A 109,278-nucleotide genomic window follows, 5' to 3' on the forward strand; every position below is an offset into this window, starting at 1 on the left:
TTTTAAAATATCTTTGCACAGTCCTTTGTGCAACTACATGCTAAAAATCTGCAAGTACACACTTAACACTAAACAGCACAAAAATACATTCTGTATCCATTCATATGCAAATTTAAAACATTTCACTTGGCAGATAAACAAAGAAAAGTTATTTTAAAAAAATCAGAAACTACAAAAATGCGCACATAAAAGTCTTCCCTTTTGGATTTTTAGTAAAATACTGCTCTGTATAAGATCTAATGAAAAATTCCAGTGCTTACAAAATACTTTATATCTATGAGAAAAACAAATGCTTAAATTTATACCTGTATGAATTAAACACAATCACAAAATTAAAATATAAAACCAAATAACTGAAATTATCAGGGACATGGCATAGGTCAATGCAGATGTCACGTGTACCAGGACATGTAAAACTGTAATTAACTGGGCACTAGGCAGCCAATATCATGGAGTATTGAAGCTGAAAACAGGGGATTAATACAATATGCAGAAGGTACAGAATTAAGTGTTCAAACAGCTATGTAAACTATATATAGCGTTTCTAAGAGAAAAGGTGAAGGACTGAGTCTGAAAATAACTAATGAAAAGTTGCTGTTTTCCAGTATTAGTAGTATAGACACCTCCACAATTTTGTTCATCTGCATAAATTGGCTATCCAGATATATGGAAATTCTGTAACTTTAAGTTCAGAGTTTCAGCAGAGACCACAGTATCTGTCCTAATCATTGACTACTTTAATGATGATACATAAAGTAAAGCTTAAACGGGACTGGTTCCTGGGAGATTAAGTGATACATGAATGCAATCAAGTCTGATCACTATCACAGGAATTTCTAAACAGATTTTTTTCTCTGATGATTAGACAATCTGTATGGATTAGGGGGGCTCTAAACTCTTGATCTCGTAACTAAGTTGCATACATACGTTTATAAAATATTGGCCTGTCAGCAAGATGTCAGTATCATGTTACTGGTACCAGTAAATCATTGAAAAGGTCATCTTTCCCTCAAGGAGTAGGGCTTTAAAACTCTTAAAACTAGCTAGCTATAAAGAAAACAACAACAACAAAATCAAAGTATTTTCAGACTGTATGTAACCTACTCTACAAGGCTTGTGATAATAAAATTAATTAAAATGTCTTACTTTTTACCTTTGTGGTCCTTTTTACAGGGCTTGCTGCTATCCTACAAATACTGCTGAGGCAATAACTGTTTCGGAGAAATGAATTTAAAAAAAAAAAAAAAAAAAAAAAAAACAAAAAAACACCACACTCATCAAATAATAACACGAGTCCTGATACTAAATCAAGAAATCAAGACAAAGAACAACATAGGGGAACTTAAGCATACAGACTTGCAGGTCCACCAGGAAACCTGTTTGAAGGCAACAAAATAGGTCACTAAAGATGAAATTGTGCTTTATTGCTAAGCTTTCTGAGCTTAGAGAAAAAAAAATATGTATTTTTTTTCTGGAACATATCAGAACGAAGAAGAAAATGAAACAAGATCCAATGAATGTCAGTAAGCAGCAAAAATTAAAGCTTCAAATTTTCAAATTTTATCCTAAAATGAAAAATTCCTATTAATGTGAATTAGGACTGTATATATGAGTTGAAAATAGCTAAAGGATCTCTGAACCTTTTAAAAAACAAACAAAACCCATGAACTAAACACAATGGTGTTGCTTCTTAAAACACAACAACCTCCAAAAATACAAGTCCAATTTTTGTCCAGATATCATTATGGAACTAACACTAATAAGTCATGACAATTTAATGTCAGTTTTGCTACACAGAACTTCTACCACAAAATTAAAATTAAATATTAAAAGTCACCTAACAACAAAACAATGTACCATAGAGAAAGTTTCAGGCCACAGACTGTTGGAAGGAAAAACAGAATCTGAACAAGCATAATTTTGACAGCCAAACTATACAAATGAACATCTCTTTATACTCTGTTCATTTTTGTAATTAAGAATATTTCAGGATATTACTGGCATTTCAGGGGGCTATGCAGATTTGTAGTAGAAATCTTAGTTTGCCAAAACAATGAAATCAATAAAGCTGCTAATTCAAAAATTTAACATACTTTACCAGAGAGGACTCTAATTGATAGATGCATTTTTTATTTGATTCTACACATTCTATAAATTAATCTCCTAGAACTGGTTCTGCATCAGCAACCACTTTTGCCACTCGAATTCCAGAGACCTAGTTATATCTAAATTCTGAAAGTTGTACAGTTGTTGGCCTTTGGTATAAAGCTCAGCAGTTCACAGTTATAGCAAATTTGGCAGTTCCACTGTAGTTAGGTTCTATTCATACTGATTCAGATCAAAAAGACCTGGCGAGCCAATAAGAAAACTGCATTTAAGTTTTTTTTTTTTTTCTTTTTACTTCAATCCTCTATTTAAAAATAAGCTAGGATACAAAATATCATACTAAGCGATGTTTGATGCCCAACTTATTACTGCTCCATATCCCACCCGAAAAGCAAGGCAATTCTGAATTAGGGTTGCCACTGTTATTGCTGCTCACCCAGTAGAGTTTGTAAGCCACTGTTCAGAAACTTAGGCACAATGGATGGCATGGTAACCTTAACTCAGCATTTCCTGGCTTTTATTAATTTAATCAAAATAATTAAGTTTTAACATAATTTTTATAGTTTTCATAACAACCTGAAAAGCATAGCAAATAAAATGTATTTCATTCTATATTATCATTAAAGTGGCTGGTCTTTTTAATAGAGCTTTCTGATTTTTTTAAACGATGTAACAAAACACTGGGGAAGAGTTATAGATAAAATCCACCTAGCTACCATGTTTAGTCTGAAGATTTTGGTGCGCCAAAATTGACAGCCAGCTTTCTTGGCTTTCGCTTGCTGGATGTGTTTGGTGTTGATTTGTTATGAGGAACGCTTGGAGTAGTCACCTTGTCTTGAAATGAAACAGTGGATTGAGCAGCTTGAGTAGATTTTAAAGGAGCTGAAGAACTATCTTGCTGAATGTGGTCAGAAGACACTGGCTGTTCATTCTTTAGTGGTGCAGCTTGAGGGGAATTCTGAAACTCCTTGAGCTCAAAGTTTTTCTTGCTAGCAGCCCTTTTTTTAGTTACCTTTAAATTAAATAAATATTTTTTAACAGAAGGCATTCTCAAAAAACAAAAAACCCTGCAGATATTCCACAATTAAAAACATGCATATCACTCTTTAAAATCATTTTTCTAACACTAAGTAATGCTTCACAAGGGTGTGTCTGCATTCATCATGTATAGACCTTTTTACAAAAACAGAAATCTTAAGACTAACCTGCCAAACTTACCTGCAGAGGTATAAACTGGTTGTGAGTACCAACTGGTATAGTTGCTGCAAGAGGCATATTTCCTGGATAGGAACCAGGATAATAATGTTTGCCATGAACAGGCATTGGAGCTCCCCAAGACATTGGACCAAACATGTGAGATGATGGAGGCATTATATTAGCTGTGAAAATAAACAACTTTTAGCTCTCTTTCTTCAGAAAAAGTAGAGCATCTCACCAAAATCCAAAGCATGCTTTTTGTTTCTCTTTCTACTAAGGCCTAATATGATTCATAGGTATTTATATATATATAAAAAAATATACTTAAATAAAGATGACGGTTCTGTTTTTAAAGAACCACATCTAGATGATGGCATGGTTGAGAGCACTGGGTCACTGCATTTGCATTTCCAAGCATACATAAGCTAGTCAGGATCATCATATCCCTCCCTGAGTAAACTCTACTAGTAGAAGGGAAGCTTAGGCCACCCTTCTGCCTCAGTCAACAATACAGAAACTCAGGGGAGAAAAGATACAGCGGCTGCTGAGTAGGTTACTAGGATTCGACAGTGGTGCCAAGTCATTAATTACCAGCTGTGGATGTGAGCTTTAGTACAATACAAAACAGATAAAACCAAAATGCCACTGTGATTTAACAATAGTTAACAATTTAACAACTTAATAATTTTGGTTATTTACCATTCTAATGTCTAGCAAGGCACAACAGGACTGTGACATAACACTTCACTGAAAGTTAATTCTAAATAATTAACTAATGAATGGATAAAAATTATTCATGGAAAAAAAAAAAAAAGTAGATACTTAAGGAAGATATTTTCATGAATGCCAGACAGGTAAAAGTACATGCAGGAAAACCAAAAAAATGCATCTTTCGGGAAGGCACTCATTTCGCACACAAACACCTGCTACAATTACAGGTGATTATGATAATATTTTAAATATGTATTAGTCAAATACTTACCAGGAGGCTGTGTAAAGACTGGAGGAATAGATCCAGGTGGTACAGGAACTCCCAGAGGTTGATAATTTGGAAACACTGGTGGAGGTGGAGACAATGGAAAGTTCACTCCTATAGAGCTCTTTGAAGAGGAAAATGGCGGATTACAAACAGCATCAATGCAATAAAGAGACACAAAGATTTCTAAAGATTCTTTGCTGTTCTCACCAATCTCTGTAAAGCAAAAAGTGCAGCTTTTTCCTTGGCTTCAGTTTCAGAATGACACTGTGGTCCATGAACCAACAAACCATTGGATAACTTTATGTGACAAACTGTCATGGTCTGGGAAAATGAGATAAGAATTTTAGAGTAATTATACTATGCAAAAAGTGAATTTGAAACTCAATGAAGAGTGTATGTTTAATCACTGTTACTATGTTTAATCAACATTACTTCAGGAATAAACAAAAGGAGCTATGATCTTGGTTTTAGAAGGATTTCAGTGACCAATCAAAAATATTATAGGATAATTGACACAAAGTTGAGAACTTTAATGTCTGTGAAAAATAAGCTTTACCTGTGGTGTTTTCAGGAAAGAGAAATCAGGTTGTGACATTCCAAGCAGAGAACAAATATGAGAAAGTTCAGAAACAGGAGTGGACAGTGTAGTCTGTGGACCAATGAAAGGGTGACCTCCAGTTTCCAATGCTGATGCATTCTGAGGGCCTCCAACGCTATGAGGCTTGTTCATATAAGCAGCTAGCAAAAGAGAGAGAAAGTTACCTCACAATTTTTTTCCTTTTACGAAAGGCAGCAACTTTGTTATCAGCAGAAAATAAAGTATATTTGATTTTTTTTTTGTACCTTCACAACTGACTTGAACATAAAACAGATGATTATACCGTAAGTTTTTCAGTTCTGAATAAAGAAGCCAACTTGAAAAAGAGTTTTTAGTTCATTCTGAAAGTAAGTGAAATATAGTGAATTAAGCCTGTATTGAACTGTCACTATAAGGTGAAGCTCTGAACTCTTAGGTGATATCTAAACATACCCATTTTTTTTGTTTGTCTATATTGCAAGGCAGCTCCATGGGAATCCTGTCTACTAGGGGGAGCAGGAACATCATTAACTTGGGATTTCACTTCATTCTTGGTTTCCAGGTCAGGGCTGTCTATCTTCAAAATTTCTTTGAGCATCTGTGTTCCTTTCTTTAAAAGAAAAATAAACCATTCAGGAAAACAATGGTGTTCAGAAACACTGTCTTCTTAGTTACCTCTGTTAATACCACAAATGGTAATACTAAAATTTTATTTTTCCATCAGTTATATTTTACCAAAGCACAGATAACAGTGTCTTATCATAAACAATTTTTTTTTTCAAGAATAGCTGATTATAAACCTCATCTGTGTGTTTAAGAAGACAGTAGGAGGTTTGAAGGAGTTCCTTTAAATAGTAGCTTGGATGCTAAGAGACAAGATGCTAAATTATTATGTAATGATTCCTGCAGTATACACACCATAGCAAATGACTGTGGTGACAGATGTTCTTCATTCATAGCTCTTGCTTCCTTGGAGTTAGTCTGCACTTCATTTTCTTTGGAAATTTTCAAAGAAGCTAGAAGGCTTTCAAGCTCATTGCCCTTGTTAAAACAAATTAGAAGAAAATTACAAGAAGATGCAGAAGAAAAAGTGTTTCAGCTTAATTTTATGCTGATTCAGCCTGGTCTGAGCATAAACAGATGTCCACACACTATACACATTTTTGCATATAAAAATATAGGAGGTGACCAACAAAAAACTGATTTTAAAATGATCAAGGCTATTCAAGTTTGTCTTTTATCTGCTATAAACATGAATGTACATACAAGTCAATAGCAATAATAGGGAACAAAATGGCTCATAAATTGAAATTATTCAAAGAGCAGAACAAAATGAACTATCTCAACCCTACCTTTCCAGCTGTATAGGGACCATCAACTGAAGCCTTCTGCACTACAGGCACATTGGGACTTTCGTTTCTCTTCAGAAGTTTGACATTATACTTATGTCCTGCAAAATTCTGAAATAAACTGCAGCATTTACTATTGAACACTACTCCTCCACTGCTAAATATAATGCAAATGTATTGCCAATTTATCTGCAGAGACCTTTCACAAGCTAACATCCTTAAATATGAGCTCAGCTAACCGCAATCTACTGTTTGGATTTTCTCTCTACAATGTAGCTTTTAATGCCTAAAAAGAACAAAAAAATAACAGGAGAGGTATAACAAGTTTCTGGAGGCTCTTATTATTATTCAATATCATCTTTATATGTTTTTTGATCTTACTCTCATTTAGGTACAAAAAAATTTAGAAAATAACAATAATAAAAAAAAGAAAAAAGTTAAAATGTATCTATCAAAAGAATCAACTAAGATGCCCAGTAAATAGAAATTGGTAAAAATATTAATTAGATCAGAGTAAAATGAAAAAAATAAAAAAATAAAAATAAACAAAGGAAATGAAAACCGGAATATATTTACTCAGTATAGAAGATTAAATTACCTGTTTATTTGATGTTTTATTATGCGTCTGACTCTCATTTCTTGCAATTTTAGAATCTTCTTTAACTACAAATAAATCATGTAAAAGTACACCTATTTTTTTGCAGTGATTTTAATTGAGTTTCATTAAACCCCAAAATACCAACAAATCCATAAAAGTGCACATAGTAGCATTAATTTCAATCAAATGCCATTAATTCACATTTTTTTTGTAGGATAAAATAAACAGAGGTGAATGTGTGCAACTATATACCTGTAAATTTACTTTTCTCTAAGAAACATGCCTGTCTGCAAGCAAATTGAAGCAAACAAAACAAAAAGCTGGCTTTTAAGTTAGGCGAGCAGAAAGTAAACATCATGAACAGCTTGGTTAAAAGTGTTCTGGATTAAGTGTGAAACAGCCTAATACACAAACCAGGAGTGGTATGTGACAATAACTTGTGCAATGCACTGCTCATCTAACTGTAATAAATTATTTTCTGTCAATAACTACAAATATTTAATAGGTATTTGAATAAAAGTTGGATAAGCAATTAAACTTTCTCCAAGTTTTCAGTTATAATACTTACACTTTTTATATGGCTCCTGTTTTCTTTGCTGGCCTTTAAAGCTGCTCTCATTGAAGCCTGGCTTGTAGAACTGATTGCCAGTTCCCAGCTTGACTTCCTGAGGTAGAACTGCACCCTAAGGGATTCAAACATCTAACCTTAATTTCCATGTTAGTTCCTTATCATTACTTCTTTCCAGAGCTATGCATATCTTGCAATACTTTGAAGAAAGATAATTTTCAACACTGACTGAAAAGTTTGTCAGTGTGATGAGCTGATGCATTAAAATAAGCACACTTACATTTTTATCTCCAGCGAGCTGTTTAAAGATTTTATACTAACCTTCTCGTGCATGCTTTGTTGAATGTGGTGAGACTTCCCAGAACCCTGCAATGATTGCCATATGCTGCAGAATTCATCATCTTGCTTATTCTGTGGCTAGCAAACAAATAAACAAACAACAAAACAAAGACATACAAAGACATTTTTGAGATTTAGATGTCCAAAGTTAACTGATGACATGCTCTAATGACAGAGATTTTCATACTGACACTAGCAGAACTTGCAGAGATTTAACTTCTGAAAATGGGCTGCAATATGTTTATAGTACAGCTTTTCCTAAAAATCGTTCACAAATTCTAATCAGCTTAGTTTGAGATTTGAGTTTGGTTAGATTTGCTTACAATTTTTACAAATTATCAACGTGAAAAAGATCACTGAGGATAATTAAGCTAAGATGATGATTCAAAATGTTTTTGAAAGCGTATTCTCAGATTGGTAGTATTCTTCAGTTTTATTATTAATGCCTTATTTTGTAGGCAGTTTCAATTGCTTATTACTTCTCAGGCAGCTTTGGCTACTTAACTTATAGGTATGTTACCACAGAACTGAGGCTCAGCTAGCTAAAGAACAGCTGTTCTGAAATTTTAGTATCTAAATCATATAACATTGGAAATAATTTATTCAAAAACTTACATGAGTTGCGTACTTGAGCTAAAACATTTGATGTAAGAAAACGGCGTTACCTGTTAATCGTGAGAAAAGGACTCTCACTCTAATAAGTGTGCCAAAATAAGTATTAAGGCAGTCAGGTCCACTACTAAATGAATTGAAACATTCACTTTATTTTTCTGATTGCCACTCAAAAATGATCCCTTCTGGAGCGAACCGTAGTTGCCCTGATTTTCACCCCTGAGACTGTAATGCTGCCTTCCACTCAGCTGCTAGATCATTGAGGATGGCAGAGGGGAAGCACTCAGCGAACAAAATGGCGTTTCATTAAAATTGTCTAAATACTTTTTTCTTCTACAGGCTTACAAAATATGAAACAATTCTTCTCAACATTGAAAAGAGTCATGCGAAATTACCCATTAAGCTTTTTTTATTATTATTTTAAAAAAAGAAACACCCATAAAAATAGTTTAATTAAATCAGTAAGAATATCCAATTTACCTCTTCACCATTTTTCTTGCTTTCCTATATTTTCAAAAGAATCAAGTCATTACCAGGAACCAAACAGATAAAAAAAATCATGTCCTCTCCTTCTGAGCAGGAGTACAAGCTTGATTTACAGAAAGCATTATCAGGAATAGAGCATTAAGTGCATAACTGCATCTCTGCCAAAACAGACTATTGGATGATAACAACTGTGGTACCTTCTATGAACTGACCGTTTGCCTCCTGCAAACCCATATGGACCTACTCAGCAAAACAAAACAGCTGAGTTCAACAGGAAACTTCTGGTCACTTTTACTATTGCACAAAGTAATATCTCAGAAATAAAGGTTCCCCTAATGCAAAATTATCCACTTACAAATGAAATTGTTATCCTCATTGATAATTATAACCACAGTCATAACTCAGGCTGTGGAAAAATATTTATGTATAAAGGAAAAAGAAAATGCTTACTTGAGTAGGAACAAAAAGGGAACGAGGAGAATGGTTGAGACCTCCCAGGGGCACTTTTTGGGAGCATACGGATGATAGATCAGATGCGTATGCACTGTAGTTATTCACTGCTGGCTGCGGTTTAACTATGGCAGTCAGTTTTTGATTTCCCATTTCTGACCGATTACCATGAGACAGATTAATTAAGGCACTTGATGGCAGACGATAACCTCTGGCAGGTGAGCACCTAAAAAAAGGCAAATTAAATCACTGCTTTAATTCATTTAACTGTAGACATCCCAGTACATCTGAATTAACAAGGGCATTGCCTTTATGCCAAAATGTAATGATTCACGTTTGATTAACAAAATTTGAAAACTACACCCAGTATTGAAATCCAGTACCATTGCACACAATGTTGGTCACATCGAGCTCCACTTCTACCTCTGGCCTTCAAAACACTGAAACCAACAATTACTACTACTTTTTAAACTCACATGGTGCTTTTCAGTGCTGAGCTCAAAGCGATTTTAATAGTGAGGCAATTTTTATGGCAAAACTCTGTAAGCAAATACTTCTGCAAAGCATTTAGGACCTATTTTTCTTTTGCTGAGGTGAAAACTCAAGCTGATGGCAGAATTATAAATTCAAATTAAGCTGCCTTTAGTCATATCTGACTTAATGATTCTGAGTCTCAGATTACTGAAGATAGTTAATGTTCAGGAATAAATCCCCTTTCACGAGGAATAAGATTGTTATGCTTGCTAACCTCATGGAATAAGCAACTATTTTCCCCATATTTTCTGTCATACAAAAATGCAATTGATCTAAAACCAACAGTAAAATGAAAGCCACTGGCAATAGGTGCTTATTTAGGTACTTAAGAGGTACCACACTCTAAGACAAAAGTATTAACTATGTCTCGACCTCCTGAACTACTGGTTAAAACTTAAATAAATTAAATATCAATTACAGGTATCTTAGAGTTATTCTTTCAAAATAACAAATGATTTTACTATTTTTTTAAATCTATGTTAAAAACATACTGATAGTAATTTGTTTCATACTTTTATGTTTATAAATACATTTGGATCCATTGCTTTAGTCCATTGACGCAAGTCTGCTTTCTAAAACGTAATAGTTTCTAAATAGGCAAAAAAGCCTAAAGAGCATTTCCAAAATATACCATGCTTAATAAAAATAATCCCTAATCACAGAGAATCCCAAAAGATAAAAACCAAGTCCTTTAAGAGACAAAAGCTTAAAAAGAAGTAAAAATACTCATAAATATAAACCAAAGGCCAACAGTTCCGCTCACCAATGGCACGAAATTAGTATGACACTCCACACACAAACCTTATAGTTAGGCCTCCAAGGAATTCTTCATCAAACAAAACTTCAAAGAGTACATCTGTTTCTCTACTGGCTATGGAAAATGAAGTAAAATGTAATTCTACATATATGACAGTGCTTATTTTCAGCTAAATAACTTAAATTCTGGATTATTTATGCAGTAAGAGACCAAAGCCTCTAAATTATTAGCAACAAAGATATGTTATTGCCTGAATGAATAACTTAACAATTTAGAAATTCTTCTCAAAGAAAAGGCTGCCGCTTAAATACTCCTTTAACAGAAACATACCATGCACAGCAACTTGTTCACAGAACTGCAACTTGCAAGCACTATGCATCTTACAAATGTCAGAATTGTCTTATTGATATTAAAGCTTCAGAAAGAAGATACAAGCCACCTTTACTGACAGCTTTAACAATACCTTTTTGTTAAATATTGCTCATATAACAAAAGTCTAATGTTTCTTTGAAATTTTTACTAATGTATAGTAATTGTAAAGAGTGTCTCTCTAAAAAGCCTCAATCAAATCTAGTTTATTCAAGATTTTGTTGGATGCAGACTGAATGAGAAAATAAAAGCTAAAATGTCAGGCTACACAAACAATTTTATCACTAGATCTCAAACTTTTAGGTAACATCTGCTTTGGTGAATCCTTTTGTTTACCTGGAGAGAGACTTGTGGACAACCTTGCAGTCAAAGAAGATTTAAATACAAGTCATATAACAGAAACGGACTATCATGGAATAAAATTCAAAAGCCAAATAAAACAATTTGAGACACAAATCACATTGAATTTTATACTCGGTGCAAGCAATTGGGCAAATACTTGGTTCCATTTTCTTTTTACTGCCTCTATTTCTCTTTATTTTGTTTATATCTTACCTCATTTACTTTTACTTGTCAGTCCTTATTCCTTTTCATTGATCTCCCTGACTTCTTCACATTAAGAAGGAACAAAGGATAAGTAATTTTGTATTCAAAGTACAACTGCCTAACAAATGAAATTAAAAGAGATGACCTGTAGATTTAATTCACAACAGAAAATATGGCACTAGTGGCTCCCAACTGCATATGCTTCTTAGTTGAGAAATTTTCACAACCTTTATACAAAATACTATTCTGCAGTCTGTTTTCCCAACAGTTTAGCTATAATATAGCTATAATACTCTAACCATAAAGAAAATATTACCTCCTTTAATTCCTATAATGGTGCCTCGAAGACCAACAGGAACAGAAAAGTTCTCTCTCACATTGACAACACGATCAAACAGCCTGTACTCTGCATCTCGATCAGGAACTACCCCATTCTGTTGTTCTAAAGGCTGAAATAACCAAAAGATTATGTTAGCATTGGTTAATAACATAGAAGCCTTCTTCTGCTGACACAAAGCAACAAAATCCTTTTTTTTTTTTTTTTTTTTTCCTTCCAACACTGACTCACTGCTTTTGCCTGGGAAACAGTGGTGCCTTGCACGATCCAAGAGAGACCAAGGGGATCAACAGAAACAAAACAAAACTGGTGAGCAATAACTGCCTGTGTCATTAACACGGGTACCCGTGAAATACCAAGCAAGATTAGCAGCTGGTCAGGGTCAAGAAAAAAAGCAGAATAAGGAAAAAGTGACAAATACAAAGCACATTTTACTCTGTCTTCATTATATGCCTGTGAAAGGCAGAATTGCAGGAGCACCAAGGAGAAAAGATGCAAAAAAGAACTGAATAGTTCTATAATATATGAAGGCATCTGTAGCTAATTCTTTCCCTCTAGAGAAGGAGACCTTTCCCTTTCAAACTGATTTTCTAGAAGGCCTCATACTGATTTTTTTCGATTAATACTGTACTACAATTCTGCTTGTTGAACGTTGATAAAAATCACACTTAAGTAAAATAAATATTATGTGGACAAATTCATTTTCAATCAACAACTTCTGATGTCACTTACTCTGTATAGCAAATGAGGTTTCACAGTTACTCGCACCTTCTTGTTGCTCTTCCTCTGCTAAGGGAAAGGAACAAAAAGTCATTAAATCTGGTCTTCAGGTTTAACAAAACATTTGAAGAGACAGCAAAGACATTCTTTTGTTTTGATAAAGACATAGAGCTTTCACGAAGTGTTTAAAATGACTAAATCCACTTGTTTAAAACATGACTGACTTCCTACTGAAGAGTTTTTATTGTTCGACTAATTCCAGAGTTCACACCAATTCACACCTTTGTGTCCTTCCAACAACTTCAAAGCAAAACAACCCATTATTTCATGTAGTTTTGCCTCTCATTTTTCCCTTCAGTAACTTTCTTGAAGAAGCCACTACCCAGTTTTCCTCATGTCAAAGAGAAACTGCAATGGAAGAAAGGTTGGGACAGCACTTGGAAACAGCACTTGAGTCGTTCACAATTTATTTGGTAGCTATTGCTTTCTGAAACCACCAAAAGGCAGAGGAGCTTCAGAGTACATCCTACAGCTGTTGAATCACTTCAAAAAGAAAACCAAAGCAGAAAGATTATTAATGCACTTCCCTGAATTACTGTGACAATCTACACTGTGAATTCGGCACTTAACATTAGTCTGTATTATTTTTCTTCAGAGGAATAAATAATCTTTAATCATCTGACTCTAATTCAAAAATTTGAAAAATTACCAACAGTTGTGTTTCAGTTCATCGCTGTTCACAACGGTATCAAGCTGCATACCTTGCATTTCTCTATTTCTTCCTCAATTTTCTCAACAATGGCTGCATCCAAAATTTGTAAGTCACAAGATGAGCGAGACAAAGCAGAAACAGGATGTGCCTTTAGCCAGGCCACAATTTCTTGAACTTTTTCAGCCCTAAATAGAAACGTTGTTGATTAAAATCACTTACACTGACTAAGCACATAACCATGTCACCTGATTTTTCAGATATATACTACAACATAGGCACAATGCTTGTATACATTTGTGAAGTAAAAAGCCCATAAGTGAATCATGCAACACTATTTCAAAAATATACTCTATGGAGGGGGCAAATAGTCTGTTAAAAATTGTCTGTAAAGCCTATTCTATAAATTAAGTTTGTACCCAACAAACTAACCATGTCTGGCTGCGGTCAAATGATCTGTGACTGGCTGTTTCTCACTGCACATATGAACGAACTTCAGGGTGTGAAGGGCATAATGGAGCATAATCTTGAGATTTTTATAACAGAAAAGTCCTATGCCCACATGGCAAAGTCCTGTACAGTGCAGGATTGTGCAGATTTACCAACTTAGAACCATCAGCAGCTTGAACTAGCTTTTTGATAACTAATACATTGCTTCTCGGCCTTTTGGCTAAGATCAAGTATAGTGTAGTATAGTATCTGGAATCAAGCTTGCTCCTTGTCTTCCTTTCTGAAAAATCTTTTACTTTCAGCTTCCAAATTTAAATACCAACTGAATATGTACATACACAGTTGGTCAACTGTATGAACTAACATGAAAATACTGTAACTACCCAGAACTGACCGAATGCGTAACGAAAAACAGGTAAGCGCTGCGTGCATTATATTTCATATTGAAAATCACTTCAAATGCTTAATGTTTATTGCTTATTTTTCAAAAATGATCTTTGAGTGACTTTCTGATTACTTTACACCTATGTAATATTGAAGAGGATTTCAAAACCAAAATTTATAAAGCAGATACTGAAAATTAAATTGATCTTTTGCTTGAAACAGGAGTCTGACAGAGACTTTGATACCCCAACTAAAATGCACAACATGTTGATAGTTTTAACAGAGTGATGACCAGCCATCAAATGGTCACCCCCAGATTCAGCCTTACCCATTCTCATCCTCGCCAGGCCAAATGTCGTCTTCATAGAATATATCTTCTTGGCTATTCTTGGATATATAATTGAAGAGCTCAGGCACCCTAGGGAGTGGATAAATGGAACATAGATTTAGTTGCACCTATTGGCCCAGAAGCACCTCATCAAAACAAATTATGATGGGCTCTAAAATTTTCCAGAGTTTATATATATATATATATATATATATATATATATATACACACACACACACACATATATTTTTAACTAAAATTCATGTCTAATTGTTCACTTGTCAATATAACCGCTGACAAAATCATTCTGTCCTAAGTAGGCTTCACCAGAACTGAAAAACTGGAGAAGTAATATGCGCAGTCTTGGGAGGAGAGTATACTGAAGGAAAGAAATTCCATTAGAGAATTGCCAAAAAAACCTCACAGATTCTTACAACATCTGGGTCCAGAACAACAAACTCCTGCAACTGATATGAGGTTGGATAGTCTAGATGAAGTCCATATTTAATAGTTACCTTTCTATATATTCAGCAAGTAATTGTTCTACTGCAGAAGAGTACATCCATTCATTTCCAACTTTCTTAGTATAGCCAGGAACTTCTTCATTTTTCTTATTAAATTTCAGGTTCAGCCCCACATTTGCTTTGTGATCACCATGAGGACTAGAAATAAGGAAACATTAACTTACAGTAATATATACATATACCTATACATGTACACACATACATCCTTAGACATGAAATATATAAAAAATATTTTCATTGAACTATTTACTTATTAGTACACAACAGCTATAAAGTTACAGGATATCCACTGTACTATGCCAGCTGTATCTTACCCTACTGTAAATAAGGGTAGGGAATATTTTCCCTTGCTTAAAGGAGATCTAACCAACCAAAATTTACCTGGCATTTACTATGATGATGAAGCATATCCCTCAACATTAGTGGAGCATATGTATACATTAAGTCAGAAGAAAATGCTCATGTATCAAACACTCCTTTAGTGAGCTGTCCTGTGAAACCATAGTTTTTACATTTAGAAAAATAGGGATCTCCCTCATACACTTAAAAGTTTCACCTTAACTGTTAAAAAAAAAAAGTACAGTTATTATTCCTTAATTAAAAGTACAAATTAAACATTAAACTCCAATTCCACTTTTATTCTCAGCAGGACAAGGTATGTATGCATTTCTTTACCCTACATGGGTTAATTTGTATCAAATCGAAACTAATTTTTCCAACTGGTTGGCAAAACGTTGAATACAGTGTTTTGTTGTCTCCTTCCACTGACTGGTTGTTACAGAGAACTTCTACTGCAGAAGAATTATAAGGAAGAGTTTTAATCTAAGTAAATGTTCAACTGACACAAGTATTTTAGCCTAGCGATCTTCACTTTATTTTTAAAATTAATTTAAAAAAAATCACCATTTCCTTCACCTTTTGCCTGAGACAGGAAAGATTGTAGTGAAAATACTTGAAATCATGAACCCTGAACAATTCCTTCTTTGTTAGCTGTAATAGAAACGACAGGACCTTGATTTCACCTTCTGAGAGAATATCAAACTGCTTTTTGAGAGACTCCTCAAAAACACAAAGATACAGAAGCACTATAGTACTGGTGTAATTTTTCTCTCTCATATGTCCTGGCCGAAGCGTATATGAAGAATGCAGATTTTTCTTACATGCCTGAAGGAAAACCTAAACTGTCTCTACGGAAGGGGCTTCCCCATATTTGGGGATTCCTGTTCTCTTTGCGGTGACCCAGCAAATATTCAGACATGGGAACAATCAGCGCGAGCTAGTTTTCAGCAACTAACTGGCATGTCTCAACTGTATAAACATGCTGCTGTGTGCTCTTCTGCACCTTTGAGCTGCATGTAAACAATGAAACAGATTTACCAGGGCAAAGGGATTTTAACCACCTCTGCATAACCTGTCACAGAGTTTTTCTATTGCTGCTCCCATAGCCCCCTCTCCATCTCTGTAAATCCATGACATATTTATGAAGTTATAGTGAAGCTTTGCTTCAGTAATAATACAATTGTTGCTCAGCTTCTAGAGGGCAGGCAAGAGACAGTGTTCACAGCTTCTGTTTGAAAATCGAGTCTGAAGCACAAGCCAGCCTCATGTCAGTCTTCCTTTATCTTTAAATGTGTTTTTTTTTCAATAAAAAAGTAGTTTAAGATTACTCAAACATTAACCAATAGTTAGAGGTATGAACTTAAATGACACCAGAACAAATTCTTAGACACAATGGAACCAAAATGTTTGTTAGGTCAAACTTAGCTTGAATTATGCAAACGGCTAACTAGGAAAGGTTTTTTTTTTTTTTTTCCCCCTTCTAGAATGTGAAAGCCAATATGGCAATACTCCAGCAACCACCAATTAACAAGGCGAATACGTATATGGTAGAAGGGAAACACAGTGTACAGGAATTTCATTTACGACAAATACACTCTGAAGAAAGTTTTAAATTAGAGATTGCAGTTACACATTGTTGTACAGAAGAACAGCATTAAACATTGCAGACCTTCTGTAGAGCAGTATTAGAATTTTCAAGCTTCTCCACTACCAAAAATTCTCAAATATACTTGGATATAAACTTACTTTTTCTTTGATCCTCTTCCGATAAAGATACTCCCTGTAAATCTGGAGACAAGATATCCGCTTACTCCAAGACGACTGGCCAAAATATATGCAGGATTGTATTTCACAGAATATTTCTTCAAAAAACAGATAAACAAAAAGTATCGGCTATTCCCAAGGGATAAGAATAAGGATTTTCACACAAAGGGCAAATGAATATTATTGAAATATCTGTTAAGGACTTTTACCATTGCAGAGTACATTTGACACCACATTTAAGCTTATACTACAAAACTAGAGGCACTTACATGCTGGTTCTGAATTAAGGGATCAAGCTGGGGTTCACATGGAATGTTGAAAACCACACGAATTCTACCTTCTGAGATCACATCGTGTGAATCCTGAACCTTGGGGAGAAACAAAACCCATTAACAACTTCGCTGCAGTATGCACAAAGATGCCTTGGCATTCACTGCCTTCTCTGACCCCCACACTGCTTCCTTATAGAGCCAACCAAACAGCACTAAAGGAATCACTTTTGTCCCAAAGGGCATTTCTACATACTGAAAATTATCCCAAATAATTACTACACAATTCTGCATTAAAGCTATATAATCTTTATCCTGTTATATCACAAACAGAGTTAGGGAAAGCAGAATCCCTACACTGGCTAAACCACCCCAAAAAGCTAGCAAAATGTAATGACCAATACTACTACTAAGTACCTTTGATCATTTTAGGCTTGAAAAAACTAAAGGGGAAAAAGGAAATCTAGTAACTAACTTCTCCCATGCAGCCATAGTAAGGAGATCCCAGCATAAAGGCAGTACTCCCAGGCGGAAACAAGTCATCCAAAGTTTTGATGTTTGAAAAACGAGAGTCAAAGGCTTTGATATCCTATACGAAAAAAACATAAAACTCATACTGTTAAAAGTTAAATATTGTTTAGTTCCAGCAGAATTATTAACAAGCTCAGATAAATAAGTACTTATTCTAAAACATTTGAAAAGTATTCTCTTCAAATCTGAACTGATTCTTTGAAAGCAGTGAAATTAAGGCTATATTACAAATGAAGTTACAAAAACAACTATGTATGCTACCTGGCAAATTAAAAAAATCTTTAACTGTGCAATGGGGTCCCAACTTCTGAGACAAAGAATTTACTGCACAAAACTCCTTTTTAAACAGTTTAAATTTTTGTTATAAAGTCACAAATTCAAGATGCTTATTAATTTTTGTTTCATTTGCTTTAAAGAAGCATTGGTTCTTTTACCTTTTTAACAGAGCTATGTACAAGAAGATATTGAACTTGTATATTTACCTTGACAACAGTTTGGTAAACAAAAGGAAGAGCTTGTTTTGACCACTGTTTCTCCAAATAAACTTCACCATTTTGCTTTAGTTGATATCTATTACCAGTGAGTAACTGAGCATACACAACTACTGATGTTTCATGAATAATTATTCCTTTTCTTCTCTGGTAACTGAGCACAAAATAGAACATTTAGTTTTATTACAATATACAAACCAAGGTAAAATTTATTTATTTAAAAACAACAACAACAACAAAAAAACAAAAAACCCCAATACTCTTAAAGAGATTCTAATAGCTTGCTTGCCTGTATTAATTTAAATGTATTTTAGCTTTACACTGGAAGGGCTAAAGGCAAGTAAGGCATTTATTTCAACAGATGATAACACAATAAGGTAGTGTAACTCAAGTGAGTTCCAGTAGGCATTCACACTCGAAAAGTGTGAACTATAATCAAACTTAACACATCTAAGCTAATAAGTTGTGCTTTGGTATTGTATAACTCCATTATACACTACTGGCAGTATACAATACTACAGAGTAAATATTTTAACTTACTCATTTGATAACTCTTTCACAATATCATCTCATCTTAAATACTAAGTGACTAACACCACACATTTTGAAACATATATTTTTATTTTTATGTGCTTTTATTCCTGTGGACTCGTTATAATCATATACGCAGAAACTCTTGTCTGCTAACTAGGGCTATAATACAGCAACCAAACATAACTAAGCCATAAAAGGCAAAATTACACTTTGATTTTCAAAGTTACTTACAGTTCTGAAACTCCTTGAACTTCTTTTAACCATACATTTTGTTCCTTATCTCCAACATATGCTACTTTAGTTGGCGGCACTGCATTTCCCATGTAAAGCTTCTGTGTTCCATGTGGTTCTTCCAAAAAAAACCTTGAGAATATTTAAAGTAGTACGATTTACCCACATAGGAATAATCTAGACATAACCAACTGTGAGCAGAACTTACAGCACTTAAAAGTTAACTCTAGATCTGGAAAATCTGTAGCACAAGTTTTTCTATCCGCTTCACAACAGACCACGCTGCGTGCCTTTTATAAAACATACCAGTGCATGTGTATATACGGAAGGTTCTAGGGAAATGTTCTCCTTTATTTTATTCTGTGTGGATTTCATATGTTCTTTTCTCTCCTGGTTATAAGAATCTGCTCTCCTAAACTTCTGCATGTAGAGCAAAATACTGGAGTGCTAGGCTTTGACACTCAAACCTCTAAACGTTTCTAAACAAAACTTCTGCTACTGAACAACTTTTGATCTATCTGGTTTCATTTACTGTTAAATATATACTTAAAAAAAATTCTAAGGCAGTACATAAGCTTTCAATTATTTCAATAAGCTTTTCAATTATTTATGAAATGTTTCTTACTTAGTTTCTCCATCTGACACAGCAACAACTCTGGCTTCTTCAAGGTGTGGCCAGTTAACAAAAACAAGCTTTCCAAGTACCAAACTGGCAACATTTTCTACAGTCTGGAAAACAAACAAACAAAAACTCCACAAGTTATTAATTTATTAGCATATTAAAATGATTTTTTTTAAATGTGAACTGTATTTGTATTTCTAATTATTCTATTTAAAGAACAGCAGGAAGTAATTTTTGCTTATTGACTTTCATTTTGATACCTTCTACATATACTATCTGCCTAGAAATGATGAAAACTGTATTTCACTTTTTAGAACTGAGTATCATACTTCAGATGAGGCTTTTAAAACTAACATACTGTGCCAAATGTTAAGATTTGTGCTTCCATTCCTGGATTACGCTTCCTCAGTGTCTTTTGCTAATCACTTCGAACTATTTGTGTCTCTGGGAACTACAATACCCAGACTGAAAAGGTATTTTGAGATTGCTAAAATATTTTATAGATTTTACTTTTGCATCTTACTGCAACAAAGAAGCAGTACCTACATCCAAACATACATTAAGAACACCCCGACGCTACAGTCTAAACTTCGGGTTAGCAACTAAGAACTCCAGATTTCTTACTCCAGTAGTTCATTCATTCACTCATTCTTGGGCATACAACTATGTTTTACTGTATGAAACGCGAGGTAAAATCATCTACCTTATAAAACTTATACATAAGTATAAATTAACAAAAATTAATTTTGACAAACTTAACACCTAAAGTTCAAGTTGAAATCAAAGCATCATAAAACAAATTTTACAAAAATCTGGAGACAGTCATTAGAATTATTTAATCAGTGCAGGAAATTTTAAGAAGTGTTTGCTGGATTTTTGATTTTTTTGATACTTTTTAGTAGTACTCTAAATATTTTTCTCTTATAATGCATTACTAATAAGATAAAGAACCAAAACATCAGATTTGACTGTTTAATAATTTTTGTTTTTTTAATCACTGCATATATATATATATATATATATAAATTATTTTTATTTATTTATTTATTTTTTCTACAAGCCTTGGCCTTGCTTGTACTTACCTGCTCTTTTGGATTCTCATCAACTATGATTTCTAACATCATATTTTCTCCATGGCTGCTTTGCTGAAACACCTGTACACCACTTTTCTTAAGATAGAACTAGGTAAGGAGAAAGAAAAGTACATAAAAATTATTTGAAATCTTATGTAATAATCTATTAAATGAAAATATTAGAGTAGAAAAATCATTTACCTTATGCTTAATGTGCTTTAAAGTAGGAAATCCACAGAAATATAATGCACTCTTGTTGATTTTAGTTATTTTATTGTGGGTTATTTCTACATGCCAGGCATCCAAAGGAATTGTTTTATACCTAAAAAATAAACAAATTGTCCTTGTACAAACTCACAGTTGGCTCTAAGAAAGCATTTTTGTATTTTAACAAACTGTCATACTCCTGGACTTACTGATAAAGTAGCAATTAATTTGAGCCATTTGTATAAAATCCTGCACAATGAGTTATGAAACCCACACTATTTCTGCCAAGGCACTATTGCTCACAAACAAGACAAAACGTAAAGCTAAAGCACTACACAAACTTGATATTTTCATTATTTTCAAATTCTAAACTAACAATGGTTGCACATGGAATCGTTCATCTTTATAGCTACTTATAGCTACCCAGGGAGTGGTGGAGTCACCATCCCTTGCCGTAGTCAAGAAAGGTGTAGATAAGGCACTTAGCAGGTGGTTTAGCAGGTAGGGTTTTGAAGGTTTCATGGGTGGACTCAATGATCTGGAAGATCTTTTCCAACCACAATGATTCTATAATTTATTCTTCATTAAACGCATTCTTGCAACAGAATTCCTCCTCCACTATTCATCCACCATTTTGCTTAAGTTTAATTACTATTAACGTTTTATTTCCATTTAGTCTTGACACCTCAGTCGGTATTGAATAAAGCTGCTTGCTTTCAGTAAGAGGAAAATAAACAAAACACTTGTATTTAATTCTCTGCACTGCTCCCTAATCCTAACATTTACAATGGTTTACAAATGGTCTGGAATTAGTGTGCTGATAAATTGCCACTACCACTGGGTACTTATACCAGTCTTTCACCCTCTGTGTTTACATGAAGTTTAATAATTCTCTCAAGTGCTTTTGCTGATACAGCTTGGGTTCATCTGCTTTGCAAAGTGAAGCCTGAAGAAGTGAGACAATTAATTCTACTGTTCTGTCCACAACAAATAGCATTTAACGTACCACTGAAAAAAATTTCAGTGTGCTTATCTGCAGATACAAGCTTTGGCTAAAATGCCAAAGCAAGTATTCTAACCAGGTTTAGTCCACTCTCAAATAGTTGCATCAGTATTACCTGGAACGACACCTTTCTATTGCAGGGAATTTTTCTGGCCACGGTGACATGTACTTGAACTCAGTATCTTTGTCATACCAATACATTAAGCAAGCACTGTGAGTATTTCTTTGTTTCTCCTCTTCCTTTAGGTACTTATTACACGATTCCATGGCCTGCAGCAGTCGTTTCTAAATTTAAAAGAAGTAAACATAGGTGAAACTGGCAAGAAAAAGTGTTCACAACAACTTCTGCCCTAGGAAGGTGGATACCTGCACTTTTCTGGTTAATATAATTATTGCGTAAGCGCAGTCTCCCCTTCCTCACGTCCTGCTACCAGGACTGCCAGAGGGTTACAGTGGAATAGTTTTGGAGGATGAAGATTACATTTTCAAAAATGTTTCTAACGGTCTTTCGCACATGCGAAGAGAATTTTCTACAAGTAGATATATTAAGGGTTTTCTTAAATTTTACTTACAAGCGTTGTACTTTTTATGCTTTTAGAAAGGGATTTTTTTTCTAAAAAAAAGTCTAAAATATTTAGATTAAAACCAAGAAGAAACAACAAAAAGAAAGCCCATATACCTTATCCAAAGGCAGTAACTTAATCTACCCTTCAATTTCCAGACCATAAACATCTATATTTTTTCAGGGTCTTATCAAGTGTTCATTGAAGCTTCCATTTAACTGCAATGCTAAAAGAACTAGATAATAGTTCTACTGGAACTAGACGAAACTAGATAAATAAGAACTAGACAAAACTAGATAAATAAGACGACTGGCAGGACATTTGTATGCAAGCCTGTATAGATATCAAATGCTAAAATAACTCACCTCCTCAATAAATGGGATTAATACTACAGCTTCCCATTCCTGCTGTTTTCCATTTAGGTCAGTTTTAAAATCTGGTGGATAGTATTCTATGATAGGAGAGTCTTGACTAACCATCAAATGCTAGAAAAACACAATAGAGGAATCAAACAATTTCATAAACAAATTATCAGTAATTCAGGAAGACATAAAGAAATTCCGATGCTAAAGCCAACTCAAGTCTGAAGAGGAATTAACTGTTTAACTGTTCTGTGCAGAGATTACTTAGGGAGTAATTTTGTACTTATTAACTTAATTTACAATGTATGAAGGACTGTAAGAATTAGAAGTATTTAACCACACACCTAAATTTAGAGGTAGACTATAACTAAGACAACATGCAAAAAAAAAAAAAAAAAAAGTATACACACACATTTAGAAGAAAGGAACTTCAAAATAGAAAAAAAAAAAAAAAAAAAAAAAGGGCAAAAGACAGCTGAGCAGACTGTTAAATTCCAACCCCTACCTGGTAACATTTAGGTAACAAATCTTTGCTAGCTGCAGGAAGTACAGCAAGAAGTTGTTCAAATGGCATGAAAGGTTTTCCCAGGTCAAATTTGATTTTGAGTTCACTGATGTTGCGAATATCTGACAGATAAGGTGCATAATGATAAGGATAATACCTACAGAAGAAAAGCTGCTAAGTTATTTGAGTTAACCACAGTACTACAGTGTTTACTGATCAGAACTATGCAGAATTATATTAAATATTTCTAATATTATATGTGAAAATTGCATTTTTCTTACCAGCTCCATGACTGAACTCCATGGTAATAATAGTGCAAAATCCACTGTATTGCCTGGACATAACATTTAGCTTGATCAGCCAGGAAGTCACTTAAAAAAAAGAGAGGGTAAGCATTAGCTATATACCTTTTACTTACATTTACATTACATTTACATTATAGCTACTTTACATTAGCTATATACTTACCTCTTTGTACAAAGGAATAAGGTAGAGCATTCTTGGAATCTAATAAATGCACAGCTTTTTGACTATTCAGTATTAACGTACTCTTTCTCTCTGGCCCTCAAATAATTGTTACAAAAACTTGACTTATATCTCTTTTTGCACCAGCCAGAAACATCACAGCTACAGTCACTGCCAAGAGTTCTTTTCTGCCTTCAGCATGGATGAATATTCTGACTTAAGTTACACATAAGGAAAGACTTGCCTTTGGTGTTGAAACAAAAGGAAACAAACAAACAAAAAAAACAGCATAGACTTACTCAGAAACTACTTCTACACCCATCTTAGTCATGTAGTAAGTTCTCTTGTATTGCCTAAACTCAGTTTCAAAAAGATCGTCATCTTCTGGTTCATCCTCCAACGCATCTAGAAAAGAAGTCATGAAAAACTGTCTTACCATTAATTTGTCCACTATAATAAGGTGTCTTGAAACAGGATGTCTTAGTTTCAAGACATTTAGTTTTTATTTGATGCTTTAACTTTATTCCTCGATTCAGTTAAAATGCTTGTTCTTTCCTTGTACAGAGAGTACAAGGAAAACAAAACAACCAAACAACCAACTAACTGCAAGAAGTCTGGATTTTTTCTTTGCTTTTAATTTAGATAGGCGAACTGTTTATAGTCTATTTGTAAGAACAAAGAAGAATAAGGGAATGTAAATTATCAGAAAATATTTTAAACATTTAAAATTAAAAAATATATATTGTTAACAACATTGTCTAGTGTCACTGAACAATATTTATACATCCATGACACCACACTTCAATATAGGAGCATATAGATATTTCTTACAAGTAGAGCATGACTAAAAACCCAATCAACAGCCCTAAAATCATGAACTTCTAAAACAGAAAATCTGTTCATTCATCCCAAACTGTAGAGGAAAATGCCTAGGCAAATAATTTAAAAAATAAACACATTTTTGAGATTTACTCATTCACTCTTTTAACTTAAGCATGAAAATACTGGCCAGGTAAGAAACACTTATTTTGCACTTACTTTTTGAGGTCACAGCTTCATCTTCATTTTTTTCTAGAGCAGCCAAACACATAGAATTTTCCTGAGCCTATTAAATTAATATTTGAGATGAAGTAAAAATAAATAAATATGCACATATCTAATTTCTAATCATATAGTCTACAACTCAAAATACTGCAATCAAGACACACACATCTGATTATTCCTTAATACTATCTCCTAAAAATATACATTTCCTTCTTTGTAAATGCCTGAAGAAAATGATTCTATCTATACACAACTGATGAAAGAGCATACATATCAAATACATCCCAATCATCTTTGGGTTTCAAGTTTAAAAAACAAACAAACAAACAAACAAGAACAAAACAAAAAAAAACCCCACAGATTTTAATAGAGTTCAACTCACTTGTCTTGGAAATAAGGGCAGATTAAATGTTGCATGGATTCATACAGGCAAAATAATGACTTAATGTTACACACTCTTTTTTGCACAGTACTGACTAGCTTTCAATAAGCAGGAGTCATTAAATAGGCCCTCTTTCCCTGTACCAATGTAAGCTCCTGACTGCCACTGCAATCCAAAGGATCAGTCAAGATGGCTAGCTAATACTATACAGCTACTCCAAACTTCTGTAGCAAATAAGAAAACAAAACAGAATACAGCACATCTTATCATAGGAAAGCTAATACCTTGCTCTTACAAATCTCGAACTGCATGGAAAAACAGGACAATGATATGTGATGACAGACTAAACTTGAAGAAATTTCCTACTGGTACTGCAACAGTCTATCAATGAAAAATACGACCACTGCAAGTCATATATTGAAGGACAGCAAAAATGCAGCAGGGAAACAATAACAAAAAAGAAGAACAAACTAAAAAACATGACAGCAGGCCATAGACAAAAACAGAGACAGGATTTTTCTGAAAAGCATGCTGTTGCCCGCTGTTTGGTTATTTATAGAACTGCAAGTTTGATAATGGATCTTATACAGCTCACATCAATCAATTTCATGTTTGTCTATTCATTGCCCCAAAAAAAAAAAAAAAAAAAAAAAAAAAAAAAAAAAAGTTAAGGCTTTGGCAGATTTGATTAAAAAAAACAAAAAAAAAACCAAGAACTTGACCTTGACTTAACCATTTCATCACTCATGACCAACAATGCATACAGGCAATTCCTCAAATGTTACATTCTACTATTATTTTGATCTCCAAACCATACAAACAAAACAAAAAAAACACAATTTGAGACATTCATCATTTGATTTGTATGGAATTTAAATTACAGTAGCAGGTATGTTATTGATTTGATAGACATAACATTCTTGTTTTCAGAACTAAGCACATAAAACACTAACCTTTTTCTTTTGTTTATTGTTTCTGGCTTCTTCTGCTGCAATACCAGCTGCCTCATTGAGGTATTTATTGCCTACCTTACTTTCAAACCACTTTAAGTCTACAAAGACTTCACTGAAGTGTTCACGATCGAACTGCACAGAAAGATTAAAGTTAATATAGAAATACCTCGAGGGACAGCTGAATCTAGATTGAATTTAAATTAACAACATTTTTAATAAGTGCATTAGATTACAGCCAGAGCCATTAACACACAAATACTTTTCCCTCAAACTACAACTAAGCTAACAGATTAACATGATCATGAGTTGCCTTTTTTTCTTAGCAACTAAAACATACACCCAAGTCCTATTTTCTTTCTGTTAGGTAGCAATAGGTAACAAGTGTTAGTAACTTTCACAAACAGTACAAGTATATAGGACCTGGGTAGTACAGTCTTGTGCAACATACCTAACGCTATCAACCCCATCTTACGATTCTTGTGGCAGCAGCACAGGAACATTCTCCTTCAAATTTTAACAAAGGGCTGCGGCACTGCCATTTCTATGGACTGACCTACACCATTTCTCATGTCTAGGATGGATTACTGCAGAGCACTTGACAGAATTGCCTCCTGAATGCCAGTTAGTATTGTTTCATGCAGAATGCTGCTGCCCAGATTTTAATATTTCTCTGCTTTCTACCAGCAATCTCTACTAAAAACTCCCCAAAATATATTGCACTCCAAGACCTACAAAGACACCTTCCACCCACAAGAAATTAGAAGTTAAAATTCAGTCAGGCAGGGGAAGCAAAGAATAATACTGCCTGTACAACACTTTGACCATTATTACTTTTTATTAGTCAATGGAAAATGGTTCTACTGTGAATTTTTACTCAGTGCTAGTTAACACGATTCAAAATACTCAAGCTTTTCTTTTTACCTCTTATAAGACCAGGTGACAACTGATTGGATCCCCAAGATAAAACAGCTCATGTTACCAACTGTAAACATGATCATTTAGCAGTTCTTTAAAACTGCATGATATCTGTTAGGGCACTATATGGAATTTACCTACAATGAACAATACCTTTCTGCACAGTACAATTACCAAGTTACTCACATCTGACAATCTTGCGAGATACTTCTCAAAACGTTTTAAGTTCAGATGCCCGCTTTCATTTATGTAACCTGTTTGAAGAATAAAGGGTGTGGGTTTTTGTTGTTGTTTTTTAATAAAATCTGAATGAGGTTTAAAATTGCAATTTAGAAACGGTATAAATATTATAATGCAACCTTGCCAGCTGTCTAAAGAAGGTGTTACAATACTAAGCTTTCTAACATGATGAGATCAATAAATATAAACTGCAGCACTGCTCATGTTTCTGCCTTACACAACAGAACCAATTGGTCCTGCCCACCCCCTTCATAATATTTTAACAAAAAAATAAAACAGTACTGTCTACATATTGGTTTCCACACTTTTGTAAGGTTCTTCTCTGAATAAAACCAGGAGACTACAGTTCTTAATACTTTAAATCTACATACATGGAGTTATTCTTCATCCACTAGCCCCTGAAGTCCAATAAAAAACAGTATATGGCATGCAACCACAGTAACTTCCTTAACAGAAAATGCAAAACTCCTATTTATTGCACAGTACACATATTCACTTTCTCAACTGGCATACTGAACAAGCAGTGCTTGGAGATATATTTATTTTATAAGAACCACTATAAAAAAGCAAAAGCAGTAAAAAACCAAACAATTAAAAAATCCAACTATGTTCAAGTCTAACTACCACTACGATGGTGTGCTGCACAGTAATCCTTTGGTAAATGACAAGATTTTTTTATCTTTCAGAGATTCTATTAGAAGGATATGATACAACAGAGCTAAGCTCGGTGATGCTTTTGTTCTTTCCCATTCTTTACCTGGTTCTGTTTCATTACTATTAGGGGAGGGGAAAAAAAATAGTAATGAAGAACAGCATTTTCAAAAATGCAAATAGTCATGGACACAGCTGAAGACTGGAAAAGAAGAAAAATTAGCTTTTGATTAGAACTGTACTTCAGCCAGGATCATCAAACATTATTGTAATATTAGAAGGACGGTGCTTAAATTTAACCTTTATACTTAACCTTAGCCTGTTCTATACTTATGTAACTCTCTATTCCTTTTTTTCACTCCTACTTACCTCCCAATTCTGGCAAGATAGCCATGTATGTTCTATAAAGTAGAGGCAGTGCATCATGGTTAATATGTAAGTGAGGTAGATGAGGGATAAAATCATTGCCTACAAGGAAACCCATTAAGATCCAATCATCTATTATTCTTTCAATATCATATTCAAAAGAAATTTTGTCCTGCAAATAAAAAAAGAAAAAAAAAAAAAGGACATGAAGTTTACACACAAAGTCTTCACACATTTTTACTGACAATTCCATCAGAACTTACTTTTACTGGTGAAAATTCATAATCAATATATTCTCTCATTAGTGATAAGTGTAGTAAATGAAATGTGGTTTCTTCTGGCGCACATGCTCTGTAAATTATTTAAAATATTAAGTCAATTATTTATGAACACTTTGAAAACATGTAATTAGTAAATTCAAAGTTATCTAAAAATACATAATTATACTAGGATTGTATTTTTTCAGAGGATATAATGTATAAATAACATTTGCATCTATTTTATGGTTAGTTTTGAGTCTAAAATTTTGCCTTAGAATCCTCTAAACAGCACATGTCACTGCACTGTATGGAAAACGGCTAGTCGACAGAAAGTCTAGCAGCTTTGCCTAGTACTGTGTTGCTATAACTAGCTACTAGGTAATTATTCTATTCTCCAAAACAAGGGACAACTTCACCTAATCTCGTATCAGTATACTTCTGCTCATATTACATAACTAGTTTGATCACATACAGAGAACACAGATTCATGTCTAGGTTACATAGGCATTGAAATTCCCAGACATCTGAAATTCTGCTTTAAAAAAAAAAAAAAAAAAAAACCACCACACTCAGTTTGAAGCAATTTTCCAAATGCACACTTTAGTAGTAGCTTTAAAATATGGTATTAAAGTGCAAAAATGACAAATCTATAGTTTCTGGCATAAGTAAATCAATATATATTCATTTTCCCTTCTCTTAATTAAAATTAGCTAATATCTAAACCAAAAGGCTATTAAGATTAGCAAGATGAAGACTTTGATACACTTTAAATTGGAAAAGACTATTTCAATTTATAGATACTGTAGCGAGCTAAGAGCACCTCCAAGGACAAGCCAGCCTAAGCAACCTCATGTGCATGTGCCTATACACAGCTGACATTGTCCAAAGCTCTCCAAAGCTCTTGTGCATGAAACTCAGAGCTATATGAAAAGTACCAAGCCAAGCCTGAGCTACACTCGGCTCTGTGAAACATCAGACCCGACTCAGCCACTTTAAGTGTAACACTGCAATTAATATCAAAGAATTCTGGAAAATACAGGTTGATCCTGTAAGGATCCTTTATCCCTTTATTTTTTATGTCATTGGATCTGAGAATCCTGATACAAAACAATGAACCTTTCTCAACCAATAAGTTGCCAAGAGCCAGATGCCTATTTGAACTTGTTTTAATATTTTCAAATTTTCCAAGAATAAAATACTCACTAAAATGACAATAACAGAAGGCAATGAAGAGCTGCATTTTTCAGGCTTTTAAAACGTTACAGAGTAAATTACTGTAATGAACAATTTTTTCTAGATACAAAACAAAACATACACAAAGCAATGTTTGACAAAAAAAAAAAATGCTACTAGGAGATCATGTCTTCTCATTCATATTTTTATAGAATTAGCCCATCAAAAGGGTTTTTTTTTTTTTAAAGGAAAAGAATGGTGGGAAAATGACATTTGCTTTTAATATGACTTTATTCTAACTGATTATTATCTACAGATTACTTCAAATGGGCAAACCCAGAACAAAAGCACAGAGCCAGCCACTTTTTAGTCATTATTCTAGTAACTTGCTTACATGCACATAGCCAGAGAGATGTATACAGAGGGGCTTTTTGCTTTGTTTTTTAATTTATAAAGACAATTACGTAAACTGTCAATTCAGCTTGGGCTGCTCCGTTCAGAGTATGGAGCAAGAAATGAAAAGTTCTAAAGATTCTTAACAGCTGCCCTGATAACATGCATTTTCCCTTGCTAACTAATTCACATGCCTAACAAGTTGGTTTCTCTAAATTCACATTTTTCTAGCAAACCATAAACAATGACTTTATAATTAAAACAATAAAAAACATGTTTTTATGACTCTCTATCTTTTCAATTTCATCTCATCATACATAGAACAGTTAAAATCAATTCACCTTTGAGATTTTTTACCACCAAATCTGACTTCTTCTCTCAAGAGTGCAAAGTGTGCTTCATGACTAGTTAATCCCAGCATAATCTGTTACAAAGAGATGTTAGAAGGGTTTTATGACATTTTAAAACTGATATTCACGACATGAGAAATATCAAGAAATTTTGCTGATTGTTCTGTTGCTTTACAAATTTAAAAGTTTAAAAGAATAAAAATAACGTGCCTGTTTAATAACATTTTAGTACTTCATACAGTTACAATACAGAAAGACATTTAAAAGAATAGCACAATTATAGACATTGGTTGTTTATATTAAGTCCACATACCAAATCAGCATCTAAACCATAGAGACAGTGTCTTGTGTTTGGATCATGGTGGGGCTTTGTTTTTTCAGATCTGATGAACTCCATAATTTTATGTTCTCCTTCTCCTGGAGTCTGCATACAAAAAAAAACAAAAAAAAGGAAAAAAAAAAAGAAAAAAGTTAATTTGTAGGCATTCTGCTATAAAATAACAATTTATTTTAAGTAAATCATTAACAGAATACAATGACCTCATGGCCTGATAAGTAGACTGTTACTCCTTGCCAGGATTTGTCTGTGGAAATCTTCATATTTACAAAATACTTAAGATGTTCGTGCAATCTGGCCATGAATTCAGTTCCTGAAAACAGAAATCTACAAGTTATATACAAAACATTTCACGAGTCATTCAAGATTACATTTACACATCATAGATATTAGTGAAAAACAGCAAGAAAAATAATTTATGTCAGAGATAAAGCGTATAGCTGTTTATAAGCGTTTATTTTTACATCTATGCTTTCAAATTAAATAATAGATTATATTACCTGGTGTAATACAGTTAGAGTCAAATCTGGCTTCTGTAGGGAGAGTTTCTCCCTTTTCTAATGCCTTCTTTATTTTGTCCTCTGCTTCTTTTGCTGATCTAAAACAAAGGAGAGTAGGGTGGAGGAGAGAAGAAATCAATTTACTCAAGTAGTAATGCCCTAACCACAGCTTTTCCCACAAAATACAACATGCATGGTTGCTTTTTTGAAGAGTATTAAAAATAGTCTCCATTGTCTCCAATGTAAATGATTTCTTTTTTTTCCCCAATAAAGGGGGAAAAATTACTAAGATACTGTTAATATCTACGTTATAAAGAAAATCATTCAGTGACTGATCACAATGAAAGCAAATCAATATTGAAACAATGGGTATATTTGAAAACGCTATTCCGGACCAATAAATAGCATGCAAATTGGTAACAAGTGAAATAAAGCAGAAACTCTGGAATACCACCCAGCTCTAATAATTTTTCTCCATTACTACCGGAGACTACTACATCACTCCAGCCTCCCTTTGCCAAGAATTCTATGAACATGTTCTAAATGAGAAAAAAAAAAAAAAAAACACTAGTGGTTAAAAATGATTTATTGTATTCTTCTCCTACACAATTTTAAAAAATGTTAAAAACAAAAACAAACAAAAATATTCCCAAAATCATATACAGAGAAAAAAACCTAGCATAGTGAGTTAACTTCCTTTTGTTTTGAATTACAATTTTAAGAATCAACATTTACAAGCAGTTACCTTCAATTACCTAAAAGTTATATCTACTGTCAATGGTGCAAGTAGTCAGAATTTATTTCACATTTCAGTGGATACATTTAATGCCTTATTTGTTTGTGTTTTTTTTCCTTTTCTTTTAATATTTGTGTTAAAGACAGAACAAGAACAAATATTCTCACCTAAAGCGTCTCCCACGCTGCTGATTCATTTTTGCTCTTGGAGCTACTCCATCAACAGCCATGAAGAAAACCTTCCTTGGTTTAATAATACGAAACAGTACCTCCAAATAGTGAAAAATATCAGCAAAAATCTTATCTTCTGAAATTCTGAAGTGAACATCATCATCATTGGGATGTGAACATTGATGTATAATACCATTCATGTCCAGGTACAAGTTATCAAATTCTGGAATCTAAAAATGCCACACAGTTAGTACTTGTTTTGTCACAGCTGAAACAAGGCAAATTACTGCCAAAGGCTGAGGATAATAAAGTCTGAAAACAAACTGAGGTAGGAAGACTTCCTCATGATTGATCGTACAGCAAAGGGCTAAGAATATTTTGACTGGCTGCAGTTCTCCTGCAGATGCAATACCATATTATGGTTTCCCCAGTGAACAGTCAGTTGAAGAGATTGCCATCCCATCTGCGCTGCTTTTGCTACACTAGAGATTCTATTGCCTTTGCTGTGCCAAAGCTGTACAATGCACCAGACAAATGTCTCAGGTTACCAAAAAAAAAAAAAAAAAAAAAGCCAACAAACAAAATATTTAAGAAAAAAAAACACATTTTGGAGGAAGAGTTTATTTTTCACTTATACAATTTTGCATTGCTGCATGTTAAACAATAAAAACAACAAAACTGTAGATGAAATGTCCAACACTATTTTGCAGCAGAGCTGGCTTACGAAGCTCTAGAGCTCTCCCTGCCAATCAGTTCCTATCAAGACCATTACATGATTCCAATAGTTGTTTGTGCATCTAGAAAAGTGGAAATTACTACCAAAAGCTGTAGGCTTAAAAACAATTCAGCAATTACCCCCTCATGATTTCCCAAATGGCTTTTCTGTCAACTCTGGTGTTTCAAGGATTTCTGTTGACTTCGCTTAACAACCCAGTCCTTCCCATCTGTGGAAGCCAAGCACCCCCAGACGCATCACATACTGCTGAGTGCATGAAATGAAGGCGATACCTTTTTTATTGCCAAAAGGAACCAACGCACGCAAGAGCAATTTGCAATAAACAAACCTACTCTTTGATCCATCACTATGCAAATCCTCCTCTCTTTACAACTGGAAAAAGAGGCTTCACTTTTTGTGGTGATTTGTGATATTGTTGATGACTTATTTCTACGTGGTTTGTAAAGACAAACTGTCAGACGTGTATTTATGATCCAAATTTAGAGAAATGTAGCTCTGCTTTAGTGCCAGGAATGAAGAGGAGAAACACCAGGCAAGACTTGAAAGATCGCTCATCACCAGCAACAACTTCTGCTGCACATAACCTTCAGTACGCTTTAATTTGATAGACAAACAGGACTCAGCGATATTTCTGTACCACTTTTGAAATATTTTCATCAAAACAGCTTTGTGCCTTGTGACACGAATGAAGCATCATGGTCATACACCATTCAGAAACTGATGACATTAGAAGAGGCAAGAATATTATGCAGTTATATGTATATAGCAATTGTCTTTATTCTGAGTATTTTTTTCTCTAATAACAAATAGATAGCTACTGATAGGTCACCTTTCAGAGCTACAGTGCTTATAACTATACTAAACAAAAAATGCACCCTCTTCTTTTGAACAAAACCACTTAAATGTGTTAAATAAAAACAGACAACTTTACATATTCAGGAAAATGGGCAGTGGGGCACCCAGATAGAGGAATACTAGAGAGCAGCACACACATAAGTATTTTAGATGCAGACATTATCCAGACTTCAAAAGACAACACACAGCACAACAGCAGCCTTGGCACACGGTGGTGGCAGCCCCTGTCGGGCACACGCAGTGCTGCCTTGGCCTGCGGCGGGAGCAGACACACACCGAGCTCAGCGCGCTTCGGAAGAGCTTGAAGTCGCCAACAACTTCAGTGTGCAGCCTAGGCTACAGAACCAGACTCTATGAGACACTGCAATGAAATCCAATAAATCTGAGGCAAAGAGTCACTCTTTCAAAACTGTTTTACCTCACGAAACTACAGGAAAGGGTCAAAAGTCTAGGTTTGGAGACATTGAGTAAAGAATACAACAGTTATCTAATCTTTTAAAACAGTCTCTACTTAAGGAACAAGGCATTAACACGAACACACGCCTCTAATTCACTGCCTAACGGCTCTCAGAATATCCTATCGAGACTCATCCATAACACAAAGGAGAAACGAAACCAACAAGTTAAGACCTTGCACCCAACAGGTATCCAACACTATCCTCAAATCAAGGGTTGTGTTTTCCTCCCGGCCAGCCGTTAACAGCGCTACTCGCCGCTCCCTTGCCCAACTTCAGCCCTCTCCGCCCACACCAAGTCCCCGCGCGCCCGGCGACCAGGAAGCGTGGCCGGGGGGCCGCGCCGCGGGGCGCAACAAGCGCCGGGGCGGCGGGGGCTGCGCGGGGCTGCGGCCTCGCGGCGGGATCGCGACGAGCCCCACGCGGGCGCGGAGTGCGCGGCCCCGGCAGCGAGGCGGCGGGGAGGGGGTGCCCCTCACGACGCCTCTCTCCGCGCTCCCCCCCGAGCGCTAATACCCTCGCCCCTCGACACCTGAACGGCTACTTCGCCCCAGGCGCTTTCGAGAGGCGCCGGAGCCGCCGCTCGCCCCCCAGCTCGGCCCGGCCACGGCGGCGGGCAGGATCGTCTCCCCCAGCCCGCCCCGTCGCGACGGCGGGGGCTCGGCTGCTCTCGGCTCACCTGATGCTCCTTCAGCACCTGGCTGAGGCAGGGGTAGCGCTCCCGAGATCCAGCGGTAGAACTTGGGCACCCCCATGGCCGCCGCCGCTGCCGCCCCGCCGGACCCAAACAAGTGCGGGCGCCGCTCCGCCCTCCTTCCGGCGCGCCGCGCTGACAGCCGGGCCGCCGCGCGCCGCCCACGGAGGGGCGGGCAGAGCCTCCTTCTGCCCGCCCAGGACACCGGGAGCCGCCGCTTTTCCGTGTGGGGTAGGCAGGGTGGCGCTGGCGCCCTCTCCCCAGCGGACAGATCAAAGCAGGGGCCAAGATGGTGTTAGCAAAAATCTTCGACAATTGGACAACGCTTCAGGAAGCTATGCCGAGTTCCTCAGAGGAACAAAAGCGGCGCGAGCAGGCAGGCTCCCACCCCGCGGGAAGGGAGGCACCACGGCCACGAAAACGGGACCCGCGCTCCTCTCCCAGACCGCTAACACGTTCAAAAACAGGGTACAAAAATAATTTAAAAATGGCTCTTTCGACCCATACTTGTTTTAGCAGAGGAAGGAAGAGCAGAGGGAGAGAGGTGTGGCAGAAGCTGGTAACTAGTACAGGCCCTGAGATCATGATATCCGAGCCAAAAATAAGGCAGCGTGAGAGCTTCACTTCACTAAAGGAGAGTTACCAAACAGGGTAAAAGTACGTGGGATTATGAAACTACTACAAAATTTTAGACAGTGGAGTGACTGCACAGAGAAACAGCACAAGCAACCAAAAATAGAGTTTTATTGCAAAAACAAAATACTGATTATTTTTAGAAAGCCCTTTAGACCTATGACTTCAAAAAGTTGAAAGCACCAATTTATAGAAGGCCAGTATAAACCTTTTATGTCAACTGTCCTAACCTACAACCGAATGAATTACAAAAACTCTACCAAAATACAGTATTTTACAGTTAGCATACAACATTCTTTGAGAATAGTTCACAGAATCATCCATTATGTACATAAGAACTCGCAGATACAGTCTTAACCATTCACAAGCACTGTTCTCCAAGTGTATAAAACATGCCATAACACGTATGTCAGCAAATGTAGTCTTCATAACGTATACTCCAAATTTACAGTTTACAGAGGCTGCTTAAAAATCACAAATCAGAGATGATGAGTTAGAATATAAGTGCTTAACACTTTTAAAGAATAGTGTAACGACATCATTGTGAATATTATCTTTCCAAAATAAACAAATTTCACATATATGGAGCCCAGCCCATATACATCTGGCAGAGAAGGTTGTCATCACTTGCTTCTTGAATAAGGTAATGAACATGTCCCTCGATAGATAAAGGTAATCCTTTTATTCTGTTTCTAGTCTTAATCACACCTTGCAGCCGCTGTTCTATATCAAGGACATGAGTTTTGGCCTGCAAACAAAGAAAAAACAAAAAAGAAAAAGGATCATTTCTACTGTGTTTGAACTTCCATGCATTAAAATACAGAAAAAATGTTATCTTTATCAAGATACTTGAAAATTGTAGGCCAACTTAACACAAGCCCCAAATTACTAGAATTTACTTTGAAAATAATCAAACACTTTTAAAAATCATTCTCTGAGATGGTTAGATATTGGTCAAGACGGCTAGCCTAGAAAATTCAGGCTGAAGTTAAGAGCAACAAAAAATAAAGTTTAAGAAGAGGTTGTAAGCAACCTGTTTGAGGTTAATAAGTTTTGTAATGAGCAACTCAAAATAAGCAGTTCTGAAACCCACTTACAGTATCTAATTCATACAAGTTATAGTCAACCATTTTCATTCAGAGCTCCACTTATCCAACAACAACAACAAAAATTAACATATATAACTACATGGGTGGTCTTGTAACTAAATGAAAAGCTATGCTGACATAGTAAGCATTTGAACACAAGATTATTTTCTGTGCTCAGAGAGTTCAATTAAGCTTTTTGTTGTAATATAGCTTCAATACCTCAGTTTTCTTGATTTGTTGCTCTGTTCATCAATGCTCCCTAAGCATTATCTGCTATTACACATTCGGTCCTTTTTACTAAATACTCTTCTTAAAGAGAAAAAAATGCCAAAATTTGGCAAAAGGCAAAGTGAATACATATTATATTTTAGATGAATAATATTATATTTATCAGCAGCTATAAAATACTATGAATATTTTTTCCACATGTAACAGGCATTTATTCAGTAATAAGCTTACACTCACAAAAGGCACAAAAACATGCAAGGGGAAGACGCCTGATAATCACCGTCACTGCAAATTTGGAGCACTCTGCCACAATCAGTGATGGGAAGCAAAAGTCTTCCCTATTCTACTGTTCTTATTGATGTCCTTTTTCTAGTAACGTTAATTACAAAAATACAGACTCTTTACAATTACAATTTTTATCAATCAAAAATATTATAATAATATCCTAGGGATGAGTACTATTAATTACTATTAGAGGAAAAGATCAAATATTTTAAAATTTAAAAACTTAAGAAAATTAAATTTCCAAGTAGAAAATACATAACTATATTGGAACCATAACAAGCACTGTAGTATTTGAAAGGGCTTATGTTAAGCTTGCTTGCAACTAACCTTTTCATTGACAACTTCTCCGGTTTCGTTCACCAGTGCTTTTGTATTTCCTTTGACAGGTTTACTCCACTCCACAAGAGGATCATGGAGAAAAGTCTTTAACACACTAAGTAAATACAGATATAAAAATACATGTACAATAATCATTATACAATTTCTTTAATCTTAACATATGAATGTCCTACATCTGTTTTTCTAAAGACAAAATAAACAATAATATCTATGATAGTGAGCATTTTCTTAGTTTTTTTGTCATAGGAGAAGGATATCAGCTAGACAATACCACTTCTAAGACAAGCATAAAACAAATTTAATTTACTGTTTTATGCAATGATTTAAATTATCTGGACTTTCCTGTGTAGTTTTGCTTTCTCCCTTGAAACCTGTCATTCAGAAGAACTTTGCCAGTTCATCCTGGAATTATATGTGCTTTCTGGAATTCAGATTATCTACTGAAGACAATATATTTCCCAGCCATTCATCGATTTTAAATGACATCTTCCACAATCTTATGAAGCAAACTGCTCTCTAATTTGCTTCTGACAGATTTGTTGTCTTAGCTGAAATCACTTGCATCTGCTATTTACATTAGCCTGAATGACTCTGTCTGAAATGAATTAGAGAGAACTGACCCTATCATTTTGTTATTTGAAAATAAACCTCACCCAAGAGCTAACAGTGATCTTTCCAGATGACACACACTTGCAATTGATTTTGCTCATAGACTATGTTTTTGCTATTCTCTCACATATTGGTAAAGAAATGTTTTCATTCTTACTGTGCACAAGAAATCTTGTGCTTATGCCAAATACTAGAAGAACAATCATTTGATTTTTCTCCCATGTCTGAAAAGCCAGGTAAAAATATTGATTTAATTCAGCACAAACTAAGAAAATTATATAATAAATGAAAAACATATACTTCAAGTTGTTCACAAATTTTTAATACATAAACATATCTCTCTATAGTGGTAACAAAGCACTGAGATGAATCTAAAAACCTAGTAGTGAATATTTATATTGATGTATATAACTGCATGCCATAGTCAAACTGAGCTGCATGACTGGCATATCATATGCCAGAACTGGCCTATTGACCAACAGTTACTGTTTCAGATTATTGGAGTATAGAATTTTTTTTTTCCTCTCCCAGAGTTTAAAGCAAAACCCAATACCATACCTCATTAGAGGCTCTCGCTGATCCCGCATCAGCCTCATTGTCACTTCACAAGCCCTTCGAAAAAGACCCTCTGTTCCCATCGGACCCATTCCATTAACCATATTATGGGTGAGACGAAAAGGAACAATTTCTGGAACTTCAAAAGTTTCTCCCTTTAAATTGATAAAAATAAAGTAATATTAGGCATCGTTAATTAAAACGACTAGTAATCAATAGCAAAGGAAAAGTAATCAAACAATGGTAACCCCCCCAGCATTATCTGACAGTATCCCAGATGACACAAGATGTTTCAGATCACCGTTCCTTCTCAACTGATTGGGGCAAATTACTATGAATAAAGGATACTAGTTTCTAAATAACATCTATTTTCTTGTTTTAAAATAGTAATATAGGATCTAAATATCAATCTCTCCATATACACAGATAATATATATTACTGTCCATCGTCTCAAAATTCTAACCTGCCTTTTTTCCCCTAACCATATATAACTTTTTTTTTTTTGATAAAAACTTCTTTTTTTTAATAATTAAGGTTATGTAGACAATTTAAGCTTTCTGACAAGGTAGTAAAATTCTATACTAACAATATCTCTGCTTCACTGATCTGAATTAAAAAAGGCAGAAGTCCTACACCCAACAAAACTTGCAACAGAAATCCCAAATCACACTCTGACTACAATTTCTATTGTTTATTTTTATATAACCATCGGCATTTCTGTATTGAGTGTTATAAACACAAATAAACTCTTCATAGCAGCAGAATTAGGCATCTAAGAACAAAAAGACTATAATTCTAGCTTTGTTTGCAGGGGTGCTAGTGAAGGGGGAAGAATCAAAAAATACAGACAACCCCAAATACTCTATAATTTGGATGCATATAATGTATCCAAAGCATGCTTCTCCAACGTTGCTTAAGTGGAAAAGCTGTCTGCCATTACCCCGGTATATAAAACAGCTGCGTACTCCTTACGTGTCCAAGATTGCTTTCTGGTATAAATACGAAAGTGAAAAAGAAAAGTGGAAAAGAAACCCTGGACAGTAGAAAAGTGTAAATTATATCCATGGAGAGTGAAGAGCAAGTTCAGCAAGGGGCCTTTCTCACCTTATTGAAAAGACAGTTGAAATCCACATGAACACATTCACCAGTCAAAGAATCAAACAGGATGTTTTCACCGTGACGGTCTCCTAAACCAAGTATATAACCTACCATCGACATTACTGCCACGGAACGACAGTAGGCTGACCTACTATTGTACCTGTAGGAAGAGAAATCCATTACAAACGGTTAAATCACCTCCTTTACATGCCCTTATTATGCATTAGCATCACTTAAATTTATTGAAATATATAAAATAGATATTCCTGAGCTAGCCCAAACCCAGTCACTCACCATGAAGTAGGATCAGGAAATGTTCTAAGAAACCATTCATGAAAAAGAGGAGGATGACGGGGCAGTAGGACTTCTTTGAACATTTTCAGCTTTTCAGACAAAGGTGCTGATTTTGGAAGCATGTGCTGACGTAGTTCCTTTCCGGTCATATAGATACCTGTAAAAGACCACCCAAACAGGAAGCCTATTATATGTACTACCTGTACAGTACATGTACTACACACATATGCAGTTATCACAATGTAACCCAAATGGTGTATTTTTGATTGGACAAACATTTCCATAAAATAGAAATAAATGAGCACAGAGGGAAAATAATGCACAGAACGTTCTTGGCGGGGGGGGGGAGGGGACAGGAATATTTTCTAAAAATGCCTGAAGAAGCTTCTCAGTTAAGCAAGCCGTTTTACACAAATCAAAGCCACTCATTATCTTCAGCTCATTCCACACTCACAGATGCCTGCATACATTCAAAAAATTTCTGCCACAAATTCTTAAATTTTAGGGGTTTATATAATTAATGTAAATCCATCCAAATTCTAACATCCTCTCTTTTCTCTTTCATCCCATAAATTACCCTCAGAAGAATGTTACATAAAAAGAGTTATTTACCCTTTTCCTTGTAAAGTTTTATCAGGATATTTCTTAAACCAGCAGTATTGTTCACCCATTCAATTATGCCGCATTCATCATTTAATGGAATAACTGCGTAAGTTCGGATATGGAGTTCTCGTCTACGTGACTCTGCATCTTTTCTTAAGCACTACTCACAAAAGAAAATAAGTAAAATTAACAGACAATATATATAAAGAAAATATACCAATGACACAAAACCATTTTATCTACATTCATTTTCCCCGTCATACAGTGTAGGATTTAAAATTCTGAGTTTCAGTGTCAGGACAAACACAAGTAAAATGTTTCTCTCCCCTCTGAAGTCACTTAAAAGAGAATTTTTCAATAAATTGTGCAACTTGTACAAAAGCAATAGCTGAAATCAGTAATGCATTAGTGTTTCAGAAATATTATCATTTGCTTTGACCTCACTGAAAATATGGTAAGTTAACTTTCGGTGTACTATTGAGCAGCAAAATATGACTAAAACAGTAAGTATGGCAACATTCTTACTAAGAAAAGAAAAATGAACCCATTATTTGTACAGATTCCAACACAAAACAAGAAATACATCAACAAGATCAAAGTTTATGGTAATTAAGCATTCCTATATATTTCTGCCACTTGTTTTGACGAAATGTTGTGCTTTTTACAGACTTGTAAACAAAAAAAAAAAAAGATTGTTATGCATTCTGAATTCCTACTGATGTCAGCTGAAATCGAATATTTTGCTATAGCTTACTCTCTTCCCCAGTAAATTCTTCCTTAAGAAGAAGAGCTAACTTTTTGTTGTTGGTTGGTTCATCATTTTATTCTAGTTAATAAGTATAATATATCTCATTTTGTAACTTATCAAACCTTATTAATAAGAGAGTTGAATTCCATGAGCCGGCAGTCTTTTCTTAGGTCATCTTTTGGTTTACACATCATAATATAAGATTTCCCATCTGAACCTTTTAAGCTGATCTTTTTGGGCTTTTGAAGTGATGCAAGAATTTCCACCTAAGGGAAATTAAATTCTTTATTAATACCTGTATCAAATGCTACAAGACAAAAAAATGAGTGTCATAAACCATTGTAACAAATTACATTAGTACTTTCATGGTGCTTATATGTTATTCACAGCATGTTGATCTCAGGCCAAAATCTGATCTAAATACCAAGAGGCCCCATACTTATCAGGTTGTTATGACAGGAGTCATTAATTTTCATGAAGGTAAATATCAAGCAAACTTTTGTGTCTCTTCATCCTTCCCCTTCTAGAGAACTAAGAAAATCAATTTCAGCTACACTCATTTGGCATGAAGCTTAAAATTACATGTTAAGAAGAGGCTTACCGTATCATCAAAGCCTGAAATGTAGGCCCAGCATCCAGGAAAAGGGTCATGGTTTGCATGTGTGCCAGGAATTGAAGGAAGAGTTGGTATCATCACAGATTGTAAAGGAATGAGAATCTCACTGAATGTGTGCTCTTCTACCAACCTTTTAAGTGTTTTGAAATGAATACTCATGCTTAATGTTGAGCTGTTTCCATCAACCTTAAAAAATGTTGTTCGTAAGTTAAAAATAAATACTTAAAACATTCTTGCTATTTTACATCTACTAATTACTTTTGTTAATCAGAAAAAAAAGCAAATTAAATTTCAAATGGGGTTCAAATAAAATATATCTTGCCCTTATTGCTTAAGTAGATTTCACTCTGAATGTAATACAAATTAATTAAAGGAATAGATAAATTTTAGCTCTGTTTTCAAGTTCATTTAATCATGACAACGAGCCATATTTTTGTTATCAAAACTGTAAAAGTTACTGGGGAAAAAAAAAAAGAACAAAGCATTTAATTTTAAGTCATTACAACTGTAAAGACCAGACACTATAAAATACATCATTATGTAAATATTTATAACATGCTTATTCTGAATTTTTTTAAATTTTTGTTAAGAAATACTTCCAAAATAAAAATCTTTTTACAAAGGTATTTGCAATTTAAGAGAAACTATGCTAATATAATGAACAGGCTAATACCAGGTATCAGAATAATCTTTCGTACAACATTTTAAAAGATCTCATAACATTCATTAATTTATTTGTAGAAGTACCGGTTTGTTGCATAGTTCTAACAGCTTATCCGTAAGGCGTGTTGCATCTCCAATAAATTTTCCCAAAGATTCCTTCATGTGAATAGCTTTGTTTAGAATTTCCTTACATCTATTGACACGCATAGGGTAGGAAGACTGAAAAGAGAGTAATATTAAAATTTACTAAGAAAAAAAAAACTCACAGTTGAACTACAGTCATGAATATACTTTACTTCTTGCTTGTCATATTTAATAACTGCAAAGAGAAATCTCCTATTTAATGCTGACAGGTCAAAGTGATATTTGGTGGGGAGAAGAGATTCTAGGCTTAAACTATTCTTGGAAGCCCTACAACTAACAGTTATTTCCCAAAAATGTGCCAGTCCCAAAGAAACAACTGTACTATGCTATCCTATTTTCTTTGAAACAGTTTTACAATTGTAGGAATAAGTAGCAAATTGTACATGTGAATCAAAACAAGAGATTAAATATTTCATTATAAAATTGAAAGTACTATGACAATTTAAAAACAATAAAAAACTGTCAATAACTCCCCAAATAGAAAGCTAATGATCTCTCTATTATTCAGATTTACTTCCCAATAAATCACACAAGTAAGAATGCATCTTGATTAGCATCCTATTCTGGAGCATTTAAAACTATAATATCTGAGCTTTCAAGTGGCCTGCGATAAAATCTTTTGAAGTGGTAACAACATATCCTGCTCCACAATACTGTCGCAGCAGCTAAGCCACTATTATTTCTTATAATTGTCAGCTAAATAGGTTATAATTGTATTCTCCTTGCTAAAAACAGTTTTACACACTTAATGAAAGTGCAGCTGTCCTTATCAAGGTACCTTGGACACAGCAGTCATCATCCACATTGCCTGCTGGGGATAGGCCAGGAACACTTTAGCAACAATCACCATCAGGACAGCGAAGACTTCATCGTGAGAGTGACAGATTCGGGAGATTAACTGAGAAAAAGCTGTCAGAAACTGATAAGGTGCCAGGTGATTGGTGTGCTCTGTAATCACCTTATTTATTTTAGCTAAATCATTTTTCATTTGAACACGTTCTGAACGACTTGCTGAAAAACACAAAACAGATTATGTTCCTTAAAATCATTTAAATGTTCCTTAAAATCATTTAAATCAAGACAACAGAAATATATTTTGCAGTCAACCTCTCACAGACAAAAAAAAAAAAAAAAAAAACTCCAAAACCCATAAACAATCCCTGAAGGGAAACATAAGGAAAAAGACCATCCTAATGTAGAGTTCTCTACAAACAATTCAGTAACTCAATTATTTATAATAACTACTGCAGTTAAGTTATTAACTAGGCAGACTAACAGGAGGCACGGCTAGGAATGAAATAAACCTGTACAGACAACACAATACATGAAGGACAACCCTCCTTGCACTCTTAAAAAGAAAAAAAAAAGATGGGCAAGCGTTAAAATAATATAGGTTTTAAAGACAATACCTATTAACATCCAATAATCAAAAAAATAGTAATTTTTTCATATAATCTCAGGCAGTATGTCTAAACAAAGAACTACACGCATATTTCATTATTCTCTCTCTTTCAATAATGTACATAGAAGTATGACACTAGAAATATGTGCAAGGATATAATGTCCTACCTTTATCACATTCATATGCTTTTGCTCCAAAATCCAGCCACAGAGATAGCATTCTTGGCATCGACTGATAAATGAATTGGTTTCCATACTGCAGAGACCTGTTTATTTCATGTTTAAATTACAGTGTGTTAATGCAATCTATTAAAACTATTAATCTAATAATAAATTATTAATCTATTAATCTATTTATTAATAAATCTTACAAAATTTTACACACTTAATTGTTTCACAATCTATTTTACGGTTCAGAAATATATTAAGCAGTTTAATGGATATGCAACCAACTAATATATAAAAGTTTAGTCTGTGTTAATCAAAGCTGCAGATGAAATAAGTAACGTAGTAAATACCACTTCTGTCTTAGAGGAAAGAAACAACTGCTTATTTAGAAAACAGAAGTACTCTCTATTAAATGATGCACTTAGTGTTTTTCTTTTACGAAATGGCATAAAATATTTAATCACCCCGAACTCTACTGTTGAAAGCCAATGTATTTTTATGTATTTTTCAGCACTGCAGTAATCATTCTATACAAGCTACACAAAGATGTGGGAGGGTCTAACCTGCCAAAATGATGAACAATGTATCTAATCAGATCTCCTTGCTTTTCCATCTTATTGTCAGTTACCATAGGCATTAATTTATCGTAGTATTTAGCAAGATAAAAATGCCCATCTTCCCATTCTGGCAAAAAAACTGTAACATCCTGAAAAAATAAAGAAAAATATGAATAAAAATGAGAATGCTAAATATTACAGTATTTTCATAGAAATTACCTAGATTCCATTATTTTTGACTATTCCAATGTTCATTATACTTTTCTTAAGCATTTTTCTTATATACTTTTTTTTTCTCCTTTTTACCTCAATAGAGTGTATACATACATATATTAGGTATACTTAGCCTCCACTAAAGCTAATTCATATGCTTTTATCTTTAAAACAAGACCCACTTCCTTCTTACCCATTGATACACCATTTAATACTAGTGGTACTTGGCTGCACTATGCGAAGTTGGCATGGTTTACATAATAACGATATTTTGTAACATTATTTAAAAATGCCATCCTGTTAACACTAGCACATGAAATTACCTTATACTTTTTCATAATTGCATTGCTTTCAAAATTAGCAGTTTCTTCCATAAATCTGCCCACTAGCAGCATTGCTCGACCATGGATGAGTTGATTTTTGGTATCACACAGTGCTTTATTCTCAGGGAAACATAACTCAACCCCCTTCTGCAGAACAATGAGTGCTTGGTGAACCTCACCCTAATAGAAAGAGGAAAATGTTTCATTTACTTTAAATAAGATATGTAAAACAGCTTACAGTTGTTACTTAGCAAAGTTCACAGGTGTGTTTCAAACATTCTGACCATGGTGAATGGATTTTATTGTCTTCAAATGCTTCTTATATTCCCTTTTTGTTTCAGCATCACTGTCCCTTAATTGCCCTTCAGCAACGGCTCCCAAGCTTGCTAAATAATTCAAGTTAGTTAAAAGAATATAAGTAAAAGTCTACTATTCAAATTGTTTAAATTAGCCAGGGCTGCTTTGATAGAAGCAGATAATCCATCTACTTTATACACAGTTGTCAGGAGACTGAATAGATACAGAAGAGGATTGACTAGCCGACCGAGGTCATTTACAACATGAATTTACAACACGAATGTATGACTAAGGTCCCAGTTGATGTTTCTCATTTTACATATATATATATATATATGTATATATGTATAAAAATATATATATATATGAGAAATATTTTACACATATATATTTTATATATATATATATATATATATACACACACACTTTTTTTTTTTTTTTTTAACTTGGAGAAAACTAAAAGTTACTTTCTTGTACATAAAAAATTCAATTTTCATTTTGCTCACCTTGGACCACAGCCACTTTGCTCTTTCTATATAAAGCTCTGAGAGTGTAGACTCGCCAGCATTCAGAAGTGCATTATATGCAGTCTGGTGATGGCCAGCTTTTCTTGCAATTCTGGCACTCTGGAGCCAACATTGACCTACCAGTTCACTGTAATCCTGGCTGCAGAGATATTTTTGTAGAAAGTGAAAATTTTCAGTTATCAGTACTCTGTTATAATATCAAGCAAATATCATAGTGTGTTAAAAAGCAAATAAAATATCTTAATAAGTTATATGTTACAAAGAACCTGTTTAAAATTATTTGTAATATTTACGTATTACACAGTTTTTCCACTAAAAATAGCCTAAAAATACTTTCTTCTCCGTTTCTCCTTTACCATTTCAGAATTGACAGACACCACTTTTGCCTGCCAATTTGAACATAAGTAATACTGGTGATAACTGCAGTTGTGTGCAATATAAGTTTCTGCAGATTTTTATTTACAGCTTTTAATATGTACATGGAAAACCAGAAGCTGACCTGCAGAGAATAGGCAGACAGACAAGAACTGGTCACATTCTTACCTTTTACCAAGGCTGAGCAAAGCCCTTCTCAGTGCTAGAATTGGTTCTTTTGCTCTGTAGGAGTTCTGGGTCATTTCAATACGAGCACACCAATTAAGGGAATCTCTGCCATGGTCACCATCTGCTTGCTGAAAAACTGGCCCAATACTGTGCTCCAGCTCACACAGCATATGCAACCTATGACAGCAAAATAAAGGCAAGGTTGAAAATGCTTGCTGTTTGGAGTTTTATGTGGTATTTGTCTTTTTTTTTTTTTTTTTTTTTGTCCAAAAGCTAGCCATAAAACTCAGTTGAAATAGTATGACTTCCCTTAAAAGCAAAACCACTGCAATATCAAACCCATACCCAAAAGGGAAAACAGATTAACAATAATGTTCACATGTCATTGACTCTATGTACTATCTTAAGCACAAAGTTCAGTTGTACATTTATATTACCTGATGTTCACAAACTTACTTGCTGACTTTTTCAAGTCTATACCACTCTTATTGAATTTCTCATGCAGGACAAATTCCTAACTCAAAGGTTTCCAGTTAGCAGAGAATGCAAAAAACAAGTTGAGCGTAAAAACACACCAGCACCATTTATTGTGGAAATGAAAAATTCTTACTGCTATACTGCAACGCACTTGATTACATGCTTTCCAAATTTGAAAACACAGTGACAAAAGAATAAAGAAACCTGATAATGTGTTCATATCCTCGCTGATAGGATCCTCTTTCAAAGCTTGCTGCTGAAAGGGGTACAATCTGCTCTGCTCGAACAACTTTCAAGGTTTCATAAAAGGCAGCTTCATTTTTCTTCTTGGCTGATAACAATAAATGTCCCAGTCTGACACTCCAGGTAGTAGACTTCACATCTTTGGGAAGTAAGCAAAACAAAACATCCCTCTGTTTCTTTAGCAGCTAACATGCCACTGAAAACTTTCCAAAATAAGATTCTTCAAACTGAATAAATGAGTTTTAAAAAGACTGTATAATCTACCCTTCAACTACCCATCCCAAAGGGGGGGGGGGGAAGGATTGCTCAAAGACCATGCAGCTTAGGATCAAATTCTTTTATAAAATCTAGAAGAGTATTAGTCAATGTCCCCTCCCTTCTCAATTAAAGACAAGACTAACTTCCCCTGGGTTGCTTAATGCTGACCAAGCTAGAAAACATATTTGCTAAGAAATTGAAGAAAATATTCATATTTTGTTATCAAGAAAATCTACCTGAAGCTAAATAATTTTCCAGCAAATCCCACTGTGACAATTTCCACGCTGCCTCCACTCTGTATGTGTTCAGCTCAGAAATCCATTCTGACCTGTTAAAAGAAAGAAAAAAAAAAACAATAAAAATGGTTATGTTTAACTTGTATTTTTTTTCTTTTTTTTTCACATGCAAGTTTTACATGATTTTAACAATAATCTTAGTATAAAATTTTCCCTTCTGCTTGAAAAGAAGGTGAGCTTGCTTTAAATACAATTAAATAAAATAAAAACCAACTTCCAATCCAATTTTCCTGTTAGGCTATAGAACCACTATGAAACAAGGGACATGTAAGGCAATGATGGATTTTAGTGTTTAATAAATTAAAATTATCTGCACTGAACATGGTGCAGATAAGCATGTGTCTAGATGTTTTGAATTTCGTAATTTATTTACAAACAGGGTTCTACAAGGTTTGCAAGCGTCACACTGCTAGTAAGATACCCCTGAAAAGCATCATATGCTTGAGAAAGCACAAAAATGACTACTAATACAAATGTACAATGCAGGACTGTCAGATTACTCAAATATTGCACTAAAAGCATATAGTACCTGTTGGCAAGTACTCCATTGACCTGAGTAATTACAGTAGATAACTGACCAAGGCCTAACATGGACTTCACTACACCATGATAATGAATAATCTAGAAATGGAAAAACAAAACCGATTAACACACACACACACACACACACCCCTTCACAATAAATCTGTGGCAGTTTTAAGGAGGAAGTATGTCAATTTGGATGTATAATACTTTATAATGGGAAGAGGCATAACCAGTTGCACCATAGGCTAAATGAACATTCACTATATAAAGAAAATCTCCCATTTCCAAAGAACCTAAATCACCATAACCAATTTTTGAAATGTCTCGCTACAGATGTAGTTTGATGTTTGCCAATTTAATAATGCATGTATTAAGACCTGTGAATAAACTATTAATCCAACACTGCCTGCAAATTACAGTATAAATCCACTATGAAGAGATTTGCTACAGTTCATGAAAGACAATAGCAATACATAGCTAACTTCCACAGAAGATGCTTATGTTCATACACAACTTAAATATTCTGAAGTGATATTTTTGGCTTTTTCTTGTATTAGACAAGTAATACATTGTGAAAGATTAACAAAAAATGTATTAAGAATTTGTCCTGTATTTTACCTGATCAGGTTCCAGCTGGATAGCCCTATCATAGCAGGCTGTGGCATCTCTTAGCAAGCCAATACTTTCATGTTCAAGGATTTGTTCTTTGAGGGATGGTTCTGCTTTCCGAATCGCACTCACCCCAGCTACTCCATCTGGCTCATGCATAGCAGCATACAATTTCTTTTTTCAAACACAAAACATAACAGAATGGTAAATGGACATGAAAAACATCTATAACACCAGAAGACATTTTATATGACATGTTCAAAATGATGCATCTTATGAAAAATGGAGAGCATGGAGGAGTATTCTTGGCCTTAAGCTTTTATTTCAACATTTAAGTAAATGGCAGTTTTGTTTGGCAATTTACCAAATTGAGAAGTGGCTTACTGCCATAGTCACGACTCCATACCACAAAAGGAGTAGCATTCAATTTACCTGAAGCAATTTTGACACAGGGAAAAGTGACAAAATATGACTCTTTTTTTTCCCCCCCTTTTTAAAATTAGATAACAAACAAAAAACCTGGAGAAATCCAAGATGCTCCTGAATATTTTGTTTATTCTCTGTGATGAATGATTCAAAGTGCATCACAGCCCTTGTATACGCCTTAGAGCGAAAGGAAGCCACAGCAAGAGTATCTTGAGGTATGAGGTCTAGAAAACGTGTCACATTTTGATATTCTCCGTAGTCCTCACTTGATGCTAAAAAAGAAAAGCAGTTTACAAGTCCATCACTGAATTCATATAAGTAGAAGAACCCTATATATCAGAATTGTATTAACTCATTTTCCATTTTAGTGAGATAAATTGCTTAATTTAAGAACAAGTTTTTCTCTTTTATCAAAAATGTTGAAAGCAACACTGCTGAACCACTGCCTGCATTGTTTAAGATATCAAAGCATACGTTAAACTGAAATTTTAGAAAACTCTCTGAGAATTAACATTTCTTTTATTTTGAAACTCTATTTCTTAAAATAGCCATTAAAAACAGTGAGATTGGTTTGAGGTGAAATTACTGTGAGAAAAACAACTCAAAGTAGAATAATGTAGCGATATTGCCTTCTTATATGATCATAATGTCAAGTGGTACGTTTAAATACTTGAAGAAGGTAAATACAACTTAAAATACAGTAAGCATTACTCACTTTTTAGATCACCTCTGTCTTTGTTAGACTTGCTCGTACTTTTCTCAGCAATAAGCATTTGAAACTTATGTCTAGCCCACTGCGTTAGATGATCAAGCATGGAAAACACTGTCTGCATGCTCAGCTGACTTAGATCAGATGCACTGTCTTGAAGTCTCCTAGTACATATATCATCATGTTTTAGAACAGCCATAATCTCTGCATAAACCTACACAAATATTAAAACAATAAGAGACAAGTGTCATATTGTCATCAAAAAGCAATTAACCTAGTCACAGCCCATACCCAGAATGTTTGATCACAGATATCTTAACTATGCAAATTTCAAATCAATTCAGCATAATCTATTTTTTTCCATTCTCTTCAACATCTGCTAAAGCAAACTCAAGAAAAATCAAATCCAAATTTTATCTTCTACCTCTTATCTGCTCCAATACTTTTATGAACCCTGCTCTGCATGGATCTTGTAGCTCTTTTTTTTTCCTACTTAGAACTATAAGCATTCGCAAGAGAAAAAAAATACGCGTCTGAACTCTCAGAAGCGTACAAGCTCAATATATTCTTTTCTTGTGTTGTGCACTCTTCCTCTGTGCATTGTTCTGGCTCTTGATACTACTGTAATCATAATTAATTACATGTTTCTCACTTTATGTCCTTCTGAAATATTAAGAAGGTGGAAAACCACATACTAACTTGCAGGAATATACTCTGAAACCGAACTGAAAACATATACTATCTACATAGAAATATTTTATGACTATACAATTTGTTCATATAGAACTGTAGTAATGAACAGCAATGAACAGCTCTTAGGAAGAGCAGCTCCTGAATATGTTTACATAGGACAGCTCCTCCTTATATCCCCTCACCTCTTGTTGATCCTCCTGACTGCATCCCAACAAAACATAGACAAGAATGTGTGGAAGCAGATAAATGGTTACTTTATAGTCATTCTTCATCATAATACTGCAGCAATTGAAAACTTTTCTGGCAAGATCATGCCGTACCTGTTAGAAAGATGGCATTTCCACAAAAAGCAAAATTACACAAGTGTTTTGTGCAAGTATCCGAACAATTCATTAGCATTAAAAATAATAAATCAATAAATTATTAATAAAAATCAGCACACAGAAAAGCATAAGGCTTTACAAAAGCATAAGGCATAAGAGTTTACTTCTGCACTCAACCATTCTTCTGCCCTTAAAAGAAGGCAAAAAAAAAAAAGTAATACATATTTCATGCTATCCTCTGAAACGGGGAGGCCGGTGAAGCCAGGGAACTCATGCAGCTAAATTTGCTTCTGAAACTGGTTAGTGTAGAAGTGATTTTTTCAGTGAGTCACTTACATGTCAGACTATAGGAGAAAGGGAATTAAGAAAATCAGAAAGAAACAAGTTCTTTTTATGTGCTCAAACTATGGGGAAATGAAATGCTTTTTTCAAAGACTTCCAAGAAGATAAATTAAGGTTTTACAGAAGTATTTCAGGTATTCAGAAGCATTTGTCAGTGTGTTTACCAAAATAAGACTCTGCAGACAAGCGTGGACTCCCTAGACTTCTGGTTTTGACACAATCAGTTACAGCTTAGAGTTTGTAGGCAAGTGAAAGGAAGATACACGGTTACCTTGATGATGCAAGAAGTGTGTGTAGTGTCTGCTGTAACAGGCCTATAGATAAAAGGCTATAATATTCTCTCACTCACCCCTCATTTTCAGAGACTGAAATTAGATTCAGTAATTATAGTTGTATTTACAAACGTACACCACAGATTTATGCTTACCTTTGTTATAAGGTAACCTGCCCAAGTTGCTGACCATTCTGCAAAATTATCATCTAATTTGCTTAAGTAAATTGGTTTCTTCATCTTAGACCAATTTACATTTTTTTGATAACTTTTATACCTGTAAGTTTAAAATCTGCATTAGTAAAACTGACATTATTATCTTGAAATAAGAAACAACAGAAAGAAATTAGTTAGCAAGTGCCTGAACTGGAATCCATTGGATTTTTTTTCCCCCAAAAGAATTAATAAAACATTATGAACAGCCAAATGAAACATATTTTCACTCTACAGATCACTGAAATGATACATGAAATATGACCTGTTACCAGCACTTTTAAGGCTGCTGGAACAGCTGTTCAAATCAAACTTAGAAATGCTGTTTGAAAAATGAGCCAAATTTGATGAGTCAAATTTGTCAATTTGATGTCTCAGTCTTCACAGAATAGTAATAATCACACGCACACAAAAATCAAGTTATCACTTGATAATGTGATTAATGTGGGGGGGAAATGCTTTTAAAGATGTAATACAAATAAACCAAACAAGTATTTACATACCGTGTATTTAAGTGAGGTTCCAAGATTTCTTGCACATGCTCAGGAAACCTTCTCCAAAGCCTGGAGCCTGGGCAGTCAGTGTTTGTCTCTCTGCAGTCATAGATAGACAATAACTCCTAAAAAGTATGGTTCACATGAACCAATTAGCACTGAAAATGCATTTATAAAGAAAATTGGTGCATACAGACATACAAATTACAGAATGGTTAATTCCAAAACTGTATCTTCTTAACTTTTGTCCAGTATTATCTCCTGTTACTAGACACACAGATTTCAGCTAAGTATTAACAGCCCAAGGTTCTCCAGTTGGTACTTGGACATTATCCCATACTCCTCACATCAGCCAATAAGCCAGGACTAGAAGCTGACCTGATTCTTCCTTTTACACAAGCTTATTAATTTTTCTTAATCCACTTGACTATATGAGGCCATTCATTTTCTCTTGGAGCAACAAAGTAGGCTGAAGTTTTCACAAAGATATTAAACAAGAACAAATCAGCTATATACCTCAAACACATACATCTCAATGTAGCATTTGCACTGTATAATTCTGTGTTCAGTGTGGCAGGAAATGATTCAAGAAGAAAAACTAAAGATCTATCCATATATCTTACCTGAATGGCATATGCTGCAGAATCTTGAGCTCGAACATTATCCGCATAAGCAAGAAATGCTCTGGTCAGTTCCATTAATAATCCAAAGGCAAAATTTGGATCCTCCACTCCAGCCTCAGTCACAAACAAAATACCAATTTTATTAAAAGAAACAGAGTAATTGCTATATCATTTAACATCCTGATAATCACTTTGAAGCCCATCTCCAAACTCATTTAAAATAGAAAACATAGAAAACAGTGGGCCTAACGCTATTAAAATCCCTATTCTCTATTACTTTTTAAAGAATTTAATGATAAACAAGATAATACAATAACACTCCTTACCACAAATGTAAAATGTTTTCCTTGAGTTTCACTTGTTGAAAAGTCCAGCCTGCCAGGGTCTATGGCTCCCAGCTCACCTAAGCATTCTCCACAAAGCAGTCGGGCTTGAGAATTTGCGTCCTGGCAGCCGATTAAAAGTACAGTTACCAACTGAGAGATGACCGGCTCCACAGTTTCACTGTCTGTTACATACTTGATCAATGTTTCCTAGAAAGTTGAAAAACAAAGATGACTTTTCTATAACCATGACAACAATAAATAAAGCATATCAGAAATTATACAACTTTAACTCACTTTTACTCTGTGTTTCATTTGCTTATGACTTTAGTATAGTCACTGAAATATTGTATTTTTGTAACTATAGCTTGGTTTCCCTGTATTCTTTGTCTATATAGAAAGGATGGCACAAATGAAAAAGAACACTGCTCAATTAGTATTGACCTCATGGCCAATATTGTCTTTCATCATCATCCACATCTCTACTACTTTTATCTTTGCTTGTCTTCTTATCAAGTATCTGTCATATTTTCTACATTTTCTTTTTCCACATATCTGTCCAGAACCTTCCTGTTCTGACAGTTCCTCTTGATGTTTCTTTCTTCAGCTATTGTTCCACCTCTTAGTTTCACTGCCATTTATAATTGTATTATTTTATATTCATTATCCATTTCTTTACTCTTGTTTCTACATAGTCCATGAGTTCTTGAAGTCCTTTAATGACTGATCATCACTCTAACTGAATTTCCTTTCTTTCTCATTTGGATTCAGATTTGATTCATTTTTGACTCTATTCAAATTAGCTTTCTATACCTGATTTCTATATAATGTTTCTTTCAGACTGGTAAGTGCATGGATACGAACATCTACATTCTCATGCTGGATGGCTCTCATGGACAGCTGCAGTGTTGTCTGCAAGTCAGTGCTTTTGGAGGATTCCTGAACAAAATACAATACAAAAAGTTCAAGTTAACCACAACAGGAAGACAGTTAAACAGCATCTCAAAGAACAAAAGGGGAAACACATATGAAACTTTTTACCTACATTCTTAGCTATATCTACATTCCACTATTTTGCCATTTTTTAAAAAATATTTTCTCCAAAGGTTTTGCTTATAATTCCTAATGCAAAGAAAATTACCAACTTTCTTGGTGAACTTCAGTATCTGAAATGGAGTTAACTTTTATTCTTGTTACTTCATTCGTACTAATTGCTACTTTCCATCTAATTTCTAAACCTGCTGTAGGCCACCAAAAAAATAAACTGTACCGTATTCCTATAAAGTAGATGAACTTGGTAACTTGGGAATACAGAAGAGGAATCTAATTTAAAGTAGTTTCTCCTGCAACACACTAATTGACAAAGCTAATACTGTAGTCTTTCAAGAGTAAAGAGGGCATAAAACTCAAAAAAAATCAGGGTCAGGGTATTAGAGAATAAGAATGCTAAATGTGAAGCATAAAGAATGCATAAGCATAAAGAATGCTTCACTCCTAAAGAAGGATAAGGACTCGCTTCAAGGTCTCCTATTATACACAAATTCCAGTTTGCCAAGAAGACATTTTCCAGTGAATAATTAATCAATAAACCTTACATGTATTCTCAATTATCATTAATTAATTCAATGTACAAGAAGAAAATAACTGTACCTTTCTATATTCCTGAAGGACTACTTGAACTTCTTTTAGTTCTGGAAGGTCAGGCAGAAAGTATATTTCATGCAAAAAGTCACGGACTGCATCCCTAGTAGTTAAAAACAAAAATATTTTACAAAGAACATGGCAAACATCAATTGGATTAGAAAAAAAAAAAAAAACCTCAAACTAAAATAGTAAAATGTCATCACTGGAAGAACAAAGGTGCTAACTCTGCCTTGTAAAAGCAGTAAAAGACCTAATTTCTCCCAATTTCCAGATCTGTATACTCTAGCCACAATTGCCAAATTAAAATAAGCAGTGCTTTGAATAAATGACAGCAATCATTATTATTCTGCTTGTGTGGCTTGCAGAAGCAAACTATAGGTGACTAATGCAAAACTGCAGAATCTGAAAACAAGTTTAAGAACAGAAAAGAAAAGCAGTCTGAACAAATTGTAATTTGGCCAAATCTTAACATACTTTTTCTAAGGATAGTATACAGACACAAGAGTTTCTCTCGCAGGCCCAAGCAACTTTAATTTAAAGTTATCCCTGTTCTTATTACAATGCCTAATAGTCCATTTAACTGGGAACGATTTGTACAGTACCTGTTCTCAACTATGAGAAAATAAAATATGGCTGTAGTTTCCTTTGGCTGAATATGGATAAGGGGCAGTAATGCTACTATCACATGACTAAGTAGAGAGCCAAGATAAGAATGGTCCAGACTTCGAACGAAGCAATCCCAGGCTCTAAACAAGAAAAGACAACAATAAAAACAATAATAAACAAAAATAAACAAAACAATAATAAAAATACTTAAGCATAGAGACATTTCCACTGAGTCATGAGAAATTTTAAGTTATGTCAGCTCTAAGATTTAGTCTAAAAATCAGGTTGTGTTCAAGGGCAGAAATGGCAGCTATATCAATATTTGGGTTCACTACCCCACCTGCAACACAGTTCTGGAAAGTCATCTTTGTATCTTAGACCTGTTCTCAGCGTAGTCATCATCTTTACTCTCACTGAACTGATGTGTTTTGGACCCATGAGCTTCATTAAAGACATAAGACTGTTTAAGGCCTAAATATAAATACAAAGAAAAAAAAATGAATGTATTAGGTACTCAGTAAGTTACAATACAAGCATATGTAATACTACAGTCACGCCACACCCTGGCTTAATAAGTCATACCCTATAAATTAGGTGGAGTAACAAAGATCTACTTTCAGTCTATCTCATTGGTGTAAATCTTCAGACAAACAAACTCGAGCTTGATACTTAAAAAAAAAAAAAAGTGAATTAGCAAAAAAGAGAATGAAAACAAGGTTGGAATGACGGGATTGTAACAAACAAACAAACAAAGGAAGTAATTTAGGCTGCAGTACGTTGGCAGATTAAAGAAGGAAGATTTGAAACACCAAAGTTTATGGTTACAGAAGTTTAATAATTGCATGTCCAAACTGTTACAAGCAGCCAAGGACAACTTTCAAAAATAGAAAGAAAAAAATACCAATAAACTTGCATACAAAAATAAGAGAAATGACACAAAACTTTTGGCAAAAGTAACTGCTCCAGGGAGCAGGTAATAGCACACAGGTCAGAAGGAATGATTAAAGAATGCAAAGATGGAAGAAAAAGCAGCAGATGTTTCAGTTACAGGCACTGGAATGTTCAACATGATGCATTAGTAAGAGGCAGAAATCTGAGCTTGAGGAATGGGCCTGGACGGACAGATTCACAAACAGAACACAAAAAGATAGAAACTGTAACATACGGCAGAAAAGTTAAATAAATTAAGAAATTCAGAAAACACAAAGATATAGAACTAGGAAAATGAAAGCATCTCAGCATTAACAGAGAATGAGAAGCAAAAAGTTTGTATGAAAATACTCAAAAAAAAAAAAAAAAACCTACGTAGAAGTTGCTTTGGTTCTAATTCTAATTTACAGAAATCATCTGCACTGCCTCTCTAGAGTGGCTAAAGGGAAAAAAATATATTTTTCCCACTAGGATTAGGATCCCATATCCTCTTTCCAAAATGATATGGGAATCTCATATCTTTGACACTTCAAGGACAGTACCACAATCAAATAAGCAAGTCTTGAATATTAAGATAGTCCTTGCTTACCTCTGTTTCAATATTCAGAATAAGATTGACTCACCATTTTTTTATCCTCAATGCCAACACCGGAACTCAACAACTGCATGTTAAAAAAGGCCAAAATACCAAGCAATTTAGGCTGCAGATAATCAGCCTAAGGGACAAAAAAAAAAAAAAAAAAAAAAAAAAAAAGAATAATCTAAATATATTATAGCAACAATTAAGTGCTAATTCTGAGAAGACAAACGAGAAGAATACCAAATATATACATTATGCCTTAAGATGTATCAGTGTTCAGAGAAATCCTTTTACTACTACTACTAATGAAGGCCATTTCTTTTTTACTGCATACTTGCTATATACCTCCCTGTTACAGAAATTCCAGATATAAAATTAGAGATTTCAGATATAAGATATGAAGCACTAGCCTTTCTACTACTATTTGTTCAAGGTAGGATACATAAGTGATGTTCCAAGTACAGTATGCATTCAAATTGGATGACAGAGCACTGGAACAGGCTGCCCAGAGAGGTTGTGGAGTCTCCTTCTCTGGAGATCTTCAAAACCCGCTTGGACGCAGTCCTGTGCCACGTGCTCTAGGTGTCCCTGCGTGTGCAGGGGGGTTGGACTGGATGATCTCTAGAGTTCCCTTCCAACCTTAACCATTCTGTGATTCTGTGAAATTGGGGAAACGAATAGTCAACAAAAAAACTTGGGAACATTTTGATCTCCTTACCATTTGCTCAGATGATGTTATTTCTCTAGGTCCTTGATAGGGATCATCATGAGATGCAAATGAAGCCAATATTGATAAACCATTGAAAACCTGTTGATAGTGCTCTCCTATACGTAGCAGTAATTCATTATGCAGTCCCTGGTAGTCCTGTCTCAGCAAGCTACCCAGCTCTATCTCAGTCTCATTCTATAATAAAATATCACAGAGAAATGAAGTCTTAATTTCATCAGTGAAATCAGTATGCCAAGAAAGGGGAAGCACTAGACTCGGGTTGACTGACTGTAGGAACCTAGGAGAGTGCTTCCAACCAGCTGAGCAGCTAATTCAGGTCTCAGGACCTTTGAAGAGAGGAAGAAAAATTCAACATTTTCACAGAGCCAATGGAACCGATTGCAAATAGTGGAAAAAAAAAATCTGTACATATAAACCTACATGTACCCTAATTAAAATTAAGCAGGAGGAAAACAGCTCATTGTTCATCTATCATGGTTTCTAATCTGAATGTATAAAATAGCAAATGCCAATTTACCTTGAGGTAATGAAGTGCTCGCTCAAGCTCATCCTTTGAGCAGGAACAGACCAAATGAGAGAAGATGTATTTGAAATTGTTGATTAAAATTTCTCTTCGGTTTACATTCAGCTGTTTTGCTATGGTTCGAATGAGCATAGAGGCTGCAGGACTGGCTTTGGCTGCCAGATCAGGCAGCAAAACTTGTAGGGTCCGCTAGTAGATTGAGAACACTGATTAGGAGGAGGAAAAAAAAAAAAAAAAAACGAACACCAACCAACCAACAAAATCACACTCCAAGAAGTCCCAAATCCAGGGTTGTTTTGTTCCCTTTGTGTCAGTATGACACTTATGCCCACATACTTAAGTATTAAGAACTCCACTGAGTTGGAAACAGTCATGAATGTACTTAAAATAAAAGGGTTTTTTGTTTTTTTAAAAGGTAGGTGCTTCATCTAACCAGTACTAAGAGAAGCATCCAAGTAAAAGGGGAGTTAACTATTTTTTTGTCCATCCAGACTCTCCACAGAAGGAAATCTTAACACGAAACCCCAAAACACACCTACCAGTCAACTAAAACATTGCTCACCCGTCATGTTTCCCATCTACTAACACAAATATGAAGAGAACATGTATGAACTACTTCAAACCAAACAGATATCCAAACAATATCAGAAATGTTCTATCTATAAACACTTTCATCACTTGAAAAAGGAAAACAAACAAAGCAAAACCACATTCTATAAAGAACCCCTCCAAGGTACTAAATCGCCAAGCTAAAGGCACTCACTGACTATTCCAGACCTTAGAAAGCTCCTAACTCATCGTACCTCTAGCACTGTAGCCACAGCGCAATTCCTTGATAGATTTGTTCTTCCTGCAATTGTTGTTGCAATTCCAAGTGAACCTAATTCTAGTAAACATCAATGACAGCAAAAATTCCCATCTGTGATGTTCAGAGAAAAACAACAGACTAAAATAAAAATCTACAAGTATACAAAACTCAGAAGTAAAAAGGAACAATCAACTTACTGAGAGAAAGCGATTTAGGTCTGGAAAATCAAATACATTGGCAATTTCAGATAACATGTCCAAAGCCATTTCTCTCTGGTGAGCAGCTTCTTGTTTCTGCAGCTCATTACCCTGGCATGGAGCATTCAGGACCGCCATCTGACTGGAGTGCAGAGATTCCACTAGAAACTAAGCATCAGGAAATATATATTTTTTCATATTATTTTCCCTCTTTTTTTCCCCCTTTTTACTCCCTAAAACTACACACAGAAGTTGCACTTCCTATGCGCCTGTTTTCCATTCTCATTTATTGCACATGCATCCCAAAGTAATAATCATGTATCTATCTCAATTAGCATCTACTGAATGCATTTAATTTTGCATTTAACTTTGACCCTGAAATGGCTCACAATTCAAATATTATTAAAAATCAGGAAATTTAAAAAGGCTTTTAAAAATTTTAAACAGAACTTCTCTTTTCAGATAACAGGTATAACCAAAACCCAAATTCATCATTGCAGTATTACCCTTGTAACAAAGGGCAAATTCAATTTTAATTTTACATCTCCTGTGACCAAGGTGCTATACAATGCAGAAGAAATTAGAGTTCCTCTATTTCAAAATTCCACTTTGTTCAATTCTTCATGAAAATTATAAAGATGAATTAAATACATACAAAAAAGAATCCAACTATATGCCTGTGCAAATCAACCTCTCTCGCATTTTTACCTGACAGATAGGCTTCTTGTACTGACTGAAAAAAGCTTGAAGTTTTATAGATTTAGCTGCTGCCAGGGATCGAATTTCTGTATATGCTGCTCCAGCCACAGAAGCCGACTTGGACAACAAACAGTGCAACAAATGCAAAAGAGCAAAAGGTACTAAATCTCCTTTTGATGCCCTTACAAAGTAAACAGAAGAGAGAAAAGGAAAAAAAAAACAGAGAGAAAGAGAGGTTAAAAAAAAAAAAAAAAGCACATTACTAAAACAACTTAAGACTACACAAGAATTATACAATTACAATACAAAACAATTCACCGGTGTATTTTAATGGGCTTAGCTGTGCTTGTTATTAAAGGACAGAAAAAAAAAAAGTGAGGGATATTCTGCATGAAATAAAGGCTTATTACATTTCCAAATGATTCTAGATGAAGCCTGAGCTTGAAATAAGTATGCTTAAATTTACATTTACATTTGGACTAAAAGTTACTCTGTAAAACTGACAATATTTTGCAATTTTCAAAATACCATCAGAAGCACCTTCCAATATCTCCCGTTGTGAGAATCAGAGTATCCTTCAGCTCATTATTTCTTGATATTTTGGCTTTTGTATAGGCTTCTTTCATTCTTGAAACAAAGAGCTGGAAACACAGAGGATAAATAAAACAAGAAAAAAGATAATTTGAAAATATTTGATATTAGTGAAGCAAAACTGTATTAAGTTAGCAGAAACAAAAGAGAAACAACAAACAGCAGCAGAAAATACAAGTAACAGAAAACACAAACAACAACAGAAAACAAACAGGAATTCACCTCTTTTATGAATTCTTCTTCAGAGTCCAATGATGCCAGTATGTTCTTTATACAGTCACTAAAAGCCACCCTTACATCTTTGTCTGGATCTTCCATTAGATTTAATAAAGACCCAACAAGATTTTTTACGCTAGATTCATCACTGTTAAAGTCCAGATGCTTGCAAAGATGAGGTATATTTTCTATAAATGCTGAGGAATTGGTTGGAAAAGGGAAGAAAAAAAATACACTTTTAGTACTTTTGAACACTGGCAAACTAAAAAGCTATCTAAAAATCAGATTTCAAAGGTTTTAGACTTCCAGACATGCTCAGAGAACAAAATTAAGCCAACTTAATTTAAGACAAATATCAACAAGAACAAATATTAGCACAGATAGCGAGTGAAATACAAGATGTCAAGCACTATTACAGCTATAAAATATACATATATATGTATGGAAAAAAAGGAAAAAAAAAAAGGAATCAATAGGTACAAGCATAGTGGCTTAGTACTTTATATAGACTGCAAACTGTTAAAAACAAAGTCACATACCTAGCTTTACTGAACTGGATTCTTTGTTCTCAAGAAGGCTAAGAAATGGCTTGAAAATATAGGCTTGCACAGAGCAAGTTTTTTCATGAGCTGAAGTCATAGTAAGGTTGCTACATAAAATATCATAATTAACAGGCTTAATATCATAGTCCATTAAGGAAGGTCTTATACCGAATGTACCAGACAGACAGCACGCTAATTGCCCAACTATGGCAGCACAAGCCTCCTTGACGAGCTCAGACTCATCTTCGATTTGATTTCTAAAATGCAAATAAAAAAGACATTTGAATAAAGTGTTTACTCACTAAATTGCATTTCTGCATTGTCCAAATTCTCTAACTATACTGTTATCAGGACAATTTAAAGGATTTGTCTCACTAAAACGTCTTTTTGATTTTCAGACCACTGAGGCTTCAAGTGTATGAAATAACACTGTGCATGCTGAGTGCTGCATATTATAAGGAAATTTAAGACTAGAAACAGCAGCATAGAAGAGAGCAAGACATGTATACAAAAGCAGGAAAAAAAATGAAGCATCTCTAAAAATGAAGAGACCCATAGACAAACATCATTTTTGTTTCACTGAAAAAAAATCTTAGTTTAAATCTACTATTTAGGACTGGGGTCTTTACTTATTGAAGTAGTTTGCATATTGACTTGGTAGGTGAACACTGTTCTATTGTACATCTTCACTTATACCTACCCACTGATAGCTTTTATGACCTCTCACATAGAGCCTACTACATTTTAGATGAAATGTAAATAAAAATCTACTTTGGTGCTCACATATAGAAGAAAAAGTAAAAGTATACATACAAAAGCGTTTTTGGAATCATACTGTAGGACTGCACATTTGATGGATGAAGAAAGACAGAGAACCCTTTAACACAAGTGGCCCGAATTACTTCATGGGGGCTTTGTAGTGCCCAATGATAAACGGATTTTCTCCAGTCCAAACGTATGTTTCTTGGAAAGAGAGACAGGAGGAACACGCACCATGACTGAGTTTGAGGTGCTGAAGAGAAAAACAAAATAAAGCAGTAAATTCACATATTTATTAAATTTATAAATGAATTCATATAGTCATTATATGCAATATTCAAAAACTGAAAATTTTTAATCCTCAAAGAGGATACAAAAAATAAGATTAAACTGCTTTAAAGTAAAACGGCGCAAGAAAAAAATGTAACCAAAGACATAATAGGTTTTAAACATTTAACATACTTACAGAAGCTTTGTGCAGTCTGTTGACTCAGAAGTTGAGGATCATACCCAAAAGCGGATGGTTTAAAAGAAGAATCATCAGAGTGGTTATAAATCCATGGCAGAGACAGCATTCCACATAAGTTATCAAGAATCTGATCACTCAGTGGAATTTTTACTAGGGAGAGGGAAGGAAAAAAAATCTGAATTTACAAAATAGATACATATTTTACATTCTTAATTTGCTACAGAACATTATATTCCCTATCAACAAAAGTTAGTATCAATACTCACTACTACATGTTTCTGTTCCACATTTTAGGAGGCATAGTAATAAATAATGCAGTGCTACAGCAAATAAAAATTGTGTGAAATCACTGGCAGCACTGTACTTCCATGTGCACTAGAACAAACACAACTTGGGTATTTCAGGACTTGTATGAGCAATGTCAAGTGGACTCCATAATGTCTAGTAAGCTGAAATCATCGTGTCACTTATCTTAGTAGAGTCCTCCATCCAACTAACTGCTTTTAGAAAATATGTATGTACTTCTTATTTTGAGTTTGCTATTGTACACCATATTTGGCTGAAATCAGTCAGAAGATTTGTAAGCTTTCAGTTGAACAGACAAATACACAGAAGGAGCATGCCTTACCTTTAAAAAGAAAAGTGGCTAAAAACCAATACCTACAAAATTAAATTCTTATAAATATTCATATCGCCATATAGATTTTATCTGAACAAGAAGCCACAGAAATGAAGAAAAATTAGGACTTATAAATTGCCGTTTTTGTACAGGAATGGAGTTCTAATGCAAGATATATAAATTCAGCCACTCTACCACAATAAACTAACTCAGTGTTACCTGCATTTCTAGTTTTCAGATTCAGTAAAAAACTTCTTAGTCTACAATTTCTCACCTTGCACATACAGCAAAGCATCCAAGATTTTCACTATTCTGTCAATCACTTGTTCTAGTTTAACAGTTTGAGCAGCAGCTTCTAATAGGTTCCTGCAGACTTTCACTATTCTTGTGATAAAATCAGAGGAAATCCATGTGAGTTGTATATTCACCAAAGAATCTATGGAGATGGAAGTATCCTTAGAAGTGTCAGTGTCACACGAATGAGTTACTTTACAAGCTATCCTGCTTTAAAAAAAAAATCATGATTAGTGCAAATCAGTACATTTAACGCTACAAGCAAAGTGATTGTTAGGAAATTTATACAAACTACATGAAACTATTAGCTTCTCTTTTCACCTTGACGCATTTACCTAGTAGAATCTGGAGGAGAACAATGAACTATGCACAAAGCAGCTAGTCGCAGTATTACAGTGATCCCTTCGACAGACTGAAGAACATCGCATGTCAGAATTTCTTGCTCAAGAAGAAGCATTAAGGATGCAGCTTTCTTTGTGATGGCATTCCATAGCATGCTCTTCATTTTCATGTTCACGGGACTAGGTCTGTAATTTAACAATACTAATTACTAATTACTGCTCAAACACACACTTTCTCAGAAACTAGAAATCCACATAACACAAATAGAGCTAATCAATTCTGGATACAGGACTACAGTATTAGGAAAAATGTTTTTTTCACACCGAAAAAGCAGTTTGATGCAGTTGCTATGAAGAAACTGCCTCAAAAAAAGTTAGCACATCTGGTTATTAACTACTGGCCAACTTATTACGAAAGTGGTAACCTTATGGTGGTTACCACTTACTGGTGGTAACCATACCTTACTGGTACAGGTGATTTCTTTGGATGTTTTGTTCGTAGGCTTAATCTTTGCCTTTTCTCTGGAACTTCATCACTGCTGCTGCTCCACCCATCAGTATCAGAAGTGTCTAGCTGGTTTTGATGGTGAAGCTCTTGAATAATTTCTTCTGTTTGTGTTTTTAATGCTGCATAAAGTGGACTCACCAGATACTAGAACAGACAAATAGCAGAGATACCATGATCCCAAGCCTCACTTTCCAAAGACATGGTAGCACTGTTTCCAACTCAAAATAAAAGACTTAAAATATCAAAAATATCATAAATTTCTTAAAAAAACAAAAGTCTTTTCTTTAAGAGCCTTAGTTAAATGATAAAAGCTTTTATAAGTAATGAAATTTCCTGAGTCTCCATTGGAAACGCTAATGCTGGTTGTTTCATTCACCTTGTTCGGCTGTTTGGGTTATTGAAAGAGTTTCTCCATTCTTGCCCCAGTACCCGGCTACTGAGGCCACGGTAGACGGAAGCTTAAGAGACGGAAGCTTAAGAGACAAATGATACAGATGTGGGTGTATGGAGTAGAATACTCAGCATGTTGTTTTATCTTAAACCTTTCTGACTCCTTGCCCTCAACAAACATGACTAAAAATTGGACTAAATTTCTAACATGGTTAGAAAACAAGAGCAACTTAAATAAAGTGAAATTATTTGTCAACTCCCCTTGTTTTACTGTGATATCTCTATTTTATACTTTGATTACAGATAGTCCCTTGTGTTTGCACAGCCTCTCACTATTTTAGTGTGCCTTAAAAGTAGTGTTCAGATATAGCCAACTTTTCAAAGAACTGTAACCTGTAAAATCATGTAAGCCATCTTAGAATATGAATCTAATTATCTAACTAAAACAATAATTCTTAGGTTTTTTCTTTGCACAGATGTAAGCTTTTGTACATTACCCATTCCCAAGATAAAAATAGATTTTAAAATTAACCTACCTCTTGTTCTTCCTGAGTACCAAGCACATCCACAAAAATTTTGCATATGGTACTGACATGGACTTTTCTTACTTGTAAGGCACATTCATAGCCAATTGGAACAAATTCCAGAAAATATTGCAGTATATGGCAAAAAGCAGCTTTCAGCTTTTCAGATTGAAGACACCTGAAAACTTCACCTTCAAACAATGCACAAAGCTTCTTGAGTAGCATATTTAAGTAGACAGGTTCAATATTTTTGTAAGAACCTGCTTCAAATGGCAGCAACGTCCTCACCAAAAGTAAGAGTGGTTCTTCAAAGAGTTTTGATTCTTCAGCACCCATTTCAAGTACTGACTGTAAAATTCCAAAAAAGACAGTGAAAAAAACACTGGCCAGCTGTTCTGGAGGTCCTCCCAAATGAATTAATTTTATTAAAAATTTAATTGCCAAGGCTTTAACTTTTGGACTACCATACTCCAACAGGGAGCAACCTATCCCCCACAGAACAGTATCTTGTCTTACAAAAAACACATCTGCAACAATGTCTGTCAGAATAGACATTAATATAACTTCCAAACTTTCCACATTGGGCATGCCCATCAGCTGTAATGGTGCCAATCTTAAATATCCAACATTGTCACTTGTATTGCTTGAAAACCTCTTTACAGTCACAGGCCAGAGCAGCACATCTCCCCAGAGATGCTTTTGTGCGTCTCTTTCGTGCACGAAAATTAAGTCTTGGAAAAGCTGTAGCAAGTCTTTTGTTAGTACTTCAAAAATGGAGCAACACTTCATTTTGAAAAGAAGTAGTAAAGAGCAGATAACATCACAGATATTCTTGTGCAAAGTATAACAGTTTGGAGATGCAGCAATTCGGAGAAGCCTTGTTATGATCCAGTTACTAAATTCTAGAAGAATAAAAAAGAAATAGCAAATAGCAAACTTTTGTTTTTATTGTAAAAAAAAAAAAAAAAAAAGCTCATATTAAAACCACCTTCTTGAGGGCGAAAACAAAACAGGTTGCTCATCAATAAAACCATAAATCTCCTTAAGATAAATGCATTTGGACTTGGTAAACAGAATGCTATCACAGAGGCAAAAGATCTTATTGAAAAAAAGAGGAAAAAAAGTAGGGAAAAAAAAGGCATTATAACAACAAAGACAAATAAACAAGAAGTTACGTTAGGTTCCATTTCATCTACATTTTCTGCATTTCTGAAAAAGACTTAGAAAATGACTATGGATTCAGGATATCTCCCCAACAGGAACAAGGCAATATCTTAGTAAACAACAGTAATCAATGTCAGACTCTTTCCTGATATACATCTTGATAAGTTTCCATTATCAAAAGTGCAAATTAATTTACAATTATAAAAGGGTATACCATAAGATTAACTTATAAATGCTGTACGTCCAAGGGAACAAAAATGGGGGAAAATGGAGACTTGTATGATCCCGTGGGAAGAAAAATGAAATCAATATAAACTTTTCTAAAGTCTCACCAATGCAATTGCATTCAGTTTCCTCCTGATTTCCATCTAGGTTTACAAACATGAGGGGGGAAGATTTCATGATATGTTGAATAAAATCAAGCAGCATTACAGAACTTGGCTGCGAATCAGATTTCTTAATAAGCTCCAAAGCAACTAGGAGAGGAAGAAAAAAAAAAAAAAAGCTGAATTAGTACCATGATAAAGCAAATTCACAGACTTTGTTAATACTTAACAGAGAAAGAAGAAAATTATTATATAAAGTATTATGATATGGTATTAAGCCTCTATATTAAACCTGTATAACTCTCACTTAGAAGTGCTTTATAAATACTTTTTATAATTTTTCAGTTATACATTTGACTTAGGTTACTTTGTATCATAACAGTAAGGATTTCATCATGCAGATTATTTAAAAATAAGTCATAAGTCATAACGCATTCAGCTAGTAAATTTTTGTTGCCACTGTAACTCACATATAGCTATAATTTATTTGTGGCAGGAATTGCATAAAGCAGAAATAAATACACACACCGGCAGGACAAACCAAACCACCATTTTAAAAGCAAGGGATGTAATACTTACCAACGTCTACATCTGTAAGAATTCTGTCAATGAACTGGCAGAGTATCTGTCTTGGTTTCTGCACAACAGAATTGTATTCTTCTGGATTAGCACTAAAGTTAAAAAATATATATATTTTACCATTATCCACTTACATATATAATAATTATCTAAAGTGTATACAAGTGACAGTGTAGAACAGTAAAATTGGTACTTTTTGCTTCTAGAAGTCTTCAGAAAGCTACAAATTGATTTTGCATTTTAGTGATCAGAAAATTGTCTTTTCCTCTTTTCCTCATTTTTCAAAAGAATTAAGTTTTATGAAGTGCTGAAGACAGTTTTTTTTCTTGCTATGCACTTATATTTGATTAAATCTCTCTCTGACCCACCAAGGAATTTACACAGAGAACAGTGGGGATTTACATTTACAGGATTTGCAAACAGAAGAGTTTAGGTGCAGAAAAATAAAATTAAGATCTATTTTGATTTTGGAATTATAAAAATTACTCAACTGACAGGCTGCCAGTACACAGAGTAAGAGAAGTCAACAGCAATAGCAATGGCCAAAGCATCAGCTGATGCTGAGGTTAAGTCTTCAGTATACACCTGCACTTCAACATCCACTAGCTGTCTATCACAGCACAATGCTACAGTATTTAACTTTACAGAATACTGTCATTTCAATTTTAGAGACAAACTTTTATCTCCGTAAGATGGTATTGAAATAGGCCTCAGATGTGAAAAGCTTTTATACTGCTTTAATATTTGCAGAAATTAGTAAATTACTCTTAACAACATATTTTATTGATTTGTGAGGGCATGCATAGCAAATGACTGTTAGAAACTTCAAGTTTCAGGGGTAAGTAGGTTCATTTCACCCGGCACAAGGAAAACTGCAGCTAGGGGAACATGACACGCAGTTTGGATGCTTTCAGAGAAGGCCACAGATAAGATCACAGCCTGTTCACAGAAAACTCAGTATCTATCTTTCTGGAAAGACCACCTTTCCCACAGCATCGACAACAGTGGGTGAAGATGTGTGCCTGTATGTCTTTTACTAGTCAGCCATAAAGGCTCAAGAACACCTTTGATTCAGGCATTACCTCAAGAAGCAAGAAACCCAAGGACAAAGTCTGCCACACCCCACCCTGAGCATAAAAATGGGGCCTATTTCAGCATCTAAATAGGGGTGCTCCTGCTACTTTTTTTTACTTTATGTGAAGAACAAAGCTGGCTGTTGCAGTCATGCCATCCCTCTGAGGAATCTTGTTTTTACTTCGGACATAGACATTTAGCATATTTTAACTGAGCAGCTCACATAGCAACCAAACCCGGATGCAGCCCTGATCAGACAGGCTTCACAGCAGCAGAGCAGAGGGCAGCAGGTTGCGGGGACCTGGCGGATATTGGAACTCCTTCCCCTACCGGGTGAGCCCACGCCAATAGCACGGCACAGCGGCAGTTTCCTCAGGGCCCGTCCCGCCCGACCACTCGTCTGCATCTGCCCGCAGCCACGCGCTCTGCTGGGCCCGCCGCACCGGGGGCGGCGGCGAGGCGGCTACGGCCCGCGCACGCCCTACCTGGCGAGCTCGCGCAGCGCGGGGATCATAGAGGCCATCTCGAGGCCCTGCTCCGCCATGGCGCCCGCTTTGAAACGCGCGGCGCGCCAACAGCACTGCGCAACGGCAGCCAGGAGGGGCCAAAACGCCGCCGTTGTTGTGCGCGGGTGTGGGGCGGGGCTTCCTCCCGGCTGCCCCGCCCCGCCCCGGCTTAGCGGCGTCGCCGCCGCGGGCGCCGCGATGTTAATGGCCTCTGGCGGGGCGGGGGATCCTGCCGCCTGCCCCGCGATGGGGATGGAATGGCGCTGGGCTGCACTGGGGGCGGGTCCCGCAGGCTCCGGGAAGGGTGCGCGGGGTGAGCGGTCCGGGCGCTGAGGGAGAAATAAGACCCCTTAGTCCCTTCTCCGCTCCGGTGCCCTGCAGGGGTGCTAACAGCCACCGGCCGCCCGCCGCTGACGGCCGTCCCTAGTATCCCGCAGGCCCGTCCCCCCGGCTGCTCGCTGGGCCGGCGCCGAGACCGTTTCAGCGGGCGAGGTCCCGGCCAGGGCCGGCCAGGCTGCCGCCCGCCCTCACATTGGCCCTGGGCGCTGCCGCTCCCGCCGCCCCGCCCCGCCCCGGCGGCAGCAGCAGGTGGCGGCGGCCCCGGCACGCGCCGCGGCACTGCGGGAGGGGCAGCGGCGGCGGCGGCAGGTAGGGAGCGGCCGCCGGTGCCGGCCGCGTTCCGTGACGGGGGCCGCGGCGGCGCGAGGCGGGAGGGCGCAGCCCGGCGGGGCGAGGCGGCCGCCGGCTCCGCGCTCCGCCGCGTAGCGAGCGGCGGGAAGGGAATTTGCAGCACTGCGTGGCTTTTGCTGCCTTGTTTTGGTTTACTTGTTTTTTCTTATTTTCCATGTCTGTTATTACCCATTCCTCTTATATTGAGGGAATAAACGTATTTAATTGCCTAAGTAAACGTATTTGATTGCCTAAGTGCCTTAAATAACCCTCAGGGTTACCTAGGTGCCATGCGATATACCTAAAGCAACCTGCTTTCTTACACTAGAGAGAAAATTAACTACGAAGGGATGGTGTAAGGAGGGATGTAGACTTGTGGCCCCTACACAGCAACCTTGTGCACCCAGCGACTCTGTGAGACCCCAGGAGAAGAGAGGGTATAAACGGCGCTCTGTGCGTTGAAACTAATAGCAGGAAGGGTGCTTAACGGCAGAGTGAAGTCTGAACTTTGCTTTCCTCATTCAGGAGTATAGCAGTTTTTACATTTTTTAATGAGCTTCTTAGCGTTGTTCCTGGGCTGAAATAAAATCCTCTCAGAGGCTTCTAATGCTGTTGCCTGTTTCCACTGCTCTGTGCATGTCTCTTGTGTGTAAAACAGTCCAGGAAACAAAGTGGATGCATTTGTTCATTGCCATTGCTGATTTATTTCACATGCAGGCTTTTAGGCCTATTGCTAATGAACTTTTTCAGTCATACCTGTTTATTTTTATCCTATGAAATACATGTAAGCAGTTGAAAAGGTCAGCAGAGCTTTGTATGGAACATCCAAGAGTATCCTGGTTGCTAAGTTGGGAAAGAACTGGAATATTTCGAGAAACGTAACAAAGTATAATTGAGTTTCAGCTTGAATTACCTTTCAATACTTACTTGTAAGGTTTTCTACTAGCTGATTACGTAGAATATTAGCGTTTTGAGAATCTACCTAGAACAAAAACATCTTAAATGTTTTGTTAAGTAAAACTTTGATAATACAGCAAGACCAGGTATGTCTGGGCTTTGTTATCATTTTAATTTGAATGCCGAAGTTTCTACTCTATTTAAATATATACTTATCATTATAGTCAGAATAACATTCTGAATGTAAACTGGCAATTTACCCTATGGAAGGGGTGAATTGCACTAACCGCTAATTTGAAGTATGGTGAAAGTCATCCCTGATAAACTTGGGCTCCCAACTTTGGGATATTTAACTCTCTCCGCTCAGAAATCTGCAAGTCTCCTAGATCAACAAAGGGATCCTACTAATATAGGTATCGTAGAAGTACTTTAGTATAAATAGAATGCTATAGAAGTTCATGGTGCAGTTACTCCAAGCATATAACAAACATGTTGTTCAGGCTTTCTTGTACTGTTCATAGCAGTTCAGAGTTCATGTTGGTGAAATAAGTATGCAGAAATCCCAGCTTACCTAGCTCTACCTCCCTGGCTGAATTTTTCTGTGTTTTGTATCAGATGTAGTATACACAGTATTGTCAGGATTTGTGTGTTGTTTTTTTGTTTTGTTTTTTTAAATCCCTCCCCACCTGAACACTCAGGCCTGCCTCCTGTTTGGCTTCTGTTGGGGCTTTTCCGCACAGGGCACTTGTTTAAATTTCCTCCTGATACTGAGTACCACAGAGTGACAACAACACGTTTACTCTGCTTTTGTTCCTTCTGGTGCAACCTCATTGGAAAACAGAGAGGAACATACTGTTGCTCTTGGGGCTCATCCACAGTGTAGATGTATGTGCGATATTGTCTGTTAAATCTCAGCTGTCCTTTGTAGGTAGACATAAGTGTTTTTACAAGGATCTAAATGCACCTGTGTGTTCCTTGAGGCCTGTGTGAATTGTGAAACACGGATGTTGTACAGGCTGATACAGGGGTCAGAGGAGGAACAGCCAGGATGGTGCAGGGGACTCTTGGAAGGCGTGCTAAGTGGTTTTATGTCGTATCAAGGTGTGTTTATGGTTCATCACTTGCATGGCTGCTGTAATAACACCTAGTAGTCTATATGATGACTTGATTTCCGTATATAGCCATGGAAATGGTTGTCAGAGTAGCTGACCTTTGAACGTGTTGCATTGTTCCGGTACATCATAAAAACATATATTCTGGAAAGATATATGTCCTTCAATACCTGTGTTGCCTAGTCAATTTGGCTAGAGAGAAGAGGTGCAGGTTAAAATAATATTTGGTCCTGGATATTAGTTGATGCTTCCCTTCCCTCTTTTTAATGAAAATGAGCAAAATGGAGAATGGTGAAAAATTGAGTAGTGAATGTTGGTAAGGGCCATTTACAGCTGACAGAAATATGTAAATTCAACCACTAGGCAAGAGAGGGGACAAAAGTAAGGAAAGAAAGTATACGATACATTAAAAACTATCTCCTCACATCTCCTCTCACTCTGTATAATCTAGTCCTGCAAATGTTTGTCTGCATGTTTGTTATATGAATAATCCTGCTTACGTACTTAAGACTATTTGTGTTGTAAAATTAAACATCTGAGTAATTGGAGAGATAGTGTGTTAAACTATGCATTCTTTGGGAACCTGACATTGTTGTTTGTATAGCAGCAAGCATTGTACTTTGCTTATCCACAAACACAGCTGATTTAAAAAAAAAATAGTTGCTTCTCTCTTATTCTGTATCTCTGTTATTTATGTTTCTTGCATTGTAATAGAAAAATACAACTCTGAAGGCCGACAGCTTTGGAGTAAACTCGAGGGAACATATTTATTACCAGAACCACTGTTACAACATAGCTATTTTTGAGTTGATAGTTCTTGAGTAAAAGTAAGATGCGTGGAATCTACTTCCTTAAGGGAAAACTTTCTACATCTTAAATGGTGATTTTTAAAAAAATGTTTCATAGCTCTAAGAATGACTCTTCAGGAAGAGTGTCTGCATAGTTTCAGAGGCTCCTGCAAAACTCTATAGTCGTCATGGTAGAATTTTTTTTCAGTGTATTAATTTAAAATGCCATTTAAACTAAATTTGTTTGGAAGGTCCAAATATTTTAATTTAAGTGTGAGTTTCCTAATTATCTTCCATGGCTCTCTATAGAAACCAGTGAAACATGGGTGGAAAGGGTAGTCACAGTTTTATGCTTCTATTGTCTTTGATATAAGCCAAATAAGTTGAATGCATGTGTTGTAGCACTACTGCTTGCCTTTTGGAAGAGGGCCCTGGGAGAGTAGACTATATTTTTGGATGTTTATTTCCTAGTAATTAGGACTTCCACTACCCCAATGGAATGCTTATCACCTTTGCAGCAAATTATATGAAAATATTTAAACTAAAACCATGCTAAACTACAACTGTAAAGATATGGTTAGATCCACATATTTAAACTTAATACTCATGTAAAGTCTAAGTCACCAGCACATATGAAAAAGTTCACACTCTTGATGATAACTGTTGCTATTAAAATCCAAAAGTCACTAGGTTTAAATAAATGTAGATACCAAACAGTAACACGATGAGATCTGAGTAAACAGAGTTATTACTATAGCAGGTTTTGTTCTGTGCCTGGCAAATTTGCAATTTATTGTTTCCTTATGAGTGCTGGGAATAGAAACCTAGCTAAGCAAGTAGTGTGACTTTCAAATCCAAACGTAATTTTGAAGATTTCCCCTGTGGGATGGCATAGCACCACACTATTTCCTTTCAACCTTGGCTTTCACTGAACAAGCAGTTGACCAATGATCATGTTAAGGTCTGCAAAGGGATATTAGCAATAAAGATGATAACCAGCATTAGCCAGATCAAGTTAAGTATGAATTGGAAGTTCTAGGTTATTTACTGACGTCCACAGCTCTGCAGTACAGTCATGTCATGCCACTTTTATAAAGGTTTTTTAAGTATCACCATTGCTGTACATGTTTGAACAAGGACTACAAAATGAAGCAGTAATGGTCACTTCTTTATTCTCCATGTTTGTGGTCAAGTTACATGACCCCAGCTTTGATTCATCTGGTCCCACTCAGTAAATATTAGATGCCATTCATGAACTTTGTTGCCTTTTTATTTGCTTTGGTACTTCTAAATGTAAGTTACTTGATGAATTTCTGGAGCGGGGCTTAGTCACTGCTGTTACATACCTTTTGGAAGAGAATAAATGTTGTATGTCACAATAGCTCAGCAGTGACACTGCTCTTGCTGAACCTCAGCAATAAATTATTTATAAAGTAGATTATGTGCTTCTGTGTGCATGCGTTTGGTGCAAAAGAGATTATCAACCCACACTCAGGAGTTTTCTTGCAGATGTTTCCTTATTAATAATGGGCATTAGCAAAAAAAAAAAAAAAAAAAAAAAAAAGTAACAGTGCTGGATCCAGTATCACCATGTGTAATTCACCTAGTGTAGTAACCTTACTGTCTGTAAAAACCACTTTTGGTCTGCGCTGGAAAACACTGACATACAGTAAAGCTGAATGATTAGGGCAGATGTTACCACCATGATTATATTTACTTAAATGCTAGTTTAAAGGATTTGTCTCAGTCTGAGCTTCAGGATCTAGCTATTACTTCTAAGTAGATTTTAGATAGTTGGGAAGGGACTCTGATCTTTGCCATGTCTTGCGTTCTCATGGATCACTAATATTAATAATATAGGATTTTCTAGAAGTGATAGATTTCTAGGAGCTGTTCATGGCAGTAAAGAGACTGGTGCCATCCTTAAAAGCTAAATCTGAGCCCGTATAGTTAATTTACCATTTCCAATTACACTCACAACATTTTGAGGAGTAACATTTTCTGAACAGTAATTCTTTCTATAATTATCATTTGTAAGATTTTTTTTTTTTGTATTGGGCTGAGTATTTTGTTTCTGTAGTGTTTCTAGATGTATAACTATATAAAGTTAAAATATTTTTGGTTTAAATTAAGGTGGATTTTGTCTCCATTGCTGCCATCACACCTTGGCTCTGATGTTAGATCTCTTTTTCCCTTTGGTAGTACAATGTATTTGATTGGAAAACAATTCATAATTGAATATAAAAATATATTTTTCTTTACTTATCTATATCAGCCATTTAATGGCATGGTCCAAAATTGTTTTTCACATCCAAACAAATATATCCAAAAATAATATATGTGAATAAACTTGAGCTTATGAGTAATTCTGTTGATGTAAAAAGAGATTTTGGTTTAAAAAAAAAGAGATTGTCATAAAGAGACAAAATTTCTAAATCTTCCCTCTCTAAATAATTATTTTGGCTTATCAGCAGAATAAATATCTTTCCATATAGTTTATTCTCTAAGCAACTTTTTTTCTTTTCACTAATCAAATTAGTAAAGGCATTTAAAGTCAATGGATTAATCTACATCAGTGTTTCTCAATAAAATAAACATATGTTCTGTGATTAATTGGGTACTACTTCGGCCATAATGTTATCTAGACAGTGCTTCATTGGGATGCCATTTTAGAGTTATATTCTGTTTTTCAGCTGGACTCCTCAATCAGAGAAAGATAGATCAGTAATAGTGGGAAAGCGTTCTTTGTTTTGAAATGAAAGTGTAGAAGGTAAGCATACTGCTAGCTTGCTTGATGATGTTAATAGCACAATAAATGCTTGCTGTTTAGAAATGTAAAAAATAGGGATTTTAGTATAGATTACTGTTTAATGCTCAACGCATTGAGTTCCGTTCATGAGTTCTGTTGTATGATTTGCTAATGTCTGTAAAGTGTAAATGAACAGCAGGAGAGGATTATTCGGTATTCGTGAAGGTCAGTGAGAGGAGGATGAGCCCAGCAGGGCAGACTTGTAGCAAGCTTAAAAAAAAAAAAAAAAAAAAGTGCCTGCTTTGTTAAAATATTAGGTAAGATAAATTTTCCATCTTGCAAATTCTCTTCTAGAGACATATTTTGCCCTGGTAAAAGAGTAGAGTTATTAACAAGCTGCAATTTGATTATACTTGATCTGTCAACAAGGGGAAGCCTATAGCTGTGTTTTAGCTTTGCTAAACATTTGGAACTTTGCTCGCTCGGTGCTAAAAGGGGCATTGCGGTGTAAGCAGTATTAATATTTTACTTGGAAAGTATCATGGATTGAAAAGACTTTGTACTGGTATCTGGCAATTTTGGAAGACAACGCAGTGCTAAATGCAGACTAAGAGAATTGTCACTACTGTAGGGCGTTTTAAAATGCCTAAAACAGGTACAAATTAAATTTAATGCTCATGCTTAATTAAGCCAAACGTCTTCTTACAGAGGTTACCTGCATCACCAGCTTACAGGATTTTCTTTGTAAGTACTGTGCCCTGTATTTACTAGAATGTAGATACAGTAACTCACTTTAGAAAATTCGAGATCATTAATTTGAAAACAACTTTTAAAAGAAAAGGTAATTTTTAAAAAAGTATCACTCTTGCCAAACACTTGGTATAACTCTTGCCTGTTGGAACACAGCTTGGTTTTCTTATCCCTGATTGTTATTATTACAATGGCTGAGCTATTTGGGGAGGGAAGGGGACTGAGCTTAGAAGGAGCTGTTGACTGGGATGAAAGAGCTTCCTTCATCCTGAAAAATAGTTATATACCTTCTCTAAGGCAATCGCGTTTCAAATCCTTAGTTTGGGAACACAAGCGTGTCTTGAAGCCACATGTATTCTAGTTGTTCTGTGAATTAGTAGTTAGGCTTGTCAGCTCATATTTCAGCCAAGTATGTTGCCAATATAAAGAAACAAAGATGTTTTGTCTAAAAGCAAGGATTCTGTAAACTTATTGCCTTGATTTGATTTTGACTTTTGATGTTTGGTAGTGTTTTCACTTTTTTCCCCTCTAATTTTCAGAAAGACCTTTATTATTAAAAAACAAAATTATGTTAGCAATGAATCTTAAAGCTGAGGTTTTGAATAATTCATTAGCATAATTTTTTCTCCTGGAAATGATTAAAAAATCTCAGTAACCGAGGTTTCCTAGTATGTTCCTATATCCCCTACGCTCTAGTAAACATACCTCCTTAAGGCTACAAACCTGCTAAGGGGTGACATTTACGTATCTGTGGACTCGGCAGATACTGTATGGATTTGAAATGATTCCAGTTGCTTTTGCTGTGGATTGTAGAACCTGAATAGATTGACCACTGAAGAAAAGCAAAACGAAAATAACCTATGAAATTTCCATGACGAAAAATCCTGGCTTGCTTGTAGTATAGTATCTAATCAGCCTAATCTTTTGATAATCTTTTGAACCATGCAGAGTTGAACTAAGAATTAGCAGGTGACAGAAGGCCATATTGCCAACTAATAAATCAGTGAAAACCTTTTTTATTTTTTATTTTTAAAGCTGGCAACCTGCCCCTATTTGGCGCTATTTGCTAACGTAATTCACCTCCATGTGAAATATGTGGATGTCAGTTGAATTGCTGAGGACAGGAGAATGAAGCTGCATTTATATTATTGCACCTAATGATCTTCACGTGATTAACTTCTGGGGTGACCTTAAAACTAATTTGATTAGTGAGAGCTACCCCTATGCAGTTTAAGTATTTGTAGAGAGTTCCTACTTCAGAGACCGCGAAAGAACAGGTGTATGAGAGGTGGAAATGGTGTTTTCCTGGAGGGTGTTGCCAGTTGTGCCACTTTCAGGTCTCCCTCCCCTTCTACCTTTTAGGATGTTTGTTCACTGATAGCTTTGTTCGTAGTTTTGTTTTTTGTTTTGTGTGTTGGCTATGTGTTATTTTTACACTTGGAGAAAAGGAAAAAGTGATTCATAATTTTCCAGTTGGTTTAAGAAAAAGATTTTTTTTTCCTGAAGTTGTGTCCTGTGGAAGGGCGAATTTCATAGCAAAGAACAGTGACAGTGTGTGATATGTCCTACCTGTTAGGCAGCACCGAAGCTGGAAGAAATGAATTGACAGCCTTGCAAAAAACGCTGTAAAAACAGGAATGATATTTTTATTGCAGATTAAGTGTCTGAAGGTGAGTACTCTCTGGCTGTAGTAGTTAGAATGTGAAATCCATCAAAATCTGGAAAAGGGCATATGAATTGTGAAATTGTAACTTGCCAAGGGCAGCAATAGAATTTTGAAAGTCAAACTTGTGATAAAAGTTGTTATGCTAGAAGCTGGTGGATGGCAAAAAAAACTGTGCTTAGTTTTAATGTTTCTGTTTATTTTCATTTCCCTAAATGCAAGTACTGCAGTAGAGGTAGATCAAAGTTGCTAGAATTTGACTCGAATAATACTATCCCTTTTATAAATGCAACACTTAACTTTTCAATTCAATGTTAATTCGGACAGTATCTTACATTTTTATAGAAAGCTCCATCAATTATGTAAACTGATAATACTATACCAGTCTATGAAGTTCCAGTCTCCCTCTAAATTACAGTTCAAGTGTTACATGTGAGGATCTGCTTGATTTTTAAACATGTTTTTGTTCTGACTATATTGAAAAGCTTTAAAATGTACTATGAAGATAACATGTAATATCTGAAAACAGATGCTTTTCCAGATTCATCATGTTAAAACCTTTTGTCATTTCATAATTTTGCAGCTGATCTCGTGTAAGTTAGGGCCTAACTCATGATTTTTGAGAAGTCATGGATGCAATTATTTATTACTTCTGTTTAATTTTTCTGTTCAGTAATTAACATGCGGTGTTATAAACTAGTATATAGTAATAAATATGTGTAAAAATAATTAAAGCAGAGCACTCATTCTCAAGAAACATATTGGAGAACATTCATGCAGGAATATTAATACAGGAAAAATAATGGTACTTTTATGTACAATTCTAGTTCCCCATGCATACTGCTGTACATGCATAAACTTAAACTGATAAATAGAAAGCTATTAGGTGTCCATTACTTAGTGCATCTTTGAGTCATTTCCTTTTGCTGTTGTAAACTTGATACACAATGTCAACCTAGGCACAAAAGAATGACTAGAGGGTGGAGTGCCTGAGCTCACTTGCTTTTGTTAGTGTAAGCTTTCCATTTATATTTTAGCATGGTTTGCCTTAACAAAATGTCCCAGAGAAACCAGGTTTGGATTTTTAAATAGAAATTGTATCCTACAGAGCAAAGACAAGTTTTATCACAAAGTATTTCCTAGTTTCTGATCAAATTCCCTTGTGATAGTCACCATAGCACAGGATGTCAAATGCGGAAATACTGCTACACTGAGAATTGTAATGAGGTGAATGCCTGCTCAGATCATGGCATCCTAGCAGGTTTCCCAAGAAAGATATATTTGGTTGGAAGTGAGGGCAAGGTGGATGTGGAGGCAAGGTCAGGGTGGGAAAGGAGGCTCCTAGGAGAAGAGCAGAAGAGATCTAGTGATGGTAGCTTGCAGAGCCAAGTCATGCAGTCAGCATGGGACATCATTTTTATTTAATATAATGAACTGTTTTCTGCAGACTGACTCGTGCAGGTGCTGGCTGATAACACAGGTGAGGGGGTAACACTAAGAATGTCATATAAAATGAAATAGAATATTCAATTGATTAAACTTCCTGGAAGAAAGATAAATTTGGTTTCTATTCAGGGCTCAATAAAATACGTCCCAGAACAATGTGCAATATTATGTTGTTACTACTCTTGAAGTTTCTTTGACCAAGTGACCTTAATCTGTGCTGAGCCCCTTCCTTGCTGCTAGCACCCTGCTAATTAGTTTGTAGCTAGCCTCAGTCTATTGCACTGCTGTAATGAAATGCTTGATAGATGTTGCTGTCTGTAAAATGGAAAAGAGACAATGCTTTCCAAACAGTGTATTGAAATGTTTAATTTATATTCAAAAGACCAACTTGAAATTTATAGATAAATAGATAAGATGATGAGGTTGCTTTGCTTTTGTTACCATTATTGTTTTGATTTATAGTGAGCAGGCTCAGTTATGTCCTAGAACTGTGGAAGGACAGCATATTAATACTTAATATGAGTAATATTCTTCATTACAAGTACATGTGATTTTTAATTGTGGTTAGAAGTTGTCCTGATTGTGACTAAGGTTTATGTCTGAACATGGCGAGGGAGGAGGAAAATATTCAGTGGTGAAAATGGGTTTTAACTGTAGTAAACCACACACATCTTGAAAATGGGCTGCATGATTTATCAGTTTCATAACAGGATTTCTGATTTTTTTGTGGCTACTAGCTTTAACTATATAAGGAAAGGTAAACATTATGCTAGACTTGTGATAGTGTGGTAGAAGCTAAAGCAGAACTAAAATGATTCACACTGGGAAGGTTAATACACAGTTCACAAAGATCACACCTATTACAATCCTGGGGGTTTCTGCAAATGCTGTTTTTCTAACAGTCTAAAGGGGACACTTGTTCTAGTATTTATTTACCAAAAAGTCATCTACATGAGTTTCCATTTCTCAGGGGAATTTCCTATTTTCCCCCTTCTCTTAACACTGTTTTTGCCTGTTCTTCTCTGTCCCTGAGCTTTGTGGTATATGGATTTTATCACTGGATGCAACAGTTGCTCATTTTTAAATCGAAATGTTAGTGATTATGTTACTCTGGCTTTTCATGCATATAATGAACTATGTAACTGAGACCTTGAGAAACCTTTGTATTTACACTAACAATTGCAATTCTTCAGCATTTAACATAAGCTGATTTCTTTCAGAAGGGATTTCATTACGCTTGCATAGTATTTGAGTGGTATGACTTAATGGACAGAGCCTGGAAGCTAGGAATAAAGCTGTTTTATTGATTACTAATGATATGACTTAGCTGTTGAAATTCTACAGATTCAGCTGATTCCAATTGAGGTTACTGGTATTCCTCACAGCTGAAAAACTTGTTTATGTTAAACATTAAGTCCTTACTTCTTTCTTACCTCTTCTGTAATCTTTCTTTCCCTGATGAAATCTTTTCGTTCAGAAATGAAACAAATATTTTAAAATATGTGACCATGAAAGTTACTTAGCTAGCGTAAAAAGTCATTTTGTTTTATGGTTTGAAGTATATTTATCTTCCTACTGTGCTTTCATTTTCCTTATGTGTTCAGCATTTATCCTTGCAGAGCTTGAATACCACGCTCATGCTTCTACTGAACTTTCACCAAGGCAAAGGTTGTGCATAATAAAAACAAGAGTTAGTGCTACTTCAACAGATTGATTTTATCCAACCTTTAGTTTGGAGCAGAGTTCTTTGACTGTTTATCATGTAAGAAGTTCTCTAAGGAAACTTCATTTTTGTTTCCGTGTCCTTGAATTTGTTGCCTATTGTGGCACCACTGCTTAATCTTTTGTATTGTATACTTTTATTCAGTTTTCCCTAATATATTAGAAAGTTTGTGTGTTATATTTGTTTTATATAAAGTACACAGCTTAGAGCACTTCTTTTCAAGGGTTTTATTAAGTGCAGTTCTTCTGTTTTCCCCAGACTGTGAAGATTTTGCTCCAGATTAAGGAGTTAGCGTTTTGCAGACAATATCTTACCAAGAGAACTATGAGAAAAAGCTTGTTTCTGTGTTTGCAATGCTGTGTATTACCTTTGTGTATTACCTTTGTGTATTACCTTTGCGTTTTGAGGAAAATCTACTTGTCACTGATGAGAGCATTATGCCTATAGCTTTCATACAAAAGCAACTTGCAAACAGGCGCAAGTATGGACTGCATTGGGGGAATACATTAATTTGGCTTCCACTCTTGGTTACTAATGAAAGTGATATTACAGCAACCAGCATGTTCCAAGTTGATATATTTCTAAACATCAGGAAATGCAGAAAAAGCAGTAACTCAGTGATGTGTATTCTTTTATGTCATCTTAGTATCCCAATTTCACAAAGGAATTCACTATATTAGAATGCTTTAGGCCTGCTCTTGTATTCATTAATACCACAGAGTTTGTAAACAAGTATTTGTAAAGCAATGAGGGAAGGAAAAGCTGAATGGTAGTTTCTACTCTGGTATGGAACTTAGAAGATTAGCATTTACTTCCCTCCTTTACTTCTGGTCTGTGGAACAAGGATGGGGTAAAGGAATATTGGGTCTCTGCAGAAGTGAAGCTGCAGCAATTGCAGTGGGAGGTTCTCTCCCACCTTCTGCACTAGACCAGAGCATCGCTAGTGCAGATGGAATGCAAGATAATAAACTTCTAATAAACCTAGACTCAACATGCCCAGGTAACAATTTTGAGAGTTTTTATATGTCTGGCTAAATCTGGGTTCATTTTGGATGAGCAGGCATCATTTTGCCAATACATACGGGCCAGACACATTTTCAAGTCCCTGTTCAAAGACCCAGAGAGGGTTAAGCATTTCCAGTACTTTACTGGAAACAGCTGAAAATTCTAGAGCATTTAGAATACTAATTAATCAACAAAATCAGAATCAAGTCTCACAGCATTCAAGATAATCAACTTGGGCAGTATTCAGCCCAAATTATTTAATTTATTTAAAATGTAAGCAATTGAAAATGTAGTGTTTCAGGAAAGGTGTTACTATGAACTCTACATGTAGCTTTTTTTTTTTTTAATCACTTTCTTAGATGTGGTCCTTCTATAGTAGGTGAGTTTTCCATTGGTGTGTTTTATTGCTTGTGCTGAATGCAACAATACAAAGCACAGGCAGGCTGAGATCCTCTTGAATGATGCATGTGAAGGAAACTATGGGAAACTGATACTATTGATGAATTTGCATGGCTATTTGGTGTACTCAGCAATCAAAGGCAGCTGGAGGCATTTTGTTTGGAAGAAACGATTACTTTTCAAAGTAATCTGATATTTGCTTCATAATAGTACAATATGCTCTTGATCCTGAATTAAGTCTTGTGAAATTGTCCTGTTAACTGAAATTATGCAATACTTGCACCACTGAATTCAGATAGACTTATGACCAGTCTAATTTAAAATGAGATGTTTTAACCTGTTTTATTGCTTATTCCTGAGTCACCCATGTTTATCGTAGAGGGATAGTGGAAAATGTTGATTTTTTTATTATTCTTAAGGTATATCTTAAAGTATGATTTTTTTTTTTATTGTCACCATTTAAATTGCAGTAATTGCCAAATGCTTTTGATGGCTATAAATATATGTAGTCTTAGTATAAGCCCAGGTTGAAAAATACAGCCTCTGGCTCTTTGGGGTGGTAAGGTTGCAAAAACAAAACTGATACAAAACTGGGTGGAAGAGCTGGCACTTCCAGAGGGCTGTGCTGCCATTCAGAGGGACCTGGACAGGTTGGAGAGTTGGGCAGAGAGAAACCTCATGAGGTTCAATAAGGGAAAGCGCAGGGTCCTGTACCTGGGAAGGAATAACCCCAGGCACCAGTACAGATTAGGGGATGACCTGCTGGAAAGTGGCCCTCTGGAGAGGGACTGGGGAGTTCTGAGCCAGCAATGTGCCCTTGTAGCCAAGAAGGCCAACGAGATCCCAGCCTGCATAAGGAGTGTGGCCAGCAGGTCGAGGGAGGGGATCCTACCCCTCTCCTCAGCTCTGGTGAGGCTGCACCTGGAGTATTGAGTGCAGTTCTGGGCTCTCCAGGACAAGAGGGACGGAGAACTTCCAGAGAGGGTCTAGTGTAGAGTGAGCAAGATGATGAAGGGGCTGGAGCATCTATCGCATGAGGAAAGACTAAGTGAGCTGGGCCTGTTTAGCCTGGAGAAGATTGAGAGGGGATCTGATCAACATGCACAAATACCTGAGGGGTGAATGTAGGGAGGATGGGGCCAAACTCTTCTTGGTGGTGGTCAGTGACAGGACATGGGGTAATGGCTACAAATTGAAACACAGGAAGTTCCACCTCCATATGAGAACTTGTTTACTGTGAGGGTGACAGAGCCCTGGAACGGGCTGCCCAGAGAGGTTGTGGAGTCTCCTTCTCTGGAGATCTTCCAAACCCGCCTGGACACCACCCTGTGCCACGTGCTCCAGGTGTCCCTGATTGCGCAGCGGGGTTGGACTAGATGATCTCTAGGGGTCCCTTCCAATCTCGACCATTCTGTGATTCTGTGTCTCAGTTTGGCCATGTGGTATTTGAAGAACTCTTGATCTGTTGTAATTCTTATTATACTGCGTATTATTATGATACAGTGAAATATGAAATGTTTTTTCAACTATTTCTAACTGTACCATGTGTATCTTAGCTATTCACTGAGTCTTCCTTCAAATATTGTTGGTTGTGTAATGACTGGCTATATTTATTTCCTTCCTTTATAAAATCCAGTCCTGGTTATACATTGTCATATAGGCATGCTAGATTGTCTTATCCTACTTTTGGAGGATGGTATGTATAATCTAAAGCTCTTCCACTTTAAATAACAGGATGTGTTATTCTCCTCTACTAACATCTCCCTAAGTCTCTTTTCACTGATAAGAGGAAGGTTAACTATCTTTCATATCCTACACTAATGTAAACTACAGTATCAAAGATTATAAAATCACTTGACCCTATTGATTCTTCATTCTGTGATCAAGATCAAAAGTGTTTGAGCAATAAAAGAATCGTGTTCATGGCTGATACAAGAGTTTTATGTACCTGCAGTGAAACATCTAAAATAATTCATCCTTTCATGTTGTTAAAAGATCTGTTTAGTTGGCACATAATCATGTTTATATTTGGAGTTTGAAAATTACAAGTTTGGAAAAAAAAGTTTAGCAGGTGCTATATCATCTTGAAAAGACTCTGAAAGCTTGTGTGTGTGTGTACTTTGTATACCAATGTTCCATTTTTTTAGCAGTTTTTATAATCTGCATGCCTTTTCACTAATGTTTTCCTCAGTTTCAATGTAGCTCTTCTGATCTCACTGAGTAACGAGTATCTTATGCATAGCCTTATTATTCCTTTTTATGTCTCATTACCTTATAATGTATCCCTTCCCATTAGGGGATGATAGAACCCCTGGTTCAAGTTGATGAGAATTTGAAGGGGATTAATCCATCTCCTTATGAGGAAGAATCCTGCCTGGATGCCACCGTGTGCAATGTGCTCTAGGTGTCCCTGCTGGAGCAGGGGGGTTGGACTAGATGGTCTCTAGAGGTCCCTTCCAACCTCAACCGTTCCGTGATTCTGTAATGATGTGCGAACCTGTCCCCACCATACATTCATTTACAAAATCTCATGTGGGAATGTTAGGAGTTAATGATGTTGTGTGTGTTTTGTATTTGTTCCCCCTCTGCCCCGCGTAAACCCCTAAATCAGCTTGACAATCACAGTCTAATAAAGAGAGGTACACCATAGCCTGTTACAATTACATGCTGTAATTGTAGGTAGTAGATACCGATACCAATACCTGGTTCTTGACACAAATGGAGTAATGCTTATGTACAACTTGTATTAGATAATGACTGCCAGGCTAGGATAATTAGGAACAACAGATTTAAGGATGCTGCAGGGACAGAGTGGTATTTGCACCTGAACTAGAAGAGGGGTGTGTGTAAAGCCAGACAAAAAGAGAAGTAACAAAAGAAAATAGGCTCTTGATTTGACATTTGTAATGTCCCTTCCGGTTGCAAAAGCAGCTTCAGCATGAGAAGGCGGCAAATAGAAATTGAAAAGAAGAGCTGGAAAATAAATTTAGTTGCCTGCAGGGATTTTGGATGGCAAGGATGCCAAGCAAGCACCGGGCTTGCTTGCTGATTCACTGCTGTTTTTTTGACAGCTTTGATAATGGGTCAGAAAAGGGGCAGGAACTGCTGTTTGGCCTCCTCTCTTTCTGCTTGGCCATTGCTCAGACAGGGACAGTCCTCCACACACAAAGAAACATCCTGATGGCATCAGTCACTGCTGATGTTTTATCTGTCTTAATGTCCTGTGTGGAACATTTCCAGGAAACTCCACTGGATTGTCTTTAGACACAGAAGGCCTTCTGGGTGCAGAAGACAGGCTAGGGATGCATGACTGCTGTCAGTTTATGTTAAGCATATTGGCCAGGATTAAAAAAGAGGATCAAGGGTCCTTTCTCAGCATGAAAACAGTGTTTGTACTTCCTCTAACCTAGAGCAGCAGAAGATACTTTAACGTAAGCACAGGCTACAGAAGATCTTAGTGTCATGTGGACACTGCCAGGGCACAGGGAAATACGTGCTTTGTAAATTAACATCTTTTTCAGGGGATGGTTGTAGTTCCAATAGATGTGCCAATAGATGTGAACTTTTTAAAGTTTTAAATCACATGGGAATTGCCTGCAGACTTTGAATTGCCTTTGGATCATGGTTTGTATATTGCAGTTATCTGAAACTTCTGGCATTTTTAGGTATTTTCTTTGGTTGTTCAAGCTAGATCTTTCCCAAACACTGAAAATATAATTGCAGCACTTTCAACATTTAATTGACCAACTGATTTACCCTGTAGCTATATAATACAGTATTTAGGGTTGTCCCTTTAGTCTAAATTAGAGGTATTAATTAGCTTTATCCCCTTCATTCAATAACAGAGTATCTGGTGTTTCTGAAATAATCTTTGGAAATCAAAGATGGCTATTTTTCAACACAGAATGTTGGAAAATTTGAACTGTAGAGGGGAAAAAAAAAGATGGTTCGTAGAATAACTTTGAAACCCTTCAGAAATTATTTATATTATTTATTATATTATTTGTATTATTTATATAATAATATTTATATTACTTATAAATTATAAGTCTGACTCATGTTAATAATATCAACTAATTTTGTAAAACTACCTTTTGTACTTGTTAAATATTTTACTTATACTTTGACATCTTTTTCCTGTATTTCAAATATGAATGTGTTCATATGAATGTTAACTTTATTTTTTTAATTTTCCAAATTTTATTCTTTATTTTTTTATTTGGATTCCTAATCAATGTGTAAGGTCATTTTTTCTGAACTTCTAGGGTTTTTGGGGTTTTTTTTTTGCTTTTCAGTCTGAAGAAGGGTATATGCTGCTAGTAAGCTTAGCAAAACATACAAGTGAGATTTTAATCCAGTACTCTAAATAAGATTGAGTGACATGAAGGAAAAAGACTTAACTTGCCACCCACACTCAGAGCCATATCCTGTGTGACCCAGTCAGTCTAAATATCCTCTCTGAATTCTAAATTCTGGCTACTAGAATCTCCCTTCAGCTGCATACTGATTACTTATTTTCCAAATATGTTGAATAACTACAATTTTTAACACTAATATTTTCACATTTTAAAAATGAATCTAGCTTTTGTTGAAATGTCTCCTTTTCCTCCTAAAACACTCCATGTAAATGAAGGGTTGTGGAAAGATTCATCTGACTTTTGCCTCAGACTGTTGGTCGTAGGGAGGTATTTAAAAGTATTCCACTGAGTTTAACTCTTGGGCAAATGCTAGAGTGCCCAGTGCAGCACTAGGTCCTGGTCCCCTGGAGCACTGTCCCCTCATTGACCATGAGAATGTGTTGTACTTGAAAATTAATTTTTCTGAAATTGGTTTGTTGAAGTGAAAGGCTAAGATTTTGACACTGAAAAACTGCTCAAGCAGTGAGGGTAGACTGTTGGTTAATGTTTATTCTATTCAGATGAAAATATCAGCTGTATGAAAAAGTCATTGCTGTTATAAATTCACAGGAAAAGGAATTGCTGCATATTTGAGGTACTTTAAATGCACTTCATATGCATGTAAGTTGCGCGGGCCTAGAGATGACATTAGGGTTTGGTACCTTGTGTTGCAAATATCAATAACTTCTTTTAGCATCTGCTAAAGAATTGATGCCTTATAAAACTGTCTGTTTATTATTAGGCATAAGCAATTGAGGACAACTGCTATTGCTGTCAGAAGATGGAAAACAACGTAACTACCATCTCTCGTGAAGAGCTTGAAGAACTAAGAGAAGCATTTAGTAAAATAGGTATGTTTTAGCTGAGCAAATAACAATTCCATTAATACTGCAGAGCCATATAGGTTTTGTGAAAGAAATAGTTATGGAATTGCTGTGTTTTGATAGTGCCATGTTTTGTTCTCTATTGCCAGACTTAGACTCCTTATGAGACTGGGTAGAAGCTACACAGAATAGCATGGGTTACAGGGAAATTAGCATAGAGTAATAAATTAATGTCTAAAAATCAAGTATGTTTCTCTAGTAAGCCCTTCTATAATATATTCTTCAACTTTTTATTGGAAAATCAATTACTGCAGCAATTACAATCAATTACTGATTGTGTTTTTGTATTACAGAAAATATTTTTTAAGAAAAAAAAGCGGGGGGTGGGACATGCACATTGACAAGTTAGAGAAGCCAGAAGGTCTCAGTTCTTTCTGACTTGTGCTACTTTACTTGTGACAGTCTCTTAGATTATTTAACCTTACATCATGTGTAAAATTGGGAAAATATTAACTCACATATATCAAGAGTTTTTGTGTAATGATGAAAGAGGCTGAAATCTGTTGTCAAACAAAAATATTAGCATTAAATATATAAAGCAGTGGGCATACATTAGTTATGCTACATAGATGAGGTTCAAACTCCCAAGAAAAAAATCTATGTTGTTGTCTATGGGGTGTAGCTTTGCCTTTCTTCTTTTAAAAATACTTTATCTCTAATATGATATTTCACTATATATGCAAGTAACACTTATTTTGATTGACATTTTCAAATCCTTGTTTGTATGAGTCTGGCTGTTTTTCTTACTTATATCTATATTTTTTAATAAAATTAATTTCCTGCAATGCTGTGGATAAAACCATATTTTAGGTTTGTAAAATGGTACTTTATTGTACTAAGAATTGTGAAACTAAGCTCAACCTCCTGCTGGAAAAAAAAAAGGCTTTCTAACACCTTGCTGTAGGCAGAGTTCCTGACATGTCATCTTGCAAGCAAAGTGAGGGTGGCAGTACAAACTGCTTCCAACAGGGCAAGTTAATACATTAGGCAAGGTCACCTTTAATGAACAGATACAGATCAGCCTGGATTTATTTTTCACAGCTAAGCCTTACCACATCAAAAGCTTTGAAAACTAGAAAATGTTTATCAGATGTTTAGGATAAGGAACAAAATGCAGAGCTGGGTAGAGTTCTTGTGGTAGACTATCACAAGATCTGAATTTCAGATATAAAACTTTTACTAATGGAAAATACTATAATAAGAGGTAAGATAATAATTGATCTTCCTTTAATTTGAAGGTTTATGGAGGAGTTTGTTGGAATTTTAAGATATAAAGGCTTAAATTTAGTATTGATAGATTTATCATCTTGTAGTATCAGCTTTAGGATTATAAAATAATCCTTTATAAAATACAAAACAAAATGGCACACTTCCTACATAGCTGTGGCTCTTACCCCCATGCTTTCCTTCATTTGTATTTATATGCAGTAAGCCAAAGGGAGAACTACAGTTCACCTAGAACTGCGGTGCCATTTCTCACACTTTATTTACTCTCAATAATAATTATACTTGGTGGGGGGAAAGGGGTTGTTTATTTTGTTGTAGTTAATGTGAACATAAAAACAGTAAGTATTCTCATTTTACAGATATTGACAACAGCGGGTATGTCAGTGATTATGAGCTTCAAGACCTTTTTAAAGAAGCAAGCCTTCCCTTGCCTGGCTACAAAGTCCGGGAGATTGTAGAAAAAATTATTGCAGTAACAGATAGCAACAAAGACGGAAAAATCAACTTTGAAGAATTTGTCTCTGTAAGACATTCCTCTTAAACTTTCCTCTAATTCATAGCTGATTGTTTTTTTTAATAACTTTTCATTTTAAAAGGAAGTATAAATTAGTTATTAAGTTACTGCTTAAAGTGTAGAATGTGTAATATGCTTTAATGTTTGCGTCAGAAAAATGTCTGTGCTTTTTCCTCTGTGTGTGATATGCAACTTACAGAGGAATAAAGATGTATGAGTCAGAAGGAGCTGATTAATGAGACTTATCAAGAGTGCAGGAAAGTTATTCTTCCACTACTTCTCAGCTTTTTAACAGCATGAAGAGTGATGTCCTAGGAATTCCAATGTCTAGGCTGACTTGCTGCAGAATATTGTGCTTCTCTGCCTTCAGCTCCTTTGAATTCTCACCCCATGGATCGATCTTAGTAAATCTTGTAATCAAAGCACTATACAGAGTGTTCCTTTGCCTGTCTAATAAGACAGTCTCTAGGCTGTCCAATATCTGATGAGCACTGGGACAAAGATATACTAAATGATATGACTAAGTAATTTTTTGAGAATGGGAACTTTACAATATTCTTTATAAGTATTTCCCAGTCATTATATTTGACTTTGTTACTTAATTTTGTTGGTCTAATTGGGCAGCACATGAGAATGCAGTAGTTCCAATGAGTCCTGCTTTCTCATTCCTCAAAGATGAGTGTCATGGATTATTTATTAAAGGAACTATTGGGTCAGCCCTTGCTCTGCCCAACATGTAGATTGTTACAGATACTGACCTTGAATTCTTAGTGATACACTGTGCTCGCACTACCATGCGCAATCGCTATACTAAGTGCTGTGTTTTACTGGGAATAGGGTAGGATTTTTCACACAAATTTGCTTGATTTAGAAACTTTTTATTTTGGTCACTGATGAGGGCACTTCATTCAAGAGAACCAAAATCTTTTCAGGATTGAAAAACTTGTGAGTTTTTTAAATAATTGTTGCTGGGATTTTATAGTAGTGATGTTGATTGAAGCAGATTACTTGTTTAAGTAGACGTTTCTTCACAAAATTCTAATTTGCACTGATTCATGGCTGAGATGCATCTGTTTGTATCTGAGTATTGACCCATATGTGTTGCCTATACTTCATTATGAGCTCTGAGATCTCTAGTGTGTTTGGGCTAATTCAGGACATCTGTCAGTATACCTAACTTGATTTAATATTACAGGCACTTGGAAAACTGTGTCAGCTTATATAAGAAGGTATATAACTGTCATGCAATAATCTTTTACTCTAAGGCCTATGATCAAGTAAGTGGAAGAAGTATGCTCTAGTCCTGCATGAAAATATATTTTACTAAGTATCTGTTGAAAAATTACTTAGATTGTTGCAGAGCTAGTATGTTGACTTAAAATTAGCATCTTATGTACTCACTGATCAATAATATATTAGGTATCCAGTATGTAGGCTTCAGGAGGGGATTTGAGCTAATATTATCAATATAGTACATTTTTTTCTCTCCTTCTGGAACAGGAGCCAATGTAAATAACAAAGGGAGTCAGGCTATTTGCTAAGTAGTTGAAAGTATGACCAGTCACAAAATGCTCTCTATTATTCTTTTATTCCAGATTATTCAGGAATTGAAGAGTAAAGATGTTAGCAAATCTTTCCGAAAAACAATAAACAAAAAGCAGGGCATTACAGCAATCGGGGGAACATCCTCGATATCTAGTGAGGGGACACAGCACTCTTATTCAGGTAACAAAAAAAGGGGGGGGGGGGCAAATTATGTAGGGGTTGGGAAATAGCCTTGAAACTTGGACTACAGAGAAGGAATATTTAGTGGAAAATGTTGTTGTTCAAAGCAATCTAACAGAAGAAAAGCATCTGAAGATGCACAAGATACTTGCTTACTAGTGCACTTTATTAAAATGTGGGCTGATCAGTTTGTTGCTAGCTTTGTGCTGCACCCAGAAGTAAGATTTTGTATCTTTGCCAGAGCAAAAAAATGAAAAGCACTGACAAGCAGAAACAAATAATTGGTCTTTGGAGGGACTATTTCTAGTAAATAGATATCAAAGGCAACTTGCTTTTAGTCCTTTGGTTCCATAAAAATGAATCTCCAGTTTTCATTTCACAATGCTAACCAAAATAAAAAACATATATAGACTTTCTGGCTAGTATGGCCCCCTGAGTTGTCTCAGTGCCATTACAGAATTGTTCACACCTGTGTGGCTTTTGACTCACGCTTGAGAAGCTGCTTTTTAAATAATCTGTGTGTCTTTCTAGCTCCCCCTGTGGCATGTCATGTGCACTGGTAATTGTGCCCGATGACTTTGCAGTTTGATTTTGCTGTGGTTTTAGAAGGATATTAATTTTCTGTATATGAGGAAGGTTCACTTGATTAGCTGAAGATGGCAGTGCTCCCTCTGTCTGTCCAAGTATTATCCTTGTTAACAGCATTTGCACTTGGTATATCCCCAAAGTAGAGGGGATATGTCTCAAAGGACACTTGATCACATCTCAAAAGCAGTTTTGTAGGATGGGCACTAATTGTTTAGACTCCCTTTCATTTTTAGGGGAGAGACACTGACCTGATTTTATCAGGAAACTGATTTATGATCAGCTGGGCGGTGTGCTAGAAGTGTAATGACTTAGATGTAATTATTCATCTTGTATGTTTTTTGAGCAAAGTAAGGAGAATGCTACTTGTACTCTGGGAACTGGGATACTGATAGAGTGGGTGGGTTTATTCTGGTTCTGATGAGACATAAAATCTGTAAACTAGATATTGAGAGAGAGAAAGAGAGACTCTTTTTAAAATTGCCAAGGTACCAGCTAAATACAGTAGAGCAATTCTGGTGATACTCTCAGAAATATTGTTAGTCTCTGAAGTCCTAGGGGAAGGCAAAATAAAATGTTGCATTTTAGACCAAAGCTATACACACAGAGATGTTGCACAGTTTTGATTGTAAATTTTCATTTTCTCAGTGTAATCACTGAGAAACTAAACTCACTAAGCAATGATATCTTTATCAGTATATTGTTATGACTCCCATGTATTCCTAGAGAAAATCACCAAATGTTTAGAGGGTACAGTAGGATAAAGATAAATCTGCACTTGTATTTTTTTTTTCTTGTTTGCTTTGCCATTATCCAGTTTCTTTCGTAACTGGCCCCTGTGAAATTGAGGGACTTTGTTGCAGATGTAGCTTTTTATTTGACCCTAATTTGCTGTTCAGCAGTATGTGTTTATGGAAATGATAATTGATTATTTTAACATTGCTCTTTTCAGAGGAAGAAAAAGTTGCTTTTGTTAATTGGATAAATAAAGCTCTACAAGATGACCCAGACTGTAAGCATATCCTCCCCATGGACCCATCAGATGCCAGTCTCTTTAAGTCCCTGGCAGATGGCATTCTCCTTTGGTGAGTCTAGAGCTGAGAGGAGGAGGAAAAGAAATTCATCTCAAAGGTTAAGTTTTAAACACAGGGAAATTCATGGAAATTTTTTGTGTTAAACATCAGGACTTGACTCTTAAATATTTCAACAAATCATGTGGAAAACCTGTTTACCCATAGTAAAACATACTTAGTACATTTTTAGTATATCACTGTGCAAATGTTATATAAGTTTTGTCAAATTCAAATCTGTAATGATACATTCCAGATGCATGCAGACTGTTTACAAATGATATAAACTGTTGATATTTAGAAATCATAGCCATTTGAAGTATTTTTAATGAATCTACTTACTGTATCATGGGACTGGATGAACAAAAACCTGATTTAAATGTGTGGCAAAAGCAAGAGCATACAGTACTATAGGCTGCTGTAACTTTCTGTTTAATTAAGCTAGCACTTATCCATATAGTGTAATAACTAAGGATTAGTTCATTAGTTTTGATATTAATTAATCTCTGAGATACATGAAGTTCTAAGATGCCATATAAATTCAGGTTATTAGTGTGTAATATAAATATTTTCCCAAGAGACTAGTTTATAGTTATATTCTTACCACGAACTTTTTTTGAAAATACAGCCATGCTTTGCTCTTTCAGTATAAACAATTATTCAAATTATTCAGATAAACAATTATTTAACAGGGAGGAGAGAGAGGAGGATGTACTCCTTATCACAAGGCAACTTTACAAACAGTCTAAAGCTTTATAAGCAAATAATATTTCTCAGGAAACATTTTATTATCTTGAATAAATTTTGACTTTTATTCCTTAGCAAAATGATTAACTTTTCGCAACCAGATACAATTGATGAAAGGGCTATAAATAAGAAGAAACTCACTCCTTTCACAGTTTCTGTAAGTACTACACAATTAGGAATCTGTTACAAATGAAGTAGAACATACTTCTATAACTTTAAGTATAGTCTTCCTGGGAGAGAGGCCGGGGTTGGGGGGGGAAGTCATGTATTTTAAAATGTTAAAGCATTAAGTAATATTTTCTAGTAAGTATGGTTGACTCTTCTGTGTCTTAGAATGCATAAAGAAAACTTGTCTTTCTCTTGCTTTCCTTCACTCTTTCCATGTTTGCTATTCTGCTTTTTGCTTTATTAATCTTTAGAAGTATCTATATAAAATAATCTTAAACTTCTGAGTGGAGAGCAACAGTTGTATCTTGGCAATACAATATAGAAAGTATCTGTGTGACTGCATGCTATGTGATAGGATGAAGCATTTTTCAGTAGCGGAGAGTGCCTTGGATCAAAGAAGAGAAGTTTTATTTTAGTTGTGTTGAGTAAGAGAAAGTGGCTTGAAGTTATGAACATGTTTGAGAACAGAAAGTTTTTAAGACATACCTTGGGCAGAAGAAAACTTATCTGGAACAGGGAAGTAGAACCAAAATTGTTAGCCTAATGAGAAAAGAAAATGCTAATTAAGAACCTCTGTTAAAAGGCAGTTTTTTTGCTTTGTGCACTTGAAAGGGCAGATTATGATATTAAAATAAGAAAATTCAAAACATATGACGCTAAATCCTGCAAGTGGATTTTGTAATCTCCATCTATTTAAAAAAGATGCATCAGCAAAGATGATAGTACACGTGCTTACACTGATTCTTTAAGTAGTGAAAATATGACACAGGAAAATACGAATAGCAATGTTTGAGACCTGTTGAGTTTTTTCTTGAAGTGTTTCATCTGTGACAATTACTAGCTTTAGTTTCAGCGTCAGAATGTTGAACTGATGTCATTTTCTTATGCTGTCTGTTCAATTACAGTTAAAGAGCTGATTTAAAATAAATAAATAAAAAATCAGCCTGTACAGAACCAAGATGGAATGACAAGGATGTCAGTAGCCTCTTGCAAAGAGCAAAATTCTGTATAAACACGTATGTCCACAGGTTCGATGCCCTGATATTTTGGGCAATATTGTTCAATTTGTGTATGTGATACTAATGGATTACAAAAAGTTAATTTGGTTAGACTATTCTTCGAGAATCTAGGCTGTGGAAAGTGGTCTGCGGTGTTTTGGTGGGCTCATATTAATAGTGTCAATACTATTTTCTGCTGAATTTTGATAAGACATCTGACTTGAGGGGGGAAGTAAAGAAGTGCAGCGGTCCACTACGAGCCACTGACTTATTTCTTATGACTTCAGAAACTTGCCTAATAACCTTTGCACTTGCAGTTTTAACATGAACAAATTTACTAAAAATCACAACCTTTTCAACTTGTTAAACATTGATATCCCAAATAGGAAAACCTAAACCTGGCCCTGAACTCAGCATCTGCTATTGGCTGCACAGTTGTCAATATTGGATCACAAGATTTGCAGGAAGGAAAACCACACTTGGTATTAGGACTCTTATGGCAGATCATTAAAGTTGGCCTTTTTGCTGATATTGAGATCTCCAGAAATGAAGGTAAGAGTATGTAATGTGTCCAATTTGTAATTAAATGCTTTGAGACCATGATAGCAATGATTTCAGCTTTATTTCAAACTTGCTTTTAGCTCTCATTGCTTTGCTAAATGAAGGGGAAGAATTAGATCAGTTAATGAAGCTTTCTCCAGAAGAACTCCTGCTACGCTGGGTAAACTATCATCTAGCCAATGCAGGGTGGCAGAAAATCAGTAACTTCAGTCAAGATATTAAGGTATGCAGTCATCAGACTGTTAGAGCACTACATGCCTATATAAGAATAAGTATTTGCATCTTCTTAAATATTTTTACTGCTTGTTTTAGGATTCAAGAGCATACTACCATCTATTAAATCAGATTGCACCCAAAGGAGATGATTTTAAAGAAGTTCCCATAAAAATTGACTTTTCAGGGTTTAATGTAAGTATGCTGAAGCATAAAGAGAATTATTGGAGACCTTTATCCATATGCCTAACACTCTGGCTACAGAGCTGTTCAAGGATCCCCTTTTGTTTTGTAAAGTGTACAAATGCTACATGAGATTCTTAAATGACACAAAAATTTGAATGAAGAAAAACCTGAGTAAAGATGCAGGGATGTGCTAGAATAGGATTGTGCATCCTCAAGTCTAAAATTTGGAGCTGTATGATTCAAATAAGCATTTTGGAGCTACAATTTGGAGTTGTGTGCATTTTGGAATTACCTTAATGCCAACTTCTTCCCTTCTAGTTGGGTCCTCCACAGTGACCTGCAGTATCCTGCTTCAATTTTGCTGTTCTGTAACTTACACAAGGGAAAAGAGTAGACTCCAGAGCTCTTGTGATCCTTCCTCAAACCAAATATAATTCGGAGATAATGTCAGCCCTTCCATTAACAAGCAGGGAAGGGAAGTATGGCAGCCATCAAGCAAAAAATTGTAAGGCGATAGGTGTGTTACTTTTCTGTAAGCTGCTACCTCATGCTGCTTGAAAAGTTTACTTTGAGAATGCTCTCCAAAATTTAAACAGCTGCTGAAGATATATGTATCAATCAGAATTCTAAAAAGTAGCATCTCATTCGACTTCATCAATTATGAAAACCATGCAAAAATGCGTTTAAATGAAAAAAAAAATCTTTTAGAAGGGAGCCTCTGCTCTCCTGTGAAGAGATCTTTTTGTTGGTTGGTTGGTTTTGCTTTTTGCAGGGAGGGAGGAGGGAGTGTTCAATACAAGTCATCTTGTTCATATGTTCAGTTTATGTGTGCATGTTTTCTAACAGGTTATAAACCAGTATCAATAACATGTAAGATGTTTTTCTAGAGCAAGTAGGGTGTACAAATGTTGAATTACTGACTGTTAATTCATTCTAACAGTAATTCAGTTACTAACTCATTTCCTTCTGAGTTGTCTCTCACCTTTGTGATACTTGTAGTTACAAGTTATATTCAATATTCTGTTTGTGCTGATGTTCATTGCAAGTTAATTTTTATTTTGATTTTACTTACTTTTTTTGCCTGTTTTCTTTTCAGGAAAAAAATGACTTGAAGAGAGCTGAATATATGCTCCAACAGGCTGAAAAACTGGGCTGCAGGCAGTTTGTTACTCCAGCTGATGTGGTTGCAGGCAACCCTAAACTCAATATGGCTTTTGTTGCAAATCTCTTTAACACGTATCCAGCCCTGCACAAGCCTGACAATTCAGAATATGATCTCAATTTATTAGAAGGTACTCATCTTGCTAAGCATGTAGGAGATAAGAATGTTAGTGATCTCTGTTTTAGTGTTCCTTCTAGACTGCAATATAGAATCCCTGTGTGATGGTGCCTGTGTTAACAGCAGTACATAAAGCTTTCTCATTAGCTTTCAATATCAGCTGACAATAGAAGTGCCCATTACTGTGAATATTGGAATGTGGAACTTTGTTCACTTATGTTGATCTGATCAAAGGCTATTGCTAATAATTTTCTATCACTTCATTTGCAAGAGCAAAAAATTCTATTTTCCTTTCTAGTTGCATGTGCTTCTTCCTGCTGTCCTGTTTATATTTTAGTTGATATACAAGTATTCTAGCTTTTTCTAATTCAGAGTGCTTGACTATGCATTGTAATTGCTTTTAAAAGCACTTTTCAGTGTTTGTATCTGTATTTATATTCTATTAGCTTGCTCCTTTGAAAGGCAGAAAACTGATAAAAAAGAAGCTTCTGGATCAGCAAGCTGTATTGATTCTATGGAATCAAGTTTGAAACTTTAACTAGATCCCTAATGCTAGAGATAAAGGGACAGTTATCACAAATTATTGATAGTAATATATGACTGTTCCCCTTTTTGTGGACCAGCTAATCTAAGATAATGAAACAGGTCCTGCCAGTGTATTTCACAGTGTTCTCTGATCTCAGAGGAATGGTGAGAATGAGGCTTGCTGCACTCAGGAGAATCGCCAACAATGTTCACACATTCCTCTGCACTGCCTACTCCTGCCTTCCTCTACTATTCCTGTCAGGTTTCCTTACCATCTAGGTGAGTCTATATTCCCTCTTTCTTGCTCCTCCTCTTTCCACAACTTGACTGTTCCCCTGCATCCCTATTCAACAAATCTTGTATTTGCCAGGCCACTCTTGTCTCAGGCTGTCTTCTCTGCTAGTTTCATGCATGCCAGCTGCAGTGGAGGTGTTAAGCACAGGAGGCAGTCTGCCTTTTCCCAGCTGCCATGCCCTTTGTCATGGCAGTCTTTGATGTCCAGGAAGAATGAACAAAGTGAAGGTCTGTTCTTCCTTTGCTGCAGCTTTGTTGTAAATGCATACAAGAAGTGTATGGAAGTAGAAAGTGTTCAGTCCAGCTTGTCTCTTCTGAATATAAAGCTGCAGCTGGCAGAAAATCTTTACTGTTATTTGAAATATTGAAAGCTTGTTTCTAACTTTCTTGGCACAATACAAAACATCTGAACTGGTTTCTAAACTTTCCTAAAATATGTAGATGAGATCAAAGTCTCAGGGAAAACAAGTTGGAAAAGTTAAGCCCCTAACTATATAAGCACTAGGCTTTGTAATGGTAAGTACTGGACAAATTTGAACTGCTATTTACAGTATAGGTTTCAGGGCACAGTCATGCCACTGTTCCTCTTTAGGGGCAAGTATAGGATATTCCTCCTTCTATTAATAGTAACTCCTGTGATGGCATATAGATACAAATAATCACAGTAATTTTTCAGCTAAAAGGCAATAACATTCATGTGGGTTTTTTTTCCTGTTACTTATGCTTTCTTCCATAAAATACGATGTTTTTACTGTCTTTTTAATGACATTGATGTATAAAATAAGACATTAATTTTGATGTAGTTTTATCATAGATGGGCTGTTGTAATCTGACTCATGATTTATACTGCTTTCCTATTTTGCTTCATGAAATGCAGATTTGACCCCTCCTAATGTAGGTACTGTATTTAGTACTTTTCTGTACTTCATAAAAGTGTTTATTCTGCAGTCTTGTTTTTTTTCTAGTGTTATAAATACCTCTGTCCTTTTCCTCTGGGTGATTTTTTGCATTGTTCTTATATTCTTCTATTGCTTTAACATGCTGTTATAATTAAAAAGAAGGGGGGAGGGGCTAAAAAGCATACAGCATATGTAAATTGTGACAAGACTTGAACTTGTCAAGTGTTATTTAGTTCTTTCTGCGGGGTTAACCAGCAGGAAGCTTCCGTGAACCCAGCTCTAAATCTCTAGGCTTGTAAATGGATGAGGATAAGTGGGTGAGTAGAGTTTCTCAAGAGTCTTTTGTTTTCTTGTGTTAAATTCTCTTTCCAATGATTTCCTCCCGCTTAGCCCCCAAAGTGTGACAGGTCTGTTCGCTGCTTGCTTTAAGACAACAAGCATTGGGCATCAATTGCAGCCTTCTCCAGAAAGGCTGGTTCTGCTCATGAGTCTGGTGATGTGCACATGTGTACGCAGAGAGCACGTCCCTCGTGTGTAGCTGCCTACACAGCAAAAGCGGGGAGGAAGAGGAGGGACTTTATCCACCCACATATCCCTCAGTATGTTCAGTGTGTATGCTGCCTCTGCTGCTGCTCTTGCTTAGCCCATTGGCAGCCTTTAAGGCTGTTAGTATGAGAGGGTTTAGGCCAGCTGAATTTGGGGTGCAAAACTGCATCTTAAGCTCTGTTGTCTTTCATAAAGAGTTTAAGTATTTGGAGCCCTTTGAATTCCTGACCTCGTCCTTACGGCTACTACCCACTCAATTCCATAGTATAATGATCTCAGAGAAGAAGGATGGCTATGTGAAGGATACTACCAAATTGCTCCTCTTTCTTTTGTGTAGCTCTTCCCCCTTTCTGCAGTTTTCCTATGATTTTGGCTATCTGCTGCACCGCACAGCAGAAGATATGCTCCTGATAGGATCACAAGGTATATTTTGAATAAAAGAATGGAGAGAAAAAATGGGTCAGTTCTCAGCCATCTGGAAAACTTATGAATGCTTATGTATTGCATGATAAAGGGATTTGTTTAAAGTGGCATATTAAATATAGTATGCTATCTTTAGTTTCTGGGTTTCTGCTAGCCAGAAGTGCACTTCCCAATTTGCACGTTCTTGCTCCTGCTTGTCTACTTCAGATTCTTTCAGTGGTATTAAGCATGCAGTTTAAAATTCTCAGTCTGGGTGTAGCTGCTGAGTATCTCACTGAGTATCTGTTTGACTTCACTGAATAATATAGCTGTTGTCTTTCCAATATACTGGTGTCCCTAAAGTGCTTTAAAGTGGAGGTTTTTCAGACTTTGCAAACTAACCCCCAAAATCAGTAACCTTACAGACTTCACCAAAAAAGGGGGCTTGCTTCAAATATTATAACCTCTTATGGTACTATTAATATATGTCACTTATTTTGTATCATGCTTCTGCTTGATCTTTTATCTTTTTTTACAGAAAAATAGAAATTTGATATTTTTGTCCAAAAGTGTAACCCTTCACTGTCTTTTAAATTCTACTGTGGAAAGAAATGAATGAGAACAACTGACTGCCTGATGACGTTGCAAAATAGTGTTTTTCTTTTGGCTTAGCATATAGTGATATTTTCAGTGATTCTTTGAAACAAATAGTATACAAGTAGTCAAGTTGCATAGTTTTATATGCAACTTGAATTGCATATAAAATACTTCATAACTAAAAAAGAGGAAAAATGATTAATATGTTTTCTAATTATTAACTTGGCTGAAATGTTTTTTATAAAATTGATATTTTTCAGCAGAATAAATTACATATGAAATCTTTCTTAGAAATGTCTAATTTTAAATTGCAATTTTGATTAAATGTATTTTGACGTATTTGAATTCTTTGTATAAAAGGGGAAGACACCTAGATTAGAATTGTAATCTTTGTCTAAAACTTCATGTTATGACATAGCTCTATTTCTTGAAAAAGTAGTATTAAACAGATTTTCTTTCTTTTCTAATGATAAACGCCCCTTTAAACATTCGCTTCATTTCACAAAAACATTTGATGTTCTGTGTTCAACTTGAACTTCAGCACTATATTGTACAGTTCATGCTACACAAATCTCTTAAACTTAGTACCCACAAATGAATAAACAAACAAACAAAAAAGCCAAGAAAATTCTTGTTGAAACATTATTCTTCTTTAAGGGCAAGGGTGGGGAGGAAACTGCTTCCTCCCAATATCCTTTCCATTTTTATTCACTAGATAATCAGCCTAGCAGAACAAAGCAATGAGGATATTCCAGGCTCAGATTTTCAGTCTAATTATTGTATGTCTTTCTTTGAGAGCTAATAGTGTAAGCAGCATTGATTCACAACAAAACTGCCACAAATCCATTGTTAAAATGTTAAAGGTAGTGTATTTTTTAGTATGCAGGTAGTGTATTGCTGTGTACTGCTGGGGAAATAAACCTTAGAGAGTTTATGCTTAATACATGCTAGTTATATAAGACTACTGTAATGGAAAGGATGAAGTTAACTCTTAAATCTAAGACAAAAAATGTAGTGAAGGAACTATTTAGATTAACTTGATTGTACATATATGAGTCATTTAAACATTCCGTGTCCAAGTAATTTATATAGAATTTCTTCTGTTCAGGAGAAAGTAAGGAGGAAAGGACATTTAGAAACTGGATGAATTCACTGGGTGTAAGCCCATATGTTAACCACTTATACAGGTAAGGCTTTTATTTTTTGTCCCTCTTCATGATTTTTTTTTAACCTCTCTTAGCTGTAATAAAGTGGATATTCTGAGCATCTCTTAGAGTTCAGTAACAGCATTAAGAAAGGGAGGTTTTGCTTCTGTTAATATAGTGATTTCCAACTTTCGTCCCACGTAGTTGCAAGAGAAATTTCAGAACTGATCTGTAGAATCATATTAGAATTTATTTCACTCAGGATACAGAAATATTAGACCTAAATTGTTTTATATGCTTCTTTTATTCACTTGTATTTGAAGTAAAATTATGCTTGGAAAAAGAAGACAATTTGTGTTTTATAAGGCATGCTTTTTTGTTGTTTTTATAATATAAATCTAAATGTTATTAATAGATAAAAATAGTTTAAATGAATTGATTTCACTGTGAACAAGCCAGAAAAGGAGAGACTTCTTAGTGTGCTCCTAAGATGTTTCTGATTACTTTCAAATTGTGCTAGTAGTTAATTTAAATGCCATCAATAACAGATGTAATAATAGAGAGCAACTGTGAACATCTGCTTTCATGTATACTTGCTCCTATAATTAATTGTTACTCTTCTATCACCTCTGTGAAGTCATATTCTCTATAAATAGACTAAAATGGAGAGTGCTTACAGCTAGCTACTCATTTAAGTTGGCAAGCAGCTGAAGATCCTCTGGAGTGTAATTTGTCATAGGAAAGCAGTACTTTTCCTTAATACTCCTCTTCAGATAATTTTAGCGTTTTGATGAGTCTTTAAGGATGCAGGTGAAGAGTATGCATGAGTACTTGACATTTAAATACAGATCAATAAACTTTGCTTACCTAGATATTTTTATCTATACCTATCCTAAGTAAGCAATCATTTAATTAAAGCAGGAAAAAAAAATGCCCTCCTTCAATGATATTTGTGAAAATAATAATTTTGAAGGTAAAATTTGATTCACATAAAGTCAGGAATTAATAAGTAGGATAAGCTAATCTCTTTGAGGACCAAAACATTTTTTATATGTAACTGGATTTTTTCATAGCTTTATGTACACTTGCAGTAGTCTGATGTACTGGTCGTAGATCTGATGTAGGTACTGTACTCTCATTGTGAATTCAATCTTTTGTAATTAAAAACATTATTTTTCTTTGATTAGTGACCTCTCTGATGCTTTAATAATCTTCCAATTGTATGACATGACTCGTGTGCCCGTCAATTGGAGCCATGTAAACAAACCTCCTTATCCTTTCCTCGGGGGTAATATGAAGAAGGTGCGTAGATACCCTGTCATACAGTGCAGTGTTGCTGACTGCCATGGTGCTGTTCGTAGTATTCCTCCTGGACTGGGTGATTTGTATGTTCTGGGACACTTCTGGCAAGAAAAATGGTGGAGCAGGGAGCTTTCTGGGTATTATATCAAGGAATAAAGAGCTGGTTTATCAGTATATTACTTTGGTTTCTAAATCTGGACAATTTTTCATAATATTTAATCTGGGGTCTAACTGAGCTAAGTAAAAATTTCAGAGCTGACATGGCTATTGCATTGAATGCTCATACACCAGATGTTTTCCTTCCAGAGCAATTTTATATTCTTCCAGGAGAATTTGTGCATAGTTTTTATCTGTAAGAATAGTAAAGCTGCATTACGATTTAATAATAAATCATAGCCTATAAAAAAGGCTATCTTTCTATTCAAATCTTTTTCTACCCTCAAATCTTACTATGGGTAATACTAAACCAAATTAATTCTGAATATATATAGATTATAGGTCTGTTTTATAGAGATGTTAATGGTCTTTATTGATTATTTGTAAATGCTAAACATTTATTTTTAGATTGAGAACTGTAATTATGCAGTAGAGCTTGGGAAGACAAAAGCCAAATTCTCCCTGGTTGGTATTGCTGGACATGATCTAAATGAGGGTAATCGAACACTGACTTTGGCTTTGGTTTGGCAGCTGATGAGAAGGTAATGTGCTTTTAGGAGTAGTATATACAATATATATGTGTGTGCACATATATAAAAATATATAAAATGTATTTCAAGGCAACTTAAGACAAGTGTTCAGCTCACCTAAAATAAACAGGTGCATTCATGTTAGTAGAGATGTACATGCTCTCATCACATGCAAATGTTTCATAATTTGAGTAAAATTTCATACTCTCCAATAGAAAGACTGGCCTATAATATAGATAGCATGATTATACAGTGACTTTTTTATAATGATAGTTAATGCTATGGGAGGTACTAAGGAGAAGATGAAACTAATAAATTCAAGGTCAAAATTGGCTATTTATATTCACATATTTAAATAAAACAGAAAAATCTTTTGAAGCCTCTGTAATCCAAAAGCAAATTTCACAATGTTGGATTTTGTTTATGCAAATACCGCCTTTACTAACAAATAGGCTGTAATACTGCTGCAGATATTTAAATAGTGTTTTAATAAACATGGCAATTTACAAACTAGTAATACTAGCTTGTAAAGTAAAGATATCTTACGCAGATATGTACTTGACACCATTACTGCTCTGAGGTAATATTTTATTTTGTTTGTTCTTTTTTCCTTTAGCAGAGAAGTGTTCTGTCATTCATTTGATTCAGATTCTGTTTTTATTTTCTTTATTAAAGGTATACTTTAAATGTATTATCAGACCTTGGAGAGGGGGAAAAAGTAAATGATGAAATTATTATTAAATGGGTGAATCAGACACTCGCAAATGCAAATAAGAAAACTTCAATTACCAGTTTCAAGGTAATCAAATTAATTTACTTTCCTTCTTTCCAAACACAATCAGAAGTGGGATTTTTAATCTGATCTTGTTAACAATTGGCTTTCACACTGGATCGCATTACATGGACTAATCCGATCGGGAAATACTTTTGAGATTCTGCATCCTCAAAAGTATTCTGCAGTTCTATTAATAAGAAATAACAAAAAGGAAACTGTAACTGATGCTGTAAGATTAATTAAAAAAAAACTTTCAAGGGGAGTTTTTGATAAACTTATTAGGCATGACACATCAAATGCCTTCCAAATATTTAGATTTGTGCCCTCTTATATTTGAGGGCATGGAAGAAATTCTGGAAATTAGAAAAATATTTTTCCCATTTTTCACTAGTAGCTGTTCGGGATCCTTGCTCGTGTGCAGTGGCAGAGGCAGCGCAGGGAGTGCAGGTGAGCCAGCCTGCCGCCCTGCGACAGGAGCGTGGCTGATGTGCCCCAGAACAGATCAATGTCAGCAAATACTTCAGGAAACTGCAGGAACCTTCTCATTCACTAAACATAAGAAAATTGATACAGGAAGTCATTTCACATTTTTAAAGTGTTAAGCATGAACTGTCACTTACGTCGGGTATGTCATGCTGTGTGAATCCTTTTCTTTAGAAATGGAGCATTGATAATTGCACACAAATGTAGCCTTTCAATACAGGTTCATTATACCCACTGAAGCAGTTATGCTGATGTCATTCACAACAGGAAGATAAGGGCTTAGCAGGTAAAATAATAGAGATCTCATGTAACAAAATTGAATTAGGTAAGCTTTAGGTATAAGGTAATATCAAATAATTTGATATAACAAAATATTTTATTTTTACTGCAGGAGAGGTTTTAGGCAGGTCTTGATCTTACTTTCTTCGGTCGGATTACTTCTCATTTCCACATCAATTGCAATAATGCTGGTATAAATAAGTAGAAATTACTAGAATCTTGTGTGTGTGTTCTTTTTGTATGTCTGTTTTGGGAGGAGGGTGGAGGGGCAGTAGTTTTAAGATAAATCACGTGATGGTAGACCATAAAAATAAGGAACTATTGATTTAAAGAGGCACAGTTCAGCATGTCAAAAAGCAGTAATAATAAAAAAAAAAAGATAGATTTATTGTAATTCACTATTTGAATTTTTGTCTATATTTTTGCATTACATTGTGCAGCAGGAAAAGTATTGCCAATAGCACAAATGATAAAAAGTAGTGTTTTGATTTATGGTCTTGGGGAGACATCCCATGCTTTTTAATTTCTCCAAATAAATGTATGTATTATTATGTACATATACTTAAAATGTATAATTAGTATATACATTTTATAAGTAGTGGGGAGGCCCTATGGGACTGCAGTGAATTTGCAATCTTAGCTCTAACCTGTGAAGGCAAACACCTCACGGGGCTTTGGTGCTAAGCCTTGGAAGAAATGCAGCCAGTCGTGCTGGCCGTCTCTGCTGATTGCTGCTTGCACACTCTCTTCTGCTTAGGCTGCTTGTCAGCCATAATGGTTGGGGGAAAAATAATTGTGGCAGTAGCACCTGCTACTTTAAGAACAGAAAAAAACATTTTTCAGTATATTAAAGACACACACACACACAGCTAGGATCCTAATACAAGCTTGGAAGACCATCTGAGTCCCAAAGGCTATAAGAAGAGAGGTCCATAGGCTACCTGCTGGAAATAGTTCCAATAAGAGAAAAGGAGGAGTCAGTGAATGCAGACAGCTTTTTATTATCTTGACAATTCTGGTTCTTGGATTTCTTTCAGAGGTGTGGATTTTGTTGCCTCTTTTTTTTCCCTCCCTCCTTTGGGTAGAGGTGGGGTTCTGCTTTCACAAAACCAATTTATGCTGTTTATGTCTGCATAATAATATCAAGACTGAGAGAACCTTTAACAGATTCCACATGCTGAAAACATTAGGCCTCCTTTTATGAGGCAATAAAGCAACAAAATACACTGCTTTCTTTCAGTACATACATAAGATGTGCTGTAAGGTTTTTCGAATTATGAAGACAGAGTAGTGAAAACAAATTCCTTGCTTATATTTTTTTGTCTTTTCTTTCAGGACAAATCAATTAGCACTAGTTTACCTGTTCTAGATTTAATAGATGCCATTGCACCAAAAGCAGTTCGCCCAGAAATGGTCAAAAGAGAAGACCTTTCGGATGAAGACAAATTGAATAACGCTAAGTAAGTTTCAAAGGAATGTTTTATTTTCCATAAGGGCAGGATATGCGTGAATTCATGATGTTGTGAATACAGCTTAATTATTTATTAACTCTGAGAATTTACCTTAATGTAAGTTGATTTGTTTCAAATAAAATAAGTTAAATTTTAGGAAATAATGATCTATAGCTATTTTTGTCCACTCCACTGTCATTTATCAATAGCCTGCCATAACCTCTTCTGTTTTGAGAAAAATAAATCCTTTCATAACTACTAACAAAATATTTGCCAGTACAATTGTTAACATGGTGAACCTTTTTCCACAATAAGGTGAAAATTGTAATGTCCTAGCATGTAAGTAATGACTGAATAGGTGTCCTGTTATTAAAATCTGTTGTTGTTAATTTGAGCACCTTTGCAGATGCAAATAAAGTAACTATTTTATTCCTGTGATTTTCTAAGGTATGCAATTTCCGTTGCCCGAAAAATTGGTGCTCGTATATATGCTCTCCCAGATGATCTGGTTGAAGTGAAGCCAAAAATGGTGATGACAGTGTTTGCATGTTTGATGGGAAGAGGACTAAACAAAATAAAATAATGAAGAAACTGAACAAAATATTCCGCCATGTTAAGCACGATGAATGCCTCACAGTTTACAGAATTCTGAAGCTTAGTCCATATAAAACCAGAGAAAATTTGTATGCACAAGTAAATATATTCTGTAATTATATTTTAATAAGGTATTTATAGTAGATTTCATTCAATTTTGTAATACTGATTATTTATGGATAATGCTGTTCTTAGAACATGTTAATTAACAAATTCAGATGACACAGTTGTATTGCTTTCAGAAAAAATCAACCATGTCAGTTAAGCTTCATTCATATTACTTTCCATAGCATGCAAGAATCTGCATCATTTTACATGTGCATATTTTTTCCGGATCTGTTGTGAAACATCTGTTTTTTGTGGCTGTTATCTACATGTAGTCATACCTGAGTAAAGGTGCATTCCATTGATACCCCATTACCCCACCAAATTGCATGAAAGTTAGCATCCTTGCCTTATTCTCTGAGAGCTCAACTCCTGTCAGTCAATGAGTCTTGCACTGACTTTAATGAAAGCAAGTGAAGGCTGGACAGTCTCTGTAAACTGTAATGATAAGCTAATATAATGATAAAGCAGATGACACTTTTTGGGGGAGAGCAAACTTTATAGCTGTTGTGGTTTGTGTCTTAAAGAAAAACAGGAAATAGCAGAAATGTAATCATGGCATTATTAGATCTACAGGTGGACTAAATATCTCATTTTTTTCATAAAATATTCTATAAAAAAAATAAAGAGCTGGCTAGTCCAGTTTTGGAGACTTGCATGTATTGTTTTTTCTTGTGAGTTGTTCTTTTGGTTTTCTTAAAATGTACTCTGTGTATGCTGAGGTCTTGCTAGAAAGAGTCTACATTGCTAGAAAGAGAGAATGTATTGTCTAGGTGTCCATAATTTTCATAATAATTTTAAAGTAAATACTTGTGTTTTCTGCACAAAGCTTTGGTGGCTTAATGTTTAAGAACATTGTTATAATTAGCCAAACAAGAAAATGAGACACAATTAAAAAGAATTGAAAAATACTTTTTAAAAAGCAATGTGTAAAGCTGCTGCTTTGTGTCTCAACTCTTGAAAAGGGTTGCAAGTTTGGCAAAACCCAAGAGTCCTGAAGAGTGAAGACAGAGCTTTATAGCTGGAGTATCTTGCACAACATGTTGATGCAAAGATGCATCTATTTAGTTTCTATTATGTAAGGGGATATGGGAAGTTGGAGAATTACATTTTTGGAGTTATGAACTTTTGTCTCTTGTTCCTGGTATATATCATCTCAACAATAACAAATTACTGATATTTGATAATTACCTGGTTTGTATGCCTAGTTCAAACACTCTGTTGCACAGAATTGAGGGTCTTTGTCCTGTTTCTGGAGGCAGACACTCTAAGTCTTCACTCAAGACAGATGGAATTGAGCATTATATAATCTTCATGCTGCACAAATAAATGCTCTCTTGAGATGTGCAGCTCTAAAGCTGCACTCAGCAGGCACTCAGCAATTTCCTTTGTAAAACTTCATATTTGCTGTTGTGTTAACTGTTGCTCTAGTGCTTTGTTATCTCCAGGAACAACCCACTAAAATTATGTGGCTCATTGTTTCATATGTGAAGTTACCCAGAACTTTTATTAAAGGGAAATTACTTTTAAAGGCAACTACTCATGCTTCTTCCAAGGAGTTTGAAAAGATGTAAACAAGATGTAGATGTTGCAGAAAAAAATGATACTCACCACTCTTTGAAATGAACTGTTTTCCTAGAATAATGTTCACTGTACCAAGAGTGGATGTTTCCTTTAACTATATGAGATTTTCCTAAAGGGAATTCAAAAGAGGGTCAGAGGCTGGCCTTATGTAAATTTTTATAGGTCAGCTGTAGCTAGTGGCAGAGGTCTGTGAAGGGGCTGCTCTTTATCTCTACATGCTTCAAACTGACGTAGTGAAGAGAAGGTGAGGGTAAGCACCTGTATATCCTGTTAAGCTTGAACACCTGTGGACACTGGCTGATCCCTAGGAGCTTGTATGATATGCAACGAAATGTAGGTTCTAAGAAGTTAAAGGATAAAACGGCACATAAAATTTTAATAAACTAAATAG

At 35.5% G+C, this 109,278-nt stretch overlaps 3 protein-coding genes across 3 annotated transcripts; 1 reads left to right on the forward strand and 2 right to left on the reverse strand.

Annotated features, from left to right (window-relative positions):
* Positions 1-2,152: 2,152 nt before the first annotated feature.
* On the reverse strand, positions 2,153-35,149 carry XRN1 (5'-3' exoribonuclease 1). Its single transcript, XM_088528520.1, is given in 44 exon segments — positions 2,153-3,118; positions 3,325-3,485; positions 4,286-4,403; positions 4,490-4,603; positions 4,839-5,020; positions 5,313-5,469; positions 5,778-5,900; positions 6,212-6,319; positions 6,807-6,871; positions 7,375-7,489; positions 7,696-7,791; positions 8,475-8,576; positions 9,262-9,487; positions 10,597-10,666; positions 11,784-11,916; positions 12,537-12,593; positions 13,286-13,421; positions 14,396-14,485; positions 14,911-15,057; positions 17,005-17,120; positions 17,292-17,390; positions 17,767-17,880; positions 18,305-18,467; positions 19,079-19,210; positions 19,704-19,807; positions 20,783-20,881; positions 20,975-21,095; positions 22,099-22,268; positions 22,912-23,031; positions 23,414-23,570; positions 23,695-23,784; positions 24,178-24,283; positions 24,917-24,983; positions 26,258-26,389; positions 27,359-27,426; positions 28,433-28,601; positions 28,693-28,780; positions 30,597-30,679; positions 30,919-31,029; positions 31,146-31,255; positions 31,443-31,540; positions 32,346-32,578; positions 35,074-35,115; positions 35,117-35,149. Coding segments are annotated over 44 exon segments (5,316 nt in total). The 3' UTR covers positions 2,153-2,827.
* Positions 35,150-36,219: 1,070 nt separating this feature from the next.
* Positions 36,220-69,545, reverse strand: ATR (ATR checkpoint kinase). The gene is made up of 47 exons (XM_088528550.1): positions 69,445-69,545; positions 67,886-67,977; positions 67,313-67,456; positions 65,829-66,718; positions 64,856-65,046; positions 64,389-64,580; positions 64,034-64,260; positions 63,138-63,290; positions 62,726-62,924; positions 61,910-62,169; positions 61,377-61,567; positions 61,104-61,204; positions 60,573-60,744; positions 59,865-60,032; positions 58,854-59,048; positions 58,325-58,510; positions 57,650-57,742; positions 56,437-56,567; positions 56,093-56,236; positions 55,497-55,590; positions 54,660-54,785; positions 53,850-54,056; positions 53,524-53,637; positions 52,910-53,025; positions 52,350-52,470; positions 51,440-51,577; positions 50,571-50,778; positions 49,949-50,127; positions 49,439-49,603; positions 48,825-48,916; positions 48,236-48,327; positions 47,703-47,880; positions 47,022-47,198; positions 46,458-46,617; positions 45,655-45,834; positions 45,125-45,267; positions 44,562-44,659; positions 43,771-44,003; positions 42,933-43,067; positions 42,171-42,371; positions 41,692-41,835; positions 40,831-40,981; positions 40,219-40,375; positions 39,931-40,084; positions 38,829-38,980; positions 37,650-37,755; positions 36,220-36,469 (listed from the first exon to the last, which is right to left on the reverse strand). Exons 1-47 carry the CDS (start codon positions 69,501-69,503, stop codon positions 36,296-36,298), a joined length of 7,983 nt encoding a protein of 2,660 aa, XP_088384676.1. The 5' UTR covers positions 69,504-69,545; the 3' UTR covers positions 36,220-36,295.
* Positions 69,546-87,803: 18,258 nt separating this feature from the next.
* On the forward strand, positions 87,804-107,392 carry PLS1 (plastin 1). The gene is made up of 15 exons (XM_010218368.2): positions 87,804-87,914; positions 89,534-89,697; positions 91,284-91,413; positions 92,951-93,083; positions 93,891-93,972; positions 95,368-95,533; positions 95,623-95,765; positions 95,855-95,950; positions 97,038-97,233; positions 101,592-101,670; positions 102,816-102,930; positions 103,495-103,628; positions 104,292-104,415; positions 106,489-106,613; positions 107,052-107,392. Exons 1-15 carry the CDS (start codon positions 87,845-87,847, stop codon positions 107,185-107,187), a joined length of 1,893 nt encoding a protein of 630 aa, XP_010216670.1. The 5' UTR covers positions 87,804-87,844; the 3' UTR covers positions 107,188-107,392.
* The last annotated feature ends 1,886 nt before the right edge of the window (positions 107,393-109,278 follow it).

This window comes from Tinamus guttatus, unplaced genomic scaffold, assembly GCF_059628265.1.
Source record: "Tinamus guttatus ecotype Peru unplaced genomic scaffold, ASM5962826v1 Tinamus_guttatus_pri_ptg000311l, whole genome shotgun sequence".
Taxonomy (NCBI): Eukaryota; Metazoa; Chordata; class Aves; order Tinamiformes; family Tinamidae; genus Tinamus; species Tinamus guttatus.

Coding starts and splice junctions, on each gene's coding strand:
- PLS1 (XM_010218368.2), top strand. CDS start 87,845: ATGGAAAACAACGTAACTACCATCTCTCGTGAAGAGCTTGAAGAACTA. Junction 95,766..95,854: donor ACTTCAGTCAAGATATTAAG/GTATGCAGTCAT, acceptor TGCTTGTTTTAG/GATTCAAGAGCATACTACCA. Junction 106,614..107,051: donor GACAAATTGAATAACGCTAA/GTAAGTTTCAAA, acceptor TGATTTTCTAAG/GTATGCAATTTCCGTTGCCC.
- ATR (XM_088528550.1), bottom strand. CDS start 69,503: ATGGCGGAGCAGGGCCTCGAGATGGCCTCTATGATCCCCGCGCTGCGC. Junction 53,026..53,523: donor CTGCAGCATATGCCATTCAG/GTAAGATATATG, acceptor CATACTTTTTAG/GAGTTATTGTCTATCTATGA. Junction 48,917..49,438: donor TCCAGCTGGAACCTGATCAG/GTAAAATACAGG, acceptor TTCCATTTCTAG/ATTATTCATTATCATGGTGT.